The 138,856-nt window shown below is 44.9% G+C and overlaps 12 protein-coding genes across 12 annotated transcripts; 4 read left to right on the top strand and 8 right to left on the bottom strand.

The window, feature by feature from the left end:
* Window positions 1-4,275: 4,275 nt before the first annotated feature.
* igf1 (insulin-like growth factor 1) lies at window positions 4,276-17,857 on the bottom strand. The gene is made up of 5 exons (XM_084447949.1): window positions 17,569-17,857; window positions 15,996-16,155; window positions 8,729-8,991; window positions 8,283-8,321; window positions 4,276-7,501 (listed from the first exon to the last, which is right to left on the bottom strand). The coding sequence occupies exons 1-5, from the start codon at window positions 17,614-17,616 to the stop codon at window positions 7,442-7,444; spliced, it is 570 nt and encodes a 189-aa protein (XP_084304075.1). The 5' UTR covers window positions 17,617-17,857; the 3' UTR covers window positions 4,276-7,441.
* A 5,879-nt stretch (window positions 17,858-23,736) lies between these two features.
* washc3 (WASH complex subunit 3) lies at window positions 23,737-26,011 on the top strand. Its single transcript, XM_084447589.1, has 7 exons — window positions 23,737-23,891; window positions 24,212-24,310; window positions 24,584-24,649; window positions 24,775-24,909; window positions 24,999-25,115; window positions 25,202-25,266; window positions 25,878-26,011. Exons 1-7 carry the CDS (start codon window positions 23,841-23,843, stop codon window positions 25,969-25,971), a joined length of 627 nt encoding a protein of 208 aa, XP_084303715.1. The 5' UTR covers window positions 23,737-23,840; the 3' UTR covers window positions 25,972-26,011.
* A 1,533-nt stretch (window positions 26,012-27,544) lies between these two features.
* dram1 (DNA-damage regulated autophagy modulator 1) lies at window positions 27,545-30,401 on the bottom strand. Its single transcript, XM_084447588.1, has 7 exons — window positions 30,131-30,401; window positions 29,473-29,540; window positions 28,694-28,836; window positions 28,290-28,467; window positions 28,109-28,167; window positions 27,817-27,909; window positions 27,545-27,686 (listed from the first exon to the last, which is right to left on the bottom strand). The coding sequence occupies exons 1-7, from the start codon at window positions 30,259-30,261 to the stop codon at window positions 27,642-27,644; spliced, it is 717 nt and encodes a 238-aa protein (XP_084303714.1). The 5' UTR covers window positions 30,262-30,401; the 3' UTR covers window positions 27,545-27,641.
* Window positions 30,402-31,166: 765 nt separating this feature from the next.
* On the top strand, window positions 31,167-50,894 carry gnptab (N-acetylglucosamine-1-phosphate transferase subunits alpha and beta). The gene is made up of 21 exons (XM_084447866.1): window positions 31,167-31,392; window positions 31,594-31,679; window positions 33,883-34,002; window positions 34,258-34,308; window positions 34,800-35,002; window positions 35,798-35,862; window positions 35,970-36,104; window positions 40,507-40,668; window positions 41,593-41,772; window positions 42,269-42,439; window positions 42,603-42,726; window positions 42,842-43,057; window positions 43,164-44,314; window positions 44,482-44,681; window positions 45,546-45,765; window positions 45,869-45,982; window positions 46,140-46,225; window positions 46,324-46,422; window positions 46,552-46,719; window positions 48,621-48,711; window positions 49,639-50,894. The coding sequence occupies exons 1-21, from the start codon at window positions 31,261-31,263 to the stop codon at window positions 49,705-49,707; spliced, it is 3,843 nt and encodes a 1,280-aa protein (XP_084303992.1). The 5' UTR covers window positions 31,167-31,260; the 3' UTR covers window positions 49,708-50,894.
* A 188-nt stretch (window positions 50,895-51,082) lies between these two features.
* Window positions 51,083-59,198, bottom strand: chpt1 (choline phosphotransferase 1). Its single transcript, XM_084447502.1, has 8 exons — window positions 58,786-59,198; window positions 56,183-56,330; window positions 55,865-56,006; window positions 55,628-55,712; window positions 55,039-55,170; window positions 54,580-54,738; window positions 54,365-54,490; window positions 51,083-53,448 (listed from the first exon to the last, which is right to left on the bottom strand). The coding sequence occupies exons 1-8, from the start codon at window positions 59,023-59,025 to the stop codon at window positions 53,332-53,334; spliced, it is 1,149 nt and encodes a 382-aa protein (XP_084303628.1). The 5' UTR covers window positions 59,026-59,198; the 3' UTR covers window positions 51,083-53,331.
* Window positions 59,199-60,303: 1,105 nt separating this feature from the next.
* On the bottom strand, window positions 60,304-91,473 carry mybpc1 (myosin binding protein C1; the record flags this gene model as incomplete). Its single annotated transcript, XM_084447740.1, has 33 exons — window positions 60,304-60,401; window positions 62,627-62,813; window positions 63,081-63,217; window positions 63,637-63,796; window positions 64,039-64,178; window positions 64,355-64,550; window positions 64,704-64,792; window positions 64,887-65,054; window positions 65,204-65,338; window positions 65,987-66,175; window positions 66,302-66,406; window positions 66,555-66,714; window positions 66,993-67,129; window positions 67,250-67,356; window positions 67,459-67,624; window positions 67,793-67,959; window positions 68,236-68,341; window positions 68,470-68,594; window positions 71,044-71,176; window positions 71,360-71,523; window positions 76,581-76,637; window positions 77,510-77,564; window positions 77,677-77,794; window positions 77,920-78,068; window positions 78,844-78,954; window positions 79,626-79,667; window positions 81,917-81,958; window positions 82,716-82,766; window positions 84,756-85,010; window positions 85,919-85,987; window positions 87,111-87,137; window positions 89,975-90,253; window positions 91,452-91,473. The coding sequence occupies 33 exons, from the start codon at window positions 91,471-91,473 to the stop codon at window positions 60,304-60,306; spliced, it is 4,146 nt and encodes a 1,381-aa protein (XP_084303866.1).
* A 5,120-nt stretch (window positions 91,474-96,593) lies between these two features.
* On the bottom strand, window positions 96,594-98,212 carry spi2 (Spi-2 proto-oncogene; the record flags this gene model as incomplete). The annotated part of the gene is made up of 3 exons (XM_084447739.1): window positions 96,594-96,901; window positions 97,229-97,291; window positions 98,116-98,212. 3 exons carry the CDS (start codon window positions 98,210-98,212, stop codon window positions 96,594-96,596), a joined length of 468 nt encoding a protein of 155 aa, XP_084303865.1.
* A 1,134-nt stretch (window positions 98,213-99,346) lies between these two features.
* On the bottom strand, window positions 99,347-100,866 carry spic (Spi-C transcription factor (Spi-1/PU.1 related); the record flags this gene model as incomplete). Its single annotated transcript, XM_084447738.1, has 4 exons — window positions 99,347-99,828; window positions 100,169-100,280; window positions 100,397-100,509; window positions 100,767-100,866. 4 exons carry the CDS (start codon window positions 100,864-100,866, stop codon window positions 99,347-99,349), a joined length of 807 nt encoding a protein of 268 aa, XP_084303864.1.
* A 10,437-nt stretch (window positions 100,867-111,303) lies between these two features.
* On the top strand, window positions 111,304-115,875 carry atp6v1e1b (ATPase H+ transporting V1 subunit E1b). Its single transcript, XM_084447629.1, has 10 exons — window positions 111,304-111,323; window positions 111,428-111,489; window positions 112,515-112,580; window positions 112,855-112,964; window positions 113,205-113,271; window positions 113,439-113,528; window positions 114,347-114,415; window positions 114,521-114,615; window positions 114,791-114,878; window positions 115,140-115,875. Exons 2-10 carry the CDS (start codon window positions 111,457-111,459, stop codon window positions 115,200-115,202), a joined length of 681 nt encoding a protein of 226 aa, XP_084303755.1. The 5' UTR covers window positions 111,304-111,323; window positions 111,428-111,456; the 3' UTR covers window positions 115,203-115,875.
* Window positions 115,876-116,580: 705 nt separating this feature from the next.
* On the top strand, window positions 116,581-121,367 carry ada2b (adenosine deaminase 2b; the record flags this gene model as incomplete). Its single annotated transcript, XM_084447737.1, has 9 exons — window positions 116,581-116,893; window positions 117,019-117,238; window positions 117,337-117,547; window positions 117,642-117,769; window positions 120,142-120,232; window positions 120,348-120,456; window positions 120,587-120,744; window positions 120,913-121,115; window positions 121,280-121,367. The coding sequence occupies 9 exons, from the start codon at window positions 116,581-116,583 to the stop codon at window positions 121,365-121,367; spliced, it is 1,521 nt and encodes a 506-aa protein (XP_084303863.1).
* A 480-nt stretch (window positions 121,368-121,847) lies between these two features.
* Window positions 121,848-126,316, bottom strand: LOC311316966 (putative polypeptide N-acetylgalactosaminyltransferase 8; the record flags this gene model as incomplete). The annotated part of the gene is made up of 11 exons (XM_084447950.1): window positions 121,848-121,982; window positions 122,218-122,385; window positions 122,691-122,786; window positions 122,986-123,123; window positions 123,768-123,953; window positions 124,090-124,204; window positions 124,409-124,606; window positions 124,798-124,981; window positions 125,113-125,279; window positions 125,404-125,635; window positions 126,124-126,316. 11 exons carry the CDS (start codon window positions 126,314-126,316, stop codon window positions 121,848-121,850), a joined length of 1,812 nt encoding a protein of 603 aa, XP_084304076.1.
* A 2,154-nt stretch (window positions 126,317-128,470) lies between these two features.
* On the bottom strand, window positions 128,471-136,253 carry LOC311316650 (dual specificity tyrosine-phosphorylation-regulated kinase 4-like). The gene is made up of 13 exons (XM_084447566.1): window positions 135,966-136,253; window positions 135,261-135,347; window positions 133,904-134,059; window positions 133,415-133,693; window positions 133,134-133,270; window positions 132,803-132,943; window positions 132,193-132,331; window positions 131,998-132,079; window positions 131,675-131,847; window positions 130,637-130,697; window positions 130,380-130,509; window positions 130,072-130,250; window positions 128,471-129,959 (listed from the first exon to the last, which is right to left on the bottom strand). The coding sequence occupies exons 1-13, from the start codon at window positions 135,987-135,989 to the stop codon at window positions 129,697-129,699; spliced, it is 1,851 nt and encodes a 616-aa protein (XP_084303692.1). The 5' UTR covers window positions 135,990-136,253; the 3' UTR covers window positions 128,471-129,696.
* Window positions 136,254-138,856: the final 2,603 nt, after the last annotated feature.

Genomic DNA, 138,856 nt, shown 5'->3' with positions numbered 1-138,856 from the left:
GTCATAGGTCTGAAATTGATTCCTCATCCTCTCTGAGGTTTCTGCTGTCAAAGGACTGAAGGAGAAGGCTAAATACAAACCTACTGTGCACTGTGAATGATGCCCACGGTGAGTTTGTCATCATCATTGAATGGCATCAATGGGAGAGGGGCAGTGCTCTTTGTGAGGGCGAAACATCAGTCAGAATGTGAGGTTGTGACTCTGGTTTGCTCATTCCCTTTACATGCTCAGAATATCCTACTCTATGACTTCAACAAGACCTCCAAGGAAATGGAAACAGATCCAGGTAGCACCAATTAAACCTGGGTCCAGTTGATTCAGTAAGGCGGTGACGTACTGTAGACTTGAATTATTTAGGTTGAGGTACTGTCGGGTAAGGGAACTTGACATGCTAGCTCCACCACTTTAAGGAGGCCTTTGAGCCCCTGCGGTTTACATGCTTGGTCACACTCAATGTCCAGAGGGGTAATGGTCATCAGTTTGGGAAATGAAGGTGGAGGACTTTTACAAACGATAACAAAAAGGCCTTATTGACATAGCTCGCCCAAGCTCCTCTTCGGGGTCTTAGGAAAACATAGGAGGGCTTACCTTATTAACATCACAGAAGCTTTAGCAGAGGGACTGAGAAATGGGTTACATGAATAATAGTTATTGAACTCAGCTGAAGTGATTTTACTTGGATCGCTCTGCCTTTATTTTGTGAGTATTTTTGTTGGAGGGTGAGGGGGCTCTATTGAAGGACTGAACTGGTCCACAGGGGCATGACTGTTCCAGCAGCAGCACAACTGAACTTCTGAGCTTCGAGCGCTGTTGTTCTAACCTCTCTTAGAGGTTCTCACTCTTTCTCCACTTTTCTCGTCCTGCTCTTTCCATCTTTCATTTTCTGTATGACTCAATTCAACAGAGATCAGGACTTAACATTATCCTAGAGCATCTCTCTGTATACACAGTCTCTCTGAAAGCAGTCCATGCGGCGGCCGAGCTATATCAGGCTGTTGTCCACAATTCACATGATAATGCTTTGTATCAACCCTTATCTCTTAAGAGATCTCTCAGTACTGCTGCAAGACATATGTTAATGGTTCCCCTCTCCATCTCCTCTCCTACTCCAATGAACTCCGAGCTGGGGTGAAAGTCTTTATCTGGTGGTTTTCTGTTTTTCCCCTAAACTAAATTTCAAGGAAAGCATTACCATAATTTGAAACTGAAAACATTAGCATTAAAAGAGAAGAGCAGAATCATCTTGAAAGAGCCAGATGTGATTTCATGGTTGTCCTCAGATCTAAGATATCGTTTGAAGGGGAAAGGGAGAGCGTGTCCCCTCAGTAGGCCCAGGCTACACGCTCTCAGCTGACTTGCTGTAAGAATCAGAACATCATGCTATTTTATGACATCACACGACACATGTCGATAGCAGATTTATGAAGCTGCTGATTGACTTATGACTGATGTGACATAATTACTTAATCTATGGCGTATTGTAATTCTGCATTATCCTGTCCTTGACATTTTTGACATTTTCATTTCCCCATCATCACCAGGGCAACAGGCTGTGGAATACTTCTCCCATCATCTCCCCTCCGGTTGCGTCACGTGTCGGGGGCCAGACACTGTAACTCGATCAAATACATCTTTCAGTCAGCTCAGAGACCCTCAGAAGTCGAGGCCAGATAGATTACATAAGCAGCAGCATCACTTAATAGCTCCCCCCGGAACAACACTTTATTTCCCTGTTCTGTTTTAACACACCGTCTTTCATCACTGACCCCCGGCTCTGACGGTAGAAACAGTGAGAGTGTCATAGCCGGGGAGACTTTCCAGGAGTGCGTAATTCCCGGATGCTGCTCTCTGTGTACTATCTAACCCTGGACGAACGCAAAGGGGTTGGTGGTGGTGGTGGTGGTGGTGGGAGCCTTGTGGGCCATGTTTCAGCAGGCAGAGATGTGGGTGTTGGGGGGCCTTCGATTGGGCAGGCCCTATTTGTTGCCCAGAGAACAGACCATGGTTTCCTGGAACAATGCAGCTGATGAGAGGCTCTCCAAGGAAAATATGTGTCTGACATCATGGGCTCTTAAAGCACACAGCTGAGCCAACACTATCCTGCTATAATCAGTGCTCAGTGAATTTCCACTGCCTGAGTGAAACTGAGGAAGCCAGTGAGAATCTCCAGTGGGCATGGATAGACACTTTTTTTTTTAACCTGCAGACTTGTTCATTCTTATAGTGAATTACATGCATGTACAGTAGTCCATCTACAGTAGTCCAGGAATATGGGTGCCTTTTCTATCGTACAGTAAATTACCAACTGAGCTTTTCACTCTAATGAGTGAAATGCCCAGGGTGGGATTCGAACCCTGGTCTCCCGCTTGACAAACAGTTTTAACCAGTTACGCCGAAGAAAAGCTAGCCCTTCCTATATATATATATACTTAAATCCAGAAATACTTAAATCCAGAAAGCTTTTTCCAGGAATAAAGGTGCCATAAATCGACTAAAACAGTAACTAAAAGTATAAAGAGTGTGACAGAGTGTTGATTAATTATGCTAAATTGACAGACATGTATCTAGCCAACATACAGTAACTCATTCTCTGAATTATGTTAGGCTATGCTTCATTAGGAATGAATAAGGATTATCTGCCTGCCACACACAAACCAATTTTTCTTCTAAAACAACCAAGAGGAAAAGTAGTAAAATTGGAGCGTGTATTAAAATAGACCACAAGGTAATTCAAAAGACAATAGTGTATGCAAGTGGTGGGGCTGCAGGGATTCAATTTCAGGGTTGGGTCCAAAAATCTGTGTCCTTAGATGCACTTAATACTGTGAGCAAAGAGCCCAAGAGATCATAGGCTGAGCCTTCCAGAAGACTCCTGCTGGAATGGTAAATTGAAGTTGCTTTTGAAATGTAGGGTTTTTCAAAAATGTTCATGCCAAATTCTTAAATTATGTGTCATCATTTGAAATTAGCATTGATATATCAGCAACAGGAGGACTTTGGGGGGGTGTTAGATATTCTGTAATAACATGAGTATGTATAATGAACTAGTATTGATACAGTATATAGCCTAACTATTGATCAAATTAGAGATTGGAGAGGTGAATCAGAATGTTGCTGGTTTGAAACGCAGTGTCAGCCAGAGCATGTGGGTTGGATGTGAGCCAACCACTGAAGACTGGTATCTCATCTGTGGTCCCCATCACTGCAATCGTGCCCTTGAGCAAGGCACTGAAGCCCTGCTCTACCTGCTCGAGAGTGCTACACTCTGATTTCTCTAGGGTAGGGTAGTGTGTGTGCATGTGCGTGTGTGTGTGTGTGTGCGCGTGTGTGTGTGTGCGTGCGCGCGCGTGTGTGTGCTTGTGCGTGTGTCTGTGTGTGGGTGTGTCTGTGGGTGTGTATCTCAGGGGGATATGTGAAAAGATAACTTCCAATCACCTTGTGCAAGATGGCTAATAGCATTGTCTTCAAATTGCCACTCACTGAGTACCAAATGTACCCTAGTACAGCATTCACTCAGCATCAGTGGGCAACTTCTCAGATGTTACCTGCAGATTTATTGCGATTTGACTATTTTGGACTGATGATTCATCTTGTATCAGTCGTGGAGAAAGTTGATAGGATGATATAACACCCCAGGATAGCTGGTCCAGCGGCCTGCCAGCCTCCTGCTCCACATTTCACATTTTTAATGCCTGCTGAACACCAGCCAGATGGCCAATTTATCAGTGAAATGACTTGATTGTTCCACTACTGTATATTCATTAAAAAGTGCTGACAGGGAGTGAAAGCTCTGTCCTGTCACTGCACCATCCTCCAAAGAGCTGAACACGCAGCTCTCCTCTCTGTGAACCCACACCCAACGCTTGTTTGCCTTGGCAGAACATGCCATCTTTTAGGAAGTATCACTTTGTCATGCAGACTGTGTTCAGTTTCAGACTGGTGAAAAGATCTCCAATCTGAATTATGGGCTGAGATACAACCAACGGTCATCCTCCTTTATAGACTTTTCACATGCTCTCTGAGACAAACGTCTGCTTTGTTCAAATCCAGTGGTTTATGTGTGTGTCCCCTAGGTTTCTCACACAGATTTGTCTCATTCTGTTGATAGCAATACCAGCAGAGTAACATTATGTAATAGTGGGAATGGCGTGTTAGTAGGATTTATTTATATAATATAGATGTATGACGCTGGGAAGTCTGGGTTTCATCCTGCATTAAGTATACAGTAGTGTGTTGTATGAAATAACTGTCCAGTCAGTGAAATGATGTTGACAAGTGGTTTATTCAGCAGGAATGGTGAACAATCTGTCAGTATTTAAACATTTTCCTACAGAAGGCAATCCATCGAGCACCAGAATAATAGTGCTTTAATCAAACAGTTTCTTTTTAGCTTTGAAGTCCTATGGCAATACTCTGTTGTACTGAAGAGCTTTAAAATATCATCATGGTTTCCAATTGTAATTTAAAGGATAATTTCTTATATCTGCTATTGTGATGTAAATGGTAACAAAAAAACAGTTGTAATTCTGTTTAAGGGAACAGAGAACCAAAGCCAGATACATGAAAATCAGCCACAGGACTTATGAGTGTGATTTTTCTCATTGCTGCCTCTAAAGATTCCAAAAAGATATCTCTCTGAAATTCTATGTAGCCCCACTTAACTTTCATCTTCAGCTTTTCTTACATGTGTCAGACACACCAGTTTATGCAGACCATGTTTATGCCTAAATGGATGAGTGAGGCTTACCACTCAAGCAGCTTAAGCATAGCTGAAATATTTGATCTGATGGGGATGACATCAATCAAGAGTGATAGCTTGTGATTGAGTGATAGGGTTGGTGGACGTGGACAACAGTTCAGTTGACACTGTTTCTAGATAGTTGACAAAGCTGACCGTGTACTCAAGTTGAGTGAGGCTGTGCATGAACGAAAAGGTCTTTGGTATCATATAGTGTGGTGGTGATACAGTCTTACTCAGGAAGACAGTCATTTGCTGACCGTGTAGCAACAAGTCAGACCTTGTCTAAAACAACATGCATCTTCATTGGTGAAAACAGGAGGCAAAACCATACATTAGGTCTGAACAGAGAGGGGTTACTATCCTAAATTCAGCTGACAACATAATTTATTTGAACTGCTATAAATCATATGTTTTTAATCCCAGTTCCTTGATGCCGAAATAAACACACCCACAGTTTGACCATTGTGGATAATAGGTCAAACTTGTTTCCTCATTATATAATTCACCATGTCTCTTAAGAATACATGAATGTGGGGAAAATGACGGGATGGATGTGGAAGAAACAAATCATTCCATCTCTGGCTTTCTCTTATGTGTTTGCAATCGTAAATACCTGGGCTTTCAGATCAATGAGGTGCATGTACATACATATCAGGACAGACAAAAGTACACTATGACTTTTAACACCTTAAGATTATTGGATGATCACAGTTCACAGTACTTTTTGTCAAGTTATTTGGCATAGGGATCTATGTTGAGTAACAACAATAATTTAAAAACAGTAGAAAAAATAGTGTTTTGCCTTCTTGGGACCACAACATGATATTTTTTTTCCATGCATTCACAGATTTCACACAAATACATTTGCTCGCGTACACTACTACCTTATTGAAATAGCTTACAAATAAAAACACTATTAAAATGGTGGCCACAAGGCTGTGCAAAAGGGAAGACCTCCAACAATAAGCTTTGCTCTTTCTTTCTCTCTTATTTTTTAGCCAACCCTTGCAAGTAACAAACTACAAAATAGCACCATTATACAGTGGATAGGATTTTCTTAATACGGTTTTGCTATATGAAACCATCATGTACAATGATAGTAGTAGAAGAATGCATAGGATAACATAAATGGGAGTACTGGTTGATTATACACAGACAGAGAAGGCAGTGCCAGAAATCAGCTGTCTTGTCAGGTTACTGGGATGGGATTGGACTGTCAGCCACATGGAGGATTGTGTAAACAGCCTTTCCTCACAGTCCTGAGGTAATCACAGGACTTCTCAGAACAGGGTTTAGATGGAGCCAGTGTGCGTGATCTTCATTCTCAGTTGCAGGGCTCTGATTTATCATAACATGGTGTGTGTGTGTGTGTGTGTGTGTGTGTGTAAGAGAGAGAGAGAGAGAGAATATCTGGGGGTTTGAACAAGTGCACAGCGTTTGTGTGTGCGTGCGTACGTACGTACGTGCATGCATGAGTGTGTGTGAGCGAGTGTGTGTATGTACGTGTGTGCGTATGCGTGCATGTGTGAGCGAGTGAGTGTGTGTTTGTTTGTGTGTGTGTGTGTGTGTGTGTGACGTTCATTTCGATGAACAGTTTGTGATGTAAGTGTACTTTGGTCTGGATGTTGTTGTGTTCTGGTCTTTTCTGTCTTTCTGAATAAAAACCATGCAGTCCAAGTTGTTACAGATGTAGCAAAGGTCCCTGCCTCCCTAAGCTAACATAATAAAAGAATGCAGGCCAAGTAAAATCAATCATTAGTCGTCCTTCTGTAAGTGACTTTTATAGGGGTTAGAACTCCCTGTCTTCTGCATTGGGCTCCATTTTCAATAATGTCTGATTTTAGACACAGGGAATCTCCCACAAGTCTTGCTAATGGTAATTAAATCAACATTTGAGAGTCCCATTCTGACCTCCCATAATGCTTCTCTCAACATGTAGTAGATTTTGTAAGTTTCATCCAGATGGACTCCCAATCATTTAAGCTGCTTCAAAGCTTGTGATCGGGTTTATTTGGTACTGCATATTCCTTGTCATTCTAGCCATTTTATCTATACCCAGTGATGCATATGTGTGAGAATTATGAAATCATATTCTGTCTCTTGGTGAAATAACGCTCTCTTGAAACACGGTTCTTTATATTTAATCGACAAAAGTGAATGTTTATACTGTATGTGAATATGAGATGCCATCTCTGAACTTAAGCCATTTCGGTATCTTGATCTTGAGGCTTGATCTTTCCAAATGTGGCCTAACTTCTCAGTGTAAGCTTTGACTCTCCAGAGTAGAGCATGGACCGATTGGCTCCCAGCCAAGACATAGACCCCTGTCAGCCGCTCGCCGATTGGTTGCCCCGAACATGTCCGAACACTCCAGGAGCCAGTGGGGCGCTACCACTCACACATGGAGGTATAGGGAGCTCTTGTTCGTGTCTCCGCAGCTAAACTAGTCTGTTACATTAGTTGACATATAACTCCTCTCGATATGGAATGGTGCAGTGTATAAATTAATCAGAATACTTCTCTTATAACCCAGCACTTTACTCTCAGATTTCTATCATACACAGAGCTTATTGTACCATTACTTCTCCACTTTTTCATTTTATGTTGTTTTACAGTGAACCATTCCACAGGGGCGCCAGGTAAGGCCACGCCCTTCTTTCTTCCCTGGTCTCCGCCGGTTGTCTGTCCATCAGCTGCTCTCTACATTCTGTAGTTTCTGCCCCCTGTGCTTCCTCGACTTGAGTTCTTCTGATGTACCTCCTGAAACAGAGGTGAAACTGTATTTTAGAGAATCAACATTGAGATAAGGAGGATGAGTGTGAAAACAGCTTAAAAATCTGTACGCCTAGAACAATATACTGTAGCCTATGAGTGGGTGATAATTGCATAAGACATTGAAAATTAAACCTTTCTAGAGGCACACTCAATGTCCACTGAAATGGCACATAAATTAATAATGGACAATGGAATGAGGACGAATCAATATGTGTACCACCACATTCCACAAGAACTCAGCTGATATTACATGCACTGCCCTTAGAGCAATTTGAATAGGCATGCCTTCCGCCTTGGACCTGGGAGACATTAATCTGCTAAAACCAGAGTCTGGAATTTCAGCACATGATGTACAGGACCGTGAGAGAGCAGAATATATCCAGGGAGAGAGTGCCTGCAGGTCTACCACAAAAACCACTTAGTCCCTTCTTGTCTCACTAATGGTTGTTTTTTTTTTGGAGTGGAGAACGGTAAAAAGCACCAAGTCAATTCTTAAAAGGATGACACTGTGACACAGGTTGGAAACTAGAGAGGGATCAAAGTGTCTGCATCTAGTCCTTCTTTCCTTCACCAGGACTGAAATTCAGAATTGATTTGTATAATTTCCCCTCTGACCAAAAAGTTCAGTATGGGGCAATTTACTGCTTATATATTGTATGTCTGCCGTACAAATGAGGAATTTGTATCCATAAGACGTTATCAATGACAAACATGCATCAAGTCTGATCATGGTTAAATCCACATGCCACATGGGTTAAAGACATACCTTGCAGGATGGATGACTATTATGCCCAGATATAGGTTTCTGTGGGGAAAAACACAGCGATTTAGATATGATGGATTTGCTGCCCATTGTGTGACTGGCAGATTACTGCCCACAATGGAGGATGAATCTGTTAGATGTGGATGTTTAAGATGTTGCAAGTCAATTACTGATGCTCTTTACTGTCCCACTAGAGAGGTGCATAACACATGCTTTTCAAATGGACCTTTCAAATGACAATGCTAGAATGTGTTATGAGACGCTTGCTCTGCAGAATCCCTGACATGTTAAAACACCCATGCTGGAGCCCCATCAGGCACTATAAAACACCACAATCGGAATTTGACCATTTGTCCACTATGTTTTATATCCCTGCATGTTAACTGTTACTGTTATTGCCCCTTTTTTTTGGTGTACTGTAGACTGTATCTGTTTGGCGCTGTGCTCACCTTCTTGGTTTTAGTCTTGTCTGGCTGCTGTGCTGTCCTACGCTCTGTGCTCTTGTCCACTTTGTGCCCTGCGGTACTAACCTTAGGTGTCCTTGGCACATCTGTGTGGCGCTGTGCGCGCACAGAGCGAGCGGACTTGTCAGGCTTGGCAGGTGCACAGTACATCTCCAGCCGCCGCAGCTCGCAGCTCCGGAAGCAGCACTCGTCCACGATGCCACGGTTATGTGACCGCCGTGAACTGAGGCCATAGCCTGCCGGTTTGTCTGGGGAGGAGGAGAGGGAGGAAGCGCCTTAGGATTCCACACAGTAATTGTATCACGGTGGCGCCTTGAAACGACAGAGATACTAGATAGGGAAGAGTTGCGCTTCGGTTCATTCGGCATGGGAGAAAAACGAATCTGCAGAGGCAGCTCATAAAAGACCTATGGCTTGGATTTCCGTGTCACAAATGGATTCTGATTTGTCTGCACATGAATCACAAGCACAGGCAGCAGAGGTAATAAGTCAATCCACAGGTGCTTTAGAAAGAGTCAATGGGATCATACTTGTGGACCATTTAGATATTGGACATAGTCCAACTTCTACAGAACAGATTTTTCCTCCAAGGCCTTATATCTATGAGCAGAATTAATCACAAAGCTGAAACAACTTGTGGCTAACAGCCAGGCTCTGGGGCCTGTTACAACAGAGTGCTAACGGCCAGGTCGCAGGCCTGATTATTCTGATATATGGACAGCGTTAATGGCAAGGATTTCTTCAGTGTAAAATTTACAGGGTATCACATTGCACTGCGTGGACCCTTTTTGGCAGCCATTCCCCAGTAAAAGGGCGTCACAGTCACCCAAAATGTTGAGGATATCACGTTCGGCCGTTTCAGACCTGGTGTCTTTTACCCCAAGGTCCTGCCAGCAAAGGCCAAACCTCAACCCCACGGGGTATAATCAGCCCGCAGAGCACCCGGGCGGGCCCGAGCTGGGCCCCTCCCCCAGGTTCCACTTTTCATTCACATTTTCATCTGCCGATCCAGAGAGCCTTCGCTAGCTGGCGCTCTGAGAGCCAGTCTTCTGCAGCTCTGGATACCGCAGCAGGGTCCGTCACAGCCTTGCTGCATACAATTAACCCTGTGACTCTGAGAGTTGGGAAATCAACCAACCAACACAGTCACACTCTTTCAATAGCCACACAACCTGACCAAAACATTGCAAAACCAAAATGTTCTATCACTAGATTTCTTGGAAGTCTGTGGCCCCTCAATACCCCCTGATCATGTTCCATGAATCTTAGCGCTTCCGTTGTAACCTTTGACATTTTATGCACATTATAAAAAGAGAATGAGAAGAAGAGCTTCTTTCACCCCTAAATGTTTGGTGTGAAACTGCTTTTGACTCTATCCAAAAACCCACATCCTTCCAGTGGCCTTTATAGAGATATCTTACTCTCCATTTACAACTTCCACCTCACCTTGGGCAATACAGACCCTGATAGGCTTTTCCCTGTTACCAAATGAAATAATAATAATTGAATGTGACATTTACAAGGAGGAAATGCCTTTCCCTTTCAGAGTTAATAGCTCTTGGCTCAGAAGCCCGCCAGTGCTGACAAAGTGCATTAACTTCTGCTGTTTGCCTGCCTTGTCCTGACAATGTTGTTCTGGAAGGAGAGGAGCTCCCATTCAGAAACAGATGCAGCAGCATCTCCTCACAGACCCCAGGACCCTATAGGCATGGTGCGTCATGCGATGTTGGAGGGAATCATGGTGGGAGAGTGGTGGACACAGAGGTGGATTCATAACTCTCCATTTTGTCCAATATCACTTCTCTTGATCTGGTGGATCATTTGTCTGACAAGACAAAGACATATCCTGTAGTCTCCTCTGGACCATGTCATGGATCAGTGAAGCTCCTCTATGAAAAGCCCCCTTAACCATTGTTTTTGATGTCTAACAAGCACCTCAAGGGGAGAGACATGACTCTGAGCCTTTGATTATGTAAGCAGACAGGTTATTGCGAGCCAGAAGTTGACTGTGCGAAGCTCTCTGGCCTGTTTTCCAATCCCTCCAAATAAAGCCTTACAAATTAACATCCGTTATTGTTCTGAAAATAGCCCACAACCCCACTGATCCCACAGCTGGAGAGGGGAGAAAAATCATCTGGCACATGTTTAAACACGTAGAGTATTACAGAGTAATCAGTTGAGGCAGGTATTAAAAACAACAGAATAATCAGGTGAAATTGGTTTTGTGACGCATTTCGAGGTATCACCACTGTAATCCCCATAAACAAAGAGTTTCTATCCATAAACTGTTGTAAACAACATTTGTGGCCCACAGTGAGACAGAGAGTTTGAAGGGGCGGGTTGGGTGCGATCTGTGGTAACGGTTGAAAGCCATTGTTTTTGGTTTTGGGCGGCCGCAATCGTTCAGGGCAGATTAGCGCACCCACGTCTTTTGTTTGTGTCTCGTGGCCAGTCACGGGAGATTAGGACGCGCTTTTGTTTTGGTGCTGCTGTTTGTTATGATGCTTGTCTCCATTATCTGGGTGGGGGGTGGGGTGAGGTCAACTTCCCCTTTTTTCTTTCTCTCAGATTACAGATAAGTAAGAGGGTGAATACATTAAATTTGGTCTCGCCAACCAGACAGATGTTATGTGAGGCATTGAGAGGGTACATCATGTGTCACCTGAGGGCAATGATTGACATTTGGATCATGTAGATCCAAGTAATACGTTTGTGAATAAGTAAGGTGAACATGCAGTGGTTCACACACATACCTCATTCAGAGAGGGAGAGACAACAGCTTTCCAATGCACAGGAAAAACATTATAGGTTACTGTGTCAGGCCAGCCATCCTCCCATCCAATAATACCTCTCTGATCATAGTGAACATAATCACCAAACTGACTGTGAAAGATTCTATTTTTCGTGACAGATGACTGAGAAGAGCCATAGGGAGGTCACCGCTCCATTCGTCTACTTGGGTAGCCCTGCTGGAGACACTGCACATAGCAAGCATTCCTCAGAGGAGGAGAGCTGGAAGGAGCATAGCTGGATTCGTCGCCTTCCAGAGTGGCACAGCAAGGATCTGAGTTTTACGGCCACGCCGTAAACAGTAAAAAGCTGTGGATTCTTGGAGCCAGTGCAGCGCGCTGCCAACAGAGTGTCAGGGAGTTTATGGCTGGCCTGGGAGTGCGAAAGCTGCTATGGACCTGGAAACTACCTCTTTATCACTGGTACCACAAAGAGTTTATAGCCAAACTAAATTTCCTTTCACATTTTCAACTGAGTTTCGTCTTCTTTTGTTACGTAATTAAAAATCCAGTATGAAAGGGCATACTTGATCTCCCTCAGGGGAGCCAGCCTCAGCCCCGGTCCCAGAGGGACAGGACAGGCGAGATGCGGCAGACGTTGCCACAGAGGCTGATGTAGTACTTGGCGAGCTCTGAGCAGATACAATTGAACATTTTGCTAAGGGTTTCGTTTTTATTTGCTGGCCTCGATGCAGGCCTGAAATTGGATACATGGACATTAGCAGATACATTAATGGATGTAGGGGATAGTTTTTTTTTAGGTCAAGTGTGATCGACAGTGCGCACATACGGCGCCCCAGGTGTACTCAAAGCAGCTTGAGTCTTGATTTCTCTGAACCGTTAACGCTGGATCTAGTGGCTCGCTGCTTGTCCTTCCTCTCATGAGATGTCTCTTTGTCCTGCCGAGAAGTAATTCAGAGAGGGTCAGAGTTTTCATTTCAGCCCTCATTGGAAAATGACACCTTTTTGCCATGATGAAGTGGACACAGGGGGCCTTTCATCTGAGCAGAGTGCCTTCTGCTGTGTGTCCAGGTCCAGTGTAAAACTCAGGGGGAGGCTTGGGGGGGGGGGGGGCATCCTGATCATCCTGTAATCCGCATAATCCCCTGCTGCTCAGGGACAAGGCCTAGCTGTGTGTGTGTGTGTGTGTGTGTGTGTGTGTGTGTGTGTGTGTGTGTGTGTGTGTGTGTGTGTGTGTGTGTGTGTGTGTGAGTGAGTGAGAGAGTGAGTGAGTGTGTGAGTGTGTGAGTGAGCGAGTGTGTCTGTGTGTGTGTGTGTGTGTGTGTGTGTGTGTGTGTGTGTGTGTGTGTGTGTGTGTGTGTGTGTGTGTGTGTGTGTGTGAGAGAGAGAGAGAGACAGTGTGTGTGTGAGGGAGACGGAGTGTGTGTGTGTGTGTGTGTGTGTGTATGTGTGTGTGTATGCGCGTGCGACTGATGTGTTGTTTACACGTTGTACTGTACTACTCTCTTGTTCCAGCTGCTTTGAATCTAACAGACAGAGACAAACAAGGCTGCAAAGGGAGAAGACTCATCAGTGGCCACTTATACGCAATGTACTCCCCTCTCATCTATTCCTTGTTCATTTCACATGCTATTGGTTGGGAGATGTCACAGTTCAAGTAGGCTAACAGTCTTTGCAAGACATAAACAAGAACAGTTGTTGAATATAAATGTGTTTCCTATATTACCTCTCTTTCTCTGAGCCAGTGACACTTTATAAAAAAAAAGATATCATAATTCAATCTGTTATGCCTCAAAGCCTTGTTTGAAACTGTTTTATCTCCAACTCAGAGGTGGCTGTACTTCACTGACAAACAAGAATGTATTTGATTCATATTCCCAGTTACCACTTAAGAAATTTGGACTTGGTCTTTTATTACACAATGGGGAATGAAGCTACAAAGAGACGAATACCATAGAAGTCATTCTTCATTTTTACACAGTTGTAATTCCCCATGTCCTAGCTCACTTAAAGTGTGGAGGGTATCGTCCATACACGGTGCAGATGTTAGACTGCGAGAATGAGTCCTCCAGAGTGCATTTCAGCAGGAAATGGATGTGACATAGGGGCAAGGAAGACACTGTACATCAACCCTGGATAAGAGATCAGTACAGACTTGATGCATGGAATGCCTACAGTATCTACATATCCCCTTCCATTCAATTCAGGATCTTGCCTGCTAAAGTATTACAAAGACAACTGAGGATTTCTAGGTCAGGCTAATAATTGGAAAAACTGACTACGTTTGTGGATTTTTTTTTGGGGGGGGGTCTCTTTTTTTGGAGACCACATTTTGTTTCCCAAAAAAAAATGAAAAAGTGAAATTTCCACCAAGTAGTTCACATTTCACATTTCTGTCAGGGTAATGAAATCTGAAGTCTTGAAATGCAAGTGCAGCTACTTTACCAGTGACATGGAGTAAGGTGGACTGGCACTGCCTCTCACCACAGAGAGCCCAGTGTCGCAGAAACACCTTCCGAGGACACATCATCACCCTGGGGGCTGCCAAGTCCAACACGGGCAGACAGGAGGGGAAGAGTTCAGGCCGCAGAGCAGACTGGGCCCGGCTGTCACACTCCCGGGCTGCTGAACAACGACAGAACCAAAATGGATTCTCCAGATATCTCACCTAAGGCGTCATCGTTATACGTGTGGTTCCATCTGACAGCAGCAGAGGGGAATATTTTCCACGGCGAACACCCTGCTGCACGTACTGTGCTGCATTGTCTCCTTGAAAAAGGAGGGAGAGTGCATTAAATACCCTCCTTTCTCAGTAGAGGACTGTGGCATTGATGGATGGATGCTGTGCAGATCTGTGATTGCTCAGCACAGGGTAATGCAGTCCAAGACCCAAACCTCCATGAATACATTCTCAGAGCCACAAAACAGGTCAGCTAAGGTCTACAGTATGGTCGATCAGTGACTTGACAATTTGGTTCTTTTTCTGGTTTATCCACCATCAAGTTAATCAGTCAGACAGCACATGATGTCACCATGGGGCGGCTGTAGCTCAGTTGGTAGAGCGGGTCATTCACTGATCGAAGGGTCAGTGGTTCGAATCCTAGCTCCGACTGTCCACATGTCGAAGTGTTCTTGAGCAAGACACCAAACCCCAAATTGCTCCCAATGAGCAGGTTAGTACCTTGCATGGCAGCTACCGCCATTGGTGTGTGAATGGGTGAATGAGAGGCCATTGTAAAGCGCTTTGAGTGCCGCTAAGGTGAAAAAGCGCTATATGAGTGCAGTCCATTTACCATTTACCATGAAGACTGTGGGACCTACAGCAAACTGTCATATTTCAATATGCTATGTGGAGGGAAAAAAACACACAAAGGGTGAAAACTCCATGGAACAGTCCCAGAACACATAAAACTCATTCACAGTCTCACATGACCTGTCTGACACCCTCACACCTCATCAAAATCTTTACACATCTTAAATATTTCATCGGGTTTGCACAAGTCATCACTCATAACATGTTCTCAACTGGGTGAAAAACTCAGCAAAAAAAAAACTCCCGTCCTTTTACAGAATGTAAAAGTGTAGGCCTAGTATAACAGTCAATAGCATGATAAAGTATCATGCGCTTTAAGTCATGAATCAAAATGTGATTGACAAGGAGGTTTACATCTGATACCTGGACGATGATACCACAAGATAGTGCACATTAATACACTGCACAGTTGTAGAGCTGTTAAGATGGGGTTTGACAGGCTTCCATGCTCCATGTTGGCTCCTAATGTCAGCGAACCCTCTCTAGGTCCAGATTTCTCCCCAGGGGCGGGGATCAGGGTACATGTCTTTGGGAAGACTGGATGCTGCATGCTGAGAGCGGGAGAACATAGCACCTTGCCTCGGCAGCTCCAACGCTATCCAGTGCTGCTCTGGCCTTTGCGCCTCTAATGGAAACTAAGAGATTTAAGTCGTGGATTCTTAGTGGAGGGTTTTCTTTGGGTAGCTTCCCCCCTCTCTGGTGGAAAAAAAGTTCGCTGCAGCATCGACTTTTTCCCCATCCTCCTTCCTACAGATAGTCGGCCAAATTCCACTTAAAGCTCTCTCCCCATGGACGGAGCAGCAATTTGCCATTAGCAAAGTATACATATAGCTGTTTAACATCATTCTACAGTTCATTTACCTCTCAGCAACACCTATAACCTCACTCCTAGTTCGAGAACCGGGCATCATGCCATACCCTGCTATGTTCCATTAAGTCGTTAAATCCATCGCAATCAGTGATCAAGACAAATGAACGTGGCTATAAACTCTTTCCTCTCTGATAAGAGACGCTGAAATCGTTAATAGGAATGAGGAAACACAGGAGAAACAGAGAGAAACTGGGGGGCTTCCATGTCAGAAAGTGAAGGCGAGATGAGAAATCCGCTCCTTTTTTATTTATGAGGTGAGCATTAGAGCTTTGGGATAGAAGCCGCAATCCTTTATGAATAAGTAAAAGGTGCACTTACTGAAATAAAAGCCTCTGTCTCCACACACAAACTGCAGCGTGTCGACCAGCTCCGCCCCACACAGCGTCTCTGGTCCTGCCCCTGTCGCCGCCGGAGTCAGGGCTAGGACGCACAGCAGCAGCGAGAGGGTGTGGGTACAGGAGATACAGCACATCGCACACTGCGCACAATGGGGGAGAAGGAGGCTGTTAGTTACGAATGACACCGCAGCAGGTCGGTCACATGGCATCAGAAGTTTATTCCAAACTTAAGGTTTCAACATAGTCATAGGCTAATCGATATCCGACAATTTCGTTAGACGAGATATAGGCCTAGGCTATAACTCTCCAGGGAGGGAACAGGTGGCAATGAGTCAAGTGTATGGGGACGACGCGCTTGGCCTACTTAGGAAAAAAAACAAAACACCGTAGTCATGTCACATTTGACCACACGTTTAGGCTACCAAATATGAACTGAAATCCGCCGGTAGTTTATAATAATCATCCATCAGCCTCTTTAAGTCCGCGACTGAAGCCTCCGTGTGTGAAAGGATGCTCCAAGAGGTGACCGGCACGCGCCGCTTCCTCGGAACAAGGGTGCGTTTCAAATTGAATCACGCTTGAGTCACACTTCGACCTGTCCCATCAAAGATAATAAATGATTTTTCTCCTTCATAGCTTGGATATTCGATAAAAAAGTGCGTTATGCATAAGGGACATTAAGGCTACTTATCACCTGCGCAACAACAGACACTATCAATAGTGCAATATCTTTCAAATAGTTCGTGTTCATCGATAAGGATCTTGTCAGGGCAATAATGCGCTACGCGTGCTTGCTTGCTCTAAGTCTAAGCACTAAGATGGTTCATGGGAGAGATCCAGAGATCTTGCCTATCCAAATGTGAGATGGAAAACGGCTCCCCCGCCAAACCCAGTACAGGAAGCTAAGTGGGCCAAATATACATAATAAAGAGAATAAACACAGAATCCATCTACATCAAATCTAATAGGCTACTACACAGCCCTGTGCACAAAGCGCGCTTCAAAGACTTCTAATATCCTTATCTTAATTCCAATGTTATATTATCATCCAGAGCAATGCAGAGTCAGCATAAATTACTTAAAAGTTGAGTAACATACACTGCATTAGGGGTTTATAATCATGAAAACGACACCGACCGGAGCGCACTGCGCAAACATAATGTTGAACTAGGGAAACGCATTCATATCCAATGAGTCTGCTAACTCATGCACGCAGACCTAGTCTATAAGGAGATCCCCACAAAGTCAATTAAAGTAGAGGTGGCTAATACCATATGCTATATTTCTATGTGAAAACACACTGCCATGCACTCCAGCGCATGCACTCAACGAAAATTAATATAGCCTAATATCTTCTGACAGGTTGTGATAATGAAATGATGAAATAGCATGCGTAAAACTGATTTAACTCAAACCCAAATCATCCTACGAGAACATTCGTTTTTATTCATTCGTTCAATTAAACTGATAATAAATCCGTTTTTTCTGCAAAAAAATGAATAATTGAATAACCAAAGTGACATTCTGGTGTCAAATAAAATCAGTTAAGTTACCTTGAAGACATCACATAAATGCCACTGAAAGAAATGACCGCTAGACATCCCCACGGGTCTCCGCACGACAAAGCCCAGCAAAAATGAACTTGTTTGAAGTCATTAAAAACAGCGAGAAAGAGGACGAGATGCAGGCAATGTCACATCTCAATATTCCGACTTTGTTCCATTGCGCAGGCTCGTTTTGGAGAAGCGAGATTTAGAGAACAGGAGACGGATTTAGAGAGAAAATCCCTCACATTTATCTACATTACACAGACATTTTCAACAGGAAACAGCTGGGGCAGCATTTGCCTTCTCCTCGTCCTAAGTTATTCATTAAGGATTTTGGGCACATATTCAAGTAACGTCATTTTTTTCCCCTTTTCTTAGAACGGGAACGAATTTTGATCTCTCTAAGATTTGATTGGTAGTTCAAGTCAGGATCAAGAGCCACAGTACCATCCGCGCCACTCAACGCCTGTTGGATGTAGAAATCTCATGAATGAATTCTATGACTGGAAATTTGCATTAATTTTCACGGCGCGTTCATGCGTAATTTGGGTGCCATGCCATGTCATTAAGTGCCCCGGGTTGACAAGAGAACTAGATATTTTCAACTTCAGATTTTAAAGTTCATCAACGCATTTTTATGGTTTCCATCCTATAGAGAAGTTAATTGTCCACTAACCTAGTCCAGTAAACCTACCAATTTGGAAGAGAGAGTCCAAGTTGGACTTTTGATTCCCAATTAGAATCAGGCAAACGATCCTTACAGAGCTTTTAGCCTTTGAACTACAGTAGATGAATGTACCCTCCTATCTAATGTGGAGCCTCATACAAGTGTGCTTACAGTACCAAGTAACAAGTAGCACTACCAAATACTTAATTCAATGTTAACACTCACTGTCACTGCAATACCAGTGGACAGCTCACACATGGAGCAACAATGTGGGCTTTTTCCAAATATGCATGCAACACATTGCTGTCCCCTCTCGTAACACAAGCCTCACTACATGGCAAAAATGTGTCCCTCACAAAAATAGAAATCCCTTTTCCCCCTTCAGTAAAGGGCAGCGTTTTGAAAGACCACTGCCTAATTGTGCCAGGGCTTAAGGAGAGTTGATTTCAGCTGAGATAGGAGATCAGCTGTGATCCAATCACTAAACAGGAGATCAGCGCTGCTGAGCCAGCCATGAAGCAGGACCCCATAAACAAGGTCGCATCCAGACCTACGTCAAATACTATATGAAATCCTTTCAATTACTTGCTTGAGTCTGCCTGGAGTGTCAGGTGGGTCGGGGGGTGCATTTTTGGTTAACAGACCATTGATTCCTATGTGACACACAAGAACAATGAAGCACAGATAGGCCTAAGTAATTTCAATTATTTCAAATAGTATTTCGAACCAGGTCTGGTCACATTCTCTTTACAGACAGAGACGTGCACGGAGACAGCATTTAATATTTAGTTGCACCAAAGTAGGTCAAAACACATATGCACCAGCCATGTTAGGCATACTGGCTAGGCTACTGTACATTGAATGAATGAACTCAGATGACCCATTCACACCCAACTGACAAAGACTCATATACCCTCTCTTGACTTATGATGTGAACCCTAATGCTGCCTGTGCAGATACATTAGATCCTCAAATGTTTTTGTTACCTACGGCTTGTCTCAGTGGGAGATTTCAATGTTATCTCACACCCAGATAACTAAGATCATGTCCTCATCCCATCACAAATCCTCTTGTCTACTAGATGGTTGATCTACAGCTCTAAGCAGATGGGGTTCATTGTCAAGCTGGTCGGTGCATAACCTCTGTCTCTATCTCTCTCTACGGGACATTTGACATCATAATCTCAAACATGCTGACTGGCACTGACCGAGTCAGGAAGTACACCGTGCTCTCTCCGTCTCCATTTCATGTCCCTGATGGATTGCATCACCATCAGAGGAGCTGGTACGCAGAACACGATGATGTTCCTCTGATGAAAGACAAAGCTGCTAAACCAGAGGGTGACCTTTATTAGGATCAGGGTCAGAGTCCCCGATTCCAATAACAAAAACCTCTCTGGCAGTTACGGTTACCCGTCTTGATGCTATAGTGTCGAGCAAGTTGTCATTTATATCAGTGAATTATCACAATGTTTCCTGTCGTTGTTATCATCACTGCCATGGTGGGGCAGTATTGATGGGACTCTCAGTCTGTCTGCATCTGCTGATGCAGTGGGCTGTCCTTCCCTATTTCTTCCTAATACGCAGCACTCAGGGCTGTCTCCATGCCAGCTCTCTCTCTTTTCCCCCTCTCTCTCTCTATCTCTCTCCCTGCTGCCAACCCCCTTTCCTCTCCCCTCTCCCCTCTCCCCTCTCCCTCTCTCTGCCCCCCTCTATCTCTCTCTTTCTCTGTTTCTCTCCAGCTCTCTGTCTCTTTTCTCTTTGTCTATCTGTCTATCCCCGCCCCCCCCCTCCACCCCCCACGCCTCTAGTGAACTCATTGACCAGGAAAAGTCTTGTTTTCACTCCCTGGGCTTCTGGGGAAGGAGGGAGGGCCGACAGTGTCCTCTGTCTGGCCCAACATGCCCACGTCAGGCCAGAGGTGAGGACAACAGACCAGCATACAGATGACAAGAGAGAGAGAGAGAGAGAGAGAGAGAAGAGAGAAAGAGAGAGAGAATGGAGAGAGAGACTGAGAGTCGGTAGTCTAGTTTACAGACAGTGTCAGAGAGCATTCCCCGCTGTGTATACAGAGGTTTGAGCGGATGGAGAGGTGTGGGCAGAGGCAGAGCAGCGCTGGTACCCTGAGAGGGAGGGGACGCGTGAGACTGAGGATCTGTCTGGGCACGCAGGGAAGTTCACATGAGGACACGTACTGGCTGAGAGCACTTTGATTCTGTACTCTTACTATTTTTTGATCCTCTATCCCGCCGATTAGATAGGGAGATGCTTTCCTTTCTATTGTTCTGATTACTTCTGATCTTAATCCAGCTCGTTTGGTTCTCTGTTCTCTTTGGTTCTATTTCTCTATTCGACCATTTCAACGCAAAGTTTTTGCTCAAACAATGAAAGTACACAGTAGGGGATCTATTACAGTAGGGGATCTATTACAGTAGGGGATCTATTACAGTAGGGGATCTATTGCAGTAGGGGATCTATTACAGTAGGGGATCTATTGCAGTAGGGGATCTATTACAGTAGGGGATCTATTACAGTAGGGGATCTATTACAGTAGGGGATCTATTGCATGCAAGTGAGAGAGGAGTGTTTTTTCTTTTTCAGAAGACAGATCTACTCAGCAATGTTAAGTGGTTTTCAGTCAAATAGAAGGGTGTGGTGCTGATGTGTGTGTGTGTGTGTGTGTGTGTGTGTGTGTGTGTGTGTGTGTGTGTGTGTGTGTTATCAAAGGCAATTGTGGTCCCATACCATGTCTGTTCATATGGAAGAAATAAAGGTCCGTCATGGAACATAGTGAGAGTGGGGTGCTTGTTTTGATACTCCGCGTTGCCGCAGCAACACGTAGGGGTCACAATGTTTCTGTGAAGTGGGCAGGAAATTCCATGGCGCCTGTTGATAATCAAACCCCAATTCAAATACAGTTCTATGATAGTTTAACTGTCTGTGTCTGATTGATGAACCTGCTGGATTCCCGTAAAACAGAGTTAGCAGAATTAGCAGTGTTCTCAGAAGGCTTTCCGGGCTTACTGTAACCAAACTTACCAAAGAACAAACCAAGTTATCAGAAATTGCATCATTTATAAGAGAAGGGTTCCATATAAATTATGTCCCTCAGCGATTGTGCATGTAAGTTATGGGATTTTGTGTGGACATAAAACAAAATTGCTTTCCACAGGTTCATCAAAGGCAGGTGGTGAAAGACAAACTGATACTGTAGGTATAAGCCAACTACAGTACGCATATGTAATATTTACTTCAGAAACTGAGTCTTCTGAGATGTTCAGTTCACTTGGAGAGACCCTGAATGCCAAGCAGCATGATAAACGACATGGCACATGTACAACCCCAGCTCGACCAGTGCCCATAGCAACCCCTCTGAATGACAGAACCTGCCCATGCTCTAGAACACGAGAGTGCAGTGGAAAGTCCTGTACGCAGAGTGAATGTGTTATCATCATCATCATCATCATCATCATGGAATTGAAAGGACTCCAGTGCAGAGCTCAGCAGAGCAGCAGGGCTGTTTGCGTGCGTGAACCCTAGCAGCATGGGAAGCTCTGACAGAGCAGCTTACACTCCTCACACTTTGTTGAAGAGGGGGGCGTAACAATCCACTGCTCTCTGCCGGGGCTGCTGGCGCAGGGGGGAGTGGGCGCGGTACTCCTCTGCCCGCTGCCTGGCACGGTCCATGTCCAGGGGAGAGGGTTTGCCAGGCCTCAATCATGGGGGAGTCATCCAGAACATACTGAAGCAATTACTGCCTCATATAAATCAATATGCTGCTGGTTTAAGAAGTGATCTGCTCCCAACACTCTCTGGATAGGGTCTGATTCGGGTCGACTTAAGAGTTTTTGATTCGAGAACAATTTTGCTCCAAAAACTGGGCACACGCTCAGCCCTGCCACTGCCGGGGCTAGGCAGAGTCGGCACGGGCCTGGGCCGGCTTTCAGACCTGTTTACAATCAGGTGCCGTGGGCGGAACACAGGTTCAGTTTGCTGTTGGCTCAGGTCAGAGTGGACTGAGGTATTGTATGTGTTTTTCTCGGCTTAGTGCTGGAATGGATGGACTTGGGGGGATGTGGGAGGGGGTTGGGGGGGCTGGGGGGGTTCAGGTGGATTCAGAAGGAGACCATTTTGAGTTCAGCGTGAGGTCAGGGTGGAATGAGCAGGGTCTTGCCCCCCCGCCCCCCCCCCCCCCCAAGGGTTGGTTTTGGGGAAGTCCCTGTGACATACCAGGGGGTGTACTTGTACATCAAGCTGCCTCACGCTAAGGAATCAGGAGATAGGCTCCTGCCCTGTGGGCCACTAGGTTTGAGAACCATTGGTATTGTGTAGAATAATTATTTGATCTAAAGTCAAAAAGGATTTGCCAAGGTTCGCTCAAAGAGGTTAAGTCTGGTTTATTGAGAAAACATACGAGCGCAAGGACTTCCAGGATAACGCACGTGAGTGGTATCCAGCAGGAGCGCCGCAGTCTGGTCTTGCGCGGCCTTATATTCAAAGCAATACACAGGTATGATGCTTCCAGGGATGTGATTGGCTAACCTATCTGTACATGTCATCATAAATGGCATACGTCATCAACAGTGGTCAAGAGTTGAGACACGTGATATGCGGTAAATCTTGCAGGGACAATAGAACAAAGAATGGTTATTCAGGCCAGACAAAGTCTAGGTGTGTTGACCTCCTGAAGAGAGGTCATCCTGTCATAAATTAGGTTAGCAAAGCTATGTGAAAGGTTGAGGGAGGTGGTGAATTACAAGAGAGGTGGTGAAACTACAATTTTCTATGACAATTGTATGTACTTTTATATAGTGATGCACATGCCTTTTTAATGCCCTTGTGTATGCCTGAGTCTTTTACTGTTTTTCTTGTTTTCTGTGTCTCGTGTTTTTATGTGCTTCAACACAGGAATGTGCCCATTGGGGATTCCATCTCTCTCTCTCTCTCTCTCTCTCTCTCTCTCTCTCTCTCTCTCTCTCTCTCTCTCTCACTCTCTCTCTCTCTCTCTCTCTCTCTCTCTCTGCCACCCCCCCTCCTTTCGTTTTAGTGGAGGCTACAGCCTATCATGGCCCAACTTTACTTTTTCTGTTGTTTTCAAGACATATAGCAATGCAGGCATAATCAAAATCATAAAGTAGAGTGATTTTTCCACGATACAACTATAAAAGTAAAGTTGGGCCGTCATATAGGCTAGCAATAATTTCCTCTAATAATATAATGTATAACGTACATCAATTCCAACAACTTCACTACCTGATCCTTTGACAGATCTTGCTTCATGTACAGGGAATTCACATGATATCTCAACCCAACTCTTTCCTCAAACCATCCACTGCTTCACTTTACTAGTTAATCGCCACTACAGTGCTGCCATCTTGTGGTTAATTTTGAGAGGTTCACACAGACGCGTGCACTAAAGAGCAATAAAACCATTGGCTCGTGTACCCGGAAAAGTAGGTTTGACGTCAAAATCAGGTCACAGTGTAGTCACATGAAACATCTCTTGACTGTAGATAGCTAGCTACGTCTGTTTGCAGCTTAGTATATAAACGTTGTTTTTAAAACAGACATAGCAAGCTAGCCGGTTGACTAGATTTTCAGAGAAATAAAACATGGACGAGGATGGACTTCCTATTGTGGGGTCGGGAATTGATCTGACCAAGGTTTGTGTGTTCCAGGCTAACTTATTATTAGCTAGCTAGCTAATTAGCTAGTAGCCAGTGACCGAGGGTAACGTTGCTCGATTGGTTGATGTACCCTGCATATTTTCCTTGTAAAGTTAATTTGATAGGAACTAAACTTGTGCGGGTTATCCCGGATCATAAAGCATATTATAGACCCAGCTGCTATATCGAGTGGAACCTAAACTCTCGTAAGATTCATTGGAACCCATAGGCACTTAGTTAACAACAATATAACATCATTGTGTCCCCCGCTCCTTGCTCAGTCGGTGTACTCTGCTTAATAAGACTATTTCAACCAGGTCCCAGCCATCCAGCAGAGGAGAATCGTTGCATATCTCAACCAGTTCATTGTGCACACTGTCCGATTCCTCAATCGTTTTTCTACCGTTTGTGAAGAGGTATGTGCAATCTTCTTGGATTATGTGCAATATTGACCACAGCTGTTCTCTTAGTCATGATCAGTGGCGTAGTGGATACGGAGGTACACGGAGTATACCCCCTCTTTGAACCCACAGTAGACCTTCTTTAAACACCTCTACATTACAGTATTGCAAGTAGCTTCTGTGCCTTCATCAAATGTTTACTCAGCACTCTCCACCTGATGCTTGAGTGGTGTTGAGGAATCCCTAAAATATTCAGTCATCTTAAATATTACTTATTCTGCCTCACAGAAACTTGCCAGCATATCTCTTCGGATACAGCAGATTGAGACTACCCTCAGTATTTTAGAAGCTAAGGTGAGTTACTATAGACCCTCACACTCACACACAAAACCAGCTCCTCTTTCATACTGTTTGGATTTGTGTTCCGGGAATGGAGGCCAGTGTATTACTGTAATACATTATTGTATTGTTCTATGTAGCTGTCCTCTATTCCTGGTTTGGAGGACGTCAGACTGGACGTGGTTAGTCAGCGGCAAGCCACCGAGACCAATGGACCAGTGAACGCTCCAAGCCAAGTAGAGGTCCCCTCAGCTGTGCCATCGGCACCTTCTGAGGTATGAACAACTCACGCAGTCCACAGACTCACTCGCTTGCGCATATACACACACAGGTATGCAATGGGTCATATTTCCTCTAATTCCAGGCCCCTCAGAATGCAGCAGAGCCTGCCCAGGAACAGAAAGCAGATGTAGTGGCAGAAAATACCATGACTGTGTCCAAGCACCCACGCTACGCCCAATATCTGAAAATGGTGCATGTGGTGAGTCATCGGGAAAACCTTTTAATTTGAAAAGTTGTTCCATGATCAGATATTATTGTGATTTTCTTTTTGGTTGTCTGCCCCAGGGTGTTCCAGTTATGGCAATAAAGAATAAAATGGTTTTGGAAGGTTTGGACCCCAACCTCCTTGAGTGAGTTAAGCCTCCACATTTAGCACTACATTTACACCCACGCTCCACTGAGTACTAACCTTTCATACACTCACACCTGTTCATTTCAATTAATATGGATTCATCAAAGACATTTTATGTCCTAATTGCATTTAAAGTCGCACAGAAACGGATGTTTGAGATCATCTAACTTCCGTAGTTTGACGTATTTCCGACGCAAACAAGCTATGAGGGTGGGACATAATGTTTAGAGGAATTTGATTGGAACATTGACAACTGGACGGGTTTTAAGAACTTTAGACAGATTCGATAGAAGGATAGCATTGATTGACGGGTGGATGTCATGAGATTATTGGCCTAAAATCTAAGGTACCTGTTGTCGTTATTGCACGTGACCTACCGTTTTCCAGGAAGTAAGAAATTCTATACTTTGATATAAGATTACAACAAAAGTAGAATTTTGTAATTTTTTGGGCATACATCGTTGAATAGGTGAACACTATGACCAATTATGTGAACCAAAATGGGACAGAATGCTTTTTTCATTTCTGTGCGACTTTAAGACACATTCGTATTTAGTCAATACACATTGGCTGACGAGCCGTTCTGTTGTTCTTCATCGTCACCTGCAGTACGCCAGACGCACCTGTGACTGACAGCGGCCAGACGAACACAGAGGAGCCAGACGACCACAGCTCTGGGAGCGAATCATCTTTCAGCGACTGATCTCTCTCTCTCCTCACCTCCACGGACCGGCCCTCCCTCCCTTGTCATCTGTGCTCCATGCCTTTGCGTGTTGCTGTGGATGCATGGATGCACACATCAGCAAGAAATGGTGCGTGACTGTCAGGACTGTAGAGAGGACAGTCAAGAGTGCCAACTGGGTCCCGTGCTTGAGTCATTTGCAGGGATGCTTGAGACCTAGAGAAAGGCACATTTATCTGGGTGGTACAGTAGCTAGACTGCGTTCTAGTTTTGAGTGAGATTTCTGCTGAAAGGCTCCACGCGCAGGTCCAGCACGATGACTTTGTTTGTGGATGTTCATTTTGGTTATATAATTTCTCTCATGAGATTTCCTTGTGTGGAACACAAACCAGCCAATCAAGTACAGTATAGCTGTTGATATTTTTTTGCATCTGCTTATTCAGGCTACATTTGGCATTTTGCCTGTTCATCTGAACATTCCACCGCCTTTGAAAGAGATTGTCTTACAGCCACACACATTCATTGGATTGCGTGTGTCTGTCTGTCGGTGTTCAAGAAAGCCTATGTTGATGGCAAATATTTTTACACTACCACTGCTATAGGAGGCATTTCATGGTTATCCATTTAATTGTATGAATTGTACGATTTAAACTGCAATGATGCTGTCTGGTTGACTGATATTACCCTGTGAGACATTGAAATGTACTAACTTTTACTGTGTGGTGTTTGTGAAGGAAGCATTTGCACTGTTGGGTAAATAGCATATCATGACAAAAACACCACTATTTGTGCACAAAGTGTAACAAAGACACTAGCTGAAGTCAACAGTGTGGAAGTCACTCCATATCCTTGCATTAACGTGAATGATCTGTGTGACTGTTAATGTTAGCAGGCCTTCAATTATGGGAATGAAATGTCGAGAATGGTCGTCTTTTGTCTCAAAAATAAAACGACATTTGCAGTTGTACTGTATATGTATGAACACTGCTCTAAATTTATCTTTCAAATGATCATGCAAGTGTTCAGAGGTGGGTTTTTCTGTCTTTACTGGAAAGCACTTTGTTTACAGAAGCAAGGACATTCATGTTTCTATTTCGCTTTGCCTTGAATAAAAACTATTAACATAGTTTAGCTGAACACTTGTGCAGATGTCTTTTTATTTTCCACCCATGCACTTTTCAGCACCATAAACATTCAAGCTGTTTATCAAAAGCATCCACTAAGTATAAAATGTCCTTTGTTTCCCCACAAAGTCATCAATTATTGTTGCTGTAGAGGAATAGTAAAATATATATGGCATCTGTTCACAAGTTTGCACAATGGTCATGTGTTTGCTATGTGCTTAGTTCTCTTAATTACTGGTCACAGTTCGAAGGAAGTGACATGTGGCAGACAGACAGTTGTGGTTATATTTGACTAGTAGAAAAGAATCACATACTGTATGACTGGGATCATTACAGTGTATTGTGTAACAATCTATATTGCAGAACCATTTCACAATATTTGTTACAGTATACCCACTTCCCATGTCAGTGCTTTCACAATAAAGTTTATGATCTCATAAAATGCTCAAAGTGGTAATATGATTTCTTTGATTAGAAAAGTGCTAAAGTACAGTAATTTCTGTGAAAATAAATTCTTTATAAAAGTAGAAAACATTGTAAGTACTCATAAAAACTTGTCATCTATTGTCAGGAATGTTCCACCAACTCTGTCTTCAGTCTCAATGTAAACATCTGCAAGAGAGAAGTGAAAAAAACACACTCATGATGAACTGACTAAGAATGATCGAGGGAGATTCCGTTCCATCATGACCTGATTCTGAGAACCAGTAATTATGAGAAAACATTATGATGTGCAACTCACTTTGAAGTCCTGGATGAACGTTAGGAAGTAGAAGACGAAGCTGAAAGCCACCACCCACTCACAAACAGCACTCACCAGGTAAGGGACGTAATCCTAGAACCATTAACACGAAGGCTCATGTTAACACTCCTTCATTAGTGCCAACAGACCCAGAATGATTCAGATTCAGATTTATTTGTCACATGTAAATGGTAAAGTACAGCAATGGTACAGTAAATGGTACAGTACAATATACAATTGGTTTGTGACTGCCTGTAGGCACAGTGTAAAGATGGGGTCATTCATACTGCACCTCGTCTTCTGGGTATCTATGTATCCTGGTGGTTTTCACAAAACCTGCGCTGATAATGCCTGGATGGACGGTTAAAGAGACATGTTCGATTGAAATGACCATAAAATGCTTGAGAAATCGTTAAATACTACAAGGGATTCCTCCCAAAATGTCCCGGTTAATTGTAATAGCTCAAGGATACTTGGGATGAGTGCCAAGGTGGCGATGGTGGAGATAGCTGCGCGGGTGTAACACATGGTCCGGGAAGACCCATAGGGGTGGGCACGAAATGATACGATAGACTGGAGGATGATGTACCCCACACCAGGCACGAAAAATAGTATTGCACCCATGTCATGGACCGATGTTACCTCTGTCTCCTGAAAACACAAATAAAACACATCAGAAAGACTGTTAAAAATCTGCTGATTGCAGTGATACAAAAAAAAATCAGTGTTATCAAGTTAGTGTTACAGTATATTGTTTCCCTTGATATTCATATCTGAACACTTTGTTATGGTACTATAACCTTTTGATTGAAGCTGATGATTACATGGACTTGCGTCTCTGAATCAGAATGTGTCCTCACATGAGGAAAGCACTTACCTGAAAAGTTGCAACAAAACACATCCCCACACAAGACAGTATTCCAGTCCAGAAAGCAGTCTGGTTCAGATATGGGCTCACCACACCTGTCATCTCATTCAGCTTCTCCAAATACTTGCACCTGGCATACATGGTGATCATGCCTGCAAATGATTTAGCATGGTGAATTTATCCCTATACAATAAGTGATCATGCCTTGGTTAATTGAAGCCTACTGACAAATAACCATAGTATTCAAGTCACATATTGTTATGGTTCGGGCCGGGTCCGCCCCAGCTCACCCCCTGCTCCCAGTCTGGACCCTCGTCCCTGCCCCGGACCCCTGGTCCACTCTGCTCGTTCCCGGTCCAGACCCTCACCCCTGCCCCGGACTCCTGGTTCGCCCTGCTCACCCCCTGTTCCCGGCCTGGATTCTTCACCCTGAACTCCTGTGCCCCCTGGACATTAAATCCTATATTTTGAACCTGCGCTGCCTGCCTGCTGTCTGCTATTGGGTCCTACCTCCACCAGCCTCAAACCCGAACACATATACAGTACATTTACAGATGTGTTACTGTTTTGTAATCTCTTTATAACAGGTTACATGGAGTTTTCATAGTTTTTTCCACAGCAGATCTTCTCCACATTTGATGTGAACCCACTAATGCCCATTATATCCCACACATGCGTAACTGTACATTTCTACTTTGAATTTCAGAGAAAGGGAAGTGTGACTAGAACCCTGTGCACGGCACCACCCAACAAATGGCCCTACTTGTTTAAGTATGATGTCCGCTCACCTGTAAATGCAGTGACGGCTGTCATCAAACCAAAAATGCAGCTCTCTGGGGGGGTGACTCCGGTATCACTATTGAGGGAAGATTACAAGTCTCATTTGTGTGGTAGGCTAAATAGTAGCCTACTAAATTCATTTCTATGTATGATATTTAACATGGGTGGATCTTGTTCCACAACACAGGTGATGGGCGTTCAGTTAAATATGCCTTGGTTGAGACTTCATTGTGAAATCTGAGCAGAATATCAAGCCAATTTTCCTGTATACTTTAGCCTAGGTTATAGGACCGAAAGTCCAAAGGGTAAAGAGGTTAGAGAACAAAAATGGCAAACCTAAATGTCGTTTGAATTATTACATTCGGTGTGCTTACAGGTGTTTCGGTTATTTATTTATTTTTTAAAGTGGACGCTTGCTATTGCCAAATACTTTGGCACACTAGATCATTTCAGGACATGCTGGCCACCTGATCTGCTTCACTCCGGAAAACGAAACTGATTTAGTTGTTTCAACAATCCGTGTTCTATTAATAATCATGCAGATTGGATTTAAACATGAAATCATAGTCTAAAGCTATAGTGATGAAAAAACACCGAAATTATGAAGTATCCAAATACAGCTTTTAATATCCATGAATGTAACTACTGTTTTAAATGGTTCCTTACCTTATATATGGGAAGATCACGTCAACGTCGTGTTTAAGTAATGCTATTATGTAGCAAATAATAAAAGTGCTTGAAGACCAGATGACCAAAAAAGCTGGTAAAAAGGACATTCCCTGCATAAACCAAAACATGCTGATTGCTGATGTCTACAGTAGGCTAGGCTATACTGTCCTAGTTACAACGGCTGCAACTGCGGCGATTAAGGCGTTACGTCCGGTATAATAAAACTGAATAAACAACTCAAAAAATGCGTCAGTAGGCTATTTCTCAGTTTCTGTGATTTGCTCCGGTAGCCAATATCACTTGGCGACATCTCTAGGCGAGTTGTGGACTACTATTTGTTATCTGCTGTCACGTGTTTGTAGAATAAAACTTCTTCTTTCACTCAAGGGGCAGTTCGTTTTACTCAAGGGTGACGACGTCTTCCTCAACATCTTATTTTCCACTACTGTGTATTTGAAAGTAGGCAGATACTATTTATCAACTTACTATTTAACAAATTCTGAACCAAATTATTGTATTAATTTTCTTATACCCCCTCATATCTCTCTCTCTATCTCTCTCTCTTCCTCCCGCGAGAAGCCCACTTGCGTCTCGCTCCCTCTCCCCGCTACTTTTAGCCAGTTTAGTTGAGATAGTGTAGAACTTCATAGTAGAAAAGTGTTTTGGAGTAACATCTGGGATATCGAATTCACATCTGGACTTGGAAATTTCCACTGGGGGCAGCCTTCTGGAGCCTATCCTGCTCCTCCTGCGCACGTAGAGTGTGCGTGTAATTGCTTTCAATGTCAATTCAAATTGGCTTTAATGGCGTGAGAAACATACGTTTACATTACTAAATCAATTGTGAAATAAAACATTTTTTAGTATAATTAAAGATATACTAAAATTAACTCTCTCTGCCGATAGAGGGCGATGTATGGGATTTTGGCAGAACTGCGTGCGTGCGCGTCGCGTCATCACCGTTGAGGAAGTGTAATGTTTGGTCATGTGTTTGCCTGTGTGTCGTTAGCTGCTAGCTGTCAGGTGACAAAGACATCGTCCCTCTGCAGTATTAATTTACTATTTGTTCGTTATGCTCATTTATCCCTATTGAATGGCTGATAGGGTATGGATTACCCAGGGGCACCATGGTGATCATCAATTCAGTACTGAAGCTACTGCAGAGACAGACCTACACCTGTCTGTCTCACCGCTATGGACTCTACCTTTGCTTCGGGGGTATTGTCCTCATGATAGTTTCCGCCTTCCAGTTTGGAGAAGTAAGTTGCTAACGATCTGGTTGAACATTTTGGTAGCCTATGTACTGTTGCTGCTGCTATTGTCCTAGTTCGTACGCAAGACATTTCGCTTTTCGTTTGGCTTGCTATCTAACACCACTAGCCAGCTGTAGCTAATGTGTCTGGCCTGCTTGGCTATGGTGACATGTGGACAGCATGCATAATGTTTACCTTTCTGTGCAGGTGGTGGTGGAATGGAGTCGGGACCAGTACCACGTGTTGTTTGATTCCTATAGAGACAATGTTGCAGGGAAATCTTTCCAGACCAGGTGAGAGAGAAGGATCTCATCAAATGCAATTTACGCACTATATACACAGAATGGAGTGTGGTGAGTGTATGTACAGTGTGTGAGTGTGAGTGTAGAGTGGTAGATGAGCGATGTTAGCCTACAGTGTGTGTGCCATTGAGGTATGAGGAATAATCAGAGGTTGTGTGCAAGTGTTGCAAGGGGTATAGAGTCAGGGGGGGGCAGGGCGTTGGAAAGAAGCTGTTTTTGTGGCATACCTGCTGCCAGAGTGGGTCAAAGAGACCGTGACTGGGATGGGAGGGGTCAGCCACAATCTTTCTGGCCCGTTTTAGGGTCCTGGAGGCGTGCAGGTCCTGTAGGGATGGCAATCCACAGCCGATCACCCTCTCAGCGGAGAGGATGATGCGCTGCAGACTGCCCTTGTCTTCGTCTGTTGCAGCTGAGAACCAGATGGTGATGGAGGAGATGAGGATGGACTTGATGATGGAGGTATAGAAGAGTACCATCATTGCCTTTGGCATGTTGAATTTCTTCAGCTGACTCAGGAAGGATATCCTCTGCTGTGCTTTTTTTTGGTGAGGGATGGATGTACAGATGGCTTCTTTCTTAAGTCTACAATCATCTCCACTTTCTAGAGAGCGTTGAGCTCCAGATTGTTTTGGCCACCGCAGAACAGCAGCCGGTCGATCTCCCACCTGTAGGCGGACACATCGCCCTCCGAGATGAGACCGATGAGGGTGGTGTCATCTGCAAAGTTCAGGAACTTCACACTGGTGGCTGCTCATTTACAGGGAGAAGAGTAGAGGGGAAAGAACACAGCCTTGGGGGAGCCTGTGCTGATGGTCCTGGATGCTTGCCCAGTTTCACATGCTGCTTCCCGTCGGGGGCGGGGGGAGGCAGCTGTGGAGAGGTCTGGGCCCCTGCTTGAAGGAAGGGGGGGGGGGGGGGGCGTTGTTTTTCAGACCTGCAGTAGAACTCGTTCAGGTCGTTGGCTAGACGCGAGTCGTCAGTGGCCTTGGGGGATCTCGGTTTGTGATCTGTCTGAGGCCTTTCCAGACAAGGGATGCATTTCCATCGGAGAAATGGTATTTGAGTTTCTCAGAGTAGCGTTGTTTAGCGTCCTTCACTGCCTTGCTTAACCTGTACTTGGCCCCTTTCAACCGGTCCTTATCCCCGCTCCTACGTACTTCCTCTTTCTCCAGCTTTAACTTCCTGAGTCGGGCTGTGAACCAGGGCTTGTCGTTGTTGTATTTGATCTTGGTGCAGGCTGGAACATATACGCTCTCGACGAAGCTGATGTGTGACAACATTGTCTGTGTACTCGTCCTGGTTGTTACCAGCTTCAGTGCCTGCCCAGTCAACGTAACCCTGATCATGGTCGGCCCGTTCTAGCCACGCATGCATTTCCCCTTAGCTTCGTTGGTCCACCTCTTGTATGTCCTGACGACAGGCCTGGAGAGTTTGTTTCTGCCTGTATTCAGGGATGCAGTGGACGATGGCGTGGTCCAGTGCAGCATGGGAGAAGGCGTGGTAGGGGTTTGTTAGTGGTGTAACAGTGGGCCACGTAGCTCGGGAGGTAGAGCGGCCGGCCGGGGATCGCAAGATGCCGAAGTGTGCTTGAGCAAGACACTGAACCCCAAAATAGCTCACGTGCGGCACGGTGACACAGTGCCTAGTACTTCTCTTCTCTGGGCCTTTCTGTGCGGAGTTTGCATGTTCTCCCTGTGTCCGTAAGGGTTTCCCCCATAAAGAACACAATATGAAAAACATACAGAAGAACAGATCGCTAACGCTGTCCATCCCTGGGGAAGACGGACAGGAGCACTTGGCTGGCCCCTGGGTGTGTCCCCTGCACGCTGCCTACTGTCTGCTCCGTGCTGCCCTTGGGGGAAGGACGACGGGATGGGTTAAGAGCAGGAGAGAAGTTCCATCGGTGGACGTTCCAGCCATTTCGTGTGTGTTTCTGTTTCGGCTTTGCCCCCTACACCGTGTGATGTGCGTGTGTGTGCGTCTCACTGTGTGATAAATAAAAATGTTTGTCGTTTGTTTTGTTGGTCCAGAGTGTTCTTCTCCCTGGTTGGGCATTTTGTCTGCTGGCGGTATTCAAGACTGAGATTTACTCTCTGGCTTCTTCTGATTGAAGAGCTTCTAATCCACGTTGTCTGCCAGCTAACATTTCCTAATGCCAAGCTTGAAGGTTTGTCGTGTTGCTTCTTCACTGCAGGCTGTGTCTGCCCATGCCCATCGACGTGGTTTACACCTGGGTGAACGGCACGGACATGGCTCTGATGAAGGAGCTGAGAGCAGTCAGGGAGCAGCTGGAGGAAGAGCAGAGAGCACTGAGGTACAGCACGCCGCACACATTCACACCTGCAAAACGACCGTATGTGATACCCTGACCTCCAACATGGCCACTGATGATGGGCTGTGAAAACACTATTGTTTAACAGAACTTGCCACACTCCAGCTCACTCAAAGTTACCCATAGCATGTTTCCGGCGCAATGCAATGATTTGATTTGATTCTGGTTTATATCTGTATAAATGGTACTTTTCTAACTCATTGAAACTGTATTGACTCTCTTGACTCATCACCATAGGGATCGATTGGGGAAAAATGCGAGTGACACGACTGAAGTACCAAAGGATAGGTGAGTCTGATAAGATGCTCCCAAGTCTGGCTGCCCTCTGGACTCAAGTCATCTCAACATGTACCGTATTGACTGTCACTGGCTCTTTGGGTTGTGATGACTCACACTGATTGTTCACTAAGCTGTGATTTGTGTAAATGTTTGACTGCAAGACAGCAGGCTATACTTCCTGGTTCCCCTCTACACCCTCAGATGTGAGAAGACAACTGTGACGGGTCACATGAAGCCTCAGAATAGAGATCTAATCTGAAGTACAGTAGTGGTTAAGTTCAGCAGAAAGAGAGTAGACTTGTGCTGTTGATGTCTGCCACGCTCATGCAGGAAGTCATCGGAATAGAATTGGAAGTTCTCATTGTTCAATACTTAACTTCTAATCCATGTATGCCTTCCAGTTTACATTTCCTATTACAGTCAGTGCCGAGCTTGAATGTTGTCATGTCGTTTTTTTTCTGCAGCAAACTCATTGTTTTATCTTGTGGTTTGGTTTCCAGCGTGAAGCCGGAGTGTCTGCTGTCCCACTGCATCATAGCCCCCATGCTAGCCCTGGACCCGGCCCTGCCGCCTAACGTGACCGTCAAGGAGCTGCCCTCCCTCTCCCCCTACTTCACCCCGGCCAAGCAGCTGCTGCACATGGCCACGCCCCTCCACCCCTCCACCAGCGTGTCTGTGGTCGTCTTCCATTCACAGGATGACGGTTAGAGAACGGAAACTAACACTTCTACAGCCCGCACGCATGCACGCGCACACACACTCACACACACACACTCACACACATACACACGTGTTACAGACATAGACGAGTCTCTTAGACTATGAAGAAGATACATTTTGTACCTCAAAATGTCCCTCTAGGTTTGTTCCTTTGGTCTTGTTTGTGACAAAAACGTCCCAGAGTCCAACTCAACTTTTGTGCGATTTTAATATTTTAATACAAGTTTGCGGGTAGTCCAATCTCCAGAGAACAGGAGAATCAAAATACAAAGATGCATTCAGAGACAGTTTTCTTTGTACCAACAAAAAACAAGGTGTGAGCTCATTCATCGCCTTATCTTGGTGAATAAGCATCCCATCACTATTTCTGGGCGTTCTACCAACTTTGCCTCCCTGCTCATTAAACTTATCTGTGGTCCTCTACTCCAACCTCAAACATTGCTTCATTTCCTTCACATCTTTTTTTTGTACTTTCTGTGACCTTCCTGTGATTGCTTGCACGCGTGCACACACACACACACACACACACACACACACCTACCTCATATTCACATGAGCGACTCTACTATTATTTTAACTGTTTTAAGCACAATGGCCTCTATCAATTCAATGCAGAAAAAACAACATAACTGTTACAGATACATGCCAGCCCCAATCTTCTTCAGCTAACCTACAGTACATTCTATCGCATCTATAAGCTCCAGGAAGTGATGTCAGTAAACTTCCTCTCGCTCTCTCCCTCCCTCTCCACCCACCCCCGACCCTGCCCGCCCCCCAGCTGATAAAGCCTATATAGACGTGTCACGAGAAGACCTGAAGCGGACCGTGTCCAGATGTTACCTGGTGAGGGTTCTGTCTGACCATCTGCTTTACAGTTATTCGTTGCGTAATAGTCAAGCAACATTTTTGACGGTCATTAGATGATAAGCTCCCCGTTTTTTTGCCCGTAGACGACAGACAAGGAGACTCCAGGGCTGGTCCGTATGCAGACCCTGGCCTACCTGAGTGGCTTCCCAGCATCCTACAAGGAGACCGAACCGCTGAGAGCCAAGCTGCCCTCCGTCATCACTAGCAAGATCAAACAGGTGAGGTTGGATCTGTTTAACCTGGAGGAACAACTGACATCTCTCATAACAGCTCAACACTGAATCGGACACTAGACCCAGTCTAGACACTAGATGGCAGAGTTGCACACTGATCGAGTTGGAGAATCTTATTGCCACAAGGTGTCCCCCCTCTCTATCTAAGAATTATGGCACGAATATGACATGCATTGTCATTTATGTTGCTACAAAATTGTTTATTAAAGCTCCAAACAGATTTATGATGATGATGACAACCACAACGATAATTCGTTATAATCATGTTCGAGGTGTATGGTTATGAGTCAGTACAGTCGATACGGTATGTAGGGATGAGTGACATGGTGATATGGTCTCCTTAATCAGTTGTGATGTGATTAAAGACCCCTTTGTTTGGTTTGGACAGGATGCGTGTATCTAATAATTTTCTTTAATCAAATATTTCGCGCGGGGGGGGGGGGTCAGTAACATGCCTCGATTACTCGTAATCCAACTATGGGTGTCTGGCCTAACACAAGGCAGAGACACAGGGCTCTTCTGTCTTCTCTGCAAACACTGGAGCCATGATGCAGATTATGATAGATGGGAGCTAAAAGTCACCAGATCTTCCCAACTGGACGTCTGATGCCAAAGACAATATTAAAGATGAATATGAGATTTGTATGAGGAAACAGGGTTTTTGGGTTGTTTTTTTTGCATTTTATTGCAACAGGTCAGATGCTGCAATCCAGTACAGAAAAAAACAACCTCAAATTCCTTAACTGTTAGGACCAGCTGTGTGTTAAGTGTGGTTTCTGAGCCTTATCTGTGGTGCGGTCTCTCTCCCAGCAGGGGGGCTTTGTCCTGCGGCCTGCTGTCTGGTCATGTGATAATAGCGGGGGTATTAGGGGGAAACTTTAGACGGGGGTGCGGGGGGGTTAACATTAGAACAACTGTTTGGCGTGGCGTGGCGCCAGGCTGCACACAGAAAGGTCACCGGGAATTTTACTGACCTTCCCCACATCTATCCCTCTCTTTCTTTCTTTCTTTCTTTCTTTCTTTCTTTCTTTCTTTCTTTCTTTCTTTCTTTCTTTCTTTCTTTCTCTCTTTCTCTCTTTCTCTCTTTCTCTCTTTCTCTCTTTCTCTCTTACTCTCTTTCTCTCTTTCTCTCTTTCTATTCCACTCCACTCCCCCTTTCTCTCTCACACAACACAGCTAAGTAATAGTGTCTCTAAGTGTCTCTTTTAAGCCATCTTCAGGGCATTTGTGTGGACGGTGGCTGGGTGGTACTGGGGTCCTCGTCCCTGTCGGGGGGTGAGCGGGTCGAGGTGCGGCTGTAGGGTGTGTGATGGACGTGGTTGCGGGGGAGTTTGGGGCGGGAGCGGGGGTTCAGCATGTAGACAGAGAGGATGGAGGCGGGCAGGCGGTCTGTCAGCGGCACAATGGAGGGGTCCCGTTACACAGGACTTCATGGTGCCGTCGGGACGGTTCTGTGAAAGAGGGATGATGGGAGAATGTGGAGAGAGAGAAAGAGAGAGGGAGAGGGCCAGGGTCGGGGTGCTGAGAGACGGCAGGTATTTATAGACGCGGCGTTAGAGCGAGTGTGATGGTGATGAAAGCCGCCCTGCGGCCCTGGTCACCCGCTCCCACTGCCGCCTGTGAAATACTGCCCTCCGTGTGCGTTCACGGCTCGGAGCTGGTGCATGTATGTCTGTATTCGTTTACGTGGCGGGTTAATTGGTGACTTGCAGGTCATCAACTTACACTGTAGCACCCTTTTGTCAATATTACCCCTTTCAAATGAGCTAGTCAGGAGAATACCACGGCTTATTTTGAAAGCATAACCATGATACATCGTAGACCATTGTATATACAGTAGCTTTGCAGTAATAATTTTCCATAAGAATCGCTGAAGTAGGGAGACTAACTTTGTCTAGGTATGTAACGATAACTGGTATAATGATAAACCGTGAGAAAATGTGATTACATTTTTTGCAAAAAAATTATCACTAAAGCTGTTTGATTTCTGCGTTTTGAAAAACTCACTGTAAATACTGTCCAGCATCAATCAAAGTTAGCATCAGTCTCCAAGACGCATTATTCTAATGTTTATGCAAACAAAAAGTGCATAGTGCTGCTCATTTTATTTGAGGTTTTCAGTATAAAATGATTAAATGATTGATTTCAGTGTGTATCAGTATTTTTAGAAAATCTTCAGCACATTTTATAATACCGCGATAATAATACTGATAACCGTGATAATTTTGGTCACTGTATTGTGATATGAATTTTCATACATTACATCTCTAACTTCGTCACGGTGGGAAAACATATGACCTAACCGTACTATATCTCTACCTAAATAAGAGTCATCAGAACTATGTTGACTATAACTTAGTTAATGATAATTGCACTGTACCCAGAATGCCCCTAACTCCGATACTAATCTATGAGAATTCTAACATTTAGAACAAGCACCAAAAGAGCTACTTAACACTTCAAGCTCTGAACTCTGTGGATTCTAATCGTAGTTTTTCATGTACAAAGCTAAATCTACTTGGCAATGGGAAAAATGAATTGTGGTGAGCGCCTCCGGGTGGTGGGCTCTGGCATATGTGTGACGGACGAGACGTGACTGTCAAGTTGCCACCCTCCCTCTCCCCCTCCTCTAATGTACAGTACACGGGTTAATCAAATAGCGTCTGTCCATCTGATGGTCCATGACAGCATCACAGTATGCCATTTGACTTTTGACCCTGGGTCACCACCTCACTCATCATTCATCTATGACGTCTCTCTTGTGCCTTTGAAAACATTTCCTAGCACTGTTACAAACATGTTGAGAGATGCAATAGGAATAGGCTATGGCTAGGCTATGGCTTCCTACATTGAGATTTACAGTAGACTCAATATGAGTATGTTTATCTAGGAGCTGACGGAAAAACATTTCACTGCTCGTTGTACCTGTATGATGTAGTATGTGACTTTGAAATAGTCAGGATTAAGATCGAATGTCTGAAACTTGAAACTTGAATACTGAAATGACAGTGAGCTTTGGCTGATAATGGGTATGATATGACCAACAGTACATCACCTGAAGGTCAGCATCTTAACGGGTTGATGACGGGTGGATGTGGAGAGGCATACCTGCTGGCCCTTCCCAGTAAAACTATTTAAAGCCTGGATGTTATTGTCTTGCTGATCCACTGGCTGCCTGTCATGTGTGTGTGTGTGTATATGTGTGTGTGTGATGAACATTGAAGACGTCGTGTGAATGTGATGTGGGTATTTTAACTGCACTATAAAATGGGCGGTAATAAAAATGGCAACGTGATCTGTGTTTTTCCGTCCTTGGCTCGTCATCGCCGACGTTTTTTAACACCTTGGAAAATCCCAGAGCAGAGCGAGCTGAAAAGTCAAGGCTGAGAGTGACAGTATAGTATTGTGTGTGTGTGTGTGTGTGTGTGTGTGTGTGTGTGTGTGTGTGTGTGTGTGTGTGTGTGTGTGTGTGTGTGTGTGTGTGTGTGTGTGTGTGTGTGTGTGTGTGTGTGTGTGTGTGTGTGTGTGTGTGTGTGTGTTTGGGGGGGGGTGACGACGTGGTTGTGTGTTTCCTGGGAGGCATAGGTTAGGGAGAAGAGAGAGAGATGGGACAGATGCTTGGGAGAAGGAATTCCCGGGGTGCCACACACACACACACACACACACACACACACACCTCACTGTCAACTCACTATACTATACTGTGCGTGCACATACACACACACACACACACGTAAAGATACTGAGGCCATACCTTGCATGCCTCCCTTAAGATCAGAGGTAGAGCCACCTGCTTACACACACACACACACACACACACACAAACACATACACACACACACACGTACACCCTATATCCAGGTGATCGTTACTGGGGGGTATTCTGTCCTGGAGGGGTATCGTTGGCATGGAGAGGACAGCGACACAGACGTGAGTCCCTGGACGCCCAAGCGGCTACTTTCATCTGCCGGAAGGTCGACACTGTCTGCTTTGATCCCAGCTCGCGTACGGTCTGTGTGCGCGGCACGTCGGACCACGAGGCCGCTCCCCCACTTTGTCATCTCTGACACCCCCGAATTCCGTCAGGGGACAGAAGTTCGCAGCCAAAGTCACATTGAGTGATTCTGGGTCTCCGCATTGTAACCTTGGCCGAGGCCTCGTTCTTTCTTAGCCAACTTTTACTTGTGTTGTCAGGGCTTGTTGTGTCAGTGGCGAGAGGCCTTGTCTCTCTACACCAAATAAACAATGTTGTGTCAATGCCTCTGGTGCGGATGGATGGATGGATGAAGGGATGGATATGCTGAGACAACAAATTTTTCAAAGGTGTGCAAACTGCTGTCTCATGCGTCTTTGACTTGTATGTTTGTTTGTTTGTTTGTTTGTGCAGTTCCAGCTGTACTCGGAGGCTAGCATCGCCCTGCTCCACCTCAACGGCCCCCAGGACTTCACTGACCTGACCCAGCAGGCCAAGAAGAACCTGACCCTGGACGGGAAAGAGTTAACCGTCAGCCCCGCCTACCTGTTCTGGGACCTCACCGCCATCACACAGGTAGTCTATCCTGGCGTCCGGCCATCTTCTACATCACGTCTTTCCAGCGCAGGGGAGCGCAGCAGCGTTCGGTTCAGCCAGGTCACCTCCGGTACATTGTGGAACGTAGCTTCATCTCATGATGCGTTTCCATGGTTGGGGTTCGCAACACACACACACATCGGAACAGTACAACACACACAGGGACTGTTCAGGTACCAAGGTTATAATAGTTTTGCTTTTTTCATTAGTTTTTATTTTTATATCGTTTTAACTTTTTGTTTTCATTTTCAGTTTTGATTAGTTTTAAAGCAGGTTTGCTGGTTTAGTTTAGTTTTTATTTTTTGAAAATGCTTAGTTTTAGTTTCGTTTTTATCAGTTTCAGTATTAGTCTTACTTTTTTTTTTTCTTCTGCGCCAGCCTCGTGAGACCATCCTGATCTTGTGAGCTCACGTTGTTTCACTCTGTGTGAAACAAACCATCTGGCGCATGTCAGGTACTTCTGTGCAGTGACACAGCTAAAAAAGATGGATTTCATAACCACCCAAAAGACTAGGCTTACGTATGAAATGAAAAAGACTAAAACTAAGGACATTTTCTCAATAATTTTAGTTTTAGTTAGTTTTGAAAACACACAATACAGTTTCAGTCAGTTTCAGTTTGTCAGGTACCAGAATAAATCTGTCCCCAGCTGTTTTACATGCATAGCTGCGTGAAGGTTATTCTGGACTGAGTCAGTCTGGACCGAGGGTTGGATCTATTCTACCATGTGAAGCCTAAGGGAATGATTTGTACGAGAAGCGGTCATTTGTGGACCTCAATTTGTGTTGTTTGTCTCACACACACACACACACACTAACACACACACTTACACACACACTCACACTCGCACACACTTACACACACACTCACACCACTCTGTGCCCCACGTTCGGGTCTCCCTAGTCCAAACAAGATGAGGATGTCTCGGCTAGTCGCTTCGAGGACAATGAGGAGCTGCGGTATTCTCTGCGGTCGGTGGAGAAGCACGCCCCCTGGGTGAGGCACATCTTCATCGTGACCAACGGGCAGATTCCCTCATGGCTGAACCTGGACAACCCCCGCGTAACCGTGGTCACACACCAGGTGACGTCTTTATGCTGAAATGCTCCTCCTGCAGCACTGTTCACAAAGTTCATATAGACAAGATTTTTAAGTAGAGTAATAATTTCTAAAAAATATACATACACAGGTACAGGTACAGAATAAATGTACTGCTTTTCCCCGGGTTCAACAAGAACGTCCTATTTACCTCCTATTTACCTGCCTGGTTTGGTACCCGCCTCTAACAAGGCTGAGCCAATAGAATTATGACATTGGTACCATACAGTATCTCAGGAGGCGGGACTGATCAGGAGTCCTAATACTATTGGCTCACAAGCCTTATTAGAGTTTGTTTTTTTAATGACTACTCCACATCAAATTCATCACCTTTAACAGAGAATTTATAAAATACAAGAAATGTGTGCAAGTTATAATTTTTAATATAATTTGGAGAAACATATAGACAATGATACTTGTATTTCTGTGGTTTTATGAATGAACTATATATGTTATGAGTGGCGTCTTCCTTCCTGTTTAGGACATCTTCCAGAACCACACCCACCTGCCAACCTTCAGTTCTCCCGCCATCGAGACGCACATCCACCGGATCCCCGGCCTCTCCCAGAAATTCATCTACCTCAACGACGACGTCATGTTCGGCAAGGACGTGTGGCCCGACGACTTCTTCAGTCACTCCAAGGGGCAGAAGGTCCGAATCTAGCCTCCTGTGAAAGTACTTCACTGTAGACCTGTAACAGTTCATACTCTTTCTTTGGACGCAGAGATGAGCTTTTTCCCATCTCCTGCAAACATATTTCGTCAGGACGTTTTAGGTCTAATCTGTGTTTTGCTCCATCTCCACTTCTCTCCAGGTCTACCTCACCTGGCCTGTCCCTAACTGTGCCGAGGGCTGCCCAGGGTCCTGGATCAAAGATGGCTACTGTGACAAGGCCTGCAACAACTCTGCCTGCGACTGGGACGGTGGAGACTGCCTGGGTGAGAGAACCCCTCCACTCTCCCTGTGATCGACTGTCTCACTCTTTCTTTTCTTTCACAAACTCTGTTTCTAGACTTCCTTCTCAACCCTTGTTCCTCTCCCCTCCCCTCCCAGGAGCAGCCGGGGGCAGTCGTTTCGGGGTGGGCGTCGGGACAGGCCTCGCCGGCGGCGCCATCGGGCAGGCGTGGCAGTTTGCGGGCGGCCTAGGCGGCATCGGCGGCATCTCCTACTGCAACCAGGGCTGTGCCAACTCCTGGCTGGCGGACAAGTTCTGCGACCAGGCCTGCAACGTGCTGGCCTGTGGGTTCGACGTGGGCGACTGCGGCCAAGGTGAGCGGCACGTCGCGAGGCTCGCGCTCGCTGACGCCGTTTTCTTCCGCCGACTGGGACGAAACCTCTCAACTCTTTACACGTCCCGCCGTGTGCTGTTTTCCAGATCACTTCGGCCAGCTGCACCGCGTGACGCTGCGCAGGAACCAGACGCTGTACACCCTGCCGGCGGGCGAGACGCGGCCCTACTTCAACTTCGCCGGCGTGGCCCGCAAGGCGACCGACGCCCAGGTCGCCGACAACCCCGCCGTGCGCCACACCTCCGTGGCCAACAAGTGGAAGACGGTCCACCTGCTGCTCCACGCCGGCCACAACGCCAGCCTGGTCCGCTACAACCTCACCTTCCAGGGGGAGGACGACGACGAGGAGTTCGTCATGAGCTTCGCCGTGGCGGTGGACACCCGCGAGCCGCCCGGGCTTCCCGACGCCTCCGACCCCGCCCGCAAAGACGGGAGCAGAGAGGCTGGGCCCGCCGCCGCTGCCACGCCCGAGCCCGAGGTGCCCTTCGCCGACGTCCCCGAGGGGAAGCGGGGGCCCAAGGTCCGGAAGAGGCCCCCGGGGGAGCCCGAGGTGGCCGCGGAGGCGCCCGCGCTAAACGCGTCCCTGCTGCCTGTAGCCGTGCTCGGCGAGCTGCAAAAGCTGGATGATAAGCTCCTGACCGGCGACATCACTGTGAAGGGTTATAATCTCACCAAGGCCGCTCTGCTGGACCCTTACAAGACACTCGCCCAGGCCAAACAGCGCCAGCAGGGTATAGGTTCACAGCCCGCTGCAGGAGCTGACCAGGCTCAAACTCTCATAGAGGAGGTGGAGGACAGGACACAGGCACTACTACCGGAGGAGGCTAAGCCCACAGCACCGCAGGAGGCACGGCGAGAGGAAGGACAACGGAACGCGGACGCCGAAGTCCCAGGCGAGACGCAGGGGGCGGACGAGAGAGGCGAGCGGCGAGCCCAGTCTCCGGTGGCTACCGTCCAGCTGCGCATCGACGGCGAGCGTCCCGGGGAGCCGGGAAGACAGCCCGCCGTCCCCGCCACCGAGCGACCTCCGTCCTCCAAGCTGCTGAGCACTCTGGTCGGCAGCATGTCCAAAGGCAAGGGCCCAGACGGCCAGTCACAGCAGCGGGCCGTCGCTGGCGAAGGAGAGAGATGGCCACAGGGCAGGGGGCTCATCGGGCGGAGGTTACAACACTACACTTCCTCAGACAGGGGCTTCCTTCCGTGGGAGAGGAGAAAATACTTCCAGGAGCTGCTGGAGGTGAGTCCCGGGGGGTCGGGGCCCAGATATAAGGGCCCGCGCAATCTCCAACAATACTTAGAAACGCTTAGAGCGACGTGCAATTCCCTCAGAAATCTTTTTCAGTTGTTGCAGTGCCAAACGGCCGTGGGGTTTGTTGACGGCGCTGACAACTCCCTGCTCCACAGGAAGAGGAGCGCCTGACGCGGGAGCTGGAGTACCAGGCCGACAGCGCCGCCGCAGGCCGGAGGCTGCAGGACACCTTCGCCGACTCGCTGCGCTACGTCAACAAGCTGCTGAACGGACAGTTCGGCTTCACGTCCCGCAAAGTGCCCGCCCACATGCCGCACATGATTGACAGGCTCATCATGCAAGAGCTTCAGGACACGTGGGTAGCAGAGAGCGCAAGAAGCGAATTATGACTAGGTGTAATTCCAATTTCAGATATCTACAATTTAATTCTGACTAATCATAATTCCAATTTAAGATATCTACAACTTAATTCAAGATATCTTAAACTTAATTTAAGATATCTTAAAATGACATTGTAGATTTCTTGAATTAAAGATATCTTGAACTGGAATTATGACTAGTCAGAATTAAATTGTAGATATCTGAAACTGGAATTGTGCGCTCTGGGATGAGAAGATGGGTCTGCAACCACATCGATGACATGAGACCTTAGGGATTGATCAGGGGAGCATCATGTTACCCCTCAGGCGTGGCCTCCCGAGTCTCACCATGCTGGGGTCGTAGTAGGCCTCCTGAGTGGGGTTGACCGTGTGGAGCCGGGTCAGGTTGGTGGGAAGCGTCTTGGAGCAGTTGATCAGCAACTGCTCCAGACTTGTCAGATCCTGTAAAAAGGCAGATTAAGTAAGATTAAGATTAAGCCATTAACTAAGATCGTCATCGAAAAACCGCTCAAAAGCACCCCCCCCCCCCACCCCGATGCGTCCCTTATCGGTTCGTGTGAAATAGCACTTGCACTGACAACTTTTTGTTACAATTTTGACATGACACGTTGCTATGCAAGGACGCGCCAACGTCATCTTGCGTAGTAGCCGTGCGTAGCTCGCTCTAGCATAGCTTGCGTAGAGTATCAATGGGCCTTTACCCGTCAGAGACGCGCCATTAATTTATTGACGCTTTTTTCGTTTTGAGGAGATTAATTTGCTGTCGTCGCGGGTGTATTTGAATGAGAATAAACAATAAATATTTATCTTTTGCCTCTTTTTGTGCCTCCGCCTCCCAGGTTCCCGGAGGGGTTTGACAAGACGTCGGCGCACCGCGTGCGTCACTCGGAGGACATGCAGTTCGCCTTCTCCTACTTCTACTTCCTGATGAGCGCCCTGCAGCAGCTCAACGTCTCCCAGGTGTTCGACGAGATCGACACGGACCACTCCGGGATACTGTCCGACCGCGAGATCCGAACCCTCGCCACAAGGATACACGAGCTGCCCCTCAGTCTGCAGGTCGGTTCCCGGGGTGGGGGGTGGGGGTGCTTTTGAGCGGTTTTTCGATGACGATCTTAGTTAATGGCTTAATCTTAATCTTACTTAATCTTCCTTGTTACAGGATCTGACAAGTCTGGAGCAGTTGCTGATCAACTGCTCCAAGACGCTTCCCACCAACCTGACCCGGCTCCACACGGTCAACCCCACTCAGGAGGCCTACTACGACCCCAGCATGGTGAGACTCGGGAGGCCACGCCTGAGGGGTAACATGATGCTCCCCTGATCCATCCCTAAGGTCTCATGTCATCGATGTGGTTGCAGACCCATCTTCTCATCCCAGAGCGCACAATTGCGTGGGACCCGATTTAATTCTGACGTATTTGTGTTTACAGCCCCCTGTCACCAAAGGCCTGGTCATTCACTGCAAACCCATCACCGAGCGCATTCACAAGGCCTTCAGAGACCAGAACAAGTACAAGTAGGTGCTTCTCTACCCCCGTCGCCTTGTGTCTCCAACACAGTGCTCCTCCCAGACTGTGTGTTCACTGTGGTATCTCTCTCTCTTTTTTTCCTCAGGTTTGAGATCATGGGGGAAGAGGAGATAGCTTTCAAGATGGTCCGGACCAACGTGTCCCACGTGGTGGGCCAGCTGGACGACATCAGGAAGAACCCAAGGTGAGTGGACCTTTCTGTGCTATGGCTGGACTCTGGAGCTGTGGATCTCCGGACGGCTGGTGTACGCTTGATCGACCCATATACATTTACACGACCTGGATCCTGTACCGTTGCCTCTTATCCCTGCAGGAAGTTCATCTGTCTCAATGACAACATTGACCACAGCCATAAGGACGCGGGGACGGTGAAGGCAGTGCTGAGAGACTTCTACGAGTCCATGTTTCCCCTTGCCTCCCAGTTCGAGCTGCCCAGAGAGTACCGCAACCGCTTCCTCCACATGGGAGAGCTCCAGGAGTGGTAGGACTAAGATTTACTTTACTGACCTAAACTGAAGTAAACTAAACTAGACTAAGGTACGATAAGCCAAGCTCCAGGAATGGTAGGGCTGAGATTAACTTTACCGACCTAAACGGAATAAATCTTAACTAGACTAAGGTAACCTAAGACAAGCTTAGCTAAACTTTGTGAATGAAGCTGAGGTTAACTAAGACGAGGCAAATTAAGATAAACTGAAGGAAACTGAAGTGAGAGGTGCATTTTTACACACATCATGTGGTTTGTGCAGTTGCATTCTTTCTTAATAGCTGTTATTTTTGGCTGGTAGCAATAGCTACTGTATGTTTTAACCACTTCTATACAGAAATATACTAGCTCTTACAATACCGTACAATACATTAAGTGGCTGGCACGAAATCGCTGTCCAGTTCCAGAGCCACACGATGGGTTTCCTGGCACATGCAAGAGAGCGATTTATCAAGTTTGTTTTTGCAAAAAAGGCATAATGAATGATCGTGGCTTTCAGCACATCGGAGCTCCTGGCTTTGCTCGGGCGCGGGGAGAATAGGAATCACAGCAGGGGTTAAGAGCGACTGTGAGAAGTGATCCTGTCCAATCTGTGAGCCTTGACCGGAGAATGCAGCCACATACTGTACAGAGACTTTAAAATTAGACTCCATGCTTTAGATCAGTCATTGCAGATCCTCCTAACGCCCCCCCCCCCCCCCCTCCACCTAGTGGCGCCTGCCAAACCCCCCAACCCCCCTCCCCCAATAGACCTTCCCGACCTGTCAATCACACAGAGAATAATAAGCAATAAGGTTCCTTGATTTCTTAAGACCACGCCTCTGATGTCCCACAAACAAAGCCTGTTCCACATTGTGTTCATAGATTAGACATTAGTTTGAAGAAAATGGTTCTTAAAACATACAGTAAACCGGCCTGCAGGCTGCTGTACCATAATGTTATAAGAAAACAAGCTGTACGATACACCACACCTCCCTCCAAACATCAGTTTACAGCAGCGGCGACACAAAAAGCTACAAAGCTAGTAACATTAGGTGCTTTATATATAGTAGCTAATTAGCCTGTAGCTAGTAGTTAACTAGTAGTTAGTAGTTTCTGACAGGCTTCTTTCTAAGAATGGATGCCACTTACTTACTCACCCTGCTTTACATGTGCAGTTAGACTCCATGATTTTGTCCTGTTGAATTTCAATCTGGAATTTTTGAAGCGTCTTTGCCTTCCGCATAGATTGCCAACACCTACAACACTCGACAACACAGTTGTCTCAACAACAGTATGTTGTTACCTGCTCCGTACTTTTTTGGAGTACTCTCTTAGACAAAGTAGTGGAATTTGGCAAATAACATACAGCAGTATTGTCAGGAATCGTTGAGAGAATCATCAGGTATGTGCTGTTCAGGGGACATTTTATTACCTTGCTCCAAAGCTTGTGGGGCATAGCAACAATAACTACAGGGGGCAGAACTTGCCGCCTGAATAGGAAAGGTCTATTCTCCTCCTTTTCCCACAACACACCCCTCCCTCCCCCTCTCCTCTCCCTCCTCCGCTCCTCTCTCCCTCCTCCCCCTACCCAGTGTCACAAGGCTGCCTTTGTTAGTGAAGTAACAGACAGGTGGCAGCAGTGATGTCACCTTGTCGCCCCGTCTCCCCGCTGGCATTCCTGGTGGTTACATCACCCCCAAGATTGTCCTTAGCGGACTAAGGACGTTGACATTTAACCCTGTCAGCTCGTCAGAAAATATCGTGTCTTGGAAGCTTCCCCTCTCCACTTGAACCTGGTGACATGAGTCATCTGATCTTCCTCAAATTCATAGAATGGGAGCTGTCTCGTTTTGATTACAACGCGTGAATAACTGTGTGTGCGTGTCGTTTACTGTACAAATAACTTGTTTCAGGCGAGTCTACAGGGACAAGCTCAAGTTCTGGACGCACTGCGTGCTCGTGACCCTGGTCGTCTTCACCGTCATCTCCTTTTTCGCCGAGCAGGTCAGTGTGACATTACAGTGCGTACTGTGTTCATGCACCCGGGCTTAAAATAGTCTTTTTCTTTGCGCCGAGATTGAACTATGATTCAGCCCGTCGCCGGCCCCTGACACACTCCCTAGAGGGAGCCTCATATACCCTGCGCTGGGCTGGGAAGTGACATCGCTGAAAGGAAAGACGACGGCCTGTCATGCGCGCAGGGCGAGGCTAAGTGCCTGCTTTGTCGACATGCTGCCCCCGTGTGCGGCCCGATCTGAGGGACGCGGGGTCCGGTTTCTCCTCAGTTGATCCTTACAGAAAGGTTAACAGTCAGAAGGGAATGTCCCCCTCGCGCTGGCCACCAAGACCTGGAGGAATCTGAGGGAGCAGCTCAGTGTCTTTGTCAACAGTACCCCCCCCCCCCCCTCACACCTACTGTAGCGACACCAAGCCCAGGCTCCACACCCCCCTCTCCCTGGCTTGCACAAGTGTGCCCACTTTTTATTGCCACACTTTTTAATGGACATGTTTGGAATTCAGCATGCACCTATGGATGAGTGTGTTAGCGGCGACGGGCTACTGTATATCTCAAGAGTGCACCGTTGATATCGGCCGTTGTATATGATCGTAAATAACCTTTTAACATGGCTTGTAATGCCAAATTCCAAACCTGTCCTTTAAGTGTGGCCACTTCGTTAATCTGTGAGGTTTATCGGTACATGCCGTAATAAGACTTGCTTTTAGTAGGCGACTTCACTATACTTTTGGTGACTTTACAGGACTTAAGACTTGAATCTTGACTTGAAAAGCCTGATGTGTTCAAAGTAAAGAGCCACTCCCAGGCAGAAACACCACATGCTGACAGGCTGCAAAACCTGCTTCCTTCCTCTTGGTGTTTATTTACAGTCGTTGAATAAGTCATTCATTTTCCTTTTCTCTCGTCCCCCTCAGCTGATCCTTCTGAAGCGGAAGCTGTTTCCCAGACGCAGGGTCAGCAAGGACAACCCAGAGCGTGTGTGACGAGGGAAGACTTTCCCACTTCCCCTCTCTCTGTCTCCGCCCGCTCCTACCTGCGTCTCTCCCCCTGCGTCTCTCCCCCAGGGAGAGAACCCTGAAGAGGGAGAGGAGAACAGAGGAGCAGAAGCACTCCTCCGGAAGCTTCTCTTCCCCCGGTCCGTGTGGCTCTAGGAGAGAGGAACTGGCTGTCGGATCAATCAAGGGGCGGCAGGCGACCGACAAACCTCATCTGCTGGGACGAGAGATGCCAAAAAACCTCTCGTTCCCTCCGCCCGAGGTGCCAAAGAGAGAGTCTTTGCAGGGGACAAACACGCACATACACACACCTGCCGCTTGTACACACACACACTTCAAGGCTGCGGACCCTTAGCCAACAATGTGTCACTCCTCCTGTCTAGCCTGGTGATTTATATAGTGCTGAACACTTGATCTGGATGTGATTGGCCAGGACGACCATCCCTGGAACGTTATGCACATTACGCCACTCACCAATAGAACTGTAACCTTGTGGGGCGTTCCAGAGGTTAGGGAAGAAACGGAACGCAAAACGGGGGCGGTGGGTTAATGAAAATGAAATTAAGAATCGGAGGAGTTCAGTCTCTCACTTGGCAGACATTTTACCCGTCCATTTGCTCCCTCTGTCTGGCCACTGTCCTCTATGTACAACACAAGTGCCTTTTCTTAAATGGCTGTAGCCTGAGCTGTTCCCATGATGCATTTCTGCTCGTTAATATGTCCTTGTTTACGTCCTGTCCCCGCTTGCCTTTAAACCTCCTTTTACCTATTGCGGGTGTAATGTGTTTCTAGGTGATGGGGTTTTTTGTGTAAATGTCACAATGTGGTTGTTTTTAAATCATGAATGTTTGACACTAGTGACTACAGCACTCAGCCGTCCGTATGTGTCCCTGTGGGACACGTTTAGTTCTCACTAGTGTCTGAAATTCAGACCTCCCTGGCATGTTGTTCAAAATGATATGCCAAGTTTACCAAGTTTAACAAAATACATCTCCAATAACTGCCATAGAATGTTGATTTAGCTTCACAAATATTTCTTTTCAGAATCTCCACCCCAGTCCGTCTGTAGGAACCATGTTGAGTGATTTGAATGGATGACTGCCAAACAGCAGAGTGACATGAGAAATGCTTGCTGTAATGTATGATATGTGTCATGTTATGTTGATACCTGCAACTATGGTGCATGAGAACACTTGCTGATGGGCATGAGCATTTCAAATACATGGGTATTTGGAGGGGAATCTCTTAGGACATTTGTCAAACTCAAATTGTACATATTTTACTTATCAGTTCCTCCCTGAATAAAATAAAATGAACTTGTGCCTGCTTGGTTTGCCTTCTTTTCAAATCAATGACAAGTGAATGAATGAAAAATATTTCTTTATTACAATCTTTTTCAATTGTTTGTTAGTACAAATAGGCCTGTTTTACTGTGTACTGTTGAACAGTGCAAAACCATGTTACAGTTGAGCATGTGGCCTTTTAATGCATAGTTCCAAAGTTCACCGGCTGGCTGGTCTCGCTGCCCCAGACTGCTAGCTGGCAACGCCTGACTGAACAATGGGTGAACATTTGTAAAGTCAGTGTCAGTTCAATCAATAATCTTACATCACCTGAAGGCTCTTCAATGAAATTACCCTTCAATATCAGCATCTGAGCAAATCTATCTTTTAGGACATGGTTCACTTCCCTACAATGTGCATATTGTTGAAGGTGGCTCAATTCTTTGTTTGAATATTAAAATCAACATTATCAAAGAAGGGAGAAGATTACCCAATTTCCCAAAATGCATCCTAATATGTTCAAACAATGACTAAAAGCCAACATTATGTTGAGTCATCCCCATGAAACTGTCACAAAGCTATTCAGAATCATACTATATTCAACAATTATCACAAACCATTAAAGTTCAAGTACCAAATGCATTCACCTATACAATGTATAAATGTGTTTGTATAAATGTAAAATGAAAAAAACAAATGACAGTTTCCAGTCACGAATTATGTGTAGCTAACAATAAAATAATTTCCAGTAGCATAATTATGTCTCACTAGTGTTAAGTATCTTGCGTGATACTTCAATAAAAACCATAAATATTGTTCCATAAATGAGGTTTTCTGCAGAAACTAGAATATAAGAGAACAAAGACAGTTCTTCAACTTCGTCCACAATACATCTGCACAGAAATTAAACAAATAAAACAAAAATAATTAAAAAAATAAACATTAAGGCTTCAAACTGAATTCTGTACAATCATATATAATTAATGTAGCCCTTTAGAGAGGAGAACCTAGAAAGCAGACAGTCTTGTGTTAATGCATCATCATTGATCAAACCTCTACAAGGGCCTCTGGAGTTAGGAAACAGATGGCAGTGGGTAGTGGAAGATGGGTGATGTCCAGTACGTTCAGTATACTGCAGACAGTATAGAGAATATCAGACAGGCCTTCCTATGGTTTATATGGGGAACCTTGTAGAGGAATTGTCGGTGTTGTCAGTCAGCATTAACACAGACCCTCTGACCATTTTCACCTGCAGTCCTTGACACATCTAGAGCTTCCCATACCTCACTGAACACAAGCCAGTCCACATCTCACACATCATTGAAATTCTTCAGAGGTTGAAAGGTTGATTATTTTTGTATTCTCTAGCCCTGATTTGAGGTACTTTAACTTCACTTTGATTCACATTTGTCCAATAAATAAAGATACATGATTGGGGAAATTTGTCAAGAGGTACCATGTCAATTTTGGGCAAATAACAAACATCATAAATGAGAACCTTGGTATTTGTGATACAGTACACTACTACATTGCTCAAAATAATTAAGGGAACACGCATCCAGCCCTCAATGGGTTAATGATTGTTCTTGCGTCATTTTGCTCTCGACGAATTACACAATGTAATCAATGAAGATTTTCAACTTGAATATTTTGTTCATCGAGATCCGTGATGATAACTGATGACTAGTGTTCCCTTAATTTCTTTGAGCAGTGTACAAGCCTGGGCTAAATGTACTGAAGTGCATATAGGAAGGATTCTTGTCATCTTTCAGTCTAAATACAACTGCATGCAAACAATTGGAGAGGGGAAAACAAAACAAAAACATATAGAATTTGATCACTGTGGATGATACATTTGATACAAGCCCAAAATAAGCAGTACCTCGTACTAACAGTAGACTCAGAATTGAATGAGGAGGAGATGGAATGCGTATCTTTTTGATGTTAAATTTCATGCATCTCTCGATGACATTCTGAATTTTACAAAAATTGTCTCAGATAATGATTACGACCTTAGCAGACACAAAGAGGAACCAAGATCCATTCCATGTTCATCCCCATGCTGTCTACACTGCACTCACGCAGAGAGAGTGGAGGCAGTCTAGTAGTTGGTGCGGTTAGTAGTGGGACCCTTCATCTGATCAGGGTTGTTCACCATGCCACCATTCTTTCATTTCTTGCGTATGTGGGGGGGGGGGGACAGACTTTAGTCAGAGGTGGTCACTTTGTCAAGGCTACTGCGGTTTTGGGTCAAGGGGATCTCGTCTACTACTTCCAGGAGCGGGGCGGCGTCCTCGTGCTGCCCCGCCTCCTCCCGCCGGGCAAGCCATCAGTCGCGGTGGGCGTGGCCCGGCGGCGTGATGCTGAAGACGGAGATGCGTAGGTGTGAGGCGATCTGGAGGCACACGCCTGTGCAATAGCGCGTCAGGTCAACCAGAGACAGGACCTGAGAGGGAGAGAGAGAGAAGAGAGAGATAGAGGGAGAGAGGGAGAGAGAGAAGACAGAGGGAGAGAGAGAAGAGAGAGAGGGAGAGAGAGAGGGAGAGAGAGAGAGAGAGAGAGAGAGGGGTTTAATCAAAACAGAGGGAATCTTGTAGTAACACTGTCTTTAAAGTGATGACTTTCGACAGTCATTAAAATCTTGTATGTGAAGAAGGCTGGTAGGTAGGCTAACTGTTACGTGCAGCCAACCCCCCACTAGGCCTGGGCCTGTAAGTTATTATGATTTAAATCCCATATATCTTGTAAAAATGTTTATTATTACACTATAATAATGCCTGCAATCCTGGGTGGAACTGGGGATGAGCATGTGCCTGCTGTCATGTCTGTGAGGGCGTGGCGGTGAGGTAAGAGTGCCAGGTGAACCTGACGCAGGGCAGCAACAGGAAGCGACAGGACGGCGTTGGGCTGCGCACGGAGCAGCCAAGCTCGCAGAGAACCACGAGGACACTGGTAACTTTGCCAAGGCGAATGGGACTATTGGGGCTGCTTTCTGCCCTGGGATTGTATTGTAGATCTTTGTGAACCGTCTTTGTTAACCCAACCTGAATGAACTGTGAGACGACGGAGCTGGCCCGAGATGACCGCCAGCTAGTGACGCCGAGCCTGGGACGCCGAACAGGCACACCACAGTGGACGACCAAACAGAGGCACACTGTCTCTCAGTTCTCCCGTTGGATTTGCCAGCAAATGTATGCTTCTATGTACCGTAATTGTACTGTGGAGGAGGAAACTGGGAGGCTTAAAACACTGGATCTTAGAACACGTATCCTTCCCCTAGACCAAACGTAGCCAGGCCAGTGATAGGTGGTTTCAGATGGCCGGCTAGACTCGGCAGCCACCCGGCACGTTGTACTACTCACCATGGCGATCCAGAGAACTATGTGCTCATCAACGAAGCTGTTGAAGTACTGGTTGAGGAAGAGGAGGCCGGGGCCGATGAAAGCCGTGTCCGGGAGGTACAGCTCACTCTTGGTCATGTGCGCTACCTGCAGCGGAGGCAGAGACGCGTATATGAGCTGCGGAGGACGGAGGAGAAGAGGAGCGTCTTGAGTTCTTGAGACGTTGTATTACTCACCACCAGCTTGTTGGAGATCTTGGCGATGACCATGCCGAAGGTGAGGATGTAGAGGCAGGGGTGGAGCTCGAACAGCTGGGTGGAGGACTTCTTGTAAATGATGAAGGCCAGGGTGAGGATGAGGCTGATGTGCATGCCTGGAGTCAGGACACTGGTGTCCTAGGGAAGATGTTTTTAACAGTTATTATCCTGTATAAATCACTCTACGAAGACATTGCAGCACAATGTATAACAGGTAGGATATACTATATAATGATCTAGTACTTGACAAGAAACTACAACACATGATAAGAAAATGCTGAGAAATATGGATATTCATTTCATTTCAATCTTTCAGTTTATTGAATAAGGTACGGTGCACGTTAATAAACAACAAAATGTAAACATGCTAGATTTAGCTGAACTATCCGAGTTGTCATATCGATCAACTGTTGAAACGAATGCAAGAACGAGACTCACAGCGACGGTAGAGCCGTTCTTCCCAACGCCCCCGTTCAGGATGACGTGGAAGTAGTTGTAGGAGGAGAACACGGCTCCGCCGATGATACCGATGATGGGCAAGATGCTAAAGGTCAGGCCGAGGACGGGCATCTGAGGAGAGACGGACAGGCTTCCGGGTTAGCAGGGAGCCGTCGGCAGTCTTTACACCGAGGCATGCCGAGCGGGATGGGGGGGGGGGGGGGGGAGCGGGGAGACATCATCAGCTGTCTGAGCCAGATCATGTCCGCAGGTGACCTGTTGCCATGAGGTATAGCTACCCATAATTACCTTCTCCCTTCACATTTGACGCTTAGTCAAGCCTCCGCGGGCAGCACAGAGTGAAAGTGAAACAGAAGTTCTATTTAATGACTAGTAGTGAGTTTGTGAGTTGGTTGGTAGGTACTAGGTGACTATTAGGGATTGGTTTCAAATGTCATAGTCCAAAATGGTGATCTCAAAACTAACAAAGAGTATAAAGACTACAACTTTAGGACCCCAAAAACCAAAAGGAAAGAAGAAAAAGTATGTATGAGGGTTTATTGTGAGCGCATGGATTAGAGTGTCGTACCGTAGTGTTCCATAAGCCCACTCCCCCAAAGGCTGACATCAAATACATGATGATGATGGCGATCTGGACCTCTGTCACGTCAACCCTGCGTGGCGAAAAGTGAAAAGGGACTCAAAAGGGAAGATTCAAACCAGGAAGCAGGAAAGCAGTTTGAAGGAAGTGTTAAGCGACCCATTAAAGTGTTAAGTGACTAATTTGAAGGAAGTGTTAAGATGACTCTTTGATTGTGCAACTCACAGGCCGAATCGCAGGGTTCCGGACACATAGGTCTGCCAGTGGGCACAGAAGAACATGAACGATCCCACGAAGCCACAGAAGAACATCCAGTCTGGGTACCTTCCTACCCCGCAGGCAATACATGATCCCACAGAAACAAATACTGCAGAGAGGGAGAGAGAGAGAGAGAGAGTCAGAATGTGGAAGTAATGAGACATGGCGTGGTCTACATAACATTGTCGCAATGTTGTCACATAGGTTCTAATCACATTCATCATTGCTGCAGACAAAAATACCGGGAAGTCTCAAAACATCGGTTTAGGAGGCTATGGGCCACACCTGTGGACACAGCGTCACAGCCGTGGTCGAAGAGCTCGCCCAGAGCCGAGCTGCTGTTGGTCCTCCTGGCCTGCTTCCCATCGATCGCGTCCAGAGACTGATAGATGAAGAGTCCCAGAGCACTGAGGATGAAGGCCCATGATGGAGCCTGTCAGAGAGGGAGAGAGACAGAGAGAGGGAGGGGGAGGGAGGAAGACCGCGAGAGACAGAGGGGGGGTAGCGAGACAGAGAGAGAGAGAAAGAGAGAGAGAGAGGAGGGAGAAAAAAGTGGGAGGGAAACAGAGGGACAGGGGGGGTGGAGAAGGAGAGAGTGGAAGAGAGGAAGGCAGAGGGGGAGGGAGAGAGACAGAGGGAAGGAGAGAGAGAAAGAAAGAGAGAGAAGTAGAGAAAGAGAGATTAGTCAGGATAAAAGACAGTTTGGCCAGGCCTGAGTCCAAAGCTGCATGTGCTTTAGCCAAATGGCTACATGATGCTGTCACTGTATGGGCAGCTAGACTGCAGTAGCATCGTAGCCAATTGTTTAAAAGCATGAACAATGAACTCTCATCCCTCTGTGAGAAAACAAACACTAATTAGAGAAGCAGCTGACTTACATATTTACATGATGAGAGAAAATGCCAATCCTGGAATTTTAATACAGTAAAAGGTTCTACAAACAAAGTTGTTTATCATTTCCCACATCTTGTGAGACTGAGGCATGCTTGACAAGAGAATGATTTATAGCAACGTTAATATCACTGTTTCCCAAGAGCATTTGGTTTTTTCCTGGCGACATCCAACCTGGAATGCTTTTAACACAGGGGACTCATTCAACTGCAGCCCAGCCCCACACAACCACACCTGTCCCCTCCATTTCATGATGTGGAGATGCAGACCACGAAGGCCAGAGAATATCCTCTGAGGGTTTATGGCAGACTAGCACATACTGAATAATAAAGAGCAAAGCTATGAAGGATTGTGGGAGGTATGATCTGAACACAGTCGCTGTTGCGTTTCACTTATGTTCCAGTACTCGACACACAGTGAAGCAAAGATAGAGATTTACGTGGAGCGTGACTATGTACAGTAGGGAGTGTACTTAATCAGTATTACCATAATGAAGAGAAATTGTGTGGTGTGTGTGTGTGCCTGTCTGTAAATAAGCAAAAGTATAGTTTAGAAGGTAACATTCCAAGTGACCTGACCTGGTCAGTTCCTCCCTCTGGGATTTGCGTTTCACCAGCCATCTGGACACCAAGAGCAAGCCAACTCTCTTGTCTCTCTGCAAGACTGTACTGCTTTAACAGTGTGTGTGTGCGTGTGTGTGTGTGTGTGTGTGTGTGTGTGTGTGTGTGTGTGTGTGCGTGTGTGTCTGTCTGTGTAACCAAACAACTATTCAAACAACCTGCTGTTCTCTTTATTTCCAGGAGACCTGCTGGGCTCCAGACCCTTATTCCTCTCCTATTAATGCTGTTAAATTAGCCTGTCCTACTGTCCTAAGCTGCAGTTAAATATGCCTCTGTCCTCCTGTCCTAAGCTGTTGTTAAATTAGCCTCTGTCCTCCTGTCCTAAGCTGTTGTTAAATTAGCCTGTCCTACTGTAAGCTGTTGTGCACAACTTGTGTCCTCCGGGGCAAAAGTCCTACTGTGCTTTCTGCCTCTTCATTGAACTTATTGGATAAGCTGCAGTACTACAAAGCACTACAAAAAAGTTAATTTCAGGTAAACACATAGGGCTACTACAGCTGTTACTCGCCTACACACAACACTGTGTGTATATCTTCCCATGGACACATACAGTGTTTCCATGTATGCTACTACTGTAGGGTAGGAGGACTGATGCTGCAGGTAAACTATATCAGCTATGACTTCAGCTCGGTGAAATCTGGACTTTGTGTCAGTGGTTCTAATCTAAACTAACACGTATTGGTGGACAAAGGTATACTTGTGGAGCGAAGTCCTGAATTACCAGTGAGGATGAAATGTACCCACAACACACACACACGCACACGCACACGCACACACACGCATACGCACACACACGCATACGCACACTCACACACACACACACAAACGCACGCACTAATGGCCAATCAGTCTGACAACAGCATGTCAGCAATGATCCCAGAAGTGGAGCATAGGTCATCAACGATATGGAAACAAACCACGTGGCATAGGGATAGCCTCTTCTGGTAGTTGATATGCTGAGTTGACATCTTGGAAGTTGAATGGGGTATGCATGCTAGCAATTAGCCATCCTACAGTAGGCCTATGTGATTCATGGCATCAATAGCCTATTTCCACAATATGACCTAGCTGGTTTATTTGTGAACACGTATTTGCAACCTTTACACCAGTATCTATTTCGCTACGTTACTTCCAGCAAAATGATCAGCAGTGTGTTGCAGAGAGAACACTGAATCGACTACCTAGTTATTGGAAACATTCGCCTAGAAGATGAAAGGTTACATCAGCAGGCTAGCCCCAGACGGTTCAAGATGCAACATAGTAGGACACTGTATCAAAGCTGTCAAACGCGAATAACTATAGAACAGAGACCGACGGACTCGCTAGCTAGGCTACATATCTCAGAAAGTTTCCAAAGCCAAGGTCGCTGTCACTTACCTCTTCGGTTGCCGACGGGCAGTAATACACTAGCACTACAGTTGTGAGAATATTCACCACCAGTCCACTTATAGTCAGAGTATTCGGTGCGATCGTGGTTGGAATTTGTTGGACCAGCCAATTCCAGAAGACCTGACACGGTGGTTCGAGCAGGGATCGGCCAGAGGCGCTGTATTTGTGTTCCTCCAGCCGCTTGAGTTGAGCGGCTGACAGCGGCTCCGGCCACAAGAAATGTGGCATTGTTTTCCGCCTCTACGCTCTGAAAAAGTAGACTACGGCGAGGCTCCTGGTGCTCTTGCTTATCTCAGGTTGTGATATCTGCTCGCGTCCAACCAGAAAAGGCGTGTTCCTTTGGCATTTATGTGAGAATAATAGTTACATTTCCTTGTGCGGAACCATGAGTTGCCGTTATCTTTTCCGTTTCATCGAAAATGAAGCAGGAAGGAAGCCGAGGCCCGGAAGAGATGAAACCGGGAGATTCAAACGTCTGTAGGATGTTCTTATTCTCATCACAGCTTTGTGAGCCTACACCTTGGCCTCCACCACCCCAAAGAGTAGACTATTGTGCCCATTCTATTCCGTTGAATACAATATCAAATATAATATATGTATGTAGGCTTATGTTGAATTATTAAATAAATGCAGTATAAAGTACATTAAATGTAGATTATACCTGTGTATTGTGTGTAATTGAACTACAACAAATGACCAAAAAATAGAAGTTGTCTTTTTCATGTTCCTATAGGCTATAAAAAATGTGTTTCTTGAATTACCTTTATACATATAGGTTACTGTAATTCACAAACAACATCTAGCCTGTGTGTTTGTTTTAAAGATTGTTAAATCATCACTGAAATAAATAAAACACTCTAAATTATTTGCAAGTGTATTTTTATTTCATGAATCATAATTACAAATTGAAAGTAAAATCATGCACATGTGGCCTGACATCTGACAGTACACTGAAACCTCAAGTACAACAATTTATGTGTCATGCAGAGAGTGGCAAAGAAGGCAGATAGCCTTCACAACACAATTTTTATCAGCAAAAAGTAAAGTATGTTATACTCTCAATACCCCTCACGATTTCAGAAGACCTTACCAACAACTGCATCTTGAAGTTTTATTTTTTTGTTTTTGATCACATAGACTTTGCCTTCCAACATGAAGCCATTATCTACATACATTTCAGACCCTAGAAGGTATTGCTACCCTCCAGTCCTTTCCCCAACAAAGAAATAAATGCTGATAGGTGACTGTTACTGTAAATCCTATATTTTTACACACTATTGAGCTCAAATAAAATAAAAAACACTGCCGACATGCATCAGAGCTTAAACAGAGCCGTTCAATTCAATGGTCACAAGCTCCTAACCCGCACACAGCATACCATGCCCAAGACCAGTGTCCCCCCCACCCCCACCCCTACAGACTCCTGGCTGCAGGGGAGCGTGAAGAGGGCCACTGGTGGCAACAGGATTCTGGGAAAGCCTAGGCGTGTCGGCGCTCAGTCCTATTTCACTTCTCAGCCTCGACTGTCTTCGACTCATTCATGTACTTATCAATCAGATGTAAGGGCACTCCACGCTGCATGAGCTCATAGAAGGTGAACCCTCCTGGGGGGAGAGAGAGGAAACACTCTCAGTCTCGTGTCGGGAAGGATAGAGGCATGAGGTGGGTGGAGAGAAAGAAAGTGGAGAGAGTGAGTAGAGAGCGAGAGGAGAGAGAGAAGGAGAGGGAGAGATGGGGGAAGAGAGAGAGGGGGAGAGAGAAGTAGAGAGAGAGGGAGAGAGAGAGAGAGAGAGAGAGAGAAAAGTAGAGAGAGGAGAGAGAAAGAGAAGTAGAGAGAGAAACAGGCTATCCATGTAGGGAGATGAAGGTAAGGGCCCAACGGGGAAAGCCGGGAGTCAGTGAGCAACACAGCGACAGTGAGAGAGGAGAGAAAAAAGTCAGCGTCAGTAAAGGGCAGGATGGTGCAAGACACATTCCCACACACTTCCAGTCCGTGAGTGAGTCTGCATCTGCTCAGGCTTGCAGTGCTAGGAGTGAAGACATGAGCATTCGTTAGGGACGGCTGAAATATATGGCCATAATCTGCAAGCTCAAAGGTCATTTCTCTCACTGAAGGATGCTGACATGACTAGATGATACAGACTCAGATAGCAATCATTCCTTCAGCTTATACTGCCTATTCGTCCAGATAATGCATGAGCAGAGGGAAGCACACACTGTACATATATGGGTGAGCTTGATAATCATATCATACCCACTACATAGTATCATATCTAGTATGTACAGAACAGGACACATGATAAAGACAGTGTTTCCAGAAGGACACAGGTCACACAAGCTGCCACATCACTTCAACCATTACTAGACGTTAGGGGTATGCTTGACTTTAGACAGCCACCCTACATATTATATGAAATGAGCTGACTAAAAAGTAATACAATTTAATGTCGCCCTAGCATACAAGTACACATGTAGAGAAATCAACTTCATGCACGTCACACTTTGATTAATACATGCAAGGCCTAAATGCTGGCATTTCTTTCCTGGCTCCTTTCGGCGGTTGTGGACTAAAAGCGACTATTTATGATTTGCAAGTGCTGAGAAAACCTGTATTATTGGCATTTGAAAGATGCATAATGAATGACATAAGCTTCATATGCCAAAACCATATGAAAGCTTACCTTGGATGAGAACATACATTCACTATTCCTGAGTGGGGACTGGGGGAGAGAAGAGAACACGGGTTAACCAAACGTTCATGAGAAGGAGTTTATATGTTCATTTATACAACGGGTAGTTCCGACCTCGCAATCTGATTGGTTAAGAGCCGTTGTACGTTGTATATGCCACGATATACCACAGGCAAAGCCTCTTTACTGTTCTATGTGAAATATTGCTGCGCCAATTATTACTGAGTCAATTATTAGGCTACTGCCTGAAAAACTTAGTTCCATTGCGTAACAGTCTATTGGTTACATTACAGTTTCTCCTCAAGAAAAATTGAAACATTCAATGTAAATTTTGAGTTGTCTATCCGTCCTGTAGCCTACCACTCTGGTTTATCATCACCACTTTTGCCACTCGCAATTGCACAAAAAAGGTAGGCTACACTTCGCTCATGGCTCGCTAGGTTGGTCAGGAGTTGCTAGTGGTTGCTAGGGCTTATTATTGGCCATATACCACACCCTCTCATGAGTTATTGCTTCAGTGAAGGAGTTATATGTTCATGTGAAGGAGTTATATGTAATTGAATTGAGTTATTGAACTCTTTTATATGAGGAGTTAAAAATGTATCAGAGGGAACAACACCATCTGTGGAGGGGGGAAACATTTAAAGATGGAGCCACAACATAATTCAGTCAAAACAAGGGAACATTTTATCTGATGATATATCTACAACAACATTACGACTATTTATCAAGGTGTAGTGATATTGTCGTATAGTAGGTGTGTATTGAGTTGATGTGTGATGATGAGGAAAGTGATTGTTTGGCATGTGATGAAGGCTATTCCTCGATATCATGGGTATTCCTATCATGTTGTACATGCCGAAATTGCAAAAAGAGTAAAAGTTGGGAGCAGAAATATACAGGATTCGGCTACTGTATACCCAAACAAAATGGAAACTTTCAAAAATGTTTCTGATCCATTCTGTCAGTCTATAGGAGGACAGATACTTACGTGTCCAGCTGGTATGGCCGTCCCCTTGGTGGTGTACTGAAAAAACAGCTCAGGCACTATCCTACTGTACGTAACCAACCAGGACACTGACACGCGGGGTCAGGGGTGCACACCGGGCGCCAGGCGTTCCCTTCGAGCCCAAACTGACCTTTGACCTCAAGCTTGCACTCCACCTGAGCCTCCCCCAGGTCGTTGATGGCCTTGCAGGAGTACGTTCCCCCGTCGTAGGGGTTAGGTTTGCGGATCTCCAGGGTGCACACGCCTTGGTTGCTGAACATGCGGTAGCGTGGGTCATCTATGATGGCCATCTTGTTCTTCATCCAGATCACTTTGGGCTGGAGTCAGAGATACAGAGGTTAGTAGGGAAAGGACGCTCAAAGTAATTCTTTAAATACTCCTATCATTTTAAGTACAGTACTGTACTGTGTAGGCTACTGTATAACTATAGTGTTGGTGACCACCATAGGCATTGTTTGATTTAAATTTGTAGTCTTTAATTCAAAGTTCTGTGATTTGGCAGTAAGCTTGGCTGCTCTGTTACTAAAGAGCGGGCGTCACCTGGCCGTCGGTCTCACAAAGCCAGAGGGGCCCTGCCAACCTACCCGCGGATTGGCACGAACGCTGCAGTTGAGTGTGGCGTTGTAGCCGGCGATGGCGAAGGTGTTGATCAGCGGCTGTGTGAACTTGGGCGCCTCTTTGAAGTCGTGGTCAATGTACTCCGGGTTCTTCAGCTGCATGCCTGTGGAGGGAAGGGTAGAGGAACGGGGTCGTACATGATACTGAGGTGCATCATGGGGGAATTTCCCTTGTGAGGAAGGAGAGACAATCGTTTCTTTATTCATCATCTGTACAGGTATCACTAGCAGTACGAACGAACTACAATACGCTTTGTTATAAAATAGAAAACATTTTCTAACATATCATTCTGTTACCTTCAACGTTACATTTAGCTTTGAAAAGAAAAGTGTCCAAGTGGCGCAAAACCATCTGAACCTATGGGTTAGCCTCGTGAGACCATCCTGATCTCGCGAGCTCGGAAACAGAACGTGAGGACGGTGTCGCCAGGCTAAATAGTGAACGACACTGGCACTCTTTACAATGAAAGCTGGTCGCAATTAATTGCTCTCGCTCCCTCCACACAGCAGAGCTCAGAGATACCTTCTTTGACGATGAGGGCGCTGTCCTTGGTCTGGGTGGCGCACTCGCTCAGGCCGCACATGTTCTCCGAGTAGATCCTGAAGTAATACTCGTTCCCCACCACCAGCTCCGTGATGGTGATGCAGGTGCGGTGGTAGTGCTCCACACACGTGTACCACTCCTGCCACAGAGATCAGGCTGAGTCAAAACACACCGCACTATGGCCTACAGGGACTACAGCTCAAAACCATCCAGCTGGCCAATACTGGCAGTATTTACAGTTGTGCTGATCAGTATGCACTGTCTCTGTAAGACGGTAAAAAAAAATTATAGAGTACTACATACATTTGTATAATGCAGACACACAAAAGAACAATTAACTGTTGTGTACAAAGACCCAAGCCAGTTCTGTAAACCTCATACCATGGTTTTTTTGTCTGCTTTCTGGATGGTGTAGCCTATTATGGGGGCGTTTCCGTTGTCCCTAGGAGGGGTCCAGTCCAGAGCCACGTTTCCGCCCCACACTTCATCTATCTTCACACACTGTGGCGGCCCTGGCAGATCTGAAGAGAAAGCAGAAATTAGTCGACAAAAACAAACGGCCCTGGTGTCAGGTTCGTCTGGGAAACTAAGACTGACTGCAATGAACCCTTCTCTAAGATCTAGTACTTCACAAATTTGAAACGTTTGTTTGTTTGTTTGTTTGTTTGTAGTCTGCCATCCACAACCCTAGGCTCACCTACGATCTGGATATCGATAATGGCCGTGTCCTTGTGGTTCTCCACCTGCACGCTCATCTCGTACTTCCCGGAGTGGTTGCGTTCCGCCTTGCGGATGAAGATGATGCTGTCACACTCCGTGTTGCGGATGCTGACGTGCGCAGGGTCGATGGCTTTCCCCTCCTTCAGCCAGCTGACCTTTGGCCTGGGCTTCCCCTGAGGAGCAAGCAGAGGAAAGACAGTTTTAAGAAAAAGTACAACATTACTTTTACAATAACAACCAGGGTTTAAAAAAGACAACCAGGTTCTCTGCTATGGGGATGCGAGTGTGTGCCTGTTGCTGCTTTAAATTTATTTTTATTTTTTTACCAAAAATGGCACCACCAGGTTGACAGCTTCTCCGACTTTACGCATGTAGGTCTGCTTCAAGTGTCGGGGGATGCGGATCTTCGGAGGTTCTAATAAAAAGGACAGGTCAGATCGACAAGGGCCATAGGATGTCGTGTTATTGTTCCTGATCTAATACATTTCAAGATTTAACTCAAGACTCACCAATGACTTCTTTGACCAGGATAGAATGCTGGATGGTTCGAGGGGTGCTGGACCCGGCGGCGTTGATGGCCTTTACCCTAACTAGAAGCTTGGCCTCTACGGGGAGTCCAGTGATTGTAAACTTGGTCTTCTCCGTCAGCTCCTTGTTGGCTACGATCCACTCATCAGCTGTGAAGAAACAACACGTTGAGGCCGCTTTTGACAAACCTTAACTAACTCATCACATAAAACATTATTTTGTTTTTAATAATATTACAGTCAGGATTAGGAAGTGTGAGAGTGATTACAAAAAAGAGCCAATCAGCGTGTCATCTCACTTCCTTCAAAGCAGTACTCCACCAGATAGCCATCCAGGCCGGCCGCGCCGATGGCGTCCGGAGGACGCCACTTCATGGTCACCGTGTCGTCTGTGACGTCGTCCACCACCAGCATGGTCGGCTCGCTGGTCACAGCTGAGGGACGGCGGTGATGAGGGTGTCAAAGAGGGGTCGAAGTTCACACAGACCCTCGTTTCATTTTTGACAGTGAATTACGATGGGAACGGAAAGCGTCACACGAAAGCTGATCGTCAGAGCCGAGTGGATGATGTAAAGCCATTACGGAGGCCGCCTCCACAGACACGTGAGAACGACGCCTTTCTAGCAGACTGGTATGCCATCAATCTGCTGATCAGTACTCATTACTGGGCGCCTCCTAACGTCTATTCTTACTTTCGGAATCACATTTAACTCCGATTGAACCCCGTGGGAGGCTGATCTCCTAAACCTATAATCCTCAGCTGATTTGGCAGCCATTATAAAGACATATTTAATGTCTCCCAAAGCTCTGGGCCGGTCCGGCGGAGGTCTCAGTCAGAATGCTTTGAACACAGCAGCATGGAGAGAGACAGGTGCTGGGGGCCTGACCAAGGGCACATTGTAGATGTGAGGTATCCCCCTAGTCTGTCATTTTTCTCCCATTACTGATGTATCGCTGCAGGATAAACTATGTTGACGTACGTAATAGGATAATGCATGTCCAGTGGTGGGACGCTTTCAGTTCAGAGGCGATTGAGTTTACACAGACAAGCGGACATCGAGCGGGGTACTAGGGGTACTTACCCAGGGGAACAAAGGCTTTGGACGGCTCGCTGGGTTTGGACACGCCGATGGCGTTGACGGCAAAGACTCGCACCTCATACGGCACGCCCTCAATCATCTTCTTGGGCTCGAAGGTTGTCTCCTTGTTCAGGTCAAAGTTCAACCTCATCCACCTGGAACTCTGTTTTTTCTTTCTCTCTATGAAGTAACCTTCAGGAAAAAAAAAACACAGCATTATTAGTTTTGTGACGACAAATAAGCTGCCCATTCTATTACCATGTAATTGAATGAATCATGAGATCATTACGGAGAGAGGCAGATGCCAAACACACTTACCCAGAATGGGTGAGCCCCCATCATAGATGGGAGGTTCCCATGTCATGGAGCACCAGTCTCCCCCTACCTCTGGGACCAGGGGAGCATGGGGGGGGTCTGGGATATCTACAGTACCGAGGACAAGAGTCTGAGTTTACCCATTGGTTGTTTTCCATCATGTCAATCTTTTACTCTCTTGTGCTCTCTCTCTCTCTCTCTCTCTCTCTCTCTCTCTCTCTCTCTCTCTCTCTCTCTCTCTCCCTCGCTCTCTTACCGACGACCTTGACTCTGACACTGGCCGTGTCTTCCCCCGCCTCATTCTGCAGGACTATCTTGTAGTTTCCCGTGTCCTCCCTCTCTGTGACGTCGATGGTGAGGCTGGTGTGGTCGGAGAACGTCTCGGCCCGAACGCGGCTGCCGGAGTCGAGGATGACCTGGTGTAGCGAGCAGAGGAGCATCAGTGCACATGCAGTGAATAGCATTGGTCGAAATACACTATTTTGAAATACTTTCATTGACTTAATCTTGTCTGGCACAATGCAAACAATGGGCCTGTCCCAAATAAGAAAACCCCCACCCACTCAGCACTAAAGCAAACGCTAAAGTGATTAGAAGTACTGTACTTCAAAGAGTATTTCAACCCAGGTCTGATGGATGCCATTGTGACCAATGCCTTTATATAGAAATCTTTATTTCAATCTCTTCTTCTCACCCTCTCTCCTTTCATCCACACCACCCTGGGGGTTGGCTCTCCACTGATGGGTATCTCCAGGCGGAGCTTGTTTCCTGCCACGATGGTCACCGTGTTGTCAGGGAAGTTCAAGCTGTCCAGATGCACCTTGGGTGGATCTGCAGGAAATTAAGTCAGAGACAAAGAAGCATAAAGTTGGGCAACAAGCTTGATCACTGGTTATGGTTTAGGGTTATATTTTCTTACTATTTTTCATATTTGTGACAAGAATACCGTACCAATGATATGAACTTTGGCAGAGAGACTCTGTGAGTATCCTTCAGGCACAAAGGTGTAGTCCCCTGCATCGTGGATTGAGCTACTCTCAATCTCAAGTCTGTGGTTCCTGTCAAAACAACAAGAGGACAAGTTGACACTGAAGATCAGCTCCTGGGAACACATGGGATGAAACCATATGGAACGCGGTAACAAATACTGCTGTGCGTACTTGGCTCTGTGCAGGATGCTGATGCGGTCGTTGGGCTGGACCAGCTGTCCGTTCCTGTACCAGCGGCCGGGGACGTTCCCAGGGTAGATCTCACAGTGCAGCTTGAGGGGCTGGCCCAGCAGCACTGTCATGTTCTGGAGGTCCTGGAGAATCTTCAGTGGCTTCACTGACAGAAGGAAGGTCACAGAGAGCGGAGGGGATGGGTGAGAAGAAGAGGACAAAGAGCCAATATGATCCATTTGAATCATCCAAAACTCATACTGATTAGTCTGATTCAAATCAGACTGGGTCTAAGGTAGAGGCTGCTGTGTACAAAAACAAGGTTGACACATACAGTCAACCTGTACATGGGCCTCAGTGGTGCCACCGGTGGCCATGAGGGAGTAGGTCCCTGTGTCCTCCTTGGAGGCATCGTCAATGATCAGCCAGTGTTTGGTCCCCTCAGACTTGACGCGGTATCGCGAACGCACGCCCGTGGGGACCTCCACGCCATTCTTCATCCTGAGAAACAACGAGACTGGAGCCTCAGAGACACATCCAAACAGTTACACCCCATACAACACCCTTGGCTATAATGGTTAATCACTTTTGAGGACTTTTATAGGAAGTCACCGTTGAGGACATCGTAATGGGTAGGCTACTCGCTCTTGTGTAGATTACCACTGTTGTGGCAATCTTCATGTCGCTTTTTTTGGGGTGACATGCTCACAAATGTATATAGTACAACGATAAATAAAGTCCTCAGTCCTGAGAAAGAAGGGACCTCCCCAGTCGTACCATTTAACTTGTGCTCCTTCCTCAGACACCTCACACTCCAACTCGATCCTCTCGTTCACTGTGGTCTTCACAGGCTCAATCTCTTTGAGGATCTTCACGGGCAACTCTGCAGAGGGAAGGGTCAAAGTGTACGATCGGAGACAGGCACAGAGGGAAAGAGAAACCGCTGTATCTTCACCAGGGAACAACAGACAATAAGTTCAGGGACAGTGCGGTTTGGGCTGAGGTCGGTACCTTTGACGAACAGCTCTGTGGTGCACTTCTCATCCCCCGCGGAGACGGAGTAGGCAGCGTCGTCGGTCATCACGCAGTTGTTGATGACCATGATCCTCTGTGTGCCCTTCATCTCAAAGATATACCTATGCATCAAGTCATTCAGTCACATCTCTGGGCACTCAGTGAATTTCTTTGAGCTGAGAGCGAATGTTGCTGTAAATGTGTGTGTGTGTGTGTGTGTGTGTGTGTGTGTGTGTGTGTGTGTGTGTGTGTGTAGTGTTCCTGTTGGAAGTAGGCTGTACATTTGATTCTAATTTAGGAGAAGCGTTTCTCTCTAAACAGTTAAAGTACCAGCCACTGGTACAAGCCATTATACAGCTAGGCTACAAGTGTATATTTGGCAGCCTGGGCCTTGTCCATAGGTTAGTAGTCAGAGGCCTGGGGATTATGGGGTTGGCCAAGTGTGAGGCAAAGCAGACTGCTAAATATTGTTCAATGTCGCTGTATTTGGAGGAGAAGATGTTTTCTGTACCCATAACTCCCCTGGTGTTAGTGGTATTTTCTGTATGCTTACTGTACATCATTATTATGTATATTATACCACCAAGATACAGTATATGTATGTGTGTATGTATGTGCATGTACTGTAAGTACATATTATGTACATCCTAGAAGCTTGTAACTATTACATGTGACACATGTTAAATGACCAAACAACACAAGAGCAATGGAATTATATTTGGGCCCCTGCAATGTATTTTGAAAATGTGGACCATGTGTGTGTGCGTGTGTGTGTGTGTGTGTGTGTGTGTGTGTGTGCGTGTGTGTGTGTGTGTGTGTGTGTGTGTGTGTGTGTGTGTAGCGAGAGAATAAAATATAGTTTGCCCTGTGAACATGTCTTACAATTGGTGCTTTTGTCTTTTCTTACTTGTGTCTCCATAGATCCCTCAAAACCATAATCCTATGCACAAGTATACCCAATAAAATAAAGTAACAACCAAATTCCAGCATGCATCAGTCTGGGTTGGCACTGCACACTAGAGGGGACAGAATAAACAGTGGGGCGGGATCACACTCCAGAGGTCTGTGTTGTTATTGGACAGACTAGACAGTGGGGAGGGATCACACTTCAGAGGTCTGCGCTGATTGGACTTACTTCCTTTGACTTAAGGTCAGCAGTGTATCCAGAATGGGGCCGAGGCACAGTGCGGAGGATGTGTTTATAGCGAGAGAGGAGGAAGGAACGCCATGGCAAGGCATGACAGGACAGACAGACAGATACACACAGGACAGACAAACAGATACACACAGGGCAGAAGGACAGAGAGACATCATGCCTGGAGGGGAATGCAATCGCCAATAGTGTTACAACAAAGAAGACGAGAGAGAGAGAGAGAGAGAGAGAGAGAGAGAGAGAGAGCACAGTGGAGCCTTTGGAACAGGGGAACCAGGGAAATACAACACCTGAGAACAGGGACCAGAAAACTGCAATAACCTCCCAGATGGCTTTAACCGCGACTAGACATTTTTAAATCTACCTAGAGAGTACAAACCAGCAATAGCTAGCGCTGTAGGTCTACTACCACTCTGACCCTGGGGGTTGATTTAATGATAGGACAGGATAGGGCACATTAGGCCCAACATTATAGTATCTCTCCAAATACAGTCTTCAATGTTTTATCTGGTTTACTGAATATTAACAGGAAGACTTCTTTCCTATACATGTAATTCAATATACTGCATGAGTGTATCTGTCAATGACACACTTAAACCAATAAAGCCACGTAAATAATAATTCTGTTGTCATTTAAAAAGCTACAAGGCCAGACTAAGTTAAAGACCTATGAAGGAGGTACCACCATTTTCCTGTACAGAAGACCTGTAGTTAATAGCAAAGGACCATTATTCACATCGTACACAGGATGTCCAACCAAATGAACCTCAGGGCCGCGCAACGACCTGCAAACACGTAGCGTTCTTGCTATGTTGGCGAGACGGGGTGGCAACTCTTCAAAGTCACATAAGAGTTGACCAATGTTATTTGTTCACTGGGCATCAGGCTGGCAATGGTTCGCAGTGCAGTGGACTGGGCCGGCTGCATGTGGGATGTCTGCTTACAGAAGCAGCTCTGTGAGAGTCTGGAGGGCAATCAGGGTCCGAGTCCCTACGAAATCAGGAGGCAGGGGAAAAGCCTCTCTACTACAGGGTCAAGGAGGGAGGTCTATGTGCTTGTGTGCGTGCGTGCTTGCGTTTGTGCGTGCGTGCATTTGCGCGTGCGTGCATTTGTGCGTGTGTTCAATATGCACTTAAGGGAGTACAACAAGCTGCATCTCTATGAGAGCACCTCCCATTAAGCATGGTGCATTGCCAGAGCAACAGACAAAACTAACATTGTGAACCATTGCATTTAAGCCGTGAGATGCGACAGAAGTACAGATAAAACCAGCAAAAGGACCAGCAGAGAGTATGGAAAGTGAAAACCACGAATGAAACACATTTTGTGGGGAAACACACAAAAATGACTTTCATTTGTGAGAAGATGAAGGGAAAGGACATATAATATACATAGATGAATAAAAACCAGTGACATACTTGGGAGTTGACCGGATCTCGATTCCATTCTTGTACCATTTCAGATCCACAGTGGGGTCTGCAAGGTCTACCACGAAGCGAATCTTCCCACCTTTGTCCACCTGGTAGGCCGGCTCCAGCTTCTTGGAAAAAGCTTCAGAAAAACAAAAGATGCCGTTCAAAATGTGTACTCTTGAAATTAAACATTTTGGCCTAAATCCATTGAGCTGTAGATTGTAACCCAAACGAAGACCTACACAGCCCCAACATTAGCACACGTCTCCTCTTAAGGGTTTCCTAATCTTGCTATCAAAAGAGAAAAAGCACCAGTCAGCACCTTCACTCTTTTTCTCCTCCTTCTTGGTCTTTTTCAGCCTCCGGAGCAGGCCCCTCAGGTCTGTGATGCCGTAGGTGAAGGCGATCTTCTCATACTCGTCTGGCCTGGCGGACTTCAGGATCTCCCAGACGTCCACCTCCGGTGCCTCCTCCTGCCTAGGCTCCCTGGTGGTTCCGGAGACGAGGGGGAGGGATTGAGTCCAGGGGTGTCCGCTAGCTGGGCATTTGCGACGTGTCCTGAGGAACTACTCGTTGAAGGGGGTGGGGGTGTTGGAATGTATGGGTGGCCTGCCACCGACTAGACCGATGCCCTCAAGACTTTGGGAAGCTTCTACAGTACTGTCTACAGTACAGTAGCCAACATAAACTATCTATAACTGACTAATGTTCAATTTTATTGTGATGGAGTTGTAATCCCTCTTTCCTTCTAATCTCGCTCCATACTTCCTCCATACTGTCTTATCCCTAAAGAGTTCCTCAGGACATGTCACACAAAGGGATGGGCGTGGTCTGTAGTCCTACCTACGCTTAAGTCCGACTTAAACCCTGGGTGAATGTGACACTGGGAGGTTGAGCTGCGGTTTAACTCTATCAGTAAGGAGATGGTCATACGTATTACAGGGGGCATTTATGGAGGGGCGTTTGATCAGGGTTCTTTTAGTTTGGTCATTGTTACTTGACTTCAGGGTGAGCTTTTTGGAGGGTGACAGGAATTACATGATTTTATCACTGCTGTAGTAATGAACAGGACAACACATTACATTCTGCTCAGTGCTATAATATTTCTGCTTCCCTGGGCAGACAAATGAACCTGACTAATGACAAGCTGGACAGATTTAGGAGCGTAGCTAATTCAGCATGCAGGAATAGGGGATACCTTAGACATACTGTAGGTGCACTGGTGATACAATGGCGTGTATATACTGTAAAAATAGCCCATCCCTTTGTCAGTACATCTGTATGTTCAGTCATCACTTCAGAGACGCTCTGACACTGTTAGAGATGAATGCGTCCACAGGGGGATATTAGATCTGTGAGATCCAGGTTAATACGCTAATGCCCTGGGCGTGAGTAGATCCATTAATTGGCTAAATAAAGAACATTCAATCAGTCCTTTCTTTCATTAGACATTTTCCCAAATGTCTGAAAGGTTTGAGAAAGGAAAAATAGCATGAGATATTATTTCATTCTTTGTATGTAGGCTATCTTCTATCTTCTGTTTATTTTCAGGCAATTCTCAAGACGTCTGAAATAAACATTTGTAGGATGTGCCTTGTATTTCTATGTTGAAATAAAATGACAATGTAGCGATAACACTATTTCCCAGCCTGATTCATAAATGGTCCACTATAGCAGATCATTAGTGATTCAAAATGGACATCTTTGCCTCATGGCGTATAACCTCCTTGATGAAGAGCAGTGATGGGATTTACTTAAGTAGAAATACTTCGTTACTGTACTTAAGTACAAAATGCCATTACTTTGTACTTTTAAGAAGTTTTTTTTTTTCTGACAACTTTTTACTTTTACTCCCTACATTTAAAACAAAAATATCGTACTTTCTACTCCCTACATTTTTAAAAAGGGCTCGTTACTTTGACATATATATATATTTTTTTTTTTTCAGTATCTTTGCGTAAATCATGTAATCCGCATTTGATTTATCAGCCTGGCTGCCGCTAAAATTTCAAAACGCGCATGTAGCCTACGGCACGCAAGTCGACAGTGCCAGCAGTCAGTCAGTAACTTAGGGACCTAAGTAGTGTGACTGTGACACATCAGAGCGGGTTGAAGTGGAAGTCAGTGTTAGCTTGCTGCGATCAGATCAATCCATCACACCAACAATGACACCATGGACAATGGCGAAGAACCAGAGCAGGCTGAGCCTGAAAGAGCAGAACCTCAGTTACCTCACCCATGGCCGTATCTTAGTGATCTTTTCGGGTTTGTAGGGGAAAAAAACCAATCATGGCGAATGGTGTGCTTGCTGTGCAAGCCAAAACGGCATGAGGTGCTTGCCTTCAAGAATTCTCCATCGAATCTCAGGAAACACATCGAGGTAAGTTTTAACTAGCTAGCTTGCTAGCTATTATTAGCTTAGCTAAGATATATGTTGTAACAAAACAGCTTACGTAACGTTAGTTAAAAGTATAGGCTTAGTAGTGTACTAGCATGTTGCTCAGTCAAACGGATACTACGCAATGTTTGTGTGGCTAGATATGCTAAAACGATGATGGCCTGCTAACGTTAGTGCCGTAGTGGTAGTGCTAATTTTGTTGCTGATGACGTTAGCCCGCGTCTAGCTAGCGTGGCTAGCATGATCGGCTAAGACTTGTTCACCAGAATCACCACTCGTTTCACGGGCTGGCTACATGGTGATGTTTTCGCAAAACTAAGCTAACGTTACCGTTAGTTTAGCGGGCTCGCTCAAGCCTAACCAATGCCATCCATTGTTTGCTAGCTAGCTAGCTAGCTAGATTGCTACGGGGATCTCTTCATACAGTCTAGACGTTGCTAAAAAGCAAAGAGCACCGCTCTGCGTTGTTGCAGAATAACGTTAGCTAGGTCTAGCCAGTAGCCAACATTAGCAGGTGAATCGATAGCAACAGCCTTAGCTTCACAAAGTAACGTTAGAAGGGCCACTCTCTTAGTCAACCTTGCCAAGCAATGTGCCCACTCTTCGCCAAATGAGCAGGTGTTCTAACAAATAGACCTTCTTCCTCGTCTAAAAGAACGACTTAGCTACATAGCTCATTCATCCTTTCAAAGACAAAGCCAAGGTCTATAATCTCATTGGTTTTATCCTCTACCAATGTAACTGACTGACTGACTGCCTGAATGAGACTGACTGACTGACTGACTGACTGAATGAGACTGACTGACTGACTGCCTGAATGAGACTGACTGACTGACTGACTGAATGAGACTGACTGACTGACTGCCTGAATGAGACTGACTGACTGACTGCCTGAATGAGACTGACTGACTGACTGCCTGAATGAGACTGACTGACTGACTGCCTGAATGAGACTGACTGACTGACTGCCTGAATGAGACTGACTGACTGACTGACTGAATGAGACTGACTGACTGACTGCCTGAATGAGACTGACTGACTGACTGACTGAATGAATGAGACTGACTGACTGAATGAATGAGACTGACTGACTGAATGAATGAGACTGACTGACTGACTGACTGACTGAATGAGACTGACTGCCTGAATGAGACTGACTGACTGACTGAATGAGACTGACTGACTGACTGACTGACTGACTGACTGCCTGAATGAGACTGACTGACTGACTGCCTGAATGAGACACAATGACTGCCTGAATGAGACTGACTGACTGACGGACGGACTCACTTACTTAGTAACTGAACGTGCTGATTGATCTTATCCTTACCGGACCTCCCTCTCTCATGGTAATTTGTTATTGTTTTAGTTTGTCTTATGACATTCACCTCCAACTTAAACACACACATACGTGCATTATGAGGAGATGCAGTAGAGTTCTATACTGTTGTGTAAATGAGGAGATGCAGTAGAGTTCTATACTGTTGTGTAAATGAGGAGATGCAGTAGAGTTCTATACTGTTGTGTAAAAAAGGAGATGCAGTAGAGTTCTATAATGTTGTGTAAATGAGGAGATGCAGTAGAGTTCTATACTGTTGTGTAATTGAGGAGATGCAGTAGAGTTCTACACTGTTGTGTAAATGAGGAGATGCAGTAGAGTTCTATTGCACGGTTGTGTAAATTAGGAGACGCAGTATACTTTTAAAGTAATTGAGTACTTCAACTTGATTCATTGGCAGTTTAAGTTTTATGTGCACGACATGCATATGTGCCTTTATATTTGGTTATTTAATTAAAATGGGACAGTAAGTATTTAATTTGCACAGTGGGCAGCTTAAATTCATTTGCGTTCAATGGGACGATGCACTTTGTTACAGATAAAAATCTTTGCCACTCAATGCTCACGCCATGAGAATAACAAAAAGCACTACTGTAACCTTCAAGAAGAAATTGTACTATTAAAAATGTTGATTAAAAGATGGGCCTATGAGTATGATTTCATCCCGGTTAAGATAATCCTGAACTCATCCAGTACACAGAAGTGTGATGTGTGAATAACAAATGGATCTAATGCTACTAACATTATAGTGAAGTACACTACCATCTTGTCTGGTAGGTCTTCTTGAACAGAACTGGCAATATTGATCTTAACAGCACAAAGGTAACCAATTTAGAATTGTGATCTTTGGATCGCGAAAAACTACTTTTTACTTTGTATTATACTTTAAAGTACATTTCAGAGTCTGTACTTTCACTTTCACTTGAGTAGATATTTGGATCAGTACTTATTACTTTTACTCAAGTCAGTTTTTACATGGGTATCTTTACTTCTACTCAAGTAAACATTCCGTGTACTTTTCCCATCACTGATGAAGAGTCCACCCCCCAGTGGATAGAACTATGAGGCAAAGTCCATTTCCATCATTACTGATAATAGAGCATTTAAGAATGCAGCCTTTAAATGAAGTGTTACCGTACTACAGTAGGCCAACACTCTTGCTTGTCCAGTATCCTAGATCTACATTCCATGCTGGGGAAGCTATCAGGATTACCGTACTTACCCACAGTAAGATCTAATCGTTTAATGACCTATGGTACTCTCTCTACTAACCTGTTCATTCTGAATGTGTAGGGAAGAAGAGAGAGACAAGCCCAAAATAAATGTGTAATTTTACCTCAGTGAACAATGTCACTGTCTAAGTCTGTTTTACTCATGACATGGCATTGAAAATATGCCTTTTTGCTGAACCAAGAAAAACTGTAGAAAAATCGAATCCAAATTTGAAAAATACAGGTAATTTTCAAGGTGCGGAAAATAACTGATTAAACATATCATTTTATAAAATATTACATAGTACAGGCAACTTAACCTTTTCACTCAATATGTATAGCATGGTATGATATCCTATCTAGATGTTTTGCAATACTTACACACAAATATGTAATACATTTTAATAAAATGCAATAAATGTAAAAAATAATAATAATAATAATAATTTGGAAGAGTAAAACATATCAAATCACAAAAGAGAAAAAAAATTGAGAAAATTAAAAGCAGTTTAAAAAAAGAAAAGAAAATATGGGTTTAAAAAATAAAGAATGTAAAAAAGACTCCGGCTATTGAGGGGCGGATAGTGATTCTCACCTATGTTTAAGAAGGCCACTAAAGTCAAGCTCCCCTGCATCGTCTTGTCCTTCACTGCTGTTGTTAACAAGAAGAGATTAATAGAGATTGAATCAGAGGAGAAACGGTCACAGGCTCTAGATTAACAATGCTAAAAGAACAACGCAAACAGTGGCACTGACTTCAATCTGTGCTTTAGGTCCAAACTAAGGCACGATTGGGGCTTACACAAAAACCTGTCACTGCACTTCCAATTAGAGGCTTGGAGAAAACAGGTTTGTGTAAGTAAAATCGAGAGCTATATCCCGGCCAACATTAGCACAACATTCCCACAATATTTCTGCTATGTTGCAGCAACATCACTAAGCAGTTACATTGTGATAATGCTATGGGGCTGGGATGTTTTGCGTTGCTTTCTGGTACATTGTTGAGGGTTGGGGTGAGGAGGGGGGGGGGGGGTCCAAATGCAAGCGTTGGCCTTTGAACAGATCAACATGTTCAGGTAGTTGGTTGATTTGTAATTACCTTTGGTCAAGGTTAATGACATTTGTACAACCATTTTTTCACACTGGTTTATCAAATTTGTGTCATGGGCCGCTGTGTTCATATCTTCCAGATTTGTAAGGTTTACATTGTACCAAAATATGTTGGGGAAACCATTATGCTTAATAAGAAAGTCTAGTAAATACATAGTTTGTTTAGCCATAAGTCTATGCTAAGTACTGTATAAGTCTATGCTGTCTAATGATAAATGTAATGTACATCATTATGTAAGGATATAGCCATATGCAATTTCTTAATAAAGATATATACGTATTATGTACATCTAATTCTTCTGTATCTTTGTAAAAAAAAAAAAAAAAAGAAGAAAGAAGACATCTTGTTGGCCTTGGCTTCCTGACTTGAATGTGTTCTAATATGATGTGATCATACTGTGTAGCTCTTGTTACCTTCTTTTGAAAGCTGATCGAATATCGACATTCTGTGATAAATTCTGCTCAATTTCTGAAAAAACAAAAACACACATTGCATACATGTATCACCATTCCCTGTGCTGACAAATGTATTGTCTGGTCTGCAGCTGAAAACGAGGTACAGCATCAGCAACACAACTAACCTTTAACTTCCAGATCAAAGGCGCAGCTGTCAAACTTGTCCTTGTAGGTGACCTCACACCTGTAATTGCCAGCGTAGTTCTCTTTGGCCTTGATGATGTGCATTTCAAACGTGTGAATCTGCAGGGGGACAGGGTAGGAATTGGCAGAACAGTATCAGCACGAGGACCAACTGAGGCGTAAAAAGGATGTAGCTAAACAAAAAATAACGAATGAAAAACATGACATTATGGGTCTGTTTGTACCTTGGAGAAGCGGTCGAAGGTTTCCTTCAGCTGTAAGTGCTTCCCAGTCTTGCTGGCCAGGTCCATCCATTTCCCTTTTAACCACTTGATTGTAGGCTTACGCAGCAGATCTTTGGCCTCCACCTTGGCAACAAAAGTGATGTCCCCACCTTGCACAAGAGAGAAGCACAGCATGACCCCAGGCGTTCATAGTACAGGCGAAGCACTTTGAGCTGCATTTGTTTGTATGAAAGTTGCTATACAATTTTTTTTATTATAATTATAATAATAATAATTATTATTACTGTATTTCAAATAGATGACTTACTATAATGCTGCTTGAATAGAATGGAACATCTACCACCTTCTCCGTTCCCCCCCCCCCCACGACCACTACGCTCTGCTACCTCGCTGCTCCGTCACTCTCTGAGGCCCCTGCTGCTGGTCGACACGGTCATGGCTTTTTCTGTTCTGGCCCCGAAGTGGTGGAATGAACTGCCCACTGATGTCAGGACAGCAGAGTTGCTGCCCATCTTTCACCGCAGGCTCAAAACTCACCTCTTCAAGAAGTACTACCACGATCCTCCCTCCTAAGCACCTATTGTATTTGTATTTTGCTGCTCTTGCACGTTGGCTTCAGCACTAGATTATGCTCTAAGTCGTGTTGTTTGGAAAGGAGATGCACTTGTGAGTTCTGATGAGTAGTAGTACACACACAAACTACCTACGTGAAATGCAATTATTGTAAGTTGCTTTCTATAAAAGCGTGTGCTCAATGACTGTAAACAGTAATGTAATGTTTGCGGGAGAAAGAGAGGAACTTGTGCTTCTAGGCTTCTTTCTACAGAAATCTTAAAGATATATTTTATGTTTCTCCTATTGAACACCATCCCTTCTCTCCTGTCCGGTTCTGTATCTTCAATTTTACAGCTGCAGGTCACTCACCCACGGCGATGGAGCCTCCCAGTGGCTTCTCTATGAGCAGTGTGGACAGTGGCGGGGTGTCGATGGGCTTGTCCAGGTCCTCCAGGGCCTGCCCCTCTCCCAGAGACCACACTGATCGATCAGGAGAAACACACACAAACACAGACACACACACACCATCACACACAAACACAGCATCACACAGAGACCCTACTGTACCAATTCACTGAACTCTTTCCAGTCAGGAAAGATTGACAGAAACAACCTCATATTCATCAGTCCTTCAACCGCCAACTCCAATTAAAGCATTTTGCAACATGTGAGGTGAGCAGCATTGAACGTAAAGCGAGGAACATTGAACATAGAACAGATACCTTTAAGGGAACAACTCCATATTGTGGGGAGAAAATTGGACTTCCTATTTTGAAAAAGTGAATGAATCTTCTTTTTTTTCTCTAGATGCTCCGGTCTTCATTGTTATCTCAGACAGATGGGTAGATCATATGAACACAGTGATCATATGAACACTCTTTCCACATCTCCTGTATTGAGATTTGCTATAGTAAAGACCCAACATGTTGCTCTGGTCCAAACCCAGGCCACTCCTCCCATTTCATGGACCTCATCACCCCGTGATCATTTCCTAACAATCGCACTATTGCTCAACTCGGAATTAAATTATACCATCTTAAGTGAAATAGCTGTCTTTTGACCAGCTATGCAGGGGGAAGCAGCTCTGTTCAACTGTTATAGGTTTGGCTTTATCCAGATATCTTTCTGATAGAGAACTCTAATTGAGTTACCTGAGTCTTTTCTCCCCATGGCTGACACAGGGACGCTATCATCTAAACAAGGGCAGAGAGAGGTTTACAGTATATTATGAGGAATAGTACTGTAAAGTCCATAGAAGCAAGCACACACACACACACAACAAACAGTGCAGGACCACCAAACAATGACAGCAAGCCATAAAGCTACCGCAAGGTTATTATAGTTAGCGAAAACTTTAAAAAAAAAAATAGATGTGAAAAAACATTTTAGTTAACTGAATTAAAAATAAAAACTAGGCTTTACAAGTAACGATAACTAACTAAAACTGTATTGTGTTTACAAAACAAACTAAAATAAACTAACATTATAGAGTAAATGTCTTTTTCATTTCATACATTATCCTTCTTTTTTTTTTTTTGCTGTGCCCCTGTGTAGAAGTAACCTGATGTGTGCCAGATGGTTTGTTTCACACAGAGTGAAAAAAACGTGAGCTCGCGAGATTAGGATAGTCTCAAAAGGAAGAAAAAAAAACTAAAACTAATACCAAAGCTAAGCATTTTTAAAATAATAAATTAAAACTAAACTGAAATTGATTCCTGATAGTAAAATATTGCTGTATTGAAATATTGACAGTTTTTTTGTATTTTGAGATAAGTAAAGAAAAGAGATAAATTATGAGATAAATTAAATGTTTTATTTTATGTAACCTTTATTTAACCAGGAGAATCCCATTGAGATTAATAATCTCTTTTTCAAGGGAGACCTGGCTAAAACAGGCAGCAGCATAATTAAAAACACATAGTTACAAGCAGAGAACACAAAAGGAAAAAGAAGCAAAGGGAATAGACATTTCTAGGAGTCAATTTCATAACTAGGTAACATTAAATTAACAGCAACAACTTAAGGAATCTGCCTCAAATTCTTTCAATTTGGATTTAAACACATTTAACGAGATTATTGTTTGAGTTTATAGACATGCGAGGGTAAGAATACACAAATGCCTCGATTATGCCGTTATGATCAGAATTCCCAACATATATTCACGCAAATCTGTACAATTCCTTAAATAATGATTAAAATTATACTGTAGTTAAAGGAGAAGGCTCTTTTTCGACAACCTGGACCTTATTTACGGCATATTATAAGACGTTTGACTCACCGAGATAACTTTGGTGTAATTCGGAGGCCTGTAGAAGAAATTTTAAATCCAGCGCAAGCCAATTATATCCATGTAATGGCGGCGGACAGGGCACCGAGAATGCGGCTTCTAAAAAATATATTTTCTGCCGCGATTGTTTTCATCAATCTATTTTTCTGAATCGCTAGTTGTGCTCCCATAGAGCGAGGGATTGTTGTGGTTTTCACATGCCTGTGTAATATGATCTTTAGAAACGGAATAAAGCTTCCACAGTTGCTCCAGCACGCATGCGCACAGCGCGCAGACTGGCTATTCTCCATCTGTAGGCTACACTCGCGGCTCACATTCTCTACGCTACGATCGACTTCCATCATATTCTAAGTCATCTTCTGTATCCTCAAAATCTGATAAATTTTCAGCCATATTGCACACAATATTCCAGGCACCAACACGTAGCGTAGAGAATGTGAGCCACGAGTGTAGCCTACAGACGGAGAATAGCCAGCATGCGTGCTGGAGCAAGTGGGGAAGCTTTATTCCGTTTCTAAAGACGTTTCTAAAGATCATATTACAGAGGCATGTGAAAACCACAACAATCCCTCGCTCTATGGAAGCACAAATAGCGATTCATAAAAATAGATTGATGAAAACAACCGTTTCATGACAGAAAATACATTTTTTAGAAGCTGCATTCTCGGTGCCCCGTCCGCCGCCATTACATGGATATATTTGGCTCGCACTGGATTTTAAATTTATTCTACAGGCCTCCGAATTACACCAAAGTTATCTCGGTGAGTCAAACGTCTTATAATATGCCGTAAATAAGGTCCAGGTTGTCGAAAAAGAGCCTTCTCCTTTAACATGTTAATGTTCCATATTCACTATAATCTCCTTCCCTCCTGAATTGGGCAAAATAATTTATTTCAAAACACAGAAAAAAGTCTAGAAATAAACATGTCTCCAAACATGTTTCCTACAGTACATTCAGGCAGTTGGACATTCTGGTCTCTCTATCAGTTGGACATTCTGGTCTCTCTATCAGTTGGACATTCTGGTCTCGTCTATCAGTTGGACATTCTGGTCTCGTCTATCAGTTGGACATTCTGGTCTCGTCTATCAGTTGGACATACTGGTCTCGTCTATCAGTTTAGTCAGAGACATGTAGGGTTAACAGAGACATCTTACTAGGCAGCTCAATAGTGAGTTTCTTGAGTGAATTGGCATCCTCTGTGAAAAAAGCACAGTATTATTAATATTAATTATTGCAGTCTTAAACTGTTTTTAATGTTTCATCTGTTTCGTTATTGTAGATGGAGAAAAAGGGATGAAGGCTTGACACACCTTATCTTACAGTATGTGCAGAAAGTGTATAAAGGTATAGTAATAAGAAATGAATATGCTGCTTACAACTTAAGTGAAAGTACCTCCTTGGGCAATTTGTACTTACAAATAAAATCAAGACAAGAGAGAAGGTATGGTAATGCGTAAATAAAGTCTTAAAGTAAAAACAATTGCATGTATAATATTTCCATATATGTAATATATGCATATACATGATGCCCATGTATTTATCTTTTGTCATATTATACATGTCAGATGTGACGTTCACATCTACCTTTATTTGACAGTCATAAATAAAGGTGCTTGAAGGTATTGTGCTAAGGCAAATTCCCACTATGCACAGAGATGGCACACATAAACTACATGTAAGTCTTTCATATTTACAGACATAAATTGCAATACTTTCAGATCTTCCCTTAATATTATATTCTATACTAAAGAATCTTGTCTGTTGGAGGCAAGTTTGAGAGCCATTGACATTTTGATATTTTTCCGCACTGTAACTTTTTCTTTGTTTTCAAACATCTCCAAAACACAACGGGTGACTGGGACAGAGCAGAGGAGTCTCCATGGAAACCGACCGTGGTAGGGGGGAGAGAACATGGCGCTGCGATAATGATGATGGTTTGTTCTGTTTACCAACCTGGGAGGGGCGTTGGGGATGGGGTACTGGCTGCAGCGTCATCATCTTTATCTGCAATAAAGGTGTGATTGACACACAGACCCACCTATCATAAAGCTCCAAGTCCATCACTGGCAGGCCAACAAGACACGCTACGGTACAAGACCTGGCATGCGAGACGAGACAAGACCGGGGACAGAAAACAACATGCATGTCCGTGAAATGGAAGGATGGAGTGTGAGAACGCGTGCGTACCGATGAGACTGAAGCACGTCCTTTTGAAAAAATGCCTGCGTCTTCGTGATGGGTGACAGGTCACGCGGGTGTGTAAGATAAGAGGGGTTTTTACGGCACCGCAAGCCTATATGTGAGCTACACTGTAGTACCACACAAGTGTATGTGAGAGGGAGTGTAAAATAAAATGTCACCCTGCATACAACAACATGAGGACAGATCCAAAAACAATGAATGAGACTCAGGTCTGACTGTTGAGACAATGCCATATTTTAACCAGTTTTAGAGGAATCCTTAGCTTAACACCCATTGCAACTGTGAGAGTGTGCAACCTTTAGAGGTAGACACCTTAACATAGGAAGAGCTCTCTACCCAAGAGCAATTCAACTTTACACCAAACAATCAGAAGGGAGTTGAGGATGAGAAACAGAGACATACAGGAGTTACTGTATAACGCATGTTACAACATTATAAATGATCTCACACCAGAGGGGAAATAAGAATTTCAAAATACAAGTGTGGTACAGTATAACGTGAAACCAGACTGTTCTTGTGGAAAAAGCCACCATGAATGACTGACAGCTTAGGAAAGGTATGCCGGCAGGTGGTTAGCTGGCATGTGTTGCATGTGTGCTTGTTATTCCAACAGTGTAACATCACTATAGCCCAAAAATAACATCCAGGCCCTCATCTACAGGTATATATATATATATATATATATATATATATATATATATATATATATATAAATATATGTGTGTGTACTGTATGTGTGTGTGTTTTATATCCCATGTCCCAGTACCACTTCTACACTCTATGTATGTAGATATATATATATATATATATACTGTATACTGATTACAGTCTACAGTGTAGAAATGGTACTTGTACTGATTACAGTCTACAGTGTAGAAGTGGTACTGGGACATGGGATATAAAAACACACACATACTGTACACACACACTAACACCTGAGCACACACACACACACACAAATACACACACATACACACACACGTCACTTCCAGTCCCAGACCTGCTGGAGGTGGGGGTGCCGGTGTGGTAACCACTATAACTGGATCTGCCTCCTCCTCATCAGGAATGGGGAGCGCTGATTGGAACAAGGTTCTCATAAATTAAACTGACCTCACAGTTTACCCATACAGAACTATATCTCCTCCACTCCCATACAGAATCTCAGCCATTCAACACTATATCGCTTATATATTTCTTAACCCTAGGACACTGCAGCTACTGTACCAGCTTTATGGTGTACATACCATAGCCTCTTCCCACTGAAACACCCTAGCCAAATTTGAGGTATGTAATAAAATATAAAAACATTTAATTATTTCTTAATAACAGTATAAGTGTAATTTGGAACTGTCTTAGAGATTACATTATAAAAGCACTAGTTTAAAGGGTACACTCTGCTAACAGCGAAGCATGAACCAATGTATGGCTCCAATCCGAGAATATAATTGAAGTCCATTGCATTGGGTCATAGCAGCCAGGGAAGCACAGGGCATCACTATCTAGCCTCACAAGCAACGCTTCAACCCAAAGCACCCCTGAGTCAAACTGACAAGCATCTATCCATTGCCTGATTTGAGTGCTACTTATCCTCAGGCAGAAGACAAAGGGGCCAGGGGACCTTGGCAGAAACCGTAGCCATGGATCTTGACTGCCAAAGATAGGTGGTCATAACATTTGACTTTGGGGGTGGGGTATTTGAATCGAAGCGCTCCTTCAGTTAAAATGAGCAGTAGGCTACACAGCATGCACTTTAACTGTGAAAGGCTTGAGACCGAGTGTTCCAGTACTTACCAGGCGGCGGGGGCGAGCAAGGGGGAGCCACTTCCTTCACTTCAGACGCCGCTTGCTCTTCCACCCCGACCGCTACGGGCTCTGAGTCTTTCGAGCCGTTCTGTACCGGTTCAGGCTCCTTGGCCAAGACCACCTCTACCGGTGGTTCAGGCTCACTGGCCAACACCACCTCTACCGGCACAGACTCTACGGGCTGTGTGGTCTCTGGTGCCTTCCCCTCAGACTCTACCGGAACTTTCTCCTCTGCTACGGCTTCTGTACGGTAGACACAGCGCCAGGCTGGAGCAGCGAGTCTCGAGCAAAAGCAGCCATGCGTAGATAGCCAGTGACCAGATCGGCTCAATCCACTGGCATCCATTCAGGATGGAAGTGTTTCAAGGAATGTGCTATTGAGAATTACCATTTGAAAGCTTATGTTTCGAATGTAATGTTTCTAATACACAGTGTATCAGTACATATTCTCAATGAAAGGCTACCACCAATCTGGTCATTGCATATCTATATTGTATTTAGTTCTAGAGATCTCATGGAAGCAAGTTTTACTAATTCAGCAAGCTTCAATAAAATATGACATGAATAGTTTGGCTATTGTAACACAGCAGCTAGGTCAGACCAATTTCATTATGACAAGCCAATCAGTCTTTAACTTAAGAACTCAAATTAGGCTCTTAAACAAATGCTTGTAGAATGAGTGAAACTTATACTTCCTCAATCTCGCAATACCTTAACTGTGATGATTCCATCATGTTCAGTGCCTCATACAGTCACACAAAACTGTGACACACACTTGGTGACAGTGTTAGTGACAGCAAGGCGAGCATAATATGCCTCAGGAGCAACACGATGCATGAATTATGAGCTAAGTAGCCCTACGGAACTTGGCTAACCTCCAGTGGAAAGTACAAGGACATTATGCACACGTCACGTATGAGTATTGGGAAACGTATGTCCGTGTTTTACGCGTCGTGAAGTCGTGCTGAGACACAGTGAAGAATTCCCGGTATCAAGAAGAACAAGAACAGTGAAAACCCACAAAACAAACACACGTGATGTCAGTGTGATGTGCGCAATAACAACCTGGAGAGCGTGGTGGGAGAGGGGGTGGTAGGATGGAAGAGAGAGCATGAGGGAGGTGAGGGGCAGGGGGAAGGAGGGGTACCCACCTGGAGGAGAGATCTCCAGGGATATCTCAGGTAGAGGCAGGGTACCATTACTGACTGGAGCAACACTCTCTGAGCATGTGACAAATATAAGCAGGGATGGGAGAGCTGCTTTTTATAGCATCCAGGCAGCCTTGCACGCATACAGACACACTCCTTTTATATTCCATCAATCTTTCCATATTTTCATAAACAGACAGGGACACACAGTGCATGGACAATATCAATGTTGAAGGATAGCGGCTGATGCTGAGGTTGTTTCTGGATAGGGATCCAAATCAAGACCATTCACAGGACTCTCGATGTATACATGTACTTTATAGACCATGGGTGCTTGACCTTTGATGATGTATTTGATAGATGAAAGCCTCACAAGAGGAAAAACACGAATGAACAGGTTGGGTTAACAATGTGGCCTTGACTTACTGGCTTTCTCATGAACTACTTTGTGTGCCCATTTTGTTTAAATCTGAACGCCATTCATTGAAATTAGGTCTAAAAAGCACCACCCAAATGATTCCTGATTATTGCCATTTACTGGGCACCGTTTATCCAGGCACAGAAGGTGAAAGTTCAGAGATATATGTGTCCTTAACTGAAAGAGCTCTGCCCCATGCAGTTCCAAGACTCGACTACTCCAAGGTCGAAGCCTGGCGTCATCCGGCAGCCGATCGCATACCAGAGCCCTGGTCAGCTGAATCAACAGACCCGGATCAGCCGGTTGACGAGCGGGCGGGTGGAATGTTGGAGATTCTGACCGCTTGGTCGTCACCAACCATGTAGCGATGAACCAGGGCGACAGACAACTACCCCCCACATTTACACTCCTCCTCTGCACATCCGAACCTGCCATGCTTTCACATTTATACTGAACTACAGTGCTCTGACAGTCATGTCACAATACATTGGCACTGACAAGCCTGAGTATCGCCATGTATGTGCTAGCGTTTTACAACTAAAGTTGCTTTACTGTACCACTTCATATGCTGCAGGCTCACCATTTGTTGTGCTCATAACCCATCATTGTCTTACAATAAACCAATCAATAGTGTCGAATCAATACTGTTGAGTAATTGTTCTCTGAACATGTATGATATAGCCATTATTTTTCACTAATCAGTCCCTCGGGCCAACTTCTTGTAGCTACTCAGTGTTGTGTGTGAGGTGAAAATGTCAGGCATCACCCCTCACTCACCTTCTGGTTGGACACTGGCCGTCTCATCTACAAAAGAAAGAAAGCAAGAACAATTCAAATTGGACATTAGGGGCACAAAACCTCTGTTCTTCCTCTTTACTGCACTGTATTTCCATCATAACGTGCGTTCTGCCATTACAATGACTGTTAGTGGACACATAAAATATATGGAGCACGTAGAAGCATACTGTGGTTGTTCACACTGTAAGGATCCATCTCTCAATCCGTAGTTTGAGTCTCTTTGTTCTGCCGTTTACTGCCACATCATGTTTGTGTGGCAGTACACGGTACCCCTTGTCACGGTACCCCTTGTCTAGACATCCTTTAATCTTAACTGATTATAGAGGCACCTATGACACACCGCTTATCTGAACTCTGCACTGTCTGGACTCAAACCGACACAGAGGGCAGAAGCCCATATTTGGGCACTATACATTCTCAACCAATTACAGGACTTAAGGCTAGGCTTCACTGGATCAAAGCCGCCATACATCCTCTGGCATGCAGTAGTCTCAAGGGTTGAGAAATTAACCTTGTGTGTTATTATTAATGGGTTAGTGGAACACAGTCACGTGTGCTGTAACATCTCCACCATTACGCAAGATTTCAGGGCTCTTCCTCTTTCCTGTCACTGACAGACCATGTGAGTCTGAGAAACCACTGATTCCTTAAGCAAAATGATGAAATGGAGGAACAGGAATTTTTCAGAATCATCACTTAGACCAAGCGGACAGAGGATGGTGTACAGTGTAATTAAAACAGACATGGTAGACCAATGCACAGTGGTGAAAGCTTCAGTTCAGGTAACACTCAGACCCTGAGTGACATCAGTCAGACTTGACACAAAAATCAATAAAAATATCCATCTTGAGTCTAATAACCAAGCTTACAGTAACAGTACAATCCTCTCACTTATGCTGACAAACTGTGGTCTAAACAAGGCTTAAAACCGTCCAAAAACAGTTCATTATTACCTCCGCCCAGAACGAATGTGCTGGATGGAGAGTAATGTTTTCAGTCGCGTGTGTGGGTGGTTCTGTTCGTTAGTTTGTTCGTTATTAAGCAGGATTATGCAAAAACTACCAGACCAATGTTCATGAAATTCGGTGAAGGGGATGTGGATGCAATTTCCGGGGCAGATCCACAAATTAAAACAAAACTGAAGCTGGCTGGGTTAATATAGTGGGCAAACTCTGTCTGCTTACTTCCCTGGCTAAAAATAAGTAGGGAAACTCAGCCTGCATTTTTTCTGGGTAAAAATAAGCAAGGGAAGTGATTAATCTCTGAGGGGAAAGCATTTTTTTTATACTTGCACCTCACCACATTGCTAAGAGTTCACTTATTAGTGTCTATGACGACGCTGCAAGCCCACCCCGTGACAACACTAGTAGTTTCGGGAGGCCTACCACCCCCCTGAAATAAATCCTAGAGGAAACACTGCAAAGAGACACTGGGTTTGGACCGGCATAAAGCTCTCAACCTAACGAATGCAGCAACACCAAACATGTGAAATGCATTCATGGGCGGAGGTCTAGTTCCAGTTTCTTAGTATTTTGAGGTTGAATTGAGGTTGAGGTTGAATCATTCAGGACAGCTGTTGTCATGGGGTACAGTAGATCTACCTCTTGGGTTTTCTCAGAGAAGAGAGAGGTAGAGAGTGTGACAGAGTGAGAAGAGAAAGAGGATGTATAAGTTAATGGCGGGTGATAGCAGGGGGGTTTTCAGGGGACTGCTTTGTTGTACACAACACACTTCCCATCTTCTTGCCTGTGTCCGTTTCCAAACTCTCTGACTACTGGCACAGCACCCTGTGCATTCTGCAGGGATTCCAGTTATCCCCCTGTGCCAGGCAACACGGGTTAATACCCCAAAGGAATACTGGGTATTCACTATGTCTGAGTCAGCCTGCCTGTGCCCTTTTCACATCTACATGTATTCTTGTCCTCCCTCCTGTTCCGTGATACAGAGATGAACTTCTCGTTCTCGCTGGTAACCAGGCCTCTTTCACCTGACAGTGTGTACTGTAACTAGGGTTGCAAAATTCTGGTAATATTCACAAATTTGGGAATCAATGGGAATTAACAGGAATAAACTGGAAATGTATGGGAATTAACAGGAACAAATTCTGTTATCCAGTTTATTCACGTTAATTCCCACAAATTCCCACGGAAAGTTTGTGAACTTAACAACCCTAACTGTAACCCTAACTCCACATTTTGGTCATCAATTCATTTACACACTATTAATAATAATAATTACTATATCTATTAATGCCCTTCTCTGCCCAGATTCTATTATCCATCCACACTCTCTGATGATTCCCGCTGGGCATTCCAGGTCAGATATAGACATGGTCACACCTCACCAAAAACAATGTGTCGTTGGCTTCATCACTGGAGTCCTACTGGGTCACATCACAGATCACACACACACGCGAGGACACACAGACACTCTTCATCTTGTTGCAGAGATAATGAGAGCCAAAGGTTTTGTTTTACCTCCCAGTGCAGCTGACGCAACTGCAGGTATTTTCAGCTGTTGCCCCTGCCTCTGTGCAGACAGCCCGGCTCACATGGCCTCCAGCCTGAGCCAAACTGATGTCTAGTTTATCTTCCTAATATGGAACTCAATCTCTTTAATAACGGCCGCTTCTTGGTTTTAGTTCATTTGTGCAACATGGCACCGCTCCTACTGCAAAGCCGGGTTCAGATAGGCCTAAAGCAGCCAAGATGAGACTCAGACGAGCATCCAGGCTAAGCCTTTCCTCAGATGTGACATGTAGAATCGTGAAAACTTAAACTTTTGACGTTACGAATAGGCAGTTACAAAACGATTTAATTTCAACTCTGAAGCTCGCTTCATACCATCTCTGCTCTTGATTCTGAGCCGGGCAAGCAAGAGAGACTGAATGATTATTACTATTTCCCAGAGCTCTGGGAACGGGAGGTCCTCGAAAGACGTGGCCAGCAGCCGCAGGGCTTCCCTCCACTGTTTACCCACAGCGACTGATTTATGGCGCGGAATCCTGAAACCGACGATCACGTTGTCTGAGGTAGCGCGGCGTGAGAGCGATGGGGCTCGGTGGCAGTAAATACGCCGAGGTGAGAACGTCCGCGGGGCTTTTCTCCCAGTGAAACCCAAGACTTTGAGTGAGGGAAACACTGGGGAGAGTGGGTTACCGTGAACTCCCACCCTATAATGGTGTATCCGGGAGAGTGTTTTGGCTGACCCCTGAGTCACACATCTAGAAATGATAGCGGTGATCGCTGGAGTGACGGCTGCCGTGTCTCTGTTTGGGATGACGGGGGATAAAAAAGTGAACTAAAGACCTGGGAGATGAGGATAAGAGAGGGATGAGAGAGAGATGGGGATTAAAAGTCTGTTCATTCTTGACTATTCCAGGGACAAGAATCCCGGTCCCCAGAGCTACTCAGCCAGTCCATCATGTCTCACCCTATTTTCTAAAGCCTTGAGTGTGTGTAGTCTAAATCAACACAGGCCTTCTCCTCTTCAGCTGTTCCGAGTCATTTAAAGAACAATACTTTTTTACTGTCATTTATCTGGTCTGTACACCGCGGCTATTTATGGATGATGATGGCGGCAGTGGCCTGGCATGCATCTGTTGTCTCGTCGTTCTTGTGGCTTCGTCTGCGAGGGATCATGCATGTTTGTGACAGTGGATGACCACTGTACGAATAAACAGACCTGGGTTGACATACTATCTGAAATCCTTTCACTTAGTTTAACATTAGGTGGGTAGGGTTTGCATATCTGGGAACAGCCCATTGGGTTCAATTGTGCCAGACAAGAACAATCAGATAGACAGCGGTGAGTGGTGACTGACACACAGCCTATGGAAGCCAGGATATCAACATATCCTCATGACACATTTTTGTCACTCAGCAGACATTTTTATCCAAAGCGGCTTACAATTATGAGCTAGTGTTAGGGTTAAGTGCCTTGCTCAAAGGCACAACAGTAGGCAAACGATTGATAGGAAATCACTTGTCATGAAGTGGCCTGGCCACTTGCAGTCTCGAACCAGCGACGTTTCGGACAGCGATCAGATGCTCTAACCACTGGGCTAGCTACCGCCCCTAGACAATACCCCAACCCCAGGTTCTCTGCTCCCAGGTGTAACCACAAGATCAAAGAAATATTATCGACAGCCATATCACAGCAACAAATAGGTAGATCCTAAATCTGGACATTGAAGCGAGGCAGGGTTTTAGAACACACAGCTGGCGGTCTCAAGCTGCCAAAGGTGGATCGGACCGGTTGGGTCCATTCTCCATATTTATTGCACCGCCTTTAAAATAACTTCCATGAAAGCAGTCTTACAAATCCCTCCCATAATCCCCATTGTCCCAAAGCGGAGGGGGAATGCGCCCTGCACCACGTCCTGGATGTACAGTATGAGCAGAGAGGGAGGACAGCGTACGTGCGTGCCATTCCTGATGTGTGAGCACTGCTGTCGATAGATAGAGCTATGGTCCACCCAGAGGATAAACAACGGTTTATACAGTAATACAACTTCCAAGCGGGAACTTCTCCCAGCGGGACTGGTGTCCAAGTGACATACTGTACGCACTGTTTCTGCTCCTTTAGATGGGAATGTCTGGCTGTAAAGTGGAGTCCCCAAAGACCTACAGTAATGGAGGAGGGCAGGGGGGCACTATGACAGACAAGAGGGGATCAATGGGGAGTGCTGATGGACATAACCATACAGATGACCACCAACTGGTAAGCCACAGCAAGGATTGGGGTTGATCATGGATGTGGACAGGAAGATGAACGTGACGTTGAATAATGGATTGAAAGTGGTGGGGGTGGGCAGGTCTGAAGGGAGGAAGGGGTCTTGTTTTGCTCCAGCCACACAATGACATATCAGCAACCTTGTGCTGCCAAAGTCCATCAATCATATGAGGGTCACATGAACACATTAACAACACCTTCATCATCTTCATCATCATCATCATCCCCAGGATGTATTCATCATCTGCCAGCATCCTCATACAACATGGCTCGCTTGCCTCCAGCTAAGCCCAGCTCAGCCCAGTTCAGTGGCCAGCACCGATGCTCATCAACATTCCCCCTCGCTAACTTTTCCTCACATGTCTCCCTCTAGTAGACTCTGCGATCCACCAACACCGTCCATCACGCCAACAGGGGCAACAATGGCATCTTTTTATAAGCCCTCCTGGACCTCTGTCTCTCCCGGTGAGACAGAAACATGAAAGCCACTAGTAATACAACACTGTTTCCAAAGTCAATGTCGGAATTCCGAAGAGCTGCTGCCAGTGTAGCTGGTTGCCATAGCATTTCAGATTCCATAGCATCTCAAAATATGGCTGGAGAGCTCCTTTCACCATCCTAAAAATGACTGCCCTCAAGCAAACAAAACAAAAGACCCAGCACCAGATGAGATCAACAGTTAAACATACAGCAGCGATGGCCCCCCAAAAACAGACTGCATCTACAGTATGATAGATTTCTATGTAATAGTTAACAATAAATTCAGACACATTAAGAAAAGAAAACAAATCATTAAGTCAATAGTATTTAAATAAGCAGAACAATCGAGAAATTCCAACCTGATTTCAACAATACAAATTTACCTGAAATGAGCACAGTCTTAAAAAATATTTTAAAAAAAATAAAAAAAAATGAAGCACACCACATAACATACTTTGCAAAAAACTTTGCAGGTTACTACTTGTTTTTCTGCAGCTTCAGTGAGGAGAATCTGGGCTCTCCTACCTTTCTTTGTGGGCTCAGGCATCCTGGGCCGGGTCCCAAGATAAGCTTCAAAGAATCAAAAGACGCGGGAGCCTTCAGACCAGCGTGACTTTATGGGAGGCCAGGCGGGCGTGTAGAAGCCCTCAGTCCAGGGGGAGAGAGGTGAAGATGGGGCTCTAGCCAAAAGCCTCTGCGACCCTCAGACCAGAGTGCTGGGTGTGGAGGAGGGCACGCTGTAGGGGCAGTATTAGAAATCTCAATGGGGGGAGACCAGGCAGCACAGGGGCAGATATGGGGGAGACAGGCTCTCTAGTCTTATATAGAGGAGCAGCAGGCCCCTCCTCTCCCGATCTGACAGAGTGGCTCCATCCTGCCCCCGAAATCACTGGCCTTGGTGCCAGCTCTCTTTAGGAGAGCCCGTTCTCCCAGGCTCTGATATGGTCCTGGGTGGGGAGACTGAGGAAGAGGTGTGGTTCGGGATGTAATGCTATGGCCAGCGACCCCAGCAGCTGACCCCAGGCGGCAGCCTTAATAGTGCTGCATCCAAATGATTCGTTTCCGCTGATTTGCAGGTTTGCTTTGTTAGATGGAGCGATGCTTTCTCCACTGACAAACCCCTAGGGCCAGCTAGATATGATTTTTTTCTCAGAGGGATCAATGACCAAGACTTTAGGCATCAGATCATTCAGGTAAAGTACTATAGGTGTTGTGGCAGGTCGCTGAACATAATTTGTGGATGTATTCATTTTTGTGGATCTATGCCATTTTTGTGGAATGCATTTCATTGTGCAAGCTGTGGTAAAGGTGGATGATGGGGGTATAGAAGATGCAGTCATCATTATGGCCAGGCAGGGTGTCAGAGAGCGAAGCAATGCTCTACAAAATAAGGCATTGTGGGTGGAGACTGACTGGTTACGAACAAAGAGAAGTGGAGCATAAAAGGGAAAAGGATATATTGGGGGTGTTTTTCCAGGTGATGAAATTAAGTATATCCCAACAGCCGACATTTGGTGTTTACTGCACGCACACAAAAAAGGTTGGGATGACACCTACAGTAGAGACCTGGTGCCAAGAGTCAGAGATCCCTTTAATCCAGCAGGGGTGCTGTCCAAGTGCAGTAGGCTTGCCTGTGCTCGGCCAATAAATACTGGAGAGATGCCTGAGCGATGGTTATGTGGCCTATAGTTAGAAAGCTGTCATAAACTTTGACATTTGACATATATCCAACATGGAAAGAGGGTTTGATAGAGAATTTTGGGTGCGATGTGGTTGCTAAGGACCCATAATTAACCTTTTAGCACATCAGACGGGTGAATCAGGGCCATGACGATTCAACAAGTTGGATTTAAAGCGAGAAGCCCGTGCTGTGCTTTTGCAAACTGCACATTATGGCTTCTTATCATGGGCCGTCATAGACTCCTGCTGAGAGAGGCTTATAATATCATAGACCCAGCCACCAAACATGACCAGGGACCTGTCACTAGAGGGCTACATTTCCTGATAACATCGTGGCACACTATCCAGTAGTCAATTCAGTCACACTAATCCAGTCAGTCAGTTCATCATCCTGTCAACCATCAACCATCAGTCCCTCAGACAAAAAGAATCAAAGCTTAGTCTAGCACTCCTAGTGCAGTTTATAGAAAAGTTGTTTCGGTTTCTGGTGTATGCCAAAGGTGATGATTTGTATGGTGAATTTTAGATAGATAGATAGATAGATAGATAGATAGATAGATAGATAGATAGATAGATAGATAGATAGATAGATAGATAGATAGATAGATAGATAGATAGATAGATAGATAGATAGATAGATAGATAGATAGATAGATAGATAGATAGATAGATAGATAGATAGATAGATAACACAGAAGATAGATAACACAGAAGATAGATAACACAGAAGATAGATAGATAGATAGATAGATAGATAGATAGATAGATAGATAGATAGATAGATAGATAGATAGATAGATAGATAGATAGATAGATAGATAGATAGATAGATAGATAGATAGATAGATAGATAGATAGATAGATAGATAGATAGATAGATGCCAGACAATCATACTGCCAGACAATCTGAATCATCTGATCATGACGTGGAAGCTTTTAATGATGAACACCAGAACTGAATTAATAAAGTGTGTGTGTGGGGGGGGGGGGGGTCCTCTTGACTTCAGTGTTGGGTGACCGCTCCCACAGTTTGCACTGTTTGAAGTATGTGGCCTTTCTTGGTAACAGACACAGAGGGGCTGCGTTACCCCATTTATAACTCAGAGTGGGCTCCAGTGCTAAGTGCACAGCTTATGGAAGTATCATGTGGGGGGTGCTACAAAGAGCACACAAAACCATTTGGAATTGCCAGGGCTGGGCTGGGCTGGGCTGGGCTGGGCAGGAGGGCGCATCACACAGGAGATTTAGCCATGAAGTCACCAGGAGACTGGGTGGAGTCAACGCACTCTTTCCTATAGAGGGCCTGCACTGACCTCCTCTGGTAACTTTGGATGGGAACATCAAAAACTGAGAGAGAGAGAGCGAGAGAGAGAGAGAGAGAGAGAGAGAGAGAACACACACAGACACACACACACACACTTTGCAAGATTGCATGCACACCCACATACAGTAGTATGATGGCCTACTGGTGAAAGGTTACTTAAATTGGAGACCATGGACATGTCAACAGATTAAGTTGAGATACTGTTGAGACAAATTAGGCTACTGCATAATTTTGTTCCCCAAGGAGTAGAGACATATTTAAATGTTCAGCAGCATGCCTAAAGTATCACTAGGCCAACAGTAGCCGACTGTTGACAGATTAGGCATTTCATTTTCTTCCTTTTGAGGAGCAGGGAAAAACACCAAGCTCAAATTGACTGTCTGCAGAAAAAGTGACCCAGCTTAACCTGACTAGAATTCTTCAAACTCATATGCACCGAGTCATCCTTCCATCATCAAGACGACTGTATGGCGAGAGCCATAAACCCAAGATTAAGAACAACAGAAAGTCGCTTTTCCTATATGGGCTCGGCTGCCCCGGCAGTCCAACAGAATGCCTCGAATAAAATGGAACGGTAAAAGGAGTTTAATAACAGGGACAACTTAGGCTACTTAGAGTAGTTTTGACCACAGCGTGAATTTTTCGCAGCGGTTTTCTCAGGATTCCGCAGTTGTACGGGGAAAATAAGTAGTCCTACGCTTTTCTTCTCCTTCGCGATGCCCGCGGCGTAACTACAGCGACTCAAACCCCACCTGCCTTGACCCAACCCTTGACCAGGCAATGTAAGGATTTTTGCGCGTTGAGGCACACTGCACGTTTGCATGCATTTGCATTTACAGTGGACCGACTGTATTGTATCAGTTATCATCAAGCATTCTGTAAGAACAAGTGACATCAGCAATCACAGTGCTAGTGCTTTGCCTTTAGCCTGCATGCGATTGCATGAGATTGCACACCAATGAATACCAGACAACCGTCGAAACCTTTGTTATTTATCGAATTATGCATGCAGAGGACTGGTTGAGTTTGAAGTAAAAGGTTTATTATGGCTCATGTTGAAAGATCTCTCTTTCTCCCTCTTTCTCATTCCCTCCCTCACACACGCACGCACGCGCACACACACGCACACACACACACACTTTTTAGTCCTACTGTCTGTTCCATACTACGTATGAAAAATAGTTAGCTTAGCTAATACATGTTTTACAATCACAAAAGTTACAATGATGTCAATCCTTTGTTCTCTACAGGTTCCTCTGGTGGCTCTTCCTCAGGGCACTCAGGGTGTCTCTGCTGAACTGGTAGGTCAGCTTCTTTTTCACCTTCAGAATCTCTCCAGAGCGGCTATAGTTCCTCAGAGCCCTGGACATCTTCTGGTAGGTCATCGGCCTGCGGTTTCCTTTCCTCTGCCCCCAAAGTGCCGCCACCTGGTCCTTGTTCTTGGAGGAGAAGCAGAACAGCCCTGCGGTCGCCGGTACCCAGGACACACAGTGGGCCATGTCTGGATCTTCCAGCATCTCAAACAGGAAGTGAAACAGACGCAGCTTTCTGCCTGTGAGTAACCATGGTGATTGTGGTTAGCGAATAGATCGGATCAGTTAATCATTTCCACACTTAAATTGTCAATAATACCAAAGCAGAAAAAACGTTGCTTGTTTGGTAGTTCAGGTAGTGGCTGATAAGTCACAAGTTATAAAGACATCGTTTATCTGTATAGATATGTAAAACAGCAAGATAGTGGCTTAGTCATGTATGGCCTCATTGTCTTTTACAGTAAAAGGGCAGGTCTCTTATTTGCTCTTTAGGTATTGTTCCCCTAGGGCAGCATCAGCTCCTGTGACAGTAGGCCTATCTACTAACCCACAAAAGGAGAACTCACCTGAGCCAGCAGGTCCAGTGTGGCCTGTGGCAGATTGCCATGATGGGGACTCAGAGTCTGGCACTGACCCAGACAATGTAGAAGTGTTCTGGTTGAATGTTGAGATGATATATTCCGATTGCATCGTCTGGAGGTCAGGTTTCCCACCCTGAATAGATCAACAAATAAAAGTGATCAAAATATGCTCTACAAAAGGTTGCTGTATAGAACACTTTGTAATAGAAGAACCCTCTAAAGAAGATTTTATAATAGAACCCTACTGTTCGAAATAGAACCCTGTTTAGGGGGTTCTTCTATTGTTATATAGGGTTCTACTGTTCAAAATAGAACCTTGTTTAGAGGGTTCTTATATTGTTACAAAGGGTTCTATATAGAACTCTACTGTTCGAAATAGAACCTTAGAGGATTCTTCTAATCAGCTAGCCGTGGTTCTATTGTGATTAGTATAAGGCAGTTGACCAATCAGAGAGCTTGCTCAAACCTACTGGTGACACGAGGCTAATATAATACAAAGGTATATAACCCTACTGTTCAAAATACTGTAAAACCTTGTTTAGAGGACTCTTCTATTGTTACAAAGGGTTCTATATAGAGCCCTACTGTTCAAAATAGAACCCTGTTTAGAGGGTTCTTCTATTGAAGGGTTCTATATATAGCCTTTTTGTGTTTGCAGTTTGTTTGCAGTGCTCCACAGAGAAGTTCTACTGTATGCTTACAGTTACCTCATGTATCCAGTGCTCACAACATGTTTCTCTCAGATGCTCCTCCCCAGGCTCAAGTATGGGCAAAACACAGGCCTCTCCCACTGCAATGTAAGAAAGAAAAAATATTGCAAAGCTGTCTCTGTATCTGAATCCTTCACCATAACAATGGATGACAATACCAACCTTTTTCCCAGTCATCTCCCGTGTTGTGTCTGTAGCACTCCTCGAGGAAGTCCAAGATCACCTCCAAGTCGGTCTGGTTTTCCTGGAAAATATGCATTTTAGAGCAGCAACCCCACCTATACTCTTCGCAGTTGAAAGTATTACTGATCAACATTGATGCGCCATTTTGTCCCTCAATGTTATCGTTCCGCCATAGGCATCAGGTTGCAGACAGATTAATTCTATGTGTTTTGTAAGCTGTCATATGGCTTACCATCGTGGTCTTTTATAAGATGCCTTATGTTTTCAGGTCCGAAGACAAAGTGTTGCACAAAGCTGTCTCTGAGGTGAAATGCACAGGGATGCTGAGACACCCAGCTTTTTATGAGGCACTGCTAACATGAGAGCCAATAGGGCTTCCGTACTTACCACCGGGTCTGTACCTTCCTCTGCTACCCCCATCACAAACTCCTACCACAGGAACAATGACCACCACCCCACAAGCTCCACCAGACGCACACCGCAGTCACCCAGGACTGACCACATCCTCTCCACTGGGCAAGATAAGCCATGGGTTGCTACGCTCTGTGTCCCCTTTCCTGTTTTGCCTCTTGAACGAGAGAGAGAGATAGGTACTTAGGTCAAAGGGTGTGAGTTCTGTTCACATGCATTGAGAACAAATTACCCTTTCGATTTACTTTATGGATTGCAGAATGGAGTGCAGAATGCCAGAAAAGATTTTGTTTGGTTTAGCGTGTTTTTGGAACTTATTTTACCAGTATTAGTTGATTGAGCAGTGCTGATGCAGTGTTCAATTATTCATTCCCAAGCTTGTACTGTATGGCACTCACCAGCTCAACAACAGTATTTGCAAATAGTTTATTGAAATACAATTTGCAGAAATACATAGAAATAGAAATACATAATAAGTACACAAGTAACTTATTTTAAACATTACATACAGTCAACATTTCCAACCAACATGTTTTCTCTATTTACCATTAACTATATACAGTGCTTATTACTGGTTCACAACTCTCATAGAAGGATTAATGAAGTTTATGGATGTTGAATACAGTATGTCTTCAAAGATCCACAATACCTGATCAGCATTTGCTCTGGCTGCCACTCTTAATAATGGGCATGAACAAGCCATAATTGCAGGCACCCACAAAGGTGTCTAGCTGTCGGTTTAGCGGTAGACATTGCATGTGAAGTGTCCAACTTTTTTCCCTCTCCACAGTACTTCAGGTCAGACCTTGGTTTCACTGGATGAAATGAAGCCAGTGCCCAGATCACAGTCAGCCTGGAGGGGGAAGTGCCAGTCTGGCGCCACAGGTCCATGGTAGTATACCTGGTCGGGTGAGACCATGTGCTGGTGGTGGTGGTGGTGAGAGTGCACCTCCCGTCCCGGATGGCCGGAGAGGTGCCCGGGGAAGTGGGCCGTGCCGAGCTTCTGGAGGATGGCAGGGTTAAACTGGTAAGTGAGCTTGCGCCGCACTTTGACAATCTCGCCCGTGCGACTGTAGTTGCGCAGTGCCCGTGCCATCTTCTGATAGGTCATGGTCTTGCGGTTGCCCTTGCGCTGGCCCCAGCACTCTGCCAGCTTCTCCTTGTTCTTAGAGATGAAGTGAAAGGTACCACTGCAGCGATCCGTCCACTGGATGGAGTCCACCATGTTGGTGTCGTGCAAGGCTTCGTGTAGGTACTCGTAAAGACGGAGCTTTTTACGACCTGACAAAATAACATGAACATCAGCATGTTACCAAACGTGCATCAATCCAGTTGTATTGCCATTGACACTGACATAAGAAAGTAATACAACATTCTGTATTCTAACATAAGAATATGATTTCACTGTCTTAAGGTGCCTGCACATTTCCCCAACTAACGCCAACCCAATGTTGGAAGTTTAAAATTGAGCTGCAAAATCCATCCATCTAACACCGAAACAGTCACCAACAAACATGGCACACCAATCCAACGTTGCTGTTGGCTGGCGTTCACTGCGGCAGTGTGCAGACACCTTTACATGCATTTGCAGTGTCAGAAGGGAAAGCTGAAGCCTGCTCACCTTTCCCAGTCCTCTGTGGGGGCAGGTAGAACTGTGGGGAATCCACCGACACTGACGGACCCAAAGAAACATCAGGGACTACATGGGTCAGATGGTTCACATCCATGTAACACTGAAACACACAGACACACACACATACTTTCACATAACACTTAATAGTACTACAATCACCAGGAAGTGCGTCGTTGCTTTAATGTGTAGAAATATGGAGTGTTTGTGTGTACTCACAGCTGTCTCGTACCAGTCGTAGTATGCGTCAGAGGGATGGGTGACGGGGTAGATGATGTTCGGCCGCAGGGGAGACGACTGCTGGTTAACCAAAGTCTCATAGCACTTAAACTCTACATTTAAAAAGACACAATAAAGGCTCATCATTCATCATCATCCAATGTTATTTAGCCTGTATAATAACGTAGGCCTACATGAATGAACAAATTATACAAAAATGAATATCAAGTGAGGTTCACTTTTACTTCAATTATGTTGTAAAACAGTGTTATCAATCATTAAATCAGAGGATGAATAGCAAGTGCGGCCTACACTTCAATGTTGTGTATGATATTGTAGTGATCTGCTGTGTTGTGGTTTATGTACATACCGGTCTCGTCATAGGGATTGCTGGAGTGCCTTTGAATCACATCAATTGCATCCTGGAAGTGTTGGTTGATGTCGTTGTCCAAAGAGCTCTGGAAGTTCATGTGAATGGAATAAAAACCCAATATTAATCAGAAGAATACACAAAAGCATACAATGCGCACACAACAAAATATATATTCTGAATGTATTATAAATGTAAAATACAGATGTCATTTTCCTGTGATCTGATTTGCTCCCAAATAATCAGAATGTCTATTTCAGATAATATCTCCTCACAACTCACCATCTTATACATTAGAGCGTTCAGACCAGTCGAGGATAGTGGGTACTGTCTTTGTATTTGATGTGCCGGTGTCTAAGGTCAGTTGCTGTTTGGTGCAGCTGAACAGTACCTGAACAGATATATATAGCGCAAGCCCCCAATTTTCACCATTCGGCCAAATGAAAGGACTGCCAGGTAAAGGGGTTGGGTGATTTAAATGTGTCAACGTCCACCTCACAGACAATGTAGTGGAATACTTCTCTTTTTGGAAGAAGAGATCAGACAGACCTCCCACAATCTGCTCTTTGACTTTGCTGGGAGATCACAAGCTACTGTAAAATTAAAAGATTTATCACTTCTCTATTATCCAGGAATATAATTCACCAGCCTTTGTATTTGCATATCTGGGTACTGTAGATATGTATCACAAATGCATTATCAAGACCATTCAGTTGTTTTGTTTTTTGTTTTTTGTTATCTCTAAATTGAAACCTGAGCCTGCAGGTTGCCAGAGGGAAATTTCCCCCCTGTAATGTAATACAACCTTTTTTTTTCTTTTCTTATTCTACATTTGCATGTCCCTTGTTTTTCCAAGAATTTCGTTTTTAGTTAGTTTAGGACAAATAGTTTTTCAGTAAATTTGTGTATAAATCAAGTATTATTTGCATATGAAAATGTGATGTATTTGCTAACATTTCTTACAGATTTGTTGGTAACCCACCTATTGTTTTGAATGTGTCTCCCAGCCTCTACAGATGATAATGTTTGATAGTGGCCATTGTTAATAACTTACTGTAGTAATGTGTGTGTGTGTGTGTGTGTGTGTGTGTGTGTGTGTGTGTGTGTGTGTGTACGTGTGTTGTCCACCAAGCCCACTCCTCCCTCTTCAAATACACACAGGCTTTTTTGAGAAGTTCATTTATTACACGCAGGCAACATAGTTTTAAATATCAACTGACGGACTCTCGAAGTTCCCCTTTCAGGTTTGCTGCGTGTGAATGGGGACATAGATGGATAGTTAGATGAAAAGATGGACATAATTGCATTCAGTTGCACAGATTATAGCTGTCTATTAATTATTTTGTTACTATAATGGCTTGTGAATGAGTGAGTGTTTAAGCATGTTCAGAGAAAGGGTGAAGGTGAAGCTAACTTTCCTTAGTATTGTGTATGTGTGTGCGCTCACGCACGCATGCGTGTGTGTGTGTGTGCGTGTGGGTGTGTGATGTGTGCGTGCGTGTGTGTCTGATTGTGTGCTTCCTGTCTGTGCTGCACACTGATAAAACTAGGTTAGACTGATTGAAGGCAACGGACCAAAAACCTCTCATTTTTCCCTTCCCCACTTGGTTTCCATTCAGAACATCAGCCTTATGGTGACATTTCTGTTAGCATAAATTTTCAACCACAACCCCAAGACTGACATTAACTCTATCCCATTAAAGTCCACACAACCTCTGTTTTGATACTGCATGTACAACAGTCCTCAGGCCCTCTTTTAATCAGTGTTTCAAGTCATTTGAGAACATTATTATCATGATGAATTCTGCATATATTTATCCATAACAAATCAAATAAAACTTTATTTGTATAGCACATTTCACATACACAGAGGCAGAGAGAAGCAATGTGCTTTACAGAGAGTAAAGGGGGGATGGACATAGATCCTACCCCTAATAACAGTACCAAATTGTTACAGTTCACGTTATACCGTACAGTTAATGTTGATTGAGTTGATTTGTGTATGTACATGGTTGCATGTGTATGAGGAAGGTGGGGGGTGCTTGCATGCTTGGCATGTTTACACTGTCTGGTGAAGCAGGCATGAGGGCTTTTTATCTCCAAACAAAGAAACACTTTCCTTCCCCTTCTCTGCTCTACCTTTTCAATAGCTCTATTTATACTGACACCCATGTGGGGAGGGCAGTGTAACCGCAACACTTGTTGATTTACTGGCACTCTCTGAAAATCAAGAAGTCCCCAAGCCACTGGAACACATGACCCTATCAGTGAATTGTTTTAAGTGTGGCCACAGAGTTGTGAAGAACCATATCAGTGAGATCATAGTTTGGTCAGAAGGTGAACACTGTTTTTAGGATTAGAAAAAGTTGTGTGGGAGGGGTTTCCCATTTAATGAGTTACTTTAGTTTCCCTTTTAATTTATGTATTTTTTGCAAAGAGACAACAAATAATCTTATGACTGCTAGATTGTGGTTGGTTGGTAGGTAGGTAGTAGGTACTGTAGGTACTGTAGGTAGGTAGGCAGGTAGGTAGGGAGGGTGGTAGGTATAGGTACAGTAGGTAGGTAGGTAGGTAGGTAGGTAGGTAGGTGGGTGGGTAGGTAGATAGGCAGGTGGGTAGGTAGGTAGGTAGGTAGGTGGGTGGGTAGGTAGGTAGATAGGTAGCTAGGTACAGTAAGTAGGCAGGCAGGTAGATAGGTGGGTAGGTAGGTAGGGAAGGAGCGAGGTAGGTAGGCAGGTAGGGAGGGAGGGAGGGAGGGAGGGAGGGAGGGAGGGAGGGAGGGAGGGAGGGAGGGAGGGAGGGAGGGAGCAAGGTAGGTAGGTAGGTAGGTAGGTGGGTAGGTAGGTAGGTAGGTAGATAGGTAGGGAGGGAGGGAGGCAGGCAGGCAGGTAGGTAGGCAGGTAGGTATGTAGGTAGGTGGGTAGGTAGGGAGGTAGGTATGTAGGTAGGTGGGTAGGTAGGGAGGGAGGGAGGTAGGTAGGTACTGTAGGTAGGTAGGTGAGTAGGTAGGGAGGGAGGGAGGGAGGGAGGGAGGGAGGGAGAGAGAGAGGGAGGGAGGGAGGGAGGGAGGGAGGGAGGGAGGGAGGGAGGGAGGGAGGGAGCGAGGTAGGTAGGTAGGTGGGTAGGTAGGGAGGGAGGTAGGTAGGTAGGTAGGTACTGTAGGTAGGTAGGTGAGTAGGTACTGTAGGTAGGTAGGTGAGTAGGTAGGTAGGGAGGGAAGGAGCGAGGTAGGTAGGTAGGTGGGTAGGTAGGTGGGTACTGTAGGGAGGGAGGGAGGGAGGGAGGGAGGGAGGGAGGGAGGGAGGGAGGTAGGTAGGTAGGTAGGTAGGTGGGTACTGTAGGTATGGAGGGTGGGAGGGAGGGAGGTACTGTAAGCAGGCAGGCAGGTAACCTTTTGAGAAATTGTAGTGTTACAGCAGCAGTGTACAAGAAACACAATCAATACTCTGATGAAGACCTGTGGTTGCAACATGTTGGTCTTTTAAACTATTTTTGCCATGTAAAATATTTTTTGTGAGAGGTGGACTCTGAAGCAACTGAACAGCAGGGGGCTGTAAAGGGTCATGGATTGCAGCTTACCTATTTACATGCTACAAAACTAGCTGTCATGGATAAGTGCAGTCTGGTAACTTTGCAAAATGGCAGAGCTGGGTCCAAATAAAAATATTTGAAAGAGGATAGACGAGAAAAGACTGTCTGGTAAAAGCAGTCAAGAAGGTAGCCCGAGGCACTCTGGTATAGTAAATTGTATCCTTTATTAAGGCAGGGACCATTTACTATTTGAAATAATTGGACTTACCTATCTGTGCTTGGTTGTTCTTGTCTTGTCCCAGCCACCTGACACTCCTGGCAGACTTTTGCAAAATCTAAAGCAATTTATAGGATTTCAAATTTTAATTCAACCCAGGTCTGCAAAATGCTATTGAGTGTGTGTGTGTGTGTGTGTGTGTGTGTGTGTGTGTTTGTGTGTGTGTACACACTGGCACTAAGTTCCACATCTACATAATTGCTCTGTCCTTTACCCTATGTGTGTGTGTGTGTGTGTGTGTGTGTGTGTGTGTGTGTGTGTGTGTGTGTGTGTGTGTGTGTGCAGCATGATTGTTACCCTACTAACGATAATTAAAAAGGGAGACAAAAATAAACAACATACAAAAGATCAAGATTTCAAAATCATTTAAAATTGCCACTTCATGTGTAACATTTACATTTCTGTTTTGCCGTTGTGAATCTACAGAGAAACAAAAGGCTTTGTTGTCAATCTCCTTCAAATCTGATGTGAACTGAGGTAGCACTAGCCGTGTACAACCACCCTGATCTGGCAAGCTTACATTCTCTATCTATGTAGAACAGGATAGTCTTTCGAAGCCAAGGTACTGTAGCACAGGAAGCAGAAGTCCAAGCAATGTTCATTATTCTACATAGATACAAAGAAAAGCATGTAGCAAAATCTGGGATTTAGTTAAAGGGAGTGGAATAGTTTGGAATTGATTTTAAAAGACCTGGGTTATAAGTAGGTTAGGGGCTCATAGGTCGGTTTGTTACTTTCGGCAGTAGGCAATCGCCCCATAAGCCGCCACTCCCACAATGGCCACTAGGGCGGCGCCCCCCCACAAGAGAGCAGGCCGCTCAGAGGGAAGATGCGACGCGAGGGCCTCCGGCTCCGTCTTCACTGGGACCTCCGGCCCGGCGGGGGTCTCCTCAGCAGTGGGGTGGGAGACAGAAGACTCTTCTGAGTGGTGGTCAGTCTGGCTCTGCACCAGCGGGGGCTGGGGTAGGACCGGGGGCGGGCGGAGCTCCTGCATGGAATATAAGCGCCTTGCCAGCTCAGAGGCTGTGGGGATGGACTGGACGGGGGTAGAGGTGGTGGAGGGCGGCTGCAGCTTGACAACTGGCATGGCGATTGGTGGGGTGGCGTGTGGGACCACGGCGGCGGGCGCGTGATGGACCGGCGGCTCCTCCTCCGTGGACACGAGGATCTCCACAGTCTCTGGGGCCTGCAGGCCTTGGTCAACTAGAGCTCGGACAGCAGTCATCATCTCCCCCCGGAGCTCCGCCAGCTCCCTCTCTCCTCCCAGCTCGCTCATCACGCTGCTCTGCAGCTCCTCCTCCTCCTCCTCCTCCTCCTCCTCCTCCTCCCCCACCCCCAGGTCAGCCTCCTCCTCCTCCAGCAGCAGCTCCACCTCCTCCCGCTCCAGGTGGACCATGTCGGAGACGGACGAGTGGTTCTCGCTGCGCTCCTCGAGAAGGGCCGCCCCGTCACCACTGTCCAGGCTTTTGGTGTCGTCCTCGCGGTCCATGTCGCCCATGGTGGACCAGGACTCGGCCAGCAGGCTCTCGCTCTGCCAGGGCGCAGGCCCAGGGCTCTCTGCCTGGCTGACAGCCAGGGTAGCCGCCGGGCTCAGCCAGTCAGGCTTGGGGTCTCCAAACAGGGAGCTGACATCGCCACCGTCCCCCCCTCTGGACTCAACTGGGGCCTTGCCCTCCAGACTGAAGGCTGGATTCTAAAGAGGCGAAACAGACAAGAAATCAATGTGAGTTTATGAATAGAAATCACAGTACATTCTGTCAACATGAACAAATAAAGCAACTTTGTAGACGGGATACTGCCTCCAAGGCTATAACAACTGTAATTACTAAAACAGCCACTGTCGGATTCTTTTTAATAACAAAGAATTTCATTGCAGTGCCTCCTGGAATATAAATCTCTATATTTTCCATGTCCTTCAGCAACATGAATGACAGGTTAGGTTCTTAATGGAAAAAGTTACACTGACTCTCTGCCCTGCAGGGCTTAGTTCTATGTATAGCCCCATCCCCACATTTCTGACTATGTATAGGCACTGTATACATCTGCAACTGTTACCCATGAGCGGAAGCTATTCCAGAGATTTCATATCACATAAGGACTGGTCCAGAGAGGTATATGGAAGGGAAGTGATGTCAGACTTAGCCTACAGGACGTGCTGAACACCACAGCGGAGATTGGTGTCGCTACTGAACTTTTCAACACTCAAAACTAACACAGCATGTCATAGAAGTCTCATGTGTAGTGTTTTCTAATAGATCAGATGGCTACAGTACAGTGTGTTCTGCCGCTAACGTTTGATGGAGGGAATCAAGCAGTTAATAAGCAATTCGTCCAACTCACGCTCCAGTTACACAGTGACTCCTTTCACCTCGTGTTCTATGTCTCAGCCCCGCATGCAGAAAATACTAACTGCCCCACCCCCAACCACCCTCTAGAGCAGGGGTGTCAAACTCAAATACACAGTGGGCCAAAATGTAAAACTTGAACAAAGTCGCGGGCCAACATTGAACAAATGAAAATTTTAATATGGACCCAAACAAGGTTTGCTTTAACATTGAATATGCACTTATCACTTTCGCTTTTGGTGCGCATCAATGGTGTGCACTAACATATGTGAATACGCCCTCAGACACAAGTGTTGGTGCTCCATCTGCTCAGTAGAGAAGCTTGTAAAACCCTGACTGTCCTACAGCCAGGCAGACAGACAGACAGCCGGCATGCAAACAGACAGCCAGGCAGACAGGCAGACAGACAGGCCGGCAAGAAGGCAGACAGGATTGAATGAACAGGAACAGAGCAAACACAGCGGCCGGCTAGGTCAACACAGGTGTCTCCATCACAGTGAGACGTTACATAACGTAAAGCTTCTGTTTTCTGCCTTTCTTTTCGCCATTTTTAAGAAGTGGTAACACGGTTACAGTTGTAGTATGAGATTGCTATGACTACAGTCACAGAAGAGAGGGCGTTTCTGGGTCCTGTCTTGATTGACGCGCCAAAACAACAGCAGAGCATTATGGGATTTGTAGTATTAGCGGTGAATGCGCTGTATAATACTGGCGGGCCAGCTCTAGTAGTCATTTGGTATTGCCTCGCGGGCCAAATATAATTACACTGCGGGCCAAATTTGGCCCGCGGGCCAGAGTTTGACACCCCTGCTCTAGAGACTGGATGTTCCTTCACCCTACACCTCACCACATACAGTCACATCAGAAATAAGGTTGCCTGTGCAAGTGGGTGAACCAGGTGGTCATGTGATCACTGACTGTGAGTCCATCTTTTCCAGGAACTACTATTCTGTATTTTAATACGGATTGTTCTGAATGTCCCATATTTCACTATTTTCGGAACAAACACATCTGTCCTTCGCTGACTAATCCACTGGCCTGCACATTATCACACATAATCCCATCCCAGACTAAAAAATCGGAGGTCAAGGAAGAGGGTTTCTTTATAGTACATATCCAAAACAGTACCTTTTTTACAGAAATGATTCTATTATTTTCAGAACGAGTAGTGGAAATGCCACGGTGCACCTTTGTAAGTCCAAAACTGGTTACTTTTATTCCAACAGTTAGGAGTTTGTAAAGTCAGGGTCTCTGGTAGAAGACAAGTTCCGCCAAGAGCCATGATTTCACTGTGGGTACAACGCATACATGCATACTGTATGTAAAACTCTACTAACCAATTATATGAGAGGGTTACCAAAGAGTAGGGCAGTTCTAGAGGTCAACGGCTGACCTGTATCTGAAGACCCCAGGCCATTGTTTATGGCCTTGGGAAACAGCTGCTAGCACATAGACGAGTCGTAAAAATGGTTGAGCAACCCCCTTCCTGATAAACAATGGCTAACCAGAGAAGCATTACAGTGAGGAGAGAAAGGGTGTTCATGTAAAAATGTTCTCACAAACTCACATATCTACATACAGTAAGTTCTGGTTACACCGGTGTTACGGTAGACATGAAATGATAGTAATATAGATTTGAATTTCTCTATTACACCTTGTATCTCTATAAACATGATAATGCTACCACAGGGAGTCTGCTATCTACTAAACAAACAACAAAAATCTAACTAAAACCAACAAGGACTGCAAATAATGATATCTATGTTTAATATGGCATATAACTATGTGTGCGCAGTAATTGTGTCATTATTACTGTCAAGGTACCAAGGGCTTTACGGCAAGGGCACATGTGCAGAAACAGCACATTATATTTACTGGGTTAAGCATTGGTGGAGAGCTCAACTCCCCCCCAGTTGTGCAACAGTTAGGGGGTTTAATGAGCCACCTCTAGCTCACATCTGGAGCACGTGCTATTTTCCAATCCTAAATCCACTATCGAAGCACTCACAACACCAGAGAGTGACACGGCAAAATTTGAACCTACTGAGTGAGTTTAACCTATTCAACTGATTTATTCACACATCTTTAAATACAATCAGTATTAAGTCTGGGAATGTTCTTGGCCACTGTCTGCTCAACATGCTGCTTGCATATCTCAATTAAATGGACCTATAGTTTCAAACAAAGAAACCTTTTATAAAGGCCTGTCTATAATTGCCATACTAGTCAGTCTGGGGAGAAGAGACTATGAAGAAAATATTCCCATAGGCATGTGTGATGACTAAGCAGGCGTCATGTGACTAGTTTCCCATTCTCACATTACCAGAGGGCTAATACTGACTGGCAGTTGGGACAGAGAGATGTCCCAACCAGTTCAAAAGCCAATCAACCATTTCCCATAATCCTAAACGTATTAGCCTACATGCACGGGTAATAGGTTTCTTAATTATCCTATCCTACCAGGGACAAAGATCTCTGAACCTTCCTACGTGCCAAGCAAAACAATCTCTCTTGTGTTGGTGGCTCATGCTTTTTGCCATATTTGTTTATATTGAAAGGATTTTAACAGAGCAAGCTTTTCACCATAGTAATATCACAGCAGGAATGACTGTGATGTCAGAGGTGCAGAGCCAATCAGATCAAAGTGAAGGTCATACTGAATGTCAAACACAGGAAGTGGAGTGTAACCACTGTCATGACCAGTGACAAATCTGATTATTCTCCCTCTCCTCAATCCACATAGATACCCCCACTCACACACACACTATACACTCACACATACACATACACACACAAACACACACACATACTCAAGGAATGATCAACAGTTACTGTAGATGTATATTTCACAGACAAACAAACTGCAAACAACAGTTCAGATAATCCTTCCTCCGCTGATTTGAGCATACAGTACTATAAATGACAGAATGACATAGCCCTAGCAACAGACTTGACTTTGTGGACAGGTGGTAAACAAGGTTAGATTGTTGCCCTTCATAACTGTAAAGTGTTCCATAATTACAAATATTGATCATATAAATAAACAGATCAGGTTTTTACAAAGCCAAGTCACCATTCTACGGATACAGTACCAAGCATGTCTAAACTGGTTTATTACTGTAAAGTCCCATACAAAACCTTCTATGGCATGAAAGTGCTCTAACCTTTCCATTATAAACAGAAAATAGGTGTCCAACCTACCTGGCTCCTCTCTGTAATCTGTTGAAGAGGTGGAAGCTGTTAAGCATAAGACAGATGTTCAGACTGTATGTGAGACGTGCATTTAGACATGGAGTCAGGGACACAGCAACAGAGAGCCTGACATGCAAGCTGAAGTTGGCAGTCGAATCAGCCCCCCCCCCCCCCCCCCATTTCTAATCTCTCCCTCTCTCTCCCACTCTGGGCAGCTATTACATAACAGTTGGCTAGAGCGTGTGTAGTGACTCTGCTAGCTTTTCAGAACGGGAAAAGGTTTCTGTTATTGAGTAACTACCGTGAAATCGTTCCGAACAGACTGTTTGATTTATCTCTATGCACAATTATTCCAGTGTGAAAGGTGATCTGAGCTGTAGGCTATTATCAGATGTCTGTTTTGGACATGTGCAGCAGGCTTCTGCCATTCAGAGAAGAACCTTTGACACAATAAGAGGGTTCAGGGAGGGGTTTGTGTTGGTAAACAATTGCAATAGTTTTGCAATACTGCTACCAATGTCTTTGACTGAGACGTATGAATGGACTTATCAAAATATAAATCAAATAAATTATTGTAGAAATCATCTGAGCCTCCAGTACCCTCTGCTGGTAAAATTATGCCATTGCCTCGTGAGTGCTCCGAAGTCAATTTATTGTCGAACCAAATTATAATAATGATTAGAATAGCTTTAGCGGAGCCAAAGCAGTCTACAAAGACACGGTATTCAAATAGGAGCTTATAGTCATTTCTTCCTCTCAATTTATCTTAGCAATAGCCTATAGCAATATTTAAATGCTTAAAATCTTATGAAATCCTACTGTAACGTCAATATCCAATTTACATTATCGCAATATCGTTCCACTATTTAGTTCATAATTTAGATGGAGTTTTTGCATAGCCAGGCTACCATTCAATACCATGTTATAATTCATATATCTTGCATCTAGTGTACATAGTTTCATTTTATAAATTTGTTCAGTGTTGTTTTATATTCCGCTCATTGTGCTGGTCTGTGTAGGTGTCATGTCTTAAAAAATGTACAATTCATAATATAAGTGGAACTGTATACGGAATTCTTGACCTCACCTTATTGGTTGACTGGGCAGGAAGTAAACATCATGTGATGTAGAAAATCAGCTGATCCATCGTAGACATCTTTGCGAGTCACGACTACGGCGATTAATTCATCCATTCTTGCCTACATTTTTCTGGTAATTATACATTTTGATAATGCACAGTTTTTTCAGAATCCATATGTTGTTGACCTGGCGACAATTCTTGCATTGAAATCACCGTCTCCATCTTTCCCTCCCAGGTAGAAGCGGATTTTTGACAGCTGCGACCATGGCGCTCAGCGATGCCGATGTACAGAAGCAGGTAGGCTTCATTTCGTAACCTTCAGAATCGCATAGGCGCTCATCTACTATATCTGACACTGTGCATTGGGCCATGTTTTATTTTCAAAGAATGGGAATGATCCTCCTACCTCGTTTACATTCAGAATCAAGTATCTGTCACGGTTGACATTGAGAAAAGCATAGTCTACGATATGGGAATAAGCATTCGGTCCCTTTGTAATCCCAAGTATAAATTGTACAGATGCCAAATTAACCTCATTTATTGTCGTTATGGAATCATTGCGTATTTGATTGAGAGAATAAATAGGCCATATTTCCATGGTCACATGATAGCCCCGTGAGGAACTAGCACTGGACTGGTCACCAGCTAGTCATGCAGTGGATTCAAAAGTTGTTATCTATACAGTATCTTACTCCAAAGCAATAGGCATGTGCTCAGCCCACGTTTCGTAAGAAATATCTTTGAGCAATTCCAAAATGCAAATGCACACACTAGGCAGACACATTCCACGCCTCAGTGATAGAGTTCAGAAATGAGGCAACTAATTTGGGACAGGGGAAGGAGGACCTCACGCAATCTCTCCTTGGCATGAGGAGAAAAACAAAATGTAAACCAAACCTATAGCCTATTGTGCTTTTTAAAATTTGTGACCAAACAAGACCATTTTCATTAATTCAACCTTTATTTATCCAGGAGATTAAAATCTCTTTTGCAAAAGAGACCTGGCCACGGTAGCAGCATAGGCCTATACAATACAGTAGTTACAGACAATACAACCATCAACAATACATAAAATAACACAGATACAGCTATTCAGTCTGAAGTAAAACATAGCATCTTAAAACACTTACATTCCTAAAATCACCCAGAGATATGAGATTGGTTCATTTCAGTTCTTCCTGTAGTTTATTCCAGGAGAAAGCAGATTTTCTGCTCTGTACGAACCATGGGAACAAATAGGATAAGAAAATGTTTTTTGTAATGCTTTGCTTTGTGCTTAGCCTAACAGTAAGCATTCACGTTAACCTCTTTCTCCTATTTAGATCAAGCACATGATGGCCTTCATTGAGCAGGAGGCCAATGAGAAGGCAGAAGAAATCGATGCTAAGGTACTGTGTCTATGCACCTCAGTGTCTGCCAGAGAGATGAATTCATCCAAAGAGTTGTCTGTGTTCACCTGAGGGGATGGAATAGAAAAAAAGCAAGATGGTGGATTCCACCTGGCCTATCAGAGAGCAAAGTGAAGCTGCTACACCCCCAATTACCCTCAGATCTGCACAAGTATCTAGGGCTTGATTTGGGATACAGGGACCTGTCACTGAGCTCTTGCATAAAGTATGACCACGTGCCCTTCCTGTGAGTGATGCAGGTCTCCCCCTGCAGGCTGAAGAAGAGTTCAACATCGAGAAGGGTCGTCTGGTGCAGACGCAAAGGCTGAAGATCATGGAGTACTACGAGAAGAAAGAGAAGCAGATCGAGCAACAGAAGAAAATGTGAGTCACTTTCCCCGCGGCCCAGACGATCTCAGAGGCTCATCTACCTCTGAGAGTTCCTCTGTCTCTTCATTCTGTATAAGAGAAATAGCCTTTTTGTCGTCTTGCATGACACACAACTTCCTCACATTTTATACAGCATGTTCAAGTCACATGATCCAATGTAATATTGTATCCTGTTCATATGTTGTATGGATATCCATGTCTCACTGTCACGTTAACCTCTCTCTACATCCACAGTCAGATGTCTAATCTGATGAACCAGGCTCGCCTGAAGGTGTTGAAGGCTCGTGATGATATGATCTCAGTAAGTCCCTTTAAGTTCAAGTAGGTGTATTTGTCATATATACAGGCCACAGGTGTAATGTACAGTGAAATGCATGAGTTAAGTGTGGATATATTCATATATACATTAAACACACTGTCGCCCTCAATGTAAAATATTTTCACTGCCATGTCTATATGTGCTCTCAGGAAATGTTGAACGAAGCACGCCAACGGCTGGCAAATGTGGCCAAGGACGCAGCCAGGTACCCAGCGCTGATGGACGGCCTGATTCTGCAGGTAAGATCCTCTCTCTGCTGTGTGTAACACGTGCTACAGCGTCGCTCATACCAATATAGCTTCCAACCGGATTTGAATTTGGGTCTTCTGACTTACAGTACGAACACACGTGACCACCTCTCATAAACACCGTTACAAGCTACGCACTTCAGTTTAATTTATTTGTATCCGTAGGTAGATTTGGTTTGCGATACAGTCATCCATACAACGAACAATAGACAAACATAATAGAAAGATAGAGGGAAATAAAAGTAAATAGAAGTAAACCATCTTCACTAAAACCAAAAGATAATACAATATAAAAGAATCATCATCTGTGTAATGTTGCTGCTACTTATTCAACTGAGTGATGGCAGCTGGGACAAAGCTAGTCTTAAGACATTTTGTTCTGCACTTTGGGACTATAAACCTTCACCCAGAAGGAAGGAGCTGGATTTCGCTGTGCAGAGTGAGACTCGTCATTTAAAATCAAGCTAGTTATCCTCTCAATCAATCAATCAATCAAAGCTTTATTTGTATAGCGCATTTCATACCCAGAGGCAACACAATGCGCTTTACAGAGTTAGTAGTAGTTAGTTATCCTCTGTAACTGTCTTGTGTACAGAGACGCTGGGTCAAGCTGTGGCTCATCAATCAGCCACCAAAAAGCTAGCAATTTGATGGTGTGGGTGGGCGTTATTTATACTGAGGAGTGAATTTAACCAACTCAGTTACATGTGTAAGTTTTGCATGCCAGGGTTGTGTTGCTAGTTTGTGTACCATATGTGCAATTTGTTAACCCTTGCCACAGGTTGAACCATGTGTTTGTTTTATATCAGGGTTTCTATCAGCTACTGGAGCCCAAAGTGACCATTCGTTGTCGTAAACAGGACGTGCAGATCGTACAGGTCAGTCAGCCAGCTGAGTGGGTGGCATGTGAAAATTGAATCTTCATTTTGACTTTGATGCATATAGACTTGGAAACGGATTGTTTTTGTGTTGTATGTGTACAGACATCCATCCAGAAAAACATTCCCATCTACAAAGCAGCGGTGAAAAACAATATTGAGGTCCGCATTGACCAGAACAACTACCTGTCTCCAGACATGTAAGGAAAAGCCCTCAACCAGCAATAAGCATAACCAGAAATTAATAGCATAGCAGACCTAGATTTGAATTCATACAGTACATTTCGGGAAAATACTCCAGTCTGTCATTGTTGATCGGCTGTTATAAAGTATTGACTGGAGTTGAATACAGTTCAAATGCTCTGTTCTCCTCAGCTCCGGAGGCATCGAGATCTACAATGGAGATGGGAAGATTAAGGTGTCCAACACCTTGGAGAGCAGACTGGACCTCATGGCTCAGCAGGTAAGACGGGAGCGGAGGACACAGACACAGCAGCCTCGTTGTGAAAACCATCCTGATCTTGCAAACTCGCATTCTGTTTCACTACACAGATGTAAAGATTGGTGTAGCTATGTTATATGGAATGTAAGCTTACAAGATCAGAATGTAGTTTTTTTCCGAGTTTAGAGACAGACCTTTCACACTTTATTATTTTTATTGATTTAACCATCTGTTTTGAAGCTCTGTCACACAGTAATTGAGTCAATGTCTTTCTTTGTCCAGATGATGCCCGAGATCCGAGTGGCCCTCTTCGGCGCCAATCTGAACCGGAAGTTCATGGACTGAGGGTATCCATGGTCTTAAAGAGGGAGCTGTTATTTATTTATTTTTTTGTGTAAAAGATTCCATTCCTGTGTCTGTGAAAAGAATTTCAAATGCATTTCAAACTCCAAAAAAGACACGTTGTTTGTTGTTGTGTGACATCATATTTTCTGTGCATCCTGAGACCTTGTAGAAGTTATTTAATTTACAGAGAGTGAGTAGGAGCCAGGAGGTACATTTGCTCCGTGGTTAATGGACGGTTTACTCTGCTGCTCCCCTCCAGGGGTCTTGGTTTACACACCTCAGTCAGGGATGTCATGATTGGCTGAATGTTTAACATTTTAGACTCTGATTGGACCAGTGGCTAGCTTCCATCTCTTCCCCATTTTATCATGGACCATTTTAGCACCGTCTTACTCTCCCACTTGATATAATGTTTGAGAGTATTATTGTCTGAAAAATAGCTACATGCATTTCCTTCCCTCCTAGCAAAGTATTAAGGAAAAACAAAGACCTTCTATGTCCTTATGAAGTTAAATTAATTTTGAGATGTTGCATCTACTTAGCTCATGCATCAGGGAGGGGGGGTGGTGTCATTCCATAGGGTGCACAGGATGTACTGTACTGTATAAGAGCATTCCAAATGCTTATTAAGTTATTTGTATGGTTGTGCTTTTTTGTTTTGTTGTTCGTTCTGATTGAATACCTCCATCTAAAAAGGGTTATATTGTGAAAATATATATGTAATAAAGTAAAAATCAATGGTAACAGTAATATTGTCCTCTTTTTTAGTAAAAAAAAAAAAGATAAAAAAAGGTTTCTGCTATAGTTGGTTAATGCATATAATCATTTGAAGTGCACTAAAATGTTAAATGCACTGAGCATGCATGTAGTTATTTAGTAAAAGTTGCTTCATTCACAGTTCCTCCACTACTTCATCACATGCCCTTTAGGAAAAAATGGCACAATAATCCACTTTATTGGGGAGTTCTGCTGACAAGGCAATTTAGGTAAGTGATGTCACACCGTCACATTGTCTCAAACACATAGCTGAACTAATGACACTGGGGTAGTTTGGAGAGAGATTCACATTCTGAGAGGAGAACTGGAGGGTAGGAGCTCAGTAGGAGGACCTCATTTAACATTGCTTTTCACTAGTTTATTCACACGTATAGTGTGAAAGATGGACATTGGACATAATATGCATGTGTTTCTCAAGAATTTCCAGCTTAAGTGGTCCTCAATGCCATATGAGGTCACAAACTACTAGCACTAGTGCTGAAGTAACTATTCTAGTCTACATTTTCTCTTCTCTTTTTTGGTTGGTCCATTTTTTGCAGCTGAGTTTCAGGAGTTTCCAACAAGACCATCTTTCCATCTTCCTCCAACCACAGCTCAGGGCATGGTGATTTCATCCTCTAGAGGGAGCCGCAGAGCCAACTTGGCCGTTACTGTGTTGCTGTGGTGTGTGATGGCGTGTGGCGGGTTCCCCGACCCCCGTCAGAGGGACCTGATGATGCGTCAGGAGGCCTCCAGACAGACGGGGGGCAGAGTGCAGCTGACGCAGGCAGAGCAGCGGCTCGACGCTCGCCTCCGCCAGCTGAAGGAACGGGAGATGGCCGCCAAGCCATTTCCTCCTGCCATGCATTTCTTCAAGGCTCGGCCCCTCATCCAGAAAAGCCCGGTCTTCAGCTTGCTGCAGAAGATGCCCAAAGGTACCTATAACAAGGGCGCCAAGCCCTCCTAATGTGCCTGAGGTACCAAACATACGACTCTCCCAATCATCTGGAGTGCATTCCAACGTTTGACAACAGTTTAATCTCATTCTCTTGTCACACAGGGGCAGCCCTCCATATCCACAGCTCCTCCTTGGTCAGTGCTGATTGGCTGGTGAGGAATGTCACGTATAGACCGCATTGCTACATTTGTTTCACATGGGACAAGTCTGTACGTTTCCTCTTCTCCAACGGCCGGCCCTATCCCCGCTGGGACTGCCTCTACTGGCACCTCCTGGAGGCCATGAGAGCCAACATGGACGACCCTGCAGACTTTGACAACAGGTTGACACATGATTGGATATGAGTGTTTGTACATGGGACAGTAGTTACTTAGTTATGGGTCTGATATACTGTATGTGTTATGGATGTTGTTTTTTCAGCTTGATCCAGAACCTCACGTTGTTCACTGAAGAGCCAGACACAGCCTATCTGAACCAGGAGATGGTGTGGGAGAGGTTTGAGAAGGCATTCATTGCAACTGCTGGCCTGGTCACTCACGCGCCTGTATTCAAAGACTATATCTACAAGGGTCTAGAACAGCTCTACGATGATAACGTCATGTACCTGGAAGTTAGGGCTGGCCTATCAAGGGTTTGTTCCAAAAAAAAGAGAAGTAATATTGACCTATAGGTTCCCTGAAATTAATTACCAATAGACTTATGTATTTTGAACATCTTCATTACAGACATATGAGCTTGATGGAAGCACCAATGACAAAGCCTGGTCTCTAAGAGTATATGAAGAAGTCACTCAACAGTTTGTGGCTGACCACCCTGACTTCCTTGGAACTCGCGTCATAATTTCTGTTCACAGGTGCCGTTAGAAATTAATATAATCCATCTCAACAATGATAATATACTATATAATTGTTCTGGTGTGTGTGTGTGTGTGTGTATGTGTACAGTCAAGCCAGATTCTGCACACCCCTTTCACTTTCTCCACGTTTTATTACATTACAGACTTTTTCTACAATAGATTCATTTCTTGCTTCAAACATCTACACACAATAACCAATAATTACAAAGTGAAAACAGGTTTTTAGAAAATATGCAATTTTATTTTACTGACAAAAATAGGTTATTTAGGGGTTACATGTCTGTACACACCCTTAGCCTAATACTTGGTTGATGATTAATACTTGGTTGATGATTATAGCTTCAAGGCATCTTGGGAAAGAATCTACGAGCTTGGCACACTAGTTATTGGAGATTTTTGCCAATTCTTCTTGGCATCTTTGCAAGCTCCGTCAGGTTGGATGGGGAGTGTTGGTACACAGCCATTTTCAGCTCTTTCCACAGATGTTCAATTGGATTGAGGTCTGGGCTCTGGCCATGCCACTCAATCATCATCATCATCATCATCAGGTCATCCACAGACAGGCCTCCCATCTTTGTCTCCGGTTATCCCGGTCCTACATACACCTGGTGATCTCATCGGTGGTCTCCACTCCCGCATCCATCTTGATTATGTCCACAAATGTTTTGGTAGGACGTCCTCACGACTTGCGTCCGCACCATGGAGATGGCTCCCATAACACCAGCTTGCTGGCTAGAAGCTCTGTGTCTGTAGCAGTGCCCAGCCAGCCTCATTCTCCTTGCTGCTACTGTATCTTCCCATCCTTGGCCTCTCTCCGTACAGATCTTCAATACTGATGTGTGCGTTATGACTTATGTCCAGTGCTGCACGTAGCATTCTGGTGTAGCATCCATCCAGTGACCTCTGCTGTGAGTGGCTCAGGGTCCAGCACTCACAGCCACATCCAGGAGAACGGCCAATACGGTGGTGTCGAAGAGATTGGATTTCCACACATTGCCTTTAGAGCTTTCCACGTGAGCGCTTTCCTCACTTTCAGGTCCTGCTCCATTGAGTTGACCCAAGAGCCCAGGGATTTGAAGTCCTCAACCTCCTTCAGAGCAGTCCCTTCAGCTGTCAAGGGCAGATGTTCCAGGGTGTTCAAAGACATTCACAGATTTTCTCCAAAGCCACTCCTTCATTCTCTTGGCTGTATGCTTCAGGTTGTTGTCATGTTGGAAGGTAAACTTTCGCCCAGTCTGAGGTCCAGCACGCTCTGGAGCAGGTTTTCCTCAAGGATGTCGGTGTAATAAGCTCCATTCATCTTTCCCTCTGTCAGGGCTAGTTCCTGCCCCATTCCCACTCCTGAAAAACATCCCCACATCATGATGCTGCCACCGCCATGCTTCACTGTAGGGATGGTATTAGCCCGGTGATGAGCAGTGCCTGGTTTCCTCCAGATGTGACGCTTGGTATTCAGGCAACAAATTTCAATTTTGGTTTCATCAGACCAGAGAATCTTCTTGATTGTCATGGTTTGAGAGTCCTCCAAGTGCATTTTAGAAAACTCGAAGCGGGCAGTCATGTACCTAGGAGTGGCTTCCGTCTGGCCACTCTATCATAAAGGTCTGATTGGTGGAGTGCTACCTGGATGGTTGATCTTCTGAAAGGTTCTCCCATCTCCACAAGGATACGCTGGAGCTCTGTCAGAGTGACCCTCGGGTTCCTGCTCACCTCCCTGGCCAAGGCCCGTCTTCCCCGATTGCTCAGTTTGGCCGGTCGGCCACGTCCAGGAAGAGTCTTGGTGGTTCCAAACTTCTTCCATTTACGAATGATGGTGGCCACTGTACTCTTTGGGACCTGTAAAGCTGCAGAAATGTTTTTATACCCAGATCTATGCCTTGACACAATCCTGTTTCTGAGGTCTGCAGATTCCTTTGACCCCATGGCTTGGAGTTTGCCGTCAACTGTGGGACCTTATATAGGCAGGTGTTGGCAATAGACAATCATATCCAATCAATTGAGTTTACCACAGGTGGACTCCAATTAAGTTGTAGAAACATCTCAAGCAGTATCAGTGGAGACAAAATGCGCCTCAGCTGACCTTTGGGTGTCATATCAAAGGGTGTGGCACACTTATGTATGATATTTTACATTTTGATTTTTAATAAATTAGCACAAATGTCTAAAAACCCGTTTTCACTTTGAACTCAATCTTTTGTAGAATAAGTCTGTAACATAATAAAACGTGGAAAAGGTGAAAGTGGTATGCAGACTTTCCAGCTTGACTGTATACGTGTGTGTGTGTGTGTGTGTGTGTGTGTGTGTGTGTGTGTGCGTGTGTATGTGTGTGCATGCGTGCATGTATTTACTGTCCTCCCCTGCCTCCCCAGGATTCTAAATGTGTATGATGTCAAAGCAGCAGTAAAAGAGGCCATTCAGATGCAAAAGGAATTCCCAGAGGTTGTTGCAGGATTCGACTTGGTAAGAATTCTTCAAGATAAGATGAGACGAGATGAGGTCATACTTTATTAATCCTTGTCGGGTGTCAAGTTTACCATGAATGCTGTATTTAACCACACCTATTATCTCCCTTTAGGTAGGCAGGGAGGACGATGGTAAGCCTCTATGGTATTTCAGGGAGGCACTGTCACTCCCTGAAGAGCTTGGAGTCACTTTGCCTTACTTTTTTCATGCAGGGGAGACAAGTGAGTAAGCAAATAATCATGTGACTGTTTTGATATATCACTGAAAACGAAATATACTGAGCACATAAGACACGCAATGTTTGCTCATACTGTTTGCATCCAGTAAACATGTGCACTCATTCTTCCTTAGATATGGAGGGCACTGGTGTTTATGAGAACATCCTCGATGCCCTGCTGTTCAACACCACACGCATCGGGCATGGCTACGCCTTGGCACACCATCCGCTGGCAAAGGAGCTTTCCAGGGCAAGAGACGTGGCGGTGGAGGTGTGCCCCGTCTCAAACCAGGTGAGTCAACAGCTGCGGCCCTTCAGAGACCGTAAAAGACGAGATAAGACATGGAAGACTCAAATAGAATTGAATATTACAGAATACAACAGAATATAATACTTTACATTACATTACTTTACATCTGTCCGTGTTTGTTTCCGTGTCTGCCTGCCCCTCTCCTCCCAGGTGCTGAAGCTGGTGTCGGACCTGAGGAACCACCCTGCAGCGGTGCTGATGTCAGAGGGCCATCCTCTGGTGATCAGCTCTGACGACCCCTCTCTGTTCGGGACCACAGGCCTCTCCTACGACTTCTACCAGGCGTTTGTGGCCATCGGTGGGTTGAGGGCTGACCTGGGCACCCTCAAGCAGCTGGCCATCAACTCCCTCAGGTCAGCTGCTCCTCGGTGTACTGTACCTCCGCTGTACAGTATGCTACACATCGGTCTCTGGTGTTTAGATTTCACACACTAGCTAGTTATGCCAAAATGTCAAAGTTAATGTTTGGGGATATTGTCTGAGGTATTTAGAGTGTTTCCATCCCTCTCTCCCTCAGGTACAGCTCCCTAACCCCTCTGCTGAAGGAAAAAGGCTTGGCCATGTGGCAAAGGAAATGGGACAAATTCATTTCTTTGAACTCATAGAAAGAGCAACGCTGACCAGGTGATACAGACACACATAGCCATATCATTCATCAGAAAGATACAAATCATATCAATAAGCAGGAGATGTGGATTAAGGTGTTTGTACATGTATTTACAACAAAGATCCAGGACCAATAAAAAGAGACATTTTATGTGTGTGTTCTGAAAACTGCCACAGGCATGTTGTTCTAATCTGTTATAAATTGTATCTGGTGCTGCCTGGCAAAGTAATATTTTAAAACACATTTTAATATTACGTTATGAATAAATTACAAAAATGTATACAGTCTCATCTACTCAAGTCGTGGAAGTACATTGTTGAATTAATTTGATTGCTGGTCTGATTTAGTTTTCCAGTGAAGATATTTCCAAACATCTTTTAAAGATACAGTACTACTCAGTTGTTTGTCTGTCACATTGTTTTTTTTTTTCATTGAACATCCCACATCACTCATGATGTCCTATCTGGCCTATCTGGTTTCAGAACTCTTTGATTATATGTTGTATTTTCCAGCTCTGCCCAGTGCACTCCTGAATGATGAGCTGGTAGTAGGTGTCCTCCCCTTGGGTGATCTCCAGACATCTCTTTGTACCTCGGTTCCTGATGTGCTCTCCCTGTGGGAAAACAGCAAGCCCTTGTTAAGTCACTGGATGCATTTAACTGTAACATCTCCTTTTCACATTGTCTCTTCAGCAGTACAATACAACATAATAACTGAGGACCTTTGATGACACCTACAGTATCATTGGCTCCTATATATGAATTACTCCAGATAGATTAATTACTCCAGTGTCAGTCACACCTACAGTACAATACTGTACTCAGTAGTTTAAGTGGGAGCGCTGTCACCTGTTTGAAGTCCCACAGCCTGTGGAAGCCCTTCTGCTTGGCCAGCTTGCATTCGTGCAGACCTGGCAGGCTGCCGGTGCCAGGGTCAACCAGGCAGCGGTTGCTGTTGTACTTGTGGGATTTAATCCCTCCTATGTAGATCTCTCCATTGGTCCTGTAATAACAGGACTGTGGATAGAGAGAGACAAGGCGAGAGTACAGTATGCTTTGTGCATATTGTGCTGATTTCCATGTACACTCAAAAAAAAGGTACGATAGAGAAACATATTTAACAATAGAAGAACTGAAAAAGCTTCCATGTAGAACCCTAAGGTTCCATATAACTGTAGAACCCTTTTCAGATCAGAAAGAGACATGTAGTTCCAACTTCAAACAGCACCTTACCGATCAGAATAGGGTCCTATCTGGAACCCTCTAGAGGGTTCCTCTGCTGTTACTAATGGATATGGCTCTGGTTCTATCGTTGGACCAACCTGTGGGGAATAGAAATGACATCCATACAGGATAGGTATGTTCCCTGGAACTGGACCTTGGTCGATGCAGAGATCTGTCTTCAGGTCATTGATCAGCTGTTGACACACATGAAGATTACCAGGATGTGATGATAACCATCATCTTTATAGCATATATGCTGTGGTCTCTTACGAAGAAGAATGTCCAAATACAGCCACCAAATACAAAAAAAAAAAAAAAGTAATTTTAAAAAGGCATGAGTGGAGATTGTAAATCCTCCCAGAAGTTCTAAGCTGACACTGTTGTATGACTCACAGCTCCGTAAGATACCAGATCATCCAGGGGGTCTAACATAGGGTACACGTTATCCAGGTACCACTGGAAAGGCTTGCACTTCAGCCTGTCCCTCAGCTTCTTCCTCTCAGAAACGTCTCCTATGTCAATCCCATGGTCCTGTGGCAGCAGACAGGGAAGGGGATTTAAACTACAGGAAACACTAGATAGAGGAGCACAAACAGAAGTCTCACCCCCGGTTCCTTACAGCTGTCACTGTACATGTATTAGCAAATAAACCAGGGTTGGTGAAGTGAGTATTATATATATATTTCCTTATATACCGTATACTTTATTATTAGTAGTAGTAGTATTAGTAGTATTAGTAGTAGTAGTAGTAGTAGTAGTAGTAGTAGTATTACTGTATGTATACTACACTTGCTTTTCTGCTTCTTTCATATTCAATACTTTTTTCTGTCACTCTGCTGCTGTAACACCTGAATTAATAAGGGATTAATAATAAGTTATCTTAGAGTATGTTATTTGGCAATGATAGCCTACTGTTGATATTGCATGAAAAATTAACAAACATGTTGGCATTTCTTCTGTAAACAGTGCAGTCTGCCTAGGAAAGCATGCAAAATCATTACCGATCACACCACAACACCCTGTAAGTAAATACTTTTCCACTTCCTTTATTTGCTTCAACAAGCCTGCAAATGTAACCAGGTTAATTTGTATGAAGAAAGTGTACTTATCAGGAATTGTGGTGGGTAGCTGTGTAATGTTTGCTTATGTTTTCAGTTGCTCCATATAAACTGTACCTTCATGGGGAGGTTCCAGGCTAGGTTGACGTTTGTTTTGTATTCATCCATCCAAACCTCAGCCACCCTCAGGGCATTCCTCTTCATGGTGATAGACAGATCAGGCAGGTAGGGCTTATGGGCTCTCTCAATATGGGCAATCTTGGAGCAAGGTATGACCTCCACACTGCCACCACACAGCCACGCCTTACAAACCAAACAGCAAGGGACCAAAAGGTGTTTAATTAAGTGTCCTCTAGATGTTGGGAAGATAAGTTGTTCATAGAATCATGCTGGCTTCTATCAAACTGAACAACTTGAATAATCACTTTGTGAGACTTACACGGATTCCCAGTTCAACGTTTTCACCTCCATAGATTTTCATGCCACCATCCAGGGTTCCAATTTCCTCAAAGAACAGGCGGTCAACCACAAGAATGCCCATGATGGACGGGCTCCTGACAAACACAACGAGTACATTTTATTGAATGTAAAATGCATTTCAGATGCAAACTAAGCTATGTAATATCTTCGTAATGTACGCCTGGAATTTTTTCCAATTATCAATTTAAACTTCAATGTGTATCTCTACAGTAGTTTGTAAAATTGAGGAACTGTATGAATTGTAGGCCTATTGAATGATGGCATCAGCAATAACTCACTTCGCAGGTAGAGACTCGTCTTTGAGAGCGTACCACTCTGGTCTGAAGGACTCGTACATACACCACAATGCCCAGTCGAAGGCATCAGCTGCGGGCCCATAGCGAGTCACGGTTAAGTCATCGAAATTGACTCTGTCAAACACCGGCGTCAGCACAATTGTTCTGTCCTCCTTGATACGGGCCAACAGAGGCTCTGCCCTGGCAGTATAAACGCATAGGGAAAAATGTCAGACTTGTGACCAGACCTGGATCCAAACGCTATTTTAAATAATGCATACATAATATGTACATTTACTTAAATGTGTTGGATTGTTCTTGTCTCGCACAAGAGCAAGTTCCTCACCACATATGGTCATTTGGTAAGGGAAAAGCCCAGGTACTGTTCTTACCATTCCACATGGACTTCTATATGGGCATCCAAGATGGCCACCACGTCCCCAGCGGCAGCACGATACCCTGACAGTCTGGCCTGTGTGAGACCCAGCTGCTCCGAGTGTCTCACTCTCTTCACCAGGCCGGCACGCTCCTCATGGATGGAGCTGATGTATGCATCCAGCTTCTCCTTGAGATCCTCTGGGGAGTTTGAAAGAAAATATCCGAATCAAGTACAAGTACACGAAGACACAGAATCACAGTTAGTCAAGAACTAAAACCAGCACACGTAGTGACAGTTAAAGTCACATGTAGTAGACCAAAAGGCCAACCGTTGGTGCTGTGGTCATCCACCAGTATGATGTCTTTCAGCAGGTGTGGCGGTGTCTTGTCGATGATGCTGCGAACAGCCCTCTTGATGATGGACAAGGCCTCGTCCAGGTAGATCAACACCACGCTGATGGTGGGGAGATCCTGGGGGTACTTCTTCTCTGCACACCTGATAGGCCAAACAAAACAATTGCATTGTTGGTTATGTCAGGTTCCTATACAATTTGTCAACTAGATCATTAGATACTTGTTGGCTTATCTACTTTGGAGGAGCGTTGTTGTCTTTTTCTCACCTCGGATTTCGAGTATCAGGGATTTCTCTGTTCAGGGGCAGCCGGTCACTCAGGAAGGCGTTGTAGCCGTATCTCTGAAACAGCTCCTCCGCTTCCTTCTGCTCCTCCTCCGACAGACCCTCTCCCCAGCTCTTGAAGAGATATGAATTGGGGTACAACTTCTTCACGACCTTGGGCTCCTTCCTCACCTCAGAAGCCTGCCCCTCTTTATCAATCTTTTTGACGGAATTCACTGCAGACACACAATACAGCTTTGCAACAGTACCCATTATCAGCAGACAGACTGAGTAAATGGAGAGGCAGGTGGATGGTGGACCCACAGGATCCCCTCCCTGAAATGCAAATACTGTAGAGCATGCCCCACCTCACATACATACTCTAGCATGTTTGTTTTGTTAATCAAACAGAGGATTAATAGTTATATTCAGAATGATTTATAAAATAAGGCACCTCATACAAATGTCTGTTGTATGCTGTCAGCATGTGTGTATATTATCAATGGTTTATCAGTGGTATCATTATTAAAATATATGTTAAGTTTTTTTGTCACGTAACTGTAAATACTAGATGCAAATGTAAAACCAAATCATATGCTACATTACTTCTACCCTGCAACCCTCTCTGCGAAAGTGCAAGTCTCTGAGTCAGTTACAGGCAAGAGTTCATAGCCGAGGTACAGTATTCCAGTATTTACCTGTAGAACCGGAGAACCAGACTCACCCAACTTATTGATGTGGACCTCCATCTTCTCTAGCATGTTTAGGATGTCCTGTCCCCTGACGGAGATATTCTCGTGGACCCTCTCTGGACATTCTCCACGGGAATGGACCTCCCGCCTAATGGAAGAGATGTAGAGTATGACAAAAGCTGCGGCCAGGATAGAGGCTAGCCCTCGAAGCCAGCCTATCCTCATTGTCCCTGTGCGTGTGAGCTCTCGAACAGGGTAAAGAGACGTCCCTCTGCTCCCAATGGGATCTGGGCTCGCCTGGAGGGAAGGGGGGAGGGAATGAGGGAGAAGAGTGGGTGTGTGTGGCATACCTGCCAATCAGCTGTGTATGTTACCTCTCTCTTCCTCTCACACTCTCTCCTCCCCCTCAAGAGCCCTCCCTGCCATCCACACATCCTTCCTAAAGTGTGAGCTGAAAGAATAATCTGAGGCTTATGTCTACACGTTTTCCCTCCGATTCACTCATCACCAATCTTCATGGGATGATGAAACTGGACAAAAAACTTTTATTGACATTGATACCATTGAGCATGGACCCTCTTGGACTAATTGATTCACTTTTGAATTTTGTTCTGTTTACTGGTTTTGTATAGCCTAGTTATAATTATATTAAAGCATTCAGATAGTATTCCTATTTTTCCAAGGTGCAAAAGAGAACTTGTTATTCTCAGTCTACATTGTTAAATAAAGGTGCAATGTTATGTTTGTTCTTCGATAATCCAGGGCGTAGATTATTAGCTAGATACTTTAGATAGGCATACTCTCCACCAAGCACCACATCCTGGTGGCGCATTGCCTAATGGGTACTGAAGTCCTTATGTTATTAACACATAACAACACATACAGTAAACATGTTGTCCTCCACCAATGATTGTCACCTTGGTCATGCTTTTGCTTGTCTTGGTTTATTTTGTAAGGCCTTGTGTGTGTCCCACCCACACCTCCTCCTGTGTGTGCATTTAGAGCAGAGCCATCAGTGCCAAACTTAACTCTATTCCATTTGTGGCAATAAATGGTTAATCAGCCTCTGACGTGTGTTCCTGAATGAATACGACCATAACTAGCAAGTGAACAGTGAACCTGTTGTCCCCCACCCATGATACATGTCATCAGCATGTACAGCTGTTGAATGTGTAAGTGGAGTGGACTTTTCTAGTTTAGATTTATCTACAGTAAAGAGTCAGTATATATATAGGCCCATCATATTTTGGGTTTGATCTAAAAAGTAAGCATTTATTCGAAAGAAAGTAGTGAATTAACATATCAGTGATAATTAATATAAAAAGAACTTCCAAGCGATTATAACTATGTAGGACAAAAATACAGAAAGAAAACAATGTTTAAAAAAAAAAAAGAAAAAAAAAAGCCAGTGTTGCTATTAACAGATGCTACTGGCCCTAGTGGTATGCATTAGCATTGCTATTAACTGACACATTATAGATTATTCTAACATGTGTATGCATACAGCATCATATTTATTTAACTCTAGTTAATTAAAGTTAAAGTTCATTTCGTGAATGGATTCGTCTATTGGTGCGTAATGCTTTAAGATCTACCGGGTTTGGAAGAATGGGGCACGCCATTTCAGGGATGAGTGAGTCAGTGAAAGGAGGCATTCTATTAGCTGATGTATGGCAGCTATTGACTGAACAATGCAGTTATGCTCAATAGAGCAGAGGAACAATGATATTGTGGTGAACTGCTGGGACATAATTCACCCCGGAACTTCGGGGCTGGGTTTTGTTCATGGATGTACTGTATTAATAGAAGGTTTTGTTGCCACCAGGATATTGAAGGGCAGCGCCTCTTCCTGTTCCTGCTCTTTGATGGTTAATAAAGACAAGTCAGATGAGGGAGAGCAAATATTGTCAGCCTTGTCCTTTGTCCAGCGCCCACCATGATGCTTCTACTTTGTCTACTCTGTAAGCACCACACCAGCCACACTCCACCACTCGGCCTGAAACCCCTCTTACTCCAGCTGTATGGAAATGTGAATCAGGAAAAATCACGTATCCTTGTTTAGTCAAAGCTGAGTAGCCAAGCATTGTAGTGGTGATACACACTTCCACAATGCAGATTTGATTTAATCAACATGGTGAAATAATGTGAAAAGGTAATAATTCTGAAACATTAATTTATTCAACATTTCAAATACTGTAATTTTCAAACTGCATTACAACCACAATACTCTATGAAATTAGCAAACAACTGTTTGTTGTAGGACAACTAATTCTGGTGTCACAATGCTAGTATTGATGATCTGTTTACTGTAGGTTTATATTTATACCTGTTCTTTTTTATACATTTTTTCACCTGCATTATTTTTCAAAATATAGTTGAATTTTTAGGGTTTTAAACACAAATTCCATTCAAGACAGCAAACAGTAGTCCTATCACAATACATTGTTTTGCTAGTACGTTTTAGGGATACAACACCGTTACAGCTGGATGATGAACAGAATTTTCATCAGTGCACAAAAAGCAGAATGTAACATTTAGAAAGTCAAGAAATATCCCTGAGCTCCAAATAAAATCAAACATGATTTTGGTGTTTAAAACACTGTTTTGTGAATTAAGTGCAAGGTTTCTCACCCCAGAAGGCACCAGCTCTCTTCTCTTAGGAGTTCAATCACCACAAAATAAGCATGTATGATACTATTAAATAACATTTAAAAAACTTTAGAAAAAGTTCATTTTACATTGAAAATCAAATACTAACCTACTAACCATGTGCCTTCACACATGTAATTCATATCAGGTCACATGCTCAACCAACAACCTCTCTCATAATTGTACTAAATTGTTAAAATGCCAGAAGTTGCTTTCCCACATTACAAATGAAGCAAGCATTATGACCTTCTTCAATGTACCTGATCTTGAGACAAAACAACACTTTGTTTGGCCTATGTTTTATTTAAAAAGTTCCCAACAATAGTGAAGCAGTCAAAATGTACTTTTTAAAAATAGGCCTACAAACACAGTTAAAATCAGAAGAGAAGTGACATTGGATGCTGAAAGGCACATATGACTAAAGAGCTGAGGCCTGGCCAGAGTATATTCCTGTTTTGTAGACACTGACGCCCAAAAACAACCAAATCTACTCTCAGATATTGGCATGTAAGTCAGTTTTTTTTTTCTTCTTTCATTTGCCACCTGAGGGCCTTTTCCTGCAACAATATGAACAGTTTCCACACAAGCCCTGTAAACTGTTCATTTTGTATGTTCTCACTTGGAATTAAACGGTTATATCCTAAGGAACAACCAATAGCGTTCTGTAATAAATTAGTAAAGGACATCAAAAATTATATGGTCAACCGTTTCGAATCAATAGAAAAGTTAATCCATTGACATGGTAAGACAAGTTTGTTGAATACTGCAAGTGCATACATAAAACCTGCAAGTCTAACTGACAGTAAACCAAATGGGAATTGAATAGCCTCCCCAAAATCTACAAAATTGGAAATACCCTAGCCCTTACCTCAGTGTGTTATAATCATGTGCCTTTTTATAAAACATAACCCATGCATCCCCCTAGCCCACCCCCCTGCCCCGTGACCCTGGGGGGCTCAAGTGGTGGGGGGCAGGCCCTGTGACAGCGCCGGGCAGTTTGGCTCCTCAGCAGGCACCGTCGGGGGTCTGATGACAATGTGAACAGTACTGTCCCTCGCCGCTTCCTGCCTGCCGCTGACCGCTCTGGCGCTCATGGTCCTGCCCTCGCCCACCTTCTCCTCAGCAGAAGCCCCGATCGGCCGCAGATGCTCCGACGACGCCATCTTCCGAGAGTTCTCTCTCTTGGGCCTGTCGGTGGGCTTGATGAATTCTTTCTCAACTGTGTTAGATTTGGAGAAAACATGTTTTATTTTTCCACGTCGAAATGAGCTATTACTTGTATAGAGTCTTCACATGCAGTGGCAGCCTGTCACGGAGGCCGGGACTCTTACCGGTCCTGATGGTGGCTGGTCTGTGGGAGGTGTGCGCCATGGTGCTGTCCACGCTGCTGTGGCTCTCAGTGGGCCTCCGCCCGGGGCGGGTCTTGGGCCGTGTCTTGTGGAGCCGAGCCTCCTGGATCCAGCCGTGCTGCATGGCCTCCTCTGGTGTCATACGCTTCTTAGGGTCCCACCTGACCGGAGGAGCAGAGGGAGAGAGACAGAAGGGTGGTGAAGAACGGATAACCTGGCGGCAGAATATCAGCGGCTTACATATTCCCATTATGTTCTTGTTATAATGTTCTCGTGGAGAGTAAACTCACGTCAGGCAGTGCTGAATGAAGTCCAGAAATAGAGGATCCTTGGTGTTCAGCACACTGGCAAGATCCTTGGAGTTGGGCCGTCTTTTTCTCCCCTTGCTGTTGGTGATGTTCCTGGGATTGCCCTTGGAGTCTGCATGATAACCAGAACCGGAACAAATCCCCAAGAGGACCTCTAACTAACAGCTATTCATCCACATTGATTATGAGCAGACAGAACAGACAGGAACGTCATATTGGCAATCTATTGAGACGCTCACCGAAAAACAGCCTCTTCCTGGTCGCGGTCTGCAGGAAATGATTTGAAGGCATCCCCAAGACCTGAAACCGCAAGGGCCCATCAAGATGAATAACACTGGACACACAGTACACATTAGTTAGCCCAGCTAGCTAGCCTGACGGGTATGCCACTGTTGTTCCTGTTCCTCCTCTCTCACTAATTGAGCAGGGCCGGGCCTCGGCCCCAGCTAGCGAGCACAGGTGTTGGCAGTCGTCATCAGTCCGGCTGCTTCCACTTTCCATCAGGACAGCCACCTACAAAGTAGCTGCTGGGGACAGAGACCCGACACTTGAACGTTGACTTTAGTACGACTCCCTCCGTAAACCCAGTGTCTCAGCTCCATCCACGCTCCTCACTCTTCATCGCCCGATCACGGCAAAGCCCCACCAGGACCAAAGCCTGTCTCCGGTATCCCTTTCCCCGTTTAATCAACCACCCAGGATTCCCCCTCACTCTCTTGGACTGCCCACCTCCCAACAGGGCCGGACTGGGTGCATATTTCACACCAGGAAATGTAGCCCCAGTCAGGCCACAAGCCGAGCTGACGCGGTGAGATGGAACACCTTCAGTTTCGTTTTGTTGATGGGGGGGGGGGGGGGGTGCTGCGCGATTTGTTGACGGGGGGACGGGGGGGGGGCAGGCCAGTGCTCCCGATGGCCAGTCCGCCCCTGCCTCCCAAGCTCGACCCAGGCCCGCCCCTCTGGACTGCCCTTTCGGATCTCGGAGTCTCTAGTTTAGGTAGTGTCGCAGCATATGTCCAACACCCCCTACTCCATTCACACACTCACACATTGTTAGTCACACACCTCATAACACTTCACCTAGGCACCACACACTTTCCACTAGGTAGGTTAGGATAGGGATTATTTTCTTTAATAAATTGTTAACTTTGTTTCAGTCTCTGTTTCTGGGGTACCACCACATTTGGCTGCTCAAGTTTCGGGAGGGCATAACACTCAAAGCAACAATAAATGGGCCAGTGCTAGCAGTAGCATGCTAACAGAGTCTAGCTAGCTACCTCCAGCATGCAGGCGATCTGCTCCACCTCGCTCTCCCCAGGGAAGAGTGGGAAGCCAGTGTACAGCTCCACCAGGAGACAGCCCAGGCTCCACATGTCGATGGCCATGCTGTAGGGGTGGCCAAGGATCACCTCCGGAGAGCGGTAGAAACGGCTCTGGATGTAGGTGTAAACTGAGGAGGATGAGGAGGAGTAGGAGGAGGGAGAGGGGAAAGAGAAGAGAGACATTTGTGATGAGACACTGGTACCCCATGGGCAGAGCAATGAGAGTCTGTCCCTCTGTCAACAGATTGATCAGAAGACCGTTTACAGAGAACACCCACTTCTCTGCTGTTCATAGCAACTAGAGCCAAAGTCGATCACTTTGATGTTCCCTTGGCCTTTGCTGGACAGGAGGATGTTCTCCTGAAGGACAAACACAAAAGTCTGAGCTATTTCCCCTTCACTTAGCGCACGTTATCTCACAAGCAATACGGCAGCACTTAGCCTTACATCCACAGATAGCTAGGAATCCTTACCAGTTTCAGGTCACAGTGGATGATCTTCTCCTTGTACAGCATCTGTAGGCACCTGAGCAGGGAGTAAGCGAAGCGTCGCACCAGAGCCTGGCTGAAGCCTTGGAAGTTGTTCTTCTTGATCAATTCGTACAGGTTCACTCTGCACAGTCAGAGAGGGATGTATAATCATCATTTATAGGTCAGCTCATTTATAAGTCAGCTCAGAGGGCGCTAAGGCTCCTTGGACAGGACATGTACATTTACGAACATGGCATGGCATGTACTTACCGTACTTACTTGATTTACACCTGAATATTGCACACCTTAGGCATGTCTGCGCCATCTAGGCATGCTAAGGAACCTACTGTTAAACACTTGTTTATTTGCACTGTTGTATATTTGGATTTCTGTACATTTTGTATTGTAAATGTGTATCTAGTCTGGATTGTGTTACTCTGTTGTCCGCTGATGGTGTAACAGTGCAGATCAATAAAGTACCTTCTACATTTAAGCTTTGAATATTAGAGCAATCTTCATATTGTACATTCCTATTCACCAACCTTAAATACTCTCGCCTAAACATAGCAGATAATATGTGAGTGTGAGTTTTCTCCTCCTGTGTCCAACCCACCCCAAGAGCTCAAATGAGATGCACAGGTGGTTGCGGAAGTAGAAGGACTCCTTCATGTGGATGACATTGTGGCTGTTGTCCTTGTCCTTCCTCCGCACAGAGTCCAGGATCTTCAGCTCGATCATGGCCTGGTGGTGGAACCTGCAACCAGCACAGCCCAAAAACAACATGAGGACTATGCTACTGGAGTGTCCATTCAAAGTAGCAACCTATTATATTACAATTTAAAAGAGATTGGTATTATGATATCTTAACGTCATGTTATTACTGGCGAGTTACTCATTTGTAACAAACATGTACAATGCACTCCATACTATCTTGGTTATGTTACCTTTTCTTGTTGCGAATGACCTTAATGGCCACGTGCTCATTGGTCTTATGATCAAGGCACTTCAGGACCTGCCCGAATGATCCTTTGCCAATCACCTCCAGCATTTCAAACCGGTAGCCGATGTGGTCATGCGTGACCTGCCGACAAACAGACACTCTTTACTTATAGCTTTAGAACAGTACTTTACAGTATGGGAACAACTGTTGATGAAACAATCAGTGAAAATATCAGCATTCAAAACTCTCAAAAGTTTCAAAAGTCAAAAGTCTCACTGTGGTTACCTTCAGGTAACCTCCCTGTTCATCGTCGTAGCCCGCGTTGTGGGGTAGCCCATGGGAGCCCTCAATCTTCTTGGCGTCCAGGCCCAGGTACCAGATCTGCGCATAGTCCATGATCTCCTCCTGCTCAAACTCAGTCAGGCGGTCCTTGAAGAACACAAGGACGTCGGTAGGGGACATAGGCAGCGGGTGCCCCTCAAAAGACCTCTCCTCCTGGGGCTTGTTCTTGCTGTTGAGGGACTCTGACAGGCTCTCCACTGTGGAGCTCCGGGACCTGTCCTCCTGCCAACCAGAAAGCCCCCAGAGTCAAACCCACTGCGGTCAACTCCATGTAGAGATCCTACTGTACATCGTCGAAACCAACACGGTTGACACTGTCGTGCATTCTGCCTGACACCAAATCTAACTCGAGGGATGGTGGCGTTCAATCCGAGATGCGCGTTTTTAACACAGACTGAGAGATTTATTAAACGAATTGAAATGAGGACTGACCTGGAAACCGCCCTGCTGATAGCTGTTGTGCAGCCCCTTGCAGGGGATGTGGGGCAGGGCACTGTCCGACTGGTGACGGGTCTTGGCGTTGCTCACAGCCAGGGGCCTGGACTCCAGGTGGGGCAGAGTACCTGTTCCTTTGCCCGTGCCAAGGTTCTACAGCCAGGGAGAAGAGAGCAAGTCATATTGAGGTAAGAGGTGAAATGAAACTCCTCAGAAATGTGTCGGGGGCCTGTCACACAACCTGGGGTCGAAGACATAGAGGGAAACAGAGACGGGTGGTGGGTGTTCAGTGTTTTCCCGCTGATCGGTAACAAGGAAGCAGTCCCCCCCCCCACACCGGGGGGGCGAGTAGAGTTACCCGTCAGGGTGAGAGGGAGAGACGGTGACAAAGGCCGTGACGTCTTCTCTCGACAGAAGCTTTCACTGCAGCCCCCAGTTGGAGGGCTTTATCTGGTAGAGACTCTCTCGCCATCTCTCTTTCCTATTTCTTTTTCCTACTCCTATTCTGAGGATCTGTGTAGCAAATACTGGCATTGCTGAGTAACAAATCCTCTCTACAGCTGTCCTAATGTCACCCCAGGGCAGCTTGTGTGTGAACGACAAAAGCTTTGCCGTTATAAAGCTCTCGTGCCACCCTTTCCTTATTGATAAAAAAAAACAGCAGTGCTGAATTGAAGAGCATCCTATTAATAGAATCCTGGCTTAATCACCAGGGCTCGGGTTACCCACATCCATGGGGTTACCAAAGGATCTGCCAGTTGGATTATTAGAAACCTATAAATAGCAACAAAGGCATAGAGATGACTGTTCTCTGCACCCTGCATGTTGTATCATGCTATACAGCAGGACGATAATCTTTGTTCATTAGTATGTAACCCTTTTGGGGAGGATACAGGAAATGTACTTTGCAAAAATAAATCCTATAGCAATAAGGGACCATTTTTGCATTTGTGTGTGTGTGTGTGTGTGTGGGTACAGTATGTGTGTGTGTGTGTACACGGTACATGCACGCTCTCAGAGGAGGAGCATGTTAGTCACTGGTCAGTCACTATCAGCACGATATATTGACCGTGCCTTTACATTACATTACATTCATTTAGCGGACACTTCTAGTGCTAAAGCTTAAGTGCAAGAACCTTGTGTCTGAGGTTTGCACTGGGGAGCTGTGTGGTAGTAATCCTCCAGTTACAGCTCACGCTGTAGTAGTAGTACTACTCCACGCTGCCAAATCATAACACAGTCATAGGGTCTCCCCAGGGCTCCCAAACAACGGCTCTAGAGGAGGACCAGGGAGCCCTGATGCACTGGGGGTGGTTTCCCTGTGCACAGGAGCTCAGAGCGGGGATAAGGTTACCTGCTGCCGGTAGGGCCGGCTGGATCCCAGGCGGGGGCCTTCAGCCTGGACCTTGTGTTGCTGGGGGAAAGCTTCAGGCCTCGCTGCCTGTGGGGATCGGGAGAGAACGGAATGTTTGTGTATAACTTGCACATATGATTAAAACCCTATAATACACCTACACCTGTGCACCCACACAGTCTTCTGGGAACACATACAGTACACACACACCACACACACACACACCTACCTAACCCACATATCTCCAGCATATAACGTTAATTAATCTGTGAAGAACAAGACATCCTATGCTGTATATTCAAGTCAATGCTGCAGTAATACGCAATAGCAGCACCCCCTGAAGAAAGCAAATGGCATTAGGCCAAAGCTTCAGAGACCTACTGTAATCATGGACACAGCATACAAAGCATCAACATGGATATCAAATTCATGGCAAAGCACAGGAGAGGAATGGCCCTGAGCAGACCAGACAGGGTTAGTCGAATTGAAGGTCAGTGAGGCCAAGAAGCCACAAGTGATCATTACACTGCCATCTAACTCCCCCCAAGACACCGTCAAACCCCCTGCTGTTTAAAAAGCAAGTTGGAGTGAAGAAATATCCATGCCTGAGGCACCAAATCAAGATATATAGTGAACTGAGGCTACAAAATCAACCGATTGTATGCAATTACGGTACAAAACACATTATTCTTATTCATATCTCACCTTGATATTAATTTCAGGAAACATTCTGATAGCTACAATGGAAAGTGGAAGGGTTATCCAATAGAAAATGTAAATGTTTATGAAAAAGATGGCACTATAAATCCCATGTAGACGCAAGATGTGAGGACATCTTCAAACTGTTCAATCCTTGCGTTTGAAGAAATCGATGTTCAAGTAAGTATCCTTCTGACATCAAACTGACGTTGCGCAGTCCAGTAGCCTACCTGTGCGCAACTGAGGGAACGGCTTTCGTCACCCGAAGATTATGAAGAGGATTCAGGCTGTTGGGTAATATTGACGCTTGTTGTCGAGAAAGCCAACAGTTAGGGTGCACCAGATTGACAGATTACTCCACATCGACATACTGGGCTATATATCATGACTATTTCTCAACACCTGGGCTATACTCTCCGAAGTAGGCATGCATGAATCACCTCGCGCGTTAAACCGTTATACCAGAACAGCGATAGACTACAGGGAGAACAACATATTGGGATCTAGTTATTGGTAGCTAGGCTACTTATCCATCGCAGGACAACGAACCCTGAAAAAAAAAAAAAAAGAAGCTAATCCTGGAAATCCTTAGGGTCGGCCCTCGCGAAGTTTTCATCTTCTCGGTAAAAGGGGTTGAACGGCAATAATGCTCACGCGTAAAGTTCACAGAGCTAGTGAACACACACGCATGCTGAAAGGCAACAACACGTCCGTCCCAGCTAATGATTATCTACCCCCCAGCAAGTCACCATACCAATAGCCATACAACAAAACATTTAGATAATATCTAGTGGTTTCTCTTTCTCTCTCTTTATTGCCCACATTTACTGCTACTGAACAACATATACATGCATATACATTTAGATTGCCACACACTCACAAGGGAAGATCATGCTACTGTGGAGGAGATATTCGCTTACACTATGCACCATACCCCCACGCAAGTGAGGTGGGTGATATGATGAAGCCTATACGTCAGCATGGATGACTTATCTTTGAGAAACCATCCGCCCTCATAGATGGGAAAGGCCGGGGGCAGACACGACTACCAGAATAGCAGCCTTGCTGGGCACAAGCATGGTTGTCTTTCCTTTGCTGTCGGTTTCTGTATCATTTTGTGTAAAAACTTCTAAAGCTAATCCCTTATATTTCCCCAGTTGAGATTGTAAGACATAGAAATATGAAAAGCCTACTTTAATATTTACTTTGTTACATTGGATAAGCAATTTAATGCACAAACTCTCTCTCTCACACACACACACACACACACACACACACACATTGTGGTGGCATTCTGCTGCAGTGTAGTGGAGGGCATCTTTGCGGTTGTGTGTTTACACAGCGGGGAGAGGCATCCATGACTAGGGACCACCCATTTGCCTAATCCAGCTCAGGCTAAATCCAATTAATGAGTCTGGCGAGAGCTACAGCAGGAGCATGAGCACAACAGCAGAGGTGATCCACAAAGCAGCCTGGCACAGAGTATGTCGATGCATTACGTCAACAAACATGGATTTCTAAAGACAGATCCAATACAGGTTCTTTAGGTATTTGACACGTTGTTCTCACCTGTTTATACCATAGCACATGGATGAACAGAAGTATTGAAAATGTATACAAGAAGGAATTAAACAGATGCAGCCTAGATCACAAAAGCCTCTTTGGTGTATATCCAAGGATGCACTACTGAAATTGAAGTCTGATCAGTTCTAAATTAGCAGCAGGGGGCGGGAAATACACCCCACAAAGCAGCATGCAGCATGGGCAGACCTGCTAAGCGGAACCCATAACCTACTAGCCTGTCAACAGTTGGGTATTTAGCTGTTTGCTGTGAAATAAGTCAGCGGTCTCTCGGGTCTCATCTGGTCCTCATCCTCCTCACTCAGGATGGGCCAGTGGCTGACCAGCTTTACTGGGTAGGAGGCTCTGCCAAAAGAACCATACTGTGCATCGGATTCTATCACTGCTGCTCACACCAAGAGACAAGTGTCTGGAGTATAGTGTTCTGGGGCAGCTGGCCGGCCATGCCATGCAGCTGGGGTCAGAGAAGCAGGTCAGCCTGGCTGGTCACGGTGAACACTACCCTCCACACAGTTGTCTCAGACACCTCGGGCAGGGCAGACAGTGACCGGGCAAAGAACAAGGCAGCGAATGACAGACTATGGGCTGCATTCAGGTCATCTTCTGGAAACGTCATTGTAAAACTATGGGTGTCCATCACAGAGGAACACGACTCCTTTCCTTCGCACGATTTATGAGTCAGAGAAAAGGGAAGATCACGCAATTTTGCTTTAAGACTACAATATCAACTCCTCCAGTAGCAACGGTCTAAAACTGTCTGCCAACAAACTAAAATAGTCTAATGAGCCAGTCCAAGAACACCAAATTGATGTGCTATCATTATTTCTGTAACTAGATAGATCATTTTTGGTCCCCAGGCGGAAATTGTTGTGTTAGAGCAGTAAGGACAACAAAAGGGCATGAACTGGATTAAATCCGAATTCATAGTAAATACACAAAATGTACAAAATAGCTACAAAAAGGATGTACAAAGTACTTCTCAGTGGCTGTAGAACCATGTTTTTGGCTCAACACTCATAAACCATGAACACAAGTGTAAACAACCTCGAGATTCCATTATTGCTACGTCCTTCATACAAGTACTATGTTATGTCTTACAACCTGTTTGCATTGTCTGCCGCCCTGAGCCATCTGTCAGCAAATCCGGCAGGTCTGTTCCACTGGCCGCTGTCCGTGAGCTGGAGACCAGAGCTACAGTAGTCTGGCTCACTGTCAGCCAGGTAAGCCAATAGTATTATATTATATTGCACTGTACTTTAGATTGCTATTCTTGCACTTTGCCTTCAGCACTAGATTATGTTCTTATAAGAGTCACT

The sequence above is a fragment of the Borostomias antarcticus genome, assembly GCF_949987555.1.
Source record: "Borostomias antarcticus genome assembly, chromosome: 13".
Classification (NCBI taxonomy): domain Eukaryota; kingdom Metazoa; phylum Chordata; class Actinopteri; order Stomiiformes; family Stomiidae; genus Borostomias; species Borostomias antarcticus.
This window is presented reverse-complemented; position numbering and strand designations above follow the sequence as displayed.

What these genes read in the sequence shown, in the direction of transcription:
- igf1 (XM_084447949.1), bottom strand. Translation starts at nt 17,616, where the DNA reads ATGTCTAGCGGTCATTTCTTTCAGTGGCATTTATGTGATGTCTTCAAG. An exon ending in ATTTATGTGATGTCTTCAAG is followed by an intron (nt 16,156 to 17,568) that starts GTAACTTAACTG and finishes CATTGTGCGCAG; the next exon opens with TGTGCGATGTGCTGTATCTC. An exon ending in AGACAGAGGCTTTTATTTCA is followed by an intron (nt 8,992 to 15,995) that starts GTAAGTGCACCT and finishes CCTCCTCCCCAG; the next exon opens with ACAAACCGGCAGGCTATGGC.
- dram1 (XM_084447588.1), bottom strand. Translation starts at nt 30,261, where the DNA reads ATGTTTTGGTTTATGCAGGGAATGTCCTTTTTACCAGCTTTTTTGGTC. An exon ending in GTTTTGTTGCAACTTTTCAG is followed by an intron (nt 28,468 to 28,693) that starts GTAAGTGCTTTC and finishes TTGTGTTTTCAG; the next exon opens with GAGACAGAGGTAACATCGGT. An exon ending in CGTTCATCCAGGACTTCAAA is followed by an intron (nt 27,687 to 27,816) that starts GTGAGTTGCACA and finishes TCTCTCTTGCAG; the next exon opens with ATGTTTACATTGAGACTGAA.
- atp6v1e1b (XM_084447629.1), top strand. Translation starts at nt 111,457, where the DNA reads ATGGCGCTCAGCGATGCCGATGTACAGAAGCAG. An exon ending in ATGCCGATGTACAGAAGCAG is followed by an intron (nt 111,490 to 112,514) that starts GTAGGCTTCATT and finishes TCTCCTATTTAG; the next exon opens with ATCAAGCACATGATGGCCTT. An exon ending in TGGACGGCCTGATTCTGCAG is followed by an intron (nt 113,529 to 114,346) that starts GTAAGATCCTCT and finishes GTTTTATATCAG; the next exon opens with GGTTTCTATCAGCTACTGGA.
- washc3 (XM_084447589.1), top strand. Translation starts at nt 23,841, where the DNA reads ATGGACGAGGATGGACTTCCTATTGTGGGGTCGGGAATTGATCTGACC. An exon ending in CGGGAATTGATCTGACCAAG is followed by an intron (nt 23,892 to 24,211) that starts GTTTGTGTGTTC and finishes TATTTCAACCAG; the next exon opens with GTCCCAGCCATCCAGCAGAG. An exon ending in ATCTGAAAATGGTGCATGTG is followed by an intron (nt 25,116 to 25,201) that starts GTGAGTCATCGG and finishes TGTCTGCCCCAG; the next exon opens with GGTGTTCCAGTTATGGCAAT.
- chpt1 (XM_084447502.1), bottom strand. Translation starts at nt 59,025, where the DNA reads ATGCCACATTTCTTGTGGCCGGAGCCGCTGTCAGCCGCTCAACTCAAG. An exon ending in TGGGCTTATGGAACACTACG is followed by an intron (nt 55,171 to 55,627) that starts GTACGACACTCT and finishes GTCTCTCCTCAG; the next exon opens with ATGCCCGTCCTCGGCCTGAC. An exon ending in TAGTTCTCTGGATCGCCATG is followed by an intron (nt 53,449 to 54,364) that starts GTGAGTAGTACA and finishes TCTCCCTCTCAG; the next exon opens with GTCCTGTCTCTGGTTGACCT.
- gnptab (XM_084447866.1), top strand. Translation starts at nt 31,261, where the DNA reads ATGGTGATCATCAATTCAGTACTGAAGCTACTGCAGAGACAGACCTAC. An exon ending in CTTCCATTCACAGGATGACG is followed by an intron (nt 35,003 to 35,797) that starts GTTAGAGAACGG and finishes CCCGCCCCCCAG; the next exon opens with CTGATAAAGCCTATATAGAC. An exon ending in ACTTCCAGGAGCTGCTGGAG is followed by an intron (nt 44,315 to 44,481) that starts GTGAGTCCCGGG and finishes CCTGCTCCACAG; the next exon opens with GAAGAGGAGCGCCTGACGCG.
- LOC311316650 (XM_084447566.1), bottom strand. Translation starts at nt 135,989, where the DNA reads ATGTTTCCTGAAATTAATATCAAG. An exon ending in CAGGAAGAGGCTGTTTTTCG is followed by an intron (nt 130,510 to 130,636) that starts GTGAGCGTCTCA and finishes GTTATCATGCAG; the next exon opens with ACTCCAAGGGCAATCCCAGG. An exon ending in TTCATTCAGCACTGCCTGAC is followed by an intron (nt 130,251 to 130,379) that starts GTGAGTTTACTC and finishes TCCTCCGGTCAG; the next exon opens with GTGGGACCCTAAGAAGCGTA.